The sequence below is a fragment of the Tamandua tetradactyla genome, chromosome 4, assembly GCF_023851605.1.
Source record: "Tamandua tetradactyla isolate mTamTet1 chromosome 4, mTamTet1.pri, whole genome shotgun sequence".
Classification (NCBI taxonomy): domain Eukaryota; kingdom Metazoa; phylum Chordata; class Mammalia; order Pilosa; family Myrmecophagidae; genus Tamandua; species Tamandua tetradactyla.
This window is the reverse complement of record NC_135330.1, coordinates 48,858,605-49,002,783: the sequence shown is the minus strand read 5'-3', so window position 1 is coordinate 49,002,783 and position 144,179 is coordinate 48,858,605. Positions and strand designations below refer to the sequence as shown.

At 35.5% G+C, this 144,179-nt stretch overlaps 3 protein-coding genes and 2 pseudogenes across 19 annotated transcripts; 3 read left to right on the top strand and 2 right to left on the bottom strand.

Moving 5' to 3' along the window:
* The first annotated feature begins 2,505 nt into the window (after positions 1–2,505).
* Positions 2,506–10,986, top strand: GLRX2 (glutaredoxin 2). Of its 4 annotated transcripts, none has more exons than XM_077157287.1 (4): positions 2,506–2,642; positions 5,610–5,670; positions 9,648–9,824; positions 10,705–10,986. In XM_077157287.1, the coding sequence occupies exons 1-4, from the start codon at positions 2,581–2,583 to the stop codon at positions 10,828–10,830; spliced, it is 426 nt and encodes a 141-aa protein (XP_077013402.1). In that variant the 5' UTR covers positions 2,506–2,580; the 3' UTR covers positions 10,831–10,986. The 4 variants fall into 4 exon arrangements, with proteins under 4 accessions (XP_077013402.1, XP_077013404.1, XP_077013403.1 ...); XM_077157289.1 differs by lacking the exon at positions 2,506–2,642 and adding an exon at positions 2,842–2,995; XM_077157288.1 differs by lacking the exon at positions 2,506–2,642 and adding an exon at positions 2,843–3,006.
* An 18,235-nt stretch (positions 10,987–29,221) lies between these two features.
* On the bottom strand, positions 29,222–80,424 carry RO60 (Ro60, Y RNA binding protein). Its single transcript, XM_077157272.1, has 9 exons — positions 80,051–80,424; positions 44,311–44,911; positions 39,518–39,738; positions 38,925–39,071; positions 38,522–38,659; positions 37,120–37,236; positions 36,339–36,452; positions 35,910–36,056; positions 29,222–34,195 (listed from the first exon to the last, which is right to left on the bottom strand). The coding sequence occupies exons 2-9, from the start codon at positions 44,888–44,890 to the stop codon at positions 34,043–34,045; spliced, it is 1,617 nt and encodes a 538-aa protein (XP_077013387.1). The 5' UTR covers positions 44,891–44,911; positions 80,051–80,424; the 3' UTR covers positions 29,222–34,042.
* LOC143680787 (GEL complex subunit OPTI pseudogene) lies at positions 51,780–52,168 on the top strand (annotated as a pseudogene).
* UCHL5 (ubiquitin C-terminal hydrolase L5) lies at positions 79,668–138,150 on the top strand. Of its 14 annotated transcripts, none has more exons than XM_077157280.1 (12): positions 79,668–79,875; positions 94,782–94,845; positions 96,260–96,365; positions 113,762–113,866; positions 117,638–117,763; positions 117,851–117,912; positions 117,992–118,122; positions 119,685–119,748; positions 127,571–127,673; positions 128,444–128,557; positions 130,962–131,060; positions 137,892–138,150. In XM_077157280.1, exons 6-12 carry the CDS (start codon positions 117,851–117,853, stop codon positions 137,934–137,936), a joined length of 618 nt encoding a protein of 205 aa, XP_077013395.1. In that variant the 5' UTR covers positions 79,668–79,875; positions 94,782–94,845; positions 96,260–96,365; positions 113,762–113,866; positions 117,638–117,763; the 3' UTR covers positions 137,937–138,150. The 14 variants fall into 14 exon arrangements, with proteins under 14 accessions (XP_077013395.1, XP_077013391.1, XP_077013390.1 ...); XM_077157276.1 differs by lacking the exon at positions 79,668–79,875 and adding an exon at positions 79,897–80,195; XM_077157273.1 differs by lacking the exons at positions 79,668–79,875; positions 113,762–113,866 and adding exons at positions 80,318–80,417; positions 116,743–116,802.
* LOC143680788 (DNA mismatch repair protein Msh2-like) lies at positions 121,932–125,252 on the bottom strand (annotated as a pseudogene).
* Positions 138,151–144,179: the final 6,029 nt, after the last annotated feature.

Genomic DNA, 144,179 nt, shown 5'->3' with positions numbered 1-144,179 from the left:
TCCTCTTTTCAAAAAGATTTTTTTCTAAGAAGAATTTGTGATGTCTCCCAGATTTCTAAGAGCCACAGTGTGGACCCATTGTAGATCAATCTTTCATAAGGGCCCTTTCAACTAGAAGATTCCCAGATTTACTGATCTTAGTGGCTTTTGCCCCTAAGCAGAGAATAAACCTGGTAACACACAAGATATGTGCCCTTTAACTGACCATTTAAGCAGCAGAAAACTTAAATTTGAATGAAATTTTAAAGGTATGTCAATTCTTTCAATTGATTACAGGTTGAGCCATGAAAAAGAAATGGTAGAACTCATATAAGGTTGTATTTACCTGTATATTCCTGAGCTACACAAACTGGTCCTCCCTCTTTATAGTTACACCATACAAGCAAATGTACAGCCAGGATGCTTTTCACTGTGCTGCTGCAGTCATCACAACTATGACCAAAAATCATCACTTCTGCAGCAACCCTATGAGGGTTGAAAATTATGAATATATTCTGTTTAATTTAGGTATAACACCTTTGTTTGAAGTATCTACATTTTGAGATTACTTTTTAAAAATTCTTCCCAATGACTAAGAAGGTGCATTGCTTCACCAGAGCTGTCTCACACCAGCCTTTGGGTCCTCTGCTGGAAAAGTAGAATTAAGTCTCAAATAATGCCTTTTTAATTGTATTCTCTAGTATTATGATGTAGTACAACACTGTATCAGACATCTGTGAATGTAAAATATCCCGTACCTGCTTTATGATATGTAGTAGTGACCTTGCCATATCAGACCTGTTTTTAATGATGTTATTCTAGTTTTCTTTCCAGATGATGATTGAGAAGCTAATAAAAAAATGGTGCCAGGTACCATAACAGTAGTAGAACTTGCTGTTTTCTGGGGTTTTTGTTTTTTACTTTTTTTTAAAAATGGAGTGTGCTGGATGTCTCTATAATTTTGTTGAGATGACTGCAGAAACTGAAAAAGCTGTTGTTGCTATAGCTGCATAACATACTGCTATTGGTATATATACATATGTGTGTGAATTTTTGGAAATGTTAGCTGTGCTGTTAACTTTGGAAAAGTTATCCCAGTTGTACTATGTTGAGTTGATATTGAAAAGAAATTACCAGCCATATTGCTCTAGAAATGTTAATTTTTTTCCATTTATATTGGGGTAACATTGTATTAAATATGTAAGGTCTTATCAACATGGACTTGATTACAGAAACTAATAAAGTATTCTCTAAAAGATGAAAAAAACTGCCCAATGAATGCTTAAAATAAGCCATCTACACTGAATTAAAATCAAATTGTAACATGATTGTTTTACCTCATAATGGTCTTTATTTTATAAAACAATCAAGAGAAAGGTAAAATTCTACTTCAAAAAAAAAACAGTAAATTTCTTAGTTACCTATTACTTTAAAAAGCAAAACAAAACCCACAGCACTATAAATACTTTATACTTTAAAGTCATTTTTGTATTTATGAAGGGCTTCACACCCGTTGGGATATTTGTTTTGCGCAGCTAATTTTCATCTTTTTATGAAATAACGAAACATAACCTAGTATGAAAGTAGAAAAAGAACCTCAGAAACAGAAATTCTAATTTTGTACCTTGGTAAAAAAATTCTTAGATTGAGCTAGTTGAGCAAGAAGAATCCAAAAAGGTCTTGGTTGTTCTGATCATTGATTAGCATTTTAGACATACCATTTGGTCTTCAACGTCCTTCTCAGTAAATATAAAGTTTGACCCATTCGCCTTATATAACAATGTAAAAAGGACTAATACCATCAGTAGTGCGTGGTTCAGACAATGTTGTCATTAGTCGCACTCGCCCATTTTCAAGGCCACGGTGAAACATCTTTGGACTATTTTAAGTTTTATTTCCTTTTGTTTGCTATTTTCATGTTCATTTCTGAACACACAATCGTTGTTTTCTCTGGAATGAACGTTCCACATTGGATTGCTTTTTTTCGTTTAACTCAGCGTAAAACCCAGATACTTCCATGATTTATTCGGGCTCTTGAACAATGGCCTAATTTTAAGGTGACATATTGAAGTTTATTTCATCAACATGGAAACCTGACTAGCGGGAAACTGTGATGACGTTTACCATCCACATGTAAACATTCCCACCCACTTTGATTCTGTTTCGGGCAGTCACTCTCTTTCTTCTCCGTTTTTCGAGTTTGTTGGCACGATCCTGGGAACAGCTCCTAGGTGCCCCTGAGCCTTTTGGAGCTTTCCTACCTGTGAGACCGTGCGCGCCGGCGTGCGGGAGGAGCCGGGGAGCCCGAGGGCGGGCCGGAGACACTGACACGGCTCCCACGTGGGCGGGACTCGTCCGCATGACGCGCTCTGGGACCGCCCACTACCCCGGCCGCCCGCAACGGGAGGACACGCGGGAAGACCCGCGGTGGCGCGGCCAGCCGGGAGCCGAGGGGCGGGGCCGGCCCTGCCCGCCCGGGCCGTTCGCAGAATTGGCTGGGGCGGGGCTTGCCAGCGGAGGCGGGCTCTTCCCGGCCGCCGCCGCCGCCGCTGCCGCCGCTGCCGCCGGTATCGTCGCTCCCCGCAGTCCCGTGGTGTGGCCATGTCCTGCAGCCGCCCGGCGCTGGCGGTAAGGCGGCTCTCCAGGTGCAGATGCGGGTGTAGGTAGGTGCTGGAGCGGCTCTGCGAAGGAGCCCCCAGGGTGGCGCAGGTTGAGGCCCGAAGGTGTGGGGCCTGGCGGGCAGGTCAGTCCGGGAGGGGCGCAGAGGCCTCGCAGGGTCCTGGCAAGGCGACCGTGGAGCACCCCTTCACCCCGGCGCGGGGTGGGCGAACCGTACCGCCGCGTGGGCTCCGAGTCACTTCAGTCGGAAGCCTCGCGGGGACAGGGAGTGGCGCGTCTTCATCCGTGGCGGTTTGGGCGGCCGAGGCCTAGGAGGGGTGGGGGGAGAATGGTTGCTGTAGTGGTTGGGCGAAGGGCCGTAAATCATTGTCAGCTTTAGGATCCTGTGAACTCTCAGGTTAAAACCGCGTGAGTGGTGTTTTGGATCCCCATTGTGGGTTGCCAGATAAAATACACGACACCGGTTGAATCAGAATTTTAGATAAACTGCGAATAACTGTTTAGTCTAATTATTAACTATTTATCTGAAATTCTACTTTCACTCGGCGTCCTGTATTTTATTTGCTAAATTTGGAAACCCTACCACAGAAGTCAAGGTAGGGTTGATGCTGCCTACAAAAAAGTCAAAGCTTTGAGAATAGGGACTCACTTATTAATGTTGATGTCTCCTGCGGGTACACCGAGAAGAATGCTTTCCCCGTGCCTCCCTGCTTCTAATACCCCGTGGATCCCCACAATGTGCCGTGGAGGATCCACGGTCCTGACTGATGCTGTGCCTGCCCCACCCCCAGGCACTGACCACAGGCTGTCTTGCCAATTTTCATCTCTGTGCCTGTCACTGTGCATCCATTTATCCGTCTGGGAGGCTCTCCCTACTTGATTTGGGAAATCCTACCAGTTTTGCATAGATCTCTTGATTAGCTTTTCAGTCCAAGCTATTAACTCATTCCTGAATGTGCTAGTCACATGACATAGCTACAGTTTTTGACTTGACTGTCAGCTTCTTGAGGTCCCCGTTGTGTTTTTCAGTATATATCCCTGGTGTAAATGTCATTGTGCCTACCTAGCACATCGTAGACGCTCTGTAAATGTGAAGTGCCTAGTGGATGCTCCATCAGTGCTGAAGTGAAATGCTTTTTGTGCACTTACTTCCCCGGTGAATGTCCCTTTCCAATATAGGTGATAATTTTTGCCAAGCTCAGTTAAAAATTAAGGGAGGAGGTGTGCCTTACAGAAACTTTATTTGGCATGGTAGGTGGTATTTCAGAATGAACCCCACCTCCTCTCTCATTACTCAAGAAAACAGAATCTTATAAAAGTTCTGCTGGAATTCCTGTTTCAATAATAAATGCTGTAGTAGATGATTTAGGGATGACAATTAAATGCTGGACTTGAGATGGAAAAGACTTGTTTTCTTAGTTGGAAGCCTAACAGATAACAGCAAATTTATTCCACCAAGCTCCATTTCTTAAGTCCTACTGGTTTCTTTGTCCTGGCTCAAGGAACTAAACCTGCTTTTACTCTTAAAAGCTTCTCTGCTCTCCTCCCAAGTTGGTTGCAATGTCCTTAGCTCCCTACTCCTAACCCATTCCGGAGATAAGCACACAGACCCTTTTTTTTGTTTAGGGTTTCCTTGCTAATTTATATAACAATTGTAAACATTGGAGAGTTAGAAAGGTTGAATGTTTTCACGTTCACTTGGGCATGGTTCCTGTCTCCCTTTCTAACTTTTTTTATTCATGGTGACCTCTCTTATAGCTTCCTTATTTTGTGTGCATTCATCACTGTTTAGTACAAATGTTCATCATTCAAGGATAATATGTTTTGGAAAGGCTATTTAAAGTGGATGCACTTAAAACGAAAATATGCTATACAGTTAAGAAAAGTTTGATTGGAACCATTGAAAAAAATGAAACTAAATATTGTAAAAAAAAGAAGTTCTGGCTTACATTTAACAACATTTAAAATTTAAATGCACTAACAAACAGAAGAAATAAAATGCTGATTTGGAGGGAAAATTTTTTTCTATGAAATTTTGATTTTTGCAACAACCATAAGGGCACTTTTTAAAATATTAGAAACTTCAAGTCTATCCTACTTTATCCCATGCTCTTTAGATATTTGCATAATTCTCGTTTGTAGTATCTGTTACCTTGAAATCCTTTGGTAAACTGCAATTTCACTCTACAAATGGTTTGCATCATGATTTTGGATATTGTCCCAACAGTGTGGTAGGGCTTGCTAACCAAGAAAGATAAAGTACATGGGAAAAGGTTCTAGGAATAAGCAGAGAGATTTGATAATGTCCGTTTTTAGTGAATACTTTCCTGTTAATGAATGCCTCCTTTTACATACTTCCAAAAGCTAGGTTTTAGAAAATATGTACATCTTGAGAGTTCCTCTAGTTAGTAAATAATAATGTCAAATTTATTAACATTTACTGTTTGCCAGACACTGATTTACTTTCTGTATATCAATTTACTTAATCCTTATAAAACTCCTTGAGGTTGGAATGAGTATTATTCGTATTTTACAGATTGAAAAACTTGGAGATATGGGCTGCTGTGTTTAAGATAATTTAGTTTCCTTCACATCTTTTTATCTTTGTGTATTTCTCTTTGTGCCTCATAGAGAGTGTCCTAGGAATTTCAGCATATTTTAATAAGAATATAAAAGCTATTTTTTTAACCAAAAGATCAAGTCATATGGCCAATGAGTAGGACAGAATATTTGAAATTTGGTGGTCATAAATATGAGGTTTTAAGCACAGCAAATGTTTTTATCAAATAATTAAGGGTATTGAGAGGCTGGTTAGTTAAGAACATGGGCCCTTTTTATTTATTTATTTACAAATACCCTGTTAAATGGATATTTTGTACTGATAACAAGTAAAACTTTTTTTCTTATAACTTTGGATATATATTTGCATATAACGTTTTCAAATGGAACTTATGTGATAGATTATCTTTCATGCCTAATAAACTCTGCTGCCCTTTTTGATTTACTTTTAGGATGGGGAGCAGTACATCATCTTTGGGGAAGTCAGCATCTGCTCCTGTGAACCAGATCCAAGTGAGTGATATGTGAGACTAAGAAAAAAATTTCATCTGAGGGAAAAAAAAAATGTCTTATACATTTAATATGCTCATTCAAGTATCCAAGCCTGATATCCTCATAGTTCAGTAAATGAAGTCCTAAATTAATATATATCTATAAATCTTCTCTCAAAGTAATCCACATGACAAAGAAGTTCTAGATCATTTTGGCAGTCAAAATTTATATGCTTTACTCTTAATGGAGTCTTTACACTTTCTAAGTCAGATCGATGAGGTTAGTTGTTCCTTTTCATCATGCTCATTTAGGGCTTCTGTTAACACCAGTCTAGCTACCCTTAGTGGGGAATATATCTGCATCTGGCCTGGGCAGCTTTTTCTTAAAAAATTTTTTATTAATAAAACCAATCAGCATACAAACACGAACATTCTTTTTTGTTTTGTTTTTTTTTTTTTTTACATGGGCAGGCACTGGGAATCGAACCCGGGTCCTCTGGCATGGCAGGCAAGCATTCTTGCCTGCTGAGCCACCGTGCCCTGCCCCAAACACGAACATTCTTAATGTATGAACATTCCATACTTGTTGTGCAATCAGTAGCTCACAGTATCATCGCATAGTTGTATATTCATCACCATGATCATTTCTCAGAACATTTACGTCATTCCAGAAAAAGAAATAAAAAGGAAAAAGAAAAAACTCGTACATACTATACCTCTTACCCCTCCCTCTCATTGACCACTGGTATTTCTCTCTACCCAATTTGTTTTAACATTTGTTCCCCCTATTATTTATTTATTTTTAATCTGTATTTTTTGCTCCTCTGTCCATACTGTAGATAAAAGGAGCATCAGAACAAGATTTTCACAATCACACAGTCACTTTGCAAAAGCTGTATCATTATACAATCATCTTAAAGAAACATGGCTACTAGAACACAGCTCTACAGTTTCAGGCACTTCCCTCTAGCCTCTCTAATACACTTAAACTAAAAAGGGGATATGTATATCATGCATAAGAATAACCTCCAGGATAATTTCTCAACTCTAATTGAAATCTCTCAGACACTGACACTTTATTTTGTCTCATTTCTCTCTTCCCCCTTTCAGTTGAGAAGATTTTTTCAATCCCTTGATACTGAGTCCCAGTTAATTCTAGGATCTCTGTCCCATGTTGCTGGGGAGGTTTACACGCTGGGGGAGGGCAGTGAGTTTGCTTGCCATGTTGGCTGAGAGAGAGGCCACATATGAGTAACAAAAGAGGTTCTCTGGGGGTGACTCAGGCCTGATTTTAAGTAGGCTTAGCCTATCCTTTGCAGGGATAAGTTTCATATGAACAAACCCCAAGATTGAGGGTTTGGCCTGTTGATTTTGTTGTCCTTACTGCTTGCAAGAATATCAGGCCTTCTCCAAATGGGGAAGTTGAATTTTTCCCCTTTCTCACCCTTCCCCCAAGGGGACTTTGCAAATACTTTTTTATTCACTGTTCAAATCACTCTGGGATTTATCGTGCATCACTCTGGACAAACCTACAAAATCTCATGCTGGGCATCTTTTTAATACCGTTCGTTCCTAATACAGAACCTCTCACATAATAGTTACTCCATAACCATCTTCTTGGGGATACAGTACATTGCTGTGTTCTCTTGTTTTCCTCTCTCTTTCACTGTAAATCTCAGTTATTTCTGCTTCAGAAAATTTTTCTTGTATGTGTGTTTTTTTTCCCTCATAGCCTATAAGTAACACCCATTTTTTTCTTCGTTCCTTTGTCACCCGTCATCACCACACACACACACAACTTCTGCCTTTACTTCATTTGGCTTAAAAAAAAATTAAATCATAACTGACAAATGTAACAGTAATTTTAGAAGACTATTACAAAGGAATTGCCTCTTTTAAAATAAAAATATAGAATCATGAAGTATTTAACAAGGATGAGCTTGAGGAAAGGAAGAAGGCTCAGGAATCCTTGATATTGTCTTCTTTTGTTTCAGCTTCACTTTGGAATCTGTTTAGTGTTTCTATTACATTCCAGCACCCAGGATGTTCCTCTTTCTCTAAACAATGGTCTCAATATGCTTATAACTTGAGGCAGCACAGGTGGAAGGAAAGAACACAGGCTTTGGTATTGTTCAGACCCCAGTATCACTAACCCCTCAGCCTCAAGTTTTCTCATCTTTAAAATGGATTCATTAATATATCTTTAGTGTGACTGGCCATGAGATAGATTCTTGTACTATTATTAGTAAAGAAAAGAGAAAGCATGAAAATAGACCATCTTGCATATTGCTGTGCCGTGACTCAGTATGCTCCCTTCTGACTGCAAGTATGCATACAACTTCTGAAGCTTGCCTGGGTATTTTGCTTTCTGGTTTTTGGCCTTCATCTGGAAAGTGCTTCTTAGGACCCACCACATAGGAATAACCTAGACTAATGCCTGGGTTCTAGATCTGTCCATTTAGTATCTCTTGAAGGGCTTTAGACATCCAGACATTTAGAAACAAAAAGAAACAATATCATAGGTAATGTAAATGTGTAGCAAGACATACTGTTTTTTTTGTGATAAAAGGTGTGGGTGGTAATTTCCAAACCACAGTGAAATCATTGGAATCACTCAGAAGGTTTTGAAAAATAGTTTGCCATGTCTGCCTCAAACCCACTATATCAGTGTTAATGGAAGTAGCTTTTCCAGGATCAATAGTATAAAAATACCTTATCAAAACAGTTATGTCAGCTTTGATACTGACATAACTTAATGCTGACATAACTTAATAAAGATATGCAAGAAGGAATGGAAGTAGGAGAGTACATATTTTTTAAGAAAGCCTTAAATTTTAAAGAGAAGTTGTGCATCAGCCCTTACCATTAAAAATTACAACAGGTAAGGAGGTGATCTCTTCCAAATGCCTACCAAATATTTGAGAGGCAGTGCAGCATAGTGATTAAGAGCCTGGTTTATAGTACCAGACTTACCTCATATTTTAGTTTGCTAAAGCTGTCAGAATGCAATAGATCACAGATGGTTTGGCAGAGGATTTATTAAGTTAGAAGTTTATAGTTCTAAGGCCATAACAGTGTCCAAAGTAAAGCATCCAGAGAAAGATACCTTAACTGTGAAGAAAAGGCTGATGGTGTTCAGAACACCTGGTAAGGCAGGTGGCTGATGTCTACTGGTCCTTTGGCTTCTGGTTTCAAACAGCTTCCCTGGGGACGCTTTCTTTCTGCATCTCCCAAGTTTCTGTCTGTATTTGCTCTGAAGCTTTTTCTAAAATGGTTCCCTCTTAAAGGAGTGCAGACTAAGACTTACTTTGTAAGGGTGGAGACACATTTCCATGCAAACCACCTAATCAAAAAGTCTCATCCACGATTGGGTGGGTCACAGCTCCATGAAAACAACTTAATCAAAAAGATCCTGCCCAAACAATAAGTCTGCCTCCACAAGATTGGACTAGGAAAAAGAACATAGCTTTTCTGGGGTGCACAACAGCCGCAAACCAGCACACCTGGATTCAAATCCCAGCTCTCCTACTCATTAGCTTTCAGACCATGATCAAGTTATTTATCTTCCTTTGTGTCTCACTTTCCTTATTTATAAAATAGAGATAACAATAGTACCTATCTTGGGGTTATAGTAATATTTAAATGAACTAATAAAAGTAATGAAAATAAAATGTTATGGCTAGTACCAGACAGAGGTGTTTGCTATATATATAAGTTGGATCTGATCACTGTTATTATTCTTAATGCTTATTTGTTATTGTTGTTGTTACTCAAAGCTAGGCACTGTTATACAATTTCCATTTGTTAAATCTTTTTTCCCCAGTTAAAATCTTTTGAATTGAGTAATACCGTCCTCAGTTTACAAATGAGAAAGTAGATACAGTTTGAGTCCTGAATCATCTGACTTCAAAATCCATACCCTTCCTACTATATCATGCTGTTTCTTTCCAACAGTTAATATTTAGAATTAAAATATTTTGTTTGTTTGTTTTACTTCAGGAAACAATTTCAGATAATTGTGTGGTGATATTCTCTAAAACATCATGTTCTTACTGTACGAGGGCAAAAAACCTTTTCCGTGACATGGGCATTAAGTATAAAGTGGTAGAGTTGGACATGCTTGAGTGTGGAAATCAGTTTCAAGATGCTCTTTACAGAATGACTGGTGAAAGAACCGTGAGTATATCCTTTATGGCACTGTTTCTTCAAAATAGGTGGTGACTTGTATCACCCAGAGCCTAGATTCTGACACTACGAAAAGACAGTTGGACATTCTCTTGAGGAGTTAGTTATGTGATAAAGAAACCTCATCTCTGAGAACCAGATTCTTAGAATAGGAAACAGCAGAGTTAATTCATTTTCTTTATATTCTAACTGTATATGTGTATTTGGATATATTTTGGCTAGGAGAGATGGGATGATGATGTCATGAGCACTTGCCTATGAATCTTTAAGTTCCCACTGGAGCATTTCTGAAGATGAAAGTATTCTTTCTTCCTTTACTTGGATAGTACAGCATCAGTCTTCATTTACTATACTAATTGGAGTGCTTTAGTTCATCATGTTTTAGGCTTTTTGAGGTAAATTTTCTGTAATGTGCCTAATCAGAAACATATACCATATTGCCATTTTCATTTTTATAGGTGCATGGAAGAAGTTTATACTGTGCCCTTCCCCTTTAGTAAATAATTGTAAGAAATAACTGCTCAAACATTATAAATAATCAAAGAATATTTTATTTTACCTTTTATATAGCATAGTGATTAGAAGGAGGGGCTTTAGGGTCAGAGTTTTCTGGATTTGAATCTTAGCTCTGCCATTTATTTTCACTGTGATCTTAGGCAAGTTCCTTTGCCTCACTTTCCTCCAGAATAGGATTTTGTGTCTACTTCAAGGGTTGTAAAGATTTGAGGAGATAATTTGTGAAGGAGTTTAGTGTGGTGCCCAACCCATAAATAAATTACTCACCCTGTGAACATCTGTTAGTAGTATGTGAAATTATCTTATATTTCTGACACTAGGGTGAGGCCTAATCTATCTTTTGTTTATCCAACAGGTTCCAAGAATATTTGTTAATGGAACTTTTATTGGAGGTGCAACTGACACTCATAAGCTTCACAAGGAAGGGAAATTGCTTCCACTAGTTCGTCAGTGTTATTTAAAAAAAAGTAAGAGGAAATAATTTTAGTGATACAGGTACTCATAAATTTGCTAGTAAGATGCCCATTATTGAAAATGACAATGTCTTTTAAATGTTCGAGAACGCTTTAAATTAATTATCTTCACAAAAATGTAAGATGTGAAAAATAGTGAGCAATAAATCGCTGCAGCAACCTCATCTTCCTATTATTCGATTCTTGAGTAAATGGGATGGTATTTACGTCTGAAAACAGAAGTGGAGTTGTATCAAGAGATGAGTAGAAAATTTGGTTAACAGGAGTTTATATATGAATTTACAACCGAGACCTAGGAGGTAAGCATTTGGAATTCTTTATTGCCCGTAGTGTACCTACAAACTAGGTAGGGATATCTTGTACTATATTGTGACAAGCCTTCATACTTTGTACTTCCAAAGTACTACGGGTATGCGAACTTTGTAGAATGGAATGAAACTTGTCTTAGAGAAACCAAATTGCTCATTTAATAACTTAGTTCCAGGGAGCAGAACTATACCTATGGGCAGAAATTAAAAGGAAGCAGATTTCAGCAGTATACGAGGGTGAACATTTGAAATAGTTCAGAACATTGAGTTCTTTTGTGAGGGAGAGTTCTACTTTTCAAAATGTGTTGAAAGGCTATTGGAATTGTTCTGTAGGGATTCAGGTATTGCATGGGAGTTTAGACTGATATTCCCTAAAGTCATTTTTGATGTATTCATTTTGCAGTTCTGAGACTGGGAATTAATTATTCAAACCAATTTCAAACAGGCTTCACCATACAGGAAATCTTACTTTAGAAAAAAAATGAAGAAAATACTTCAGGTACTTTATTAATCATGTCATATCTCCAGCTTCTTAATCAACAAGAATTTTGAAATATCAATCAAAGCATTTTCCTAGTTAATAACAAAGTCACATGGGGCAGGTCACCAGATGCCAAAGAGAAAACTCTTCCTCAGGGGTGGAAGGAAAGTGGATTTTTAGAAAAGTGGAGTAGTGCTTCTGTTTTCTGTTCAAGATGGACCAGGGAATCTGAGACAGTCCTGAGGAAGAACGCTGGTGGTTTCCTTAGCCATCTGCCATTTGGGTTTGTCCTGACTAGGAAAGACCATGTTTGGGAAACTCCTTTCAGTTGTACTCCCACTCCCACAATTTTGCTTCTTGGCAAAAGCAGCTGGAGACTAGGAAAGCAATGTAAGTAACAATTGAGGATGGCCTGAGGCAAAGGCTTACCTTTAAGTCCTGCAGTGGAATACTCAGAAGTAGGGAAACGTCTCTCTCTTGGGAAGAGGGAGCTTTCAAACTACTGTAAACAGGGAAACTCATAAAGGCATTAATAGATACAAGTCCGGGACAAGACATTGACCGAGAAATGACAAGGAGGACTCTATATTTTGCATTCGCCTTGTGGGGGAGCTTCCTGATCCTCAAGAAAATCTCTGTCATATCACCAGCTGATTAAAAACTCAACAGACATCTCAGGGAATAAATCCCAGAGTTAACATTTTTAAATATTGAAGTGTAGAATCTGTAGCAAAGATTACAAGACAAAGGAATAGGAAAGAATATGATTTATGCAGTTAATCTTTAGCATTATTTTTATCTTAAAAAAAAAAACATTTTTATTGAGGTATCCTCATGTACCATACAGTCCACCCAAAGTATACAATCAGTGACTCACAGTATCATCACTGAGTTGTGTATTTATCACCATGATCATTTTTAGAACATTGTATCACTCCAGAAAAAAAAAAAAAAGAGAAAAAATATGATGGCAGCTTAGTGAGGTTTGGGATTTAGTTCGTCCTCCAGAGCAGTGAGTGAATAGCCAGGAATAGTACAGAACTGCTGGGGCCACATCAGTGACCGGACACACAGTGCACACCAGTCTAGATAAGCTGGACCAGCTGTGATCCCACCCAGAACCATGAGTTCCCCAAGCTGTGGCAGCTGGCACCCTCCCCCACAGGCTGGTTCCTAGAGGGGAAAAGGAAAGAGACCTTACTAGCAGCAAGGGGCTGAGCAACCAAGCTCAAATTTGCGTAATTATTTAACAAATTCTGACTACTAAAAATAGGCCCCCAGCTCAGCTGAATCTCAAAGCCAGTGGCTGAGAGATTGCAATTACAGTTGAGAGGTTATCCTGGTGGTTATTCTTATGCATTATATAGATAACCCCTTTTTAACTGAAGGTGTATTAGAGAGACTAGACTGAAGTGCCTGAAACTGTAGAGCTATGTTCCAGTAGCCATGTTTCTTTAAGATGATTGTATAATGATAGAGATTTCGTCAAGTGACTGTGTGATTGTGAAAACTTTGTTCTGATGTTCTTTTTATCTACGGTATGGACAGATGAGTAAAAAATGTGGATTAAAAATAAATAATAGGGGGAACATATGTTAAAATAAATTGGATAGAGGGAAATACTAGTGGTCAATGAGAGGGAGGGGTAAGGGTATGGTATATATGAATTTTTTCTTTTTATTTCTTTTTCTGGAATGACATAAATGTTCTGAGAAATGATCATGGTGATGAATATACAAGTATGTGATGATCTTTTGAGCCATTGATTGCACACCAAGTATGGAATGTTCATACATTAAGAATGTTCTTGTTGTATGTTGATTGGTTTTATTAATAAAAATTTTTTTAAAAAGAGGAAAAAGTAAAAAACCATACATCTAATACCCCTACCTATTCTTTTCATTGACTACTAGTATTGCAGTCTACCCATTTTTTTTTTTACCTCATAATCCCAGTTATTTATTTTTTGTCTTAATTTTTTTTCTCATCTGTTCATAGCTTTGATAGTGGGGATAAATAGGGCCTTGGCCATAAGGTTTCACAATCACATGGTCACACTGTAAAAGTTATATAGTTATGCAGTCATCTTTAACAATCAAAGCTAACAGAACATAGTTCAATAGTTTCAGGTACTTCCTTCCAACCACTCCAATACACCATATACTAAAAAGAGGTATCTATATAATGCGTAAGAATAACCTCTCAACTCTGTTTGAAATGAGAAATTTTGCCTCATTTCTCTCTTCCCTTTTCTGGTCAAGATGGCTTTCTCAATCTCTTGATGCCAGGTCCTGGCTCATCCCTGAGAGTCATGTCCCACATAGGAGGAAGGGCTGTGAGTTAAACTGTGGTTGCTTAGAGAGAGAGAGGCTACATCTGAGTAACAAAAGTGGTTATCTGGGGGTGACTCTTAGGCATAATTATAAGTAGTTTAGCTCCTCCTTTGCAGGAAGAAGTTTCATAGGGGTGAGCCCCAAATTCAGGGCTCAGCCTATTAAATTGATCGTCCCCCATGTTTGCCAGAATATCAGGAATTCCCCAGGTGGGAAAGTTTAATTTCCTCTTCCTCCCCAGTCCCTCCACTGTGTTTTGCAAATACTTTTTTATTCTCTGCCTAGATTACTCTGTGATGTATTGGAGCATCACATTGATCTGTTCAAACCAACAAGATTTCAATCCCTATTCAAGAGTCTATATAATTATGGTGTTCAAATAAACTGACCATACAGTAAGTTAAATTAGATATTGTGCTACCAAAAATAGAAATTTTGCACCAAATAAACATCTCTTCATTGGTCTCCACAGAAGTTGAAGTTTAAAATATAGACCATATCATCCTTTACCCTGTATTCTGATTTACCTTAGTCCTATCCCAATCAGCTTCATTCATATCTTTAGTTGAAGTCTGATCACTATTTCAACTTTTTAAACAGTTGCTCTATGGGGTAATACTGACTCATTGCATCAGGCCTCTAATTCTGAGTCTCAGGTGTCACAAAAAAACCCAGTGTTTCAGGGCACGACCAGGTTATACAAAAATAGTTTAGCATCTCAGAATTGAGAAATAAGTTACAACTCCTGAATAGATGTGACTTCTCTATGAGTGTATAATCTAGGAACCGTTACAGTAAGTCTTAACCTGATAACCTGTGCTCTTAATTTCAATTCTCTGAGTTTATTATAATTAGTCCATATGAATGACACATGATAATATTTGTCTTTTTATTTCTGACATTTCATTCAATGTACTGTCCTCATGGTTCATTTACCTAGTTGAGTACCTCACAACTTCATTCCTTCTTGCAGCCACTCAGTAGTCCATTGTATTTATACACCACAGTTCCCCCTTCCATTCCTCAGTCATTGTACTCTTAGGCTACCTCAATCCATTGCAGATCTTGAGCACTGCCCCCATAAACACCAGTGTGCAAATGCCCATACCTGTCCCCACACTCAGTTCCTCTAAGTATACACCTAGTAATGTGGTTGCCACATCATATGGCAACCCCACCCCTAGCCCACTGTGGAGTCACCACACTGCCCTCCAGAGAGACTGCACCACTCTACTTCCCCTACAACAGTGAATAGGTACATCTTGCTCTCCACATTTTCTCCAGCACTTGTATCTCTCTGTTCATTCTTAAACAGTTTTATTCACATATCATACAATCTAACCTAATAAAAAATCGTTTCCCATATTATATAGCCATGCCTTCACCACTATAAACTAGGGACATTTCCTTTTCTTCTGCAAAGAATCCCATATCCCCCAATTTTTGACATTTAGTTTTTGTATTTTGCCTTTGTTAAATTAAATGGAAGCATAGTACAATGTTACTGTTAACTTAGATCCTAGTTTTCATCGACTGTATTTTTTTTCCTGTATATATCCCATTTTCTACACCTTGCTATGCTGACATTAATTTGTTCTTCCTCCATGCAAAAACATGCCTATATTTGTACATTTAATCATCGTCATTGTTCACTCTAGGCATAAGTTATACCATCTCAGTCTTTATCCTCTGTCTTTACTTCTGGTGTCATATACGCTCCCAGCCTTTGCCCATCAACAATACTCATACTCAGCTTCATTCATTGTACTTATATTATTGTGAAACCATCAGATAGTATTGTGTTAAGCATTATTAATTTTTATTGCTCTACTTTATTTCACAAGGAAGTCAGCTTTTTGCTCCTATTTGTACCCACTTTGCCTCTGAAAATTTATTTATATCCAGAAAGGAAAGGACACTGTTCTAGTTTGCTAGCTGTTGGGATGGTATATACCAGAAATGAAATGGCTTTTAAAAAGGGGAATTTAGTAAGTTGCTAGTTTACAATTCTAAGGCTGAAAAAATGTCCCAATTAAAACAAGTCTATAGAAAGATCCAATCAAAGGAATCCAAGGAAAGATACCTTGGTTCAAGAAGGCCAATAACACTGAACATTTCTCTCTCAGCTGGAAGGGCACATGGCAGACATGGCGGCATCTGCTGGCTTTCTCATGTCTCTGCAAAAGGGACTCTCTCCAAAATGTTTCCTCTTTTAAAGGATTAATGGGTGGAATCACAACTCATGGAACCTATCTGATCAAAAGTTACCACCCACAATAGGGTGGGTCACATCTTCATGGGAACAATCAAAATGCTCCCACCCAGCAATACTGAACAAGGATTAAAGGACATGGCTTTTCTGGGGACCACCACAGATTCAAACTGGCACAGACACTGTAGGCTGTGTACATATGCTTATTTTGCTTTTTTTCCCCACGTGGGCAGGTAGATACCAGGAATCAAACCCAGGTCTCTGGCACAGCAGGCAAGAACTCTGCCACTGTGCCACTACCGCCTACCCTCATGTGCTTATTTTGACAAATGAGTCTGTTTCTATGCACATATAAGCCAAATGTCAAATATTATATATTGACATAGATGGGAAAAAATATTTTAAAAAGCTGGAAAAAATTCTATTATATGGAAGTCCTTAAATAATGTGTTCTTTTATCAGTATTTCATCTGTAGGAGAATATAGGTAATTTCTGTGTACTTTGAGATAACTGGAATCTCAAATTCATTTAGACACATATCAAAAAAGGTTATTTTTAAAGTACACTGGGAAGTATAAAGATACATCTGAGATACATATATATATATGTGACTACAATATATGGAATTCAATATATATACTTCAGATATATATATAATATATATGACTTTAATATATTCAAGGAGATTAAGGAAAATACAAAAAAAAGAACTAAAGTATACCAGGAAAACAATGAATGAACAATACGATAATCTCAATAAAGAGATAGAAATTTTAAAAAAAGAACCAAACAGAACTATTAGAGTTGAAGACCAAAATAATTGAAATGAAAAATTCCCAGGAGAGTTTCAACAGCAAACTGGAGTTGGGAAAAGAAAAATCAGCCAGCTTGGAAACAAGACAATTGAAATGAATCAGACTGAGGAGCAGAAAGAAAAAATTATAAAAAGCAAAAAGAGCCTAAGAGATCTCAGGGACACCATTAAGCGTACCATTATATTCATTATAGGGGTTCCAGAAGGAGAGAAAGGAGAAGGAATATTCAAAGAAATAATGGCAGAAAACTTCCTAAACTTTGCTAAACTTAGCAAAAGGAATGAACATGCACATCTAAGAAACCTGGAGAACAACAAAGATGATAAACTTGAAGAAAAAAATTCCCCATTACATACTGATAGAACTACTGAATTCAGAGAACAAGGACAGAGTTTGAAAGCTGCAAGAGAAAAGCAAATTACATACAAGGGAATCCCTGTAAGATTTAGCACCATTTCTTAGAATAAACCATGGAGGCAAGAAGGAAATGAGTTGGAGTACTTAAAATGCTGAAAATAAAACAATTGCCAACCAAGAATTTTATGTTTGGTGAGACTTTAAAAAATAAGGGAGATATAGATATTCCCAGATAAAAGCTAAAGAAGTTTATCACTACTAGACCTGCCCTACAAACAATGCTATGGGGAATTCTTCAGGTTGAAAGGAAAGGACACTAGACAGTGGTTCACAGCAGCTTAAAGAAATAAAGATCTGCAGTAGAGATAATCACTGGTAATTATAAATGCCAGTAATACTGTATTTTTTTGGTATGTGACTATACTTCTTCCTAGAAGTGCTAAAATGCAAATGCATAAAATATAACCTATACTTTTGGACATAGAATATACAACACTAATTTGTAACAAGTACAAAAAAAGGTGGGGGGATGGAGGGGTTTGGGAACAGTGTATGTTATCGATGTCAAGTTGGTATCAAATAAAGTATGATTATTATATATTTAGGATAAAATTTTTAATCCCTTAGTAACCACAAGGAAGATATATGAAAAATATAACCACATAGAAATGAGAAGGGAGTCAAATGGTATAATGCAAAAAATCAAATAAGTATGAAAGTAAGTATTAATGGAAAAATTGAGGAACAATAAGGTATAAGACTTACAAAGACTAAATAGCAAAATGGCAGAAGAAAGTCCTGTATTATCAGTAGTGATTTTAAATGTAAATGGATTAAACTCTCCAGTCAAGAGGCAGAGATTTTTAAAAAATGCATGGTCCAACTATTTGCTATCTACTGGGAGGTTATCCTGGAGGTTATTCTTATTCATGATATAAATATCCCTTTTTAGTTTATGGTATATTGCAGTGGCTAGAGGGAAGTACCTGAAACTGCTGAACTGTGTTCCAGTAGCCTTGATACTTGAAGAAGACTGTCTAACTATATATCTTTTGGTGTGACTGTGTGATTGTGAAAACCTTGTGCCTTTTATCCAGGGTATAGACAGATGGTAAAAAAGTAAAATACAGTAAGGATAAAGAATAAATACATAATAGAGGGAGATACAGGGTAAAAATTGGGTGGACTGAAATACTGTGGGTCAGTGAGAGGTAAGGGATATGGGATGTATGAGTTCTTTTTTTTTCTTTTTCTTTTTCTGGGGTGATGTAAATGCTCTAAAAATCATCATAGTGAATACACAACTACGTGATGCTATTGTGAGCCACTGATTGTAAGATATGGTTGGACTGTATGTGTGTGTATGTTTCTCAGTTAAAAGAAAGAAAGATAGAAAGAAAGAAAGAAATGCCAAGACACAAGTAAGTTGAAAGTGAAAACATGGAATAAATATATACTATGCAAATAGTAACCCAGTGACAGCTGGGTAGCTATACTAATATCAGACAAAATAGACTTTTAAGTAAAAAAATATTTTATAAGAGAAGATGGCCATTATATACTGATAAAGGGATCAATTCAACAAGAAGATGCAACAATGATAGGTATATATGTACCTAACAGCAGAGCCTAAAATACATGAAGCAAATACTAACAGATTTGAAGGGAGAAATTGACAGTTCTATATTAATAATAGGAAACTTTACTACATCACTTTCAATATTGGATAGAACATCTATACAGAAAATCAGTAAGGAAATACAAGACTTGCATGCTATCCAAGACCAAGCAGACCTAACACACATATAGAACACTTAACCCAACAACAAAAGAAAATGCATTCATCTTGGATCCACATGGATCATTCTACAGGATAGACCATATCTTAGATTACAAAAAAAGTTCAATAAATGAAAAAATTATTGAAATCATATATCATTTCTTCAACCATAGAAGGAAGGAATTAAAGATTAGAGTGGAGTTAAATGAAATAGAGAGTAAAAACAAATAGGTTCAACAAAACCAAAAATTGGTTTGTCAAAAAAAATTATAAAATTGAAAAACCTTTAGATAGACTAACAATGAAAAAAAGAGAGGGGGGAGAAATTACTGAAATCAGAAATGAAAAGGGGGCTATTACTACCGGCTCCAAAGGAATTAAAAGGACTATAAGAGGATACTATGAACAATTGTATTCCAAATATTAGATAAGCTAGATGCAATAGACAAATTCTTAGAAACACATAAACTTCTTACACTGATGCAAGAATAAATAAAAGATCTCTTATTATACGGACAGAATACCATCATGAAATTCCATGGCAAATTCTGCAGGGCTCAGCAAGGTAACCTGAAGTCTCACCTAACTGCTGGTGGTTACTTTAAAGAAACCCTAAGTGTTCCAACAGAGGAGCACATTATTCAGGAACTTAAAAGATATATTCTCCCAACAGCACCTCAGATCTCTTACATGTTTATCTCTGGTTCCCTCTATCATGGGACAGCTCAAATTCAACACACTGAGGAACATCATGCTGACACGAACAGAAGTGACTTACCCAATCCTGGCACACTCTCAGCTGAGCTTCATTATTGAAGAATCAAGTGGAAATAGGGTAAGATAGAGCTTCCATCCACCATTTATGAAGCCCTCCATCTGCCTGACATCAAGTGCTTTCCTGACATCAAATATTTAAGCATTGTTGAAGGTCTTATGTATTCTTCCTGTGATGAAGGTTGAGAATCAATGCTGTGAAAATGGATGAATGCATCTCAAAGCATATCTGAGGAACACTTTGACAGACCAAAGGTCAAGTAACTTGGGTTTCTTTAATATAATTTTTTTCAAAACGTTTTTTATTGGAAATATAACATATATACAAAAAAAAGCAATACATTTCAAGTACATTGTAACAAGTAGTTATAGAACAGATTTAAAAATTTGTATGGGTTGAAGTTTCACAACTTCAGGTTTTTCCTTTTAGCTACTCCAAGACACTGGAGACTAAAAATATATGATCCAGTAGTACTTAATAAAAATTTTGATATAAAATTATCTGGATTTAATGGTGGGCACATGTCAAGCTATATAAAACTGTCCTATACGTAATTCAGAAACCACTGAAATTACCTAAGAGGCTGTAAAAATTGGTTTTCTTTTATATTTGGAGGGAAAGGTAAAGGGGGTTTGTAAGGCCACTTAATCACTGAGTATCATTGCCTTTAGATCTCCCATTGAATACATTAATAATATACCTATTTAAAGGCACCGTGTTTGAACGCTTATGCTTGGAAGACCCGTCTATTTTTCCAGAATGAAGCACTGAAAGTGCCACATTTCATTTCTCTGTGATCTGTCAGTGGTTCTCTGGAATTACAGTTGTCATTTTAGACATAACATTTATTATCCCTGAGGATCCAATTGTCAGGTTATCAGTACCTCGAAGAAATACATTTTGAGGAGGTATGGCAGGAATGAATACATTTTATACTATGTTACGAGATTCATGAGTGACCTTTAACTAGTAGAAGTTTTAAGTACGTTGTTAAAAATTTGTATCGGACAGTTTTTAAAGGTATTACCAGAATAAGAGCTGAGCTCACAAAGCAAGGATTTCAGTGTAGATTTTATTTTAATAAAATGAACCTTAAGCAACAAGTTAAAGTTCAAATGCCTTATTCCACTTTTGGTTGTTGCTGTTTACATTCCTTTGTTGAGCCTATTCCTTCATAGAGGCTGTGCTGGTTCGAAAGGATGTATGTCCCCTAGAAAAGCCATGTTTTAATCTAAATCCCATTTCATAAAGGCAGAATAATCCCTATTCAATACTGTATGTTTGAAACTGTAATCAGATCATCTCCCTGGATGATGTGATTTAATCATGAGTGGTTGTTAAACTGGATTAGGTGGTGAACATGTCTCCATCCATTTGGGTGGGTCTTGATAAGTTTCTGGAGTCCTATAAAAGAGGATGAAGGAGATTCGGAGAGAGCAGAGAATGCTGCAGCACCACAAAGCAGAGTCCACGAGCCAGCGACCTTTGGAGATGAAGAAGGAAAACACCTCCCGGGGAGCTTCAGGAAACCGGAAGCCAGGAGAGAAAGGTAGCAGATGACGCCATGTTCGCCATGTGCCCTTCCAGCTGAGAGATAAGCCCTGACTGTGTTTACCATGTGCCTTCTCACTTGAGAGAGAAACTCTGAACTTCATCGGCCTTCTTGAACCAAGGTATCTTTCCCTGGATGGATACCTTTGATTGGACATTTCTATAGACTTGCTTTAATTGGGACATTTTCTCAGCCTTAGATCTGTAAACTAGCAACTTCTTAAATTCCCCTTTTTAAAAGCCATTCCGTTTCTGGAATATTGCATTCTGGCAGCTAGCAAACTAGAACAGAGGCCATGGATACTGATAACTGTTTTCTGTTTTCTTCTATTTTCATCAGTATTCTGCCTCATCTTGATCTATAAGCAAAACCTGGAAAACCTACAAAAATAAGAGTTGGTGGCTTATCTAGGAAAAATACAGAAAGTGTTGCTTATTTTTGGTGAAGGAAATCATTTTGTACAGTTTATTTCAATATAAATAAAATGTGAATTTTGTTAAAAAAAAACATATTACAGAACCATAGTAATCAAAACAGCATAGTACTGGCACAAGGACAGACATATAGACCAATGGAATAGAATTGAGTGCTCAGAAATCAACCCTCATATTTCTGGCCTACTGATTTTTTTTTTTCAAATGTAATTTTATTGAGATATGTTCATATGCCATACAATCCATCCAAAGTATTCAATCAGTGGGTTCGCAGTATTATCCCCTAGTTGTGCATTCATTCACCATGATCAATCTTAGAGCATTGGCATTACTCCAGAAAAAGGAAAAGAAAAACAGAAAGCCCCGAACATCCCATTACCTCTTATTTCCTCCCCTTATTGACCCCAAGTATTGCATTCTACCCAATTTAGGGACATACAATAAAGTTAACTAAGAAAGTGTAGCTGTATTGTAATATTAGAGATAGATATATACAATCATTATTAATGATCATGGCTCCTGGATTATAGCTCTACAATTTCTGGTATTTCCTTCTAGCTATTCTAATATACTAGAAACTAAAAAGAAGCATCTACAAGTCAGTCATAATCATTTGTCAAATCCGAATTTCTCCATTCTCCTCCCTCTCATTTAATCATTCAGTCTTCAGGGACATTTGGACAATGGCCATTTTAACTTCTTCATGCTGCAAAAGGGTGTTTACCCTATGAGGTAGAGGTATGAAACTGGTTGATGTTCTTGAAGAATCTGGTACCTCTGGGTTTCAGGACTTATCTGGCATAGGAACAACTTGGAGGTCTCACTAACTTACTTATTTTTCCCCTCCAACTGATTTTTGTCAAGGGTGCAAAGACCCACTCAATAGGGAAAGAATATTCTTTTCGACAAATGGTGCTGGGAAAACTGGATCTCCAGTTGCAAAGGAATGATAAGGTGGATACCTATCACACCATATACAAAACTCAACTCAAAATAGACCAAAGACCTAAATATAAGAGCTAGAACTATAAAACTCCTAGAAGAAAATATGAAGAAGTATATTCAAGACCTTGTGTTAGGCAATGGCTTCTTAGACTACAAAACACAAGCAACACAAGAAAAAATAGATAAAAACTTGTGTATCAAAGGACTTAATTTATCATGAAAGCAAAACAGCCCACACAATGGGAGAAAATATTTGGAAATCACATACCTGATAAGGGTTTGATATCCAGATATATAAAGAAACCCTTCATTTGAACAACAAAAAGATAACAATTAAATGGGCAAAAGACTTGAAGAGACATTTCTCAAAAGAAGATTTATGGCTAAAAAAGCATATGAAAAGATGCTCAACATCATTAGCATTTAGGCTATGCAAATCAAAACCATGATGAGATACCATTTCTCATACAATAGAATGGTTATTATTAAAAAAAAAGGAAAATATTAAGTTTGGAAGAGGATATGGAGAAATAGAAACACTTGTGCATTGTAGGTGGTAATGTAAAAGGATGCAGTCACTGGAGAGAGTTCAGCAGTTCCTCAGAAAGTTAAGTACAGAATTACCATATGTCCTTGCAATCTCACTTCTAGTTATATACTTTAAATAATTGAAAGTAGGGACTCAAACAGATATTTGCACACCAGTGTTTAGTATTGCAATGTTTGGCATTGCTCACAATTGCCAAAAGATGGAAGCAATCCAAATGTCCATCAACTGATGAACGAATAAACACAATGTGATATATATATATATATATACATAATAGGCTATTATTCAGCCATAAAAAGGAATGAAGTTCTACATGGACGAACCTTGAAGACAACGTGTTAATTCAAATTAGCCAGACTCAAAAGGAGAAATATTGTATGATCTCACTGGTACAAATAAACTTCCCAAGGTGGGGGCAAGGAATAGGGAGTTAAGGCTTAAAATTTATAGAATTTCTATTTTTGATGGTGGAAAAGTTTTGATTATAGGTGGTGGTGATAGAAACACAACATTGTTAACAGCATTTAATATATTTGAATTTGGTTAAAAGGGGAAATTTAAAATTGCTGTGTTTCTAAAATAAAAATTTTAAAAAATCCATGAACTATACAACTCAGTGAACACTAAGTGTTCTTTGAAGTGTACTTAAATGTACAATTATATAAATGTGCTTTCATTATTGTAAGGAATGTACATTAATACAAGATGTTAACAGGGTGGAACATAGGAAACCTGTGTTTTATATATGATTGTTCTGTAAACCCAAAGCTTCTCTAATAAAAAAAGGCATAATAAATTTGTTTTAGACAAATAACAGTTCACCATAAAAAGAACCACAAATGAAATAATGAAAGGTAAATGTGTGTAAATCTAGGCAAACAGCTGCATAAAAGAACAATAATGAAGTATTAAAACGAGAAAATGAATTGACAGCATTTAGGTAGGGAGATACTGATCAGAGTTAACTTATTCTCAAATTTCTATATTGTCCAGGAGAGTAAATTTATTGTTTTCTGATTTTGCTAAATTCCTAGAGTAACCACTGAAATGACTAGAAAAACTTTAAATCCTGGTAGAGGAGAAAAAGGAGGAAAAAAAAAATCACTCAATTGCAAATGTGAAGAAATGAGAAAATAAATAGGAGAATGGAACAAATAGTACCAAATTAGTTGAAAGAAATACAGTCAAGTATATTAGTAATTTCAATACATGAAATTTGATTAATGTCTGAAAATAATTTCAGGCTTGATTAAAAAAAATCCAGTTATGTGTTTTTATGAGACACACATAAAATATCTTTAAAACCTAAGAACATAGGATGGTTAAAAATATAAAATAAAAAAAAACCCTGATGCTATAGGAAAGCAAACTTTAAAAGATAAAATGCATTTTTGGAGATAAAGGAGGGTTACTGAACAGTAACAAAAAAGCTCAGGAAAAAGAACAATTTTAAACTTGTATGCACTTTTTTTGGGGGGGAGGGGGCACATGGCCTAGGAATCAAACCCAGGTTTCCCACATGGAAGGCAAGCATTTTGTCACTGAACCATCCATGCACCCGGTATGCAAACTCTTTTAAACCTCTCTGAGAATGTGCGTTTTTACTAAATTCATCTTGATTCTCTGATTTCCACTGGAAAATAATCCTCAGCCACATATATTTTAATATTTAAACACTTACATTCAATTAGGCATTAAAGGCCAATGTTAATTATTAAACTTTAATCTCAACTTACTGAGATATTTAGCAGGTTTATTATTTAGGGCCTTAGATAAAACAAATCTAGTATTTTTTTTAGAGACTTCGTAGGTTTACAGAAATATTATGTATTAAATATATAAAATATAGAGTGTATGTATACCAACATATTATTAACTCCTTATATTAGTGTGGTACACTTGTTATCATTCACAAAAGAACATTTTAATAATTATATTAACTACAGTCCATCATTTACAATAGGGTTCACTGTGTTGTATGTTTCTGATTTTTAAAAATTTTTATTCGTTACATATATACAACATAAATTTTCCCTTTTTAACCATGTTCACATACATGATTCAGTGATGCTAATTATTTATGTTATGCTACCATCACTATCATCCATTACAGTCTCACTTCTAGGTGAGTGTTTTACAATCAACCCAAATAGAAATTCTGTACAATTAAAGCATTAACTCCTCCTTTCCTACACCCAACCCTGCCCCAGGTAACCTATATTCTAGATTCCAACTCTGTGAATTTGCTTTTTCTAATTATTTCATACCAGTTGTCATGGTTTAGTTCCTGTGTCAACTTGGCCAGGTGGTCGTGCCCATTTGTCTGGTCGGGCAAGTGCCGGTCTGTCTGTTGCTGTGAGGAAATTTCATAGAATTAAATCATGATCACATGATCACATGACTGCATTCACAGCTGACTGCATTTGTAACCAGTCAAGGGGAGTGTCTTCTGCCAGTGAGTGACACTTAATCTAATCACTGGAAGGCTTTTAAAGAGGATTCAGAAGAGACAGTCTCTCTTCCTGCTTTGGCTGGTGAGCCTCTCCTGTAGCATTCATCTAGACCCTTCATTGGAGTCATCAGTTTCCCAAACTGCCCTATAGATTTTGAACTGTGTTCCCCTGGTTACGTGAGACATGTTTATTAATTTTACATATAGTTATCTCCTGCTGATTTCTCTAGAGAACCTTAGCTAATACACCAGTGAAATCATACAATATTTGTCCTTTTGTGTCTGGCTTACTTCACTCAACATGTCTTCAAGGTTTATCCATGTTGTCACCTGTATCAGGACTTCATTACTTTTTGTAGCTTTTTTTTTTTGGCATGGGCATGCTCCAGGAGTCAAACCCGGGTCTTCGGCATGGCAGGCAAGAATTCTGCCACTGAGCCACCATGCACCACCCAGGACTTCAATGCTTTTTAATGCTAAATAATACTCTATTGTATGTAAACATTTTATTTATCCAATCATTGGTTCATGGGCATTTGAGTTGCCTCCATCTTTTAGTAATTGTGAATAATGCTGTTATGAAAATCAGTGTGAAAATATCTTCTGGGTGTAACCTAGTAGCGGGATTACTGGGTCATATGGTAATTCTATACTCAGCTTCCTGAGGAACTGCCAAACTGTCTTTCTCAGCAACTGCACTTGCTACCAGCAATGAATGAGTGTTCCTAGTTATCCACTTCTCCAACACTTGTAATTTTCTGCTTTTTAAAATAGTAGCTATTCTAGTGAGTATGAAATGGTAGCTCACTGTGGTTTTGATTTGCATTTCCCTAATAGCTAATGATTCTGAGCAGCTTTTCATGTGCTCTTTTGGCCATTTGTATATCTTCTTTTGAGAAATGTCCAAGTCTTTTGCCCATGTTTTAGTTGAGTTGCCTTTATTGTTAATGTCTAAGATTTCTTTATATATTCTGAATATTAAACCCTTATCGGATAGGTGGTTTCCAAATATTTTCTCCCATTGAGTAAGTTGTCTTTTTACTTTCATGATAAAGTGCTTTGATGCACATAAATTTTTAATTTTGATGGGGCCCCATTTGTTTTTTTTTTTGTTTGCTAATGGTTTGGGGGTAAAGTTTAAGAAGCTATTGCCTAACACAAGAACCTTGAGATACTTCCATACATTCTTCTAGGATTTCTATATTTTCTTCTCTTTAGGTCTTTGATCCATTTTGAGTTAATTTTTGTATAAGGTGTGAGGTCTCTTTCATTCTTTTGCATATGGAGATCCAGTTTTTCCAAAACCATTTGTTAAAGAGATTATTCTTTCCTAATTGAGTGGACTTAAAGACCTCTGATTTTATAAGTCATGCTATAACCTTAAAATTCTTGTTTCCTTAAATAAACAAAAAGACAATTATATGATGTGCATAGAGTTTATTTGGTACACCTATCAATTCCTACAGTAATAATACAGCTGACCAGAAATGGTCCACACAATGCCCACCTGCACTCCATGTCTAAAATGATGGATTGAGCATGGTATTTTGCAAGGCTGGAATGGAGAAAAAGTCAAGGTTCCACAGTATCAGTGAAAACTGCTTTTATCATGAAGTTAATTTAATATGTTAAAATGTTCACCCATTTTCTATTAGAAAACAGCTGACATGGCACTGCTAGGTATATTATTTTACATTAAATTTGAAAGATTTAACAAAGCATCAGCTAGTTTAGCAACAGACTAGAATAACCTCCCCTTCCAGGGTCTTTTCCTTTGAAATGAAATAAAATTTTTATAAATCAAACTTTATATACCTTTAAGCACCAGCTTGACAATTCATAGTTTTCTTTCAGTTTTATAAAATATTCATGTTTTAAAAGGTAAAGTGAATGTAAAAGTGTAAATGTAATTAAACAAATCACTGGTCTGGATACTTTTTAATTGCAAAAGTTGCAATGTATTACTACTATATTCACTTTTTTGAATGAATTTGGTTATAGACTTGAAACAAAACATTTTCCTTTTGTCTCAAAAAGTTTCCTTACAAAATTATTCATTTCTCAACTGTACAACTGTATTTTTCACTCATGGTGTTAAATATGCAACTTGGTCCTTAGAGGTCATGTAACAGCCATCAAGTCCAGCTTCTTGGATAATTATTATACAAGTTAATAAAATACAAACCATCGCAAAATATTACTGATGTTAACAGTCATGTATGTATAATAAATACACTGGCATACCCACATTAGTCTGTTAATGGTGTTTAAACTACTAATGTGCAGTCAGGTTTTAAAATGTAATAGTTAAATTTCCATTCATTATGTAAAATTTAAAATTCTACAAGACCCCTTGAGTTCTATGCTTCAGAAACTCTAGAATACTATTAAGGCATTACTTAATGAACAGACTCCATGAAAACAATGCTTGTATTGGAGTACTAGTCACATTTTAAGGCAGTGAAAGGTTCACTTTTTCACTTTAAGGCTCTTACATACTTAAATTTAATTCCATGAATTCTATACATATTATTCTGTGTAATGTGAATATTCATTGAGTGGCCAATTTGGAAAAGCAATGCCTGTTTATAAAGGAAATGGGACAGTTTAGAACTAGCATATAATACTCCTGCCCACAACCCCATCTGATTTTTTTAAAAGACTTTCACTTATCTCATCTCTTTGGAGAGTTCTCTATCAGAGGTGGCAAAACAGGAATAAAATGTATAACACAAATGCAATGTCTAGTCACATCACAACAAATTACATATAGTCCAAATTAAGAATAATCTAGTTAAAAATTTTTTTCTTGGCTAATTAATTGTATGCTTTTAACTTAATTTGACTCTATGATTCTGAAACAGTTTACATTTACAAATAAAACCTTATAAGTAATTTCAACAGAAGCTTCAATACAGTGTTTTCAATACTACAATATTCCATCAATTATCTGCAGTAATGACATATTAATTATATGGGGATAATAGCAAGCTTTATCCTCAATCACTATTCTGAATAACCTAAGGGTTCATTAAATGAAGCCAGCTGAAACATAACTAGTTTACTATTAATTTTGTTTAGACAAAAATTCTGGTAACTTTTAAAAATGCAGACATTAAAATATATTTTAAAATAAAAAATATTACCTGTGTTCATTTTTATAAAAACTAATAGCATGGTGATACTAACCAAAATAGAAGCAGAGAAAAATCTTGGAAAGGATCAGAAACAGTTAGCATTTGTATATTTTCACTGCATTTACAAATTTATTCTCACTGAAAATAATTAATTTCAGTAATAGAATTTTGAAACAGCTCTAATACATGTTTCTTTTTACCATTGTCCAATGTAATTTGGTATATTCAATGTTTAGGAAAATGTGTCATTATAATTTTATTCCCATGTATGTATAACTACATTATTTTATTAATTTTTACACAAAAATATTACCATACCATTAAAATTTTAATTAACTTTAATTTTTCCAAAAAGCAAATAAAAAAAAATTGTCAGTGAAAAAAACTGAATGTGAATACAAGCTATTTACAAGAACTTTTATGCTACAAGCCATGTAGATCTAAGTTCAGAGAAATATTTATTAGACCAAAGACTCTGCTGCTGGTCTTAATAATTATGAAGCATGAGCACTGAAGCATGCTATTTTCTGAAAGAGTCTATTTAATTATTTCTTAAGGGTCCTTATTTGTAGAGCAATTATCTCCTAAACACAGGTAGGAACATCTATAATTTCAAACAAAGACTGAATAATTTATCTTACTCAAAGGGCCATAAAATAACTGCAAATATCTAAAACAAAAAGTATATGATGTAACTTGGTTTGGGGAGAGAATATGTCGATCCAGTTATTTTTTCAAAGAGACATACCCATTATTAATATTTTTTTTAGTATGCTGTATGGCAGGGTCACATTTCATTCTGACATACCTATTATTAATCTGAAAAAAAAAATCTTAAATCTATATGGAACAAAGGCAATCTGCAGGTCCCTAATATTCATACCAAACCTAAATGTGGGTCTTGTTATTTTTATTACCCAGGTAGAATAAGACTAGAAAAAGAAAGAGAAGACAAAAATGTCAGAAGAAAGGAATTTAAAAGAAAAAGAGAATTATGAGTAATTTTTCAATAAACAAGAGATTAGGGAGGAGATAATAGGGAAATTCTAAATAAAATGCATATATAGTAAATACAACTAATTTCATAGCTTAACCTATCTTGTTTTTTTTTTTTCCTTCTAATTCTTCCTGGTATTAGGAGAATTAGAAGGATTCTAATGGAGGCTATATCATATTTCTCTAGAGGGCATACTACCTTAAATTGCCCCAAACCTGTGGTTTTATGAAATTAGAATTTTGGACTTTTTTACTACTACTATAAGGACAGCACCAAGAAATCTGTATTTTTTTTCATTAATGTGCTTTTGTGTGTGTGAAAAATAACATATATACAAAAAAGCAATAAATTTCAAAGCATATCACAATTAGTTGTTGAACAGATTCCAGAGTTTGGTATGGGTTACAATTCCAAGAAATCTGTATTTGTGGGAATTATATCTTTATGTCAAATTAAAATAAGTCCCAAAAGAGACTATAATGATTTAACTTTTGATGCTTTCTGGATGTAGCTTTATTAATGCTTTTAAAAATGTAAGACACATCCCAGACCCTGAAAGTCCTTCACTTTCCAAAGCAGTGATTTATTTTTTCTCCACAGAATCTCAGAAAGTAAGAAAGCAAGCCTGACAAAAAAATGCTATTTTGTCATTTGGAGATTTGGCTATTATTTTAAAAGATTAAGAAAATGTATTAATAGCATCTCCTTATTTAGAGTATGAGTTTGTTTTTCTAGATATATTCAAGAGGATCTCACATTTGGGATGAATCTTTTTCTTTATATCATAGAATAGTGACTTGTTAGTGAATACATTTAATGTGAAAATGTTTCTCTATATTTTTACACTCTATTTACAGGAGTGTTTTAAAAATGGTCTACTGAGATATTTTTCTAAAATATTTTTCTTTTAAAATATATCCTATGAAGAATGTTTTCAATTAAGCAAAAAAGAGTTCTAACTTGTCTTGCAAGTCATCCCAATTTTAACTTTTATACAAATATCATTGCTACTTTTATGATTTAAACATAAAATGTTACCTTTTAAAAATAGTGAAACTCATTTACAAAGGTTGAATTGTTTGCTTACAGTTACACAGTAAATTAGATAAAGCAAGAGATTCCAGAGACGTAATACTAAATTACATCCACTAGCATCTTGCCTCACTAATATTCTCATGGTTATTATAACTAAATAATATATAGCAGTGATAAAAATGGAATTTCTAAGAAATGTCAACTAACCAAGGCAGGATGGGCTTATAAGATTAGCTTTTGTTTTACGAATCACACCTATATCATGAACATATTTACATATTATGTAGGAAATTTTATTTAAGATTGTTTTAAAAAGTAGCATTTCCCCAAATATTAATATAAGAATATTCCTAAAATTAACTCAGAACATAATAGTTGTTTATCACTTGTACATTTTATTCTTGGGGTAAAGTTAAAAAAAAATTTTCTATAGGACTATTTTCTATGTCAACACAGGTTATTAAAACATTATTTGTGCTGGAGGATTACTATGAATTACAAAATTATACATGTTCACGATCTCAGTTTCTCTACTCCCTAAAGCAAGCATGAATAAACATTGTTTCCTACTATCTACATTAAAATATTGAATAATACTATTTTATCCTCTACTTTTTTGAGTCAATATCTTCATGTTGTGTGTGTGTGTAAAAAATGAATACTGGAAAAGGATTTAAGAGACTAAGATTTCTAGGTCTAATGCTCCAAAATCAGACTCTCTCTTGGTGTTATCTTGAGGCCTAATAAAATAAAAAAGTTGACTTATAAGTTTCAAAGGTTTCTTTCAGCTCCAAAATTCTATGACTTGAAAATAAAGTTATCTTCTATGTTGGTTCCTTTTTGTTTTGATTCTTTTCTTTCTTAAATCATAACCCTAATCCATTTAATGAGATATCCCTAAATACTTCATAAAGGTCATGTCTAATCTGATACCTGATGGGCTGAATATTAGCTCCTAGAGATATCTAAGAAGACTACAGAAACATAACTAAAGGAATAAACCCTTATGCTATATTCCATTTAACATTCCTATTAGGAATAAAAAGCTGTATTATGTCATAATTTTTAGAAAACCTTGGGGTATACTGAAAGAATTCAAGAGCTATTACACAATTCTTCTAATTTCTTTAAACTTTAAATTTACTCTGAACAACATAATATACCTATTTTTTTGGGGGGGGTGCATGGTCCAGGAATTGAACCCATGCCTCCCACATGGAAAGCAACATAATATTTTAATGTATTAAAAAGTAGCTAACATGTTAAATTCAGTGTTTGACAGAGGGTTAAAAATCACAATGTTTTCAAATCTACCCATACAATTGGCTGTCATGACATCAGAAGCAAGGCTTTTTTTCCTCCCCATTACTAGTTTTGCTGGCCAAAAAAAAGTCACAGGTAAATCAAAACATTTAAAAAATGCTTCCAGTTCCCTTGAAGGAATGGCTACACATCAGAGCCAGCATTAATATGTCAAACAGGAGTTTGAAAGGAACATTTTCCTATCACTCCCAGTGCCCAAATTTCCCATAAAAATGAAAATATCTCCATAAACTCTACTACTACTAAAGTCTTCCTTCCTACAGAAACAAAACCTCTATTCCCTAAGCATGTAAAAGGTTATAATTTACATTTACTAGAGTCTAACTTTTCACGTAACAGAAGGAGGGACTTTATAAACTGACAGTAAATCTTAATATTTAGAGGATAATGCATAAAATCCAATTTTTATGTGTAAGCTATCTTAGACACCTATAATGAAATTCTGAGCAAAAATGTTGGCATTTCATCTGGTTGCTTTAATGTTAAACCTCCCCATGAAAAAGGGTTTTCTTGCTCAAGAAAATAATGCACTTTAGAGTAACGAAAAGAAGTTTAATATATACAAATCGAATAGAAAAAAAAAATTCTTAAAAGACTGCTTAGTGGTATAGGTTACTCAAAAACTGCCTTTCAAGCCTAAGGAACTAGCTTACATTATTATTTTTTATCCACTATCAATGTTTACCACAAAATGACTAAAGAACAAAGAGTTAGGAAGCCATTAATATTTTTACAATTAGAAAGTATCTAAAACCCATTTATGATTAGCTAAAAAATGGTTTTATTTTAAAAATAAGGGGAAAGCTAATCTGGCTATAGTTGAGATTTTAATGGTTATACTTTTAAGATTATGGATAGTGAGTTAAATACATGAAACATTTTTTGTTTTCACTGAAGAGTATGAAAAAATGTGAATGCATGTGGCTATGTTGTTTTAATTCAGAGGAACTTATTGTTAAGTCATGTCCCTCTCTCATGGCAATAAAATAAACCAAAATAATCAAAGAAACCAAATAGGCTTCCTTCAGCAGACACCAACTTTGGGACCTCTTCTCAGGGATTTCCTTTATGCTTATGGTTAATGATACAAATTCTCTAAGTGTGAACAAAACATCAGAAATAAAATAACCTTTTTACTAAATAAGAAAGTTGTCACTTGCATGATCTTAGAAGGCTCTAGAAGGAATTTGTAAAACTCATTCATTATTTAATCAAATGTCTTAGTTTTTCCTCCCTAGGTATAAAAGTTTACAGATGATTTTCATATTCCATCACAGTAACGTGGTCTAGTGCATTTCAGAGTATTTGGAAATAATCAAAGCTGTCCTTTCCAAATGAAAACATTTAGGAGAACTTTAAGCACTTCCCAAGCTGTTAAAGTGTCATGATTTGGAACCACTTATACTTTTGGCTCTTACCTCTTTCAGTACAAAGGTTATGATTTTTGCCAAGCAAAATTGTTCTACTATTTTACAGTGTCTATTAACAAGAATTCTCCTTTAGATAGAGGAAGAGACAGTGTACTCTGAAGTTATTTGCCAAGAGCTAGTTGAGTAGACAGGAAGAACTTTGGCCTCATCTTATTTTCCTTCTTTTCTGGGGGTAGGATAACTTTCGATTAAGCACAAATTTACAATCATCTTTCACTGGATTAAGATCAGCTGGGAAGTAGCTGCGTATTTTTTGCGAGGTCCACCAGCAATGGACCTCTTAGATCATGCTGATGCTTATGGTTAAATCACATCTAATGTGAAATTTCGAATTACATCCAAAGCTCCAGTATCAAAACCACACATATCCAACATGCCTCTATCATCTGGGTCTGCAATGGTAAAACCATTTGATGTCATTCCACAAACAATCAATTTAGCTGGAATATCCATTTTCTGTAAGAAAATAAAAAAAAATATATATATATAAACAATTACAGTAAGGAAAAGCAAATATCCTTCGAAATTAAAACACTTTAAAATCTCTCTACTAGGGGGTACAAGGGGGTTCAGCGGTAGAATTCTTGCCTGCCATGCAGGACACCTGAGCTTGATTCCTGGCACTCCCCGTCCCCCCCAGCAAAAAAAAAAAAAAAAAAAAATCAACAAATGGGGCTGCAGTAACCGAAAAAGAATAAAATACGATCCGTACCACACAACGTACAAAAAAAAACCAGACTCTCTCTACTACAGTTTCTCATTACAAGGGAAAATGATTTTTTTTTTCTTTTCCTCGCTACAAAATTTGTCAATCATTCAAGGATAGACTATTTGATTTTTAAAAAGATGAAAAATAAAACTGGGTAAAGGACCAGCCCAAAATTTCTACTTCTTTATTCTATATTATTACTTGTTCTATGGGCTGCAGAATATCTTCATGAGTAGCCTGTGGACTTTGTACTTATGAAACCTTTACAGATATTTAGGGAAACCAACATTTCACCAAATATTAAACTTTTGGGGCAGTATGTGTGGGTATATGTAAATATAAGGAAATATTTGTCTAGAATTATTAATTTTTGGCCTATGACTTTAACATGTACAATATTCACATGTCATATTTAAGAACTTTTATTGCCCTCTACAGCTACAATTTAAGGTAAAAATAGAACTGTTGCGAAAAACAAACACTTACTGAATGTGCCCTATATGTCAGGCACTGTAATAAACTCCATTAAAAAATGTACCTTATGAATTGTTATAACAATCCTAAAACATAAGTATTATAAACTACATGACAGCAGTTAAATGATTTGTTCAACTCTACAATTAGTAAAAGAGAAAGACGCAGGGCCCTGAACCCAGGCTTTCTCGACTCTAAAATCTAATCTTTCTACCTGGTGTTCCTCAAACTTAAGTATGCAGTGGAATCCCTGCAGAGCTTGACAAAAAACAGATTGCTGGGTTTCAACACTGCCTCCCCTTAACCCCCCCACCCCAGTTTCTGATTCAGCAGGTCTCCCATAAAGTGCAGGAATTTTCATTTCTAAAAAGGTCCCAGGTAATGCTAAGGCTGCTTGCTGGTAGAGAATTCACTTTTAGAACAGCAGTTCTTGATCAACACACTCTCTTTCTGTTTCCAGTTGTACTAGCCACATTTTAAGTGCTCAACAGTACCAATGAATAGTGGTCACTGTACTGGGAGTGCAGAAACAGAACATTTCCATCATTTCAGAAAGCTCTATTACCGAGCACCGATTACAAGATAGAAATATCCATATACCTTAAAACAGGGCTTATATAACTTCACTTTACTTTTATATACTCCTTTAGCAAGACCCAGAAATTATACTTTGATTTTTTAAGGAGTCCAATGAATCAAGAAAAGAATCTATATTTAGTAAAATAAATATTTCTATTGATTATTATCAGAACTACTGTTTGCAAAGGATTTTGTTAGTATGCATAGCATTTTAACTGGTTGAAAAACAAATTATGTATGTGTTGCCAACACTCTTTCTTATTTTAAGCACCACTGATTCCATAAGTGCAACTGGATTGTATGCAAAGGTAAAGAACTATCTTTTGTAATATTTTTTTGAAAAAGACAGTGAATACTTGATAACTGAATATGACTTGGGGTGAGAAAGAATATTAGAATTCATTTTACCTTCCGATACTGCTTCAGAGCTACAGCAGGATGGATACTTCCAGCAAAGGTCTCATTATCAGTAAATACAATGAAGACGTCAGCAGCTGTATTTGTCTTCTGAGCCCATATCATTGGAAGAGAGCAATCAGTTTCACCTGCTGGGATCTAACTCAGAACAAAAATATGGGCAGGAATAAAGTAATGTGCCCTATTTTCCATACTAAGATAGTCAAAATGAATACTTAAAAATACTGGTTTTACATTATCTCTGTTTAGAGCCTATATATAGGCCTTTGCAAAGCCTGTATATTAATTTCTTGTTCTTGCACATCTCATGAGAAAATTAAGATAAAACACTTGTTCTCCCAAACTTAATACCATGCATGACATCAGGATAAAATTATTATACAATATATGTTAAGTAAACTTAATGAAACAGTCTGTTACCTGATTCATGGCCATTAAAACCTGCTGTAAGGTCATATCTGCAGTGACCGGATATGGTACCATTTCATCCGAAAAAGCAACTACATAAGAATCCTTTTCTGTTCGTGTGACAACCTGAAAAATTCAATGGTAATTTTCAGCAGATCTTGGGGAAATAAATACAATATCTAGAAATTCATACTCATAAAAAACAAACACCCTACAATGCTTATGTTATTTTTAAACTTAAATTATTGTGTTTTAGAGCTTTATGGTAGCAGTAGGATAGCTTTCAAATCCTTTTACAAAGATACTAATTCTCACAACAGTCCTTTGAAGCAAATAGAGTATGTATATATTCTTCTCTTATCAAATAAGGAATAAAGCCACAGAAGGGAAGCTAAGAAACTTGCTTATGATTCATCTACTCTTCAGTGACAAAGTCATGATAGATTTAAAGTCTCCTGACTTATTACTGGTTCTTTTAATATATGGTCATTAAATAATTTTTCTAAGTGTTATATACTTCCTCAAAAATACTATTAATGTTTAATCATTTGTTGTAAAATGATTAAAATGGAATTTCTATTCTTTTCTGTAGACATTCTTTTTCAATATACTTAAAATCTTGCTTTACAAAATTATCTTTAGTTTTGAAATGACAGAAAAATGTGTCAAATAAGGTGAAATGACAAAAATAAGTGAAAACATAACTGTTGATGGTATCTAGTTTAATGATTTGCCCCAGATCTAACATTTTTATAGAGTGGCAAAATTCTAAATTGTCTTAAGTCTTTTTTACCATGCACATTGCTGCAGCAACTGTACTTGCATTGAGTATACTACCCAAAACTCTTTGGTTCATAGAAGCACTAACATCAACAGCCAGCAAGAAACGCTTTCCAGTTGGCTCAACTGTCTAAAGAGAAAATAAAACAATCATAAATAAATGAAGCAATCACAGATATTGCTATACAGATTAAGTTTCAAACAAATCATAATTACTTTTCATTCAAAGGTAAAAACGATTTAAAATAAATGGTCTGATTTTTTTGATTTACCAAGTAAATGACAACTATTTCACCATGCTTAACTTTTTCTAAAGGTAAAATAAAGAGAATATAATAACTGAAGTGGGATTTCCATTTCTAAAAAACTCATTAACTATCAAGACAGATAAGAGTCATCTACCAACTAAGGGAAAAAACACAGGACAGATGTGCATATCAAAGTGCCTTCCAGAGGAATGCAATTTTTAAAATTTGCAATTTAAAAACCATCAAAACTATTTTAAGATAATTTGTTGCTTGTGGATATGACTTCCAGGGATGAGCCTGGCCCTGGCATCAATGGATCAACAATGCCTTCCTGACCAAAAGGGGGAAAAGAATTGCAACAAATAAGGTATCAGTGGTGAGAGAGTTCAGAATAGACAGGCTACTCTGGAGGCTACTCCTACACAAGCTTCAGCTATCTATTCCTATTTATAATGGTTTGCCAAACCCCAACCAAAACCATTCCTGCCAACCCTAAAGAACACCTAGGACTTTATCTGGATTCTTCAAAGGTTCCATGCACTGTGATTACTTTGCAGAAACTTACAATCTCCAGATGGGTTCCTAGGACACATAAGTCCTGAAATGCAGAGGGCCAGCCTTTCCAGAACATCAACCCCTATTCCAAATTATCGACAGCCCTTTACAACATGAAAAAGTTTAAATGGGCATAGTCCAAATACCCCCAAAGATTGGGAGAAAGATCAAAGAAGAAAGTAGAAGTATAACAGAGAAAATAGGGTTTAACAAATGAGAGTATGACTGCTGAACCATTATATTGATATTTCTTTTAGTTTCTAGTGGCTTGGAGCAGCTAGAAGTGAAAAACCTAAAACTGTGGAACTGTAACTCATACAAACTCTGAAATCTCTTCTATAAATAATCGTTCAGTGTGCTTTGAAATTTATTGCTTTTTTGTATATTTTATTTTTCACCAAAAGAAAAAAAATTGATTTCTGAACAAAGGTAGGGAGAAATATGTTACTCATAATCTTACAATGTTTATTATATACCTAACTGCACATGAATTAAGGAAAAACAAATGAATATCTGATCAAAATGACTTTTACTATTAATACTATCACTAAAATGTGTTTTATAAAAGATAGCCCTGTGCCATTTGCTTTAAAACAAAAATAAAATCATTACCTTAAATGTTTTGTAAAAAGCAGTGTCCAATGCTTTCAAAATGTCTTCATCAGGGCGCCATTTCAGTTTTCCTCTGAGCCCATGGCCTGTTTTGTAAGTTTCTAATGCAATTAAAACATGAAATGGATGTATACGAGCCTAGAAACAAAGACAAAATGCAAAATTGACTTGAAAAATAGTAACTATATATCTTCTTGGGTTTTTAAGTTCCTGTTTGTATCTAACATTTCACAAAGAAAAGAGAAAAATAAAGACAAATCAACCAAAGATTTAAGAGTCAAAATGCAATTTGATAAGAGAGAACTCTTAGAACACCTAAGAAATACACAGACAGTATTTCAAAAATTTAAAAGCCAAGTTTTTCAGTAAGAAGCAGCCAACAAATGACACTGACAATGTTTACCTTTTTTAACAGTTTTTCATTACACAGTTTTTCACATACTAAAGATACTTCTGAATTTCCTGGTTCAAGCACTGAATTAGCAGTCATCTTTCCTAGATTCCTTAATAATGCAGTAAGAGGCATTTCTTGCAACAAAGCCTTCCACACCTATTTGATCATAGGAAGAAACATAAGGAATTAATGGAAAATGAACCAATATCACATAGCTAGATCAATAACAATATTAACAATATATTCTATAGGCCTTTCTTCTGGGGTTCAGAGAACTTTCAGAATGAAATTTTGTGCTTACTGGTCAAAGGCTTATCAAGTAAGCTAACTTGTTCTTCACAAGAAAATGGAAATGAGGTACATTTTTGCACAAGTACTACAAAGAGGACTTTGCTTTCTTAACTGACATGGTCAATAACCAGGAGTGGAACTAACACTGGCTGAAAGCCAACTGCATCCTGGGCATTGTGTTAGGTGTTCCAAATTAGCATTAATTTCAAGAGATACCTCGGTTAAATTTTTTTTTTTAAGAACTAATGAATATACACTAACCCAAATATTCATGTTTAACCATATACCACAGCATATTATAATCTACTTACCTCTTTTGACTTTAAGTGATTTGTTAGAAGATGTTCCCTAACTAATCTATGTTCTTCTATTAGATGAATGACTTCCAGTTCATCTTTTGTGCGTTTCACTTTCTCTACAGCCTCCAAATACTTCAATAATTTTTCAGTCTCCACAGAAAGTGCCTTATCTTTATACAATTCATGGACCTCTTTCCAGCCCTTTGTAATATATTTGGTCACGATAGCAAGTCCTTTAACAAAATAAAGAATTGAAAAGGCATGTAGGATTACCAGATTAAAAAAATACAATATATGTTTATGTTTACTGAGAATGTATCATATGATAGATTGGGCGGGAAGTGGTAAAAGCCTGAATCCACAGTCATTTTATTACAGATTTTTTTTATGACACTGGAATTAGAAATTTTGGTAGACAATGCCTACCACAGGTTCATAATCTAAGAGCAACTCACGAGAGTACAGGTATCATAATCTAATATTCACTCATCCTTTTTAGTTGCTATATATGCATTTTTGAATAATTACGTTAGGTGGAAGTAGACAGGTTGGATAGGTAATCATCATAATTTTTATAGCTGACAAAGTATTAACAGGCCAATTTTTTTAAAAAAGGAAAATAATGAAGTATTTATTCATTACTTCTACAATTACTTTTAGTAACAGAAAGAGTTTTGGACTGGAGATGAGGGAATCTGGGTTTTACTTAGTAACTCTGTGAATAATTGGCTGTATGATCTTTCTAGCCTTAGTTTTCACTTCTGTAAAGGTGGGATTAAATTTTCAAATTCATGTCACTATAGAGGGTAGCCAGGTAAAATAAATAAATGAATCAGGCCACGGGACTATAGTGAGTGGTTAGTGCTGTGATGAACTGAAAAGAGTATGCCCCCCAAAATAACTTAGCCAACTACTGGCTTAGTGCTGCCAAGCAAAGGTATATTCAAGAGAAGCTAGAATTTAGATTTTCATGTGAAGTCTTCTGATTTTTTAAAATGTTGACAAAGAGCTTTTACATTAGGAATTGAAATTTGTTCCTTCAGTATAGGCACAATGGCCATATCTATCAATGATACATTGGAGTTGGTGTGTGGAAATGCTAAGGAATAGAAAATGGTGCATTTCTTTAAATGCGCTTCAATTTACAGATGCAAAGGTAAGTTGCAAAACTGCTGGGAAATTACTTCATAAAACCTGACAATTTTAAAAGCATCCTTGGTGTTGATGTCCAATGAAACTATTGAAGTCTAATGAAACTGTTACTAAACAAAGCTTCATTTTGAATGAGGGGGTGCCTGTCCACTGAGGGGCCAATTGGTTGTGATGTTCCTAAGGGCTTGTACTATCAAGTTAAATTTGTGAAAAACTGGCAATGAAAATAAAAGAGAGCACTTCATTTGACAGACACTAAAGATATCACACTAAATGTACATTAATATGTCAATGAAATTCAAGATATTTCTTTTAATACTACCCTAGAGTCAAGTGATTAACAATTTGCTTAAATTATAAAGGTAAAAACCCAGTACATGAAATGTCACTTAAAAAATTTTATATTTTAGTTTGATGAATTGAGGGATTCCTGCCAAAAAAAAAAGTTGACATTCATTTTTTTCCCCTAAAATATAGTGCAGGCCAAATAAAACATACCTCCAAGCCAGATACAGTCAATGTGCTATTTGTGAGCTCTTAATTTAAATCATTTGATCAAAAGTTTTAATGCTGATATGCAGGAACTTCTAAACTATAACTCCTGCTATCTTCCAGATTTTGGTATGAATTTGTACATTAAATGCTTAATCAATTATTTCATGTGAGCATATTTTCTATTTTGTTTTTCCAATTAAAAGAAAAATTCCTTAATGGCAATAATAATTATTTTTATCCACCTAAGTTCTAGAATTGTGCTGGCCCCACAGTAGGTCTGCAATAAATACCTGAGTAATTGAATTACATTTTGACTTGTCTCATCTGTTAGAAATATCACTGCAGTTAAAAATTAAATATTACTTATTCTGTAGCTTAGAATTTGTTCCAAAATTCTTTTCATTCTGAGAAGCCCAAGCATCCTGTAAGCCTAAACATGATATTGCAATTATTATAGGCTTCAGGTACAAATTTTGTCCTCAACAATTTAGAATTAAAGAATCCTATGTGTGGGAGTAAAGTCAAGGACAGCTGCTAACTCATTTTATAGATGAAGAAACCACAGTCCAGAATACATTATTTGCTCAAGTTGAGAACCTAATGTGTAAAATTTCAACTAGCACTTCAATGTTCTTCCTTAGTTCAGTAATTACTTGTACCATTATACAGTGTCTTAACAAGCAAATACATAATGCTAGATCCCTTCGTCCTAAAGTCAAAGACTTTAAAAAAACTATGCATATGTTAGGAAACACAGTCTGGAAAAGGTCTTTCTAAATCTCACACAAAACTCTAAATTTATGAAAAAAAACATAGATAAGTCTGATTACACTAAAATTCAAAATTTCAGTTTATCAGAAACAATCTTCTCTCCCTAAATTGAAAGTGAAAGAACAAATTGGGGGAAATGCTTGCACTTAGTAACTCCTATGTTTCAAAAGTTCTTAGAACAACACCAGTATACAGTAGATACCCAATAAATATTTGTTCAATGAATGAATAGTAACCATAATCAAAAGAATAGCAACCCAATAGGTAAAAGGGCAAAGATATGATCATACAATCCACAGAAAAAAATACTAATCAATAAACATATGAAAAGATAAGCATCCCTAAAATGCAAATTCAATTAACAAGACATAATTTTCACTTTATTCCCATTAAAAAAGAGAAATTTAGTGTTCAAATGTGGGGAAACTGGTCCCTTTCACATATTATGTAGAAATGTAAATCAGTTCTGCCCTCTTTAGAATTATCTATCAAATTATAAAATATATATGCCAGTTGCCTTGTTTCAGTATTTCTATTTCATGATTTTATCATTATAGAACCATTTATTCCAAACAAGTTATTTCACTGCAATATTTTCATTATAGTAAACAACAAGAAAAGGAAGCTACATAACTGTCCAATAAGAGACTGGCTAAATAAATGATAATATGTTCATACAATGGTATATTTATTTCCATTGACTACAAAATATTAATAATATAAATTTAACTGAAATAAATAAGGTACATAATAATATTTTATAAAATATATATAGAACTATATTTTTAGGAAAACTCTAGAGTAACATACAACCTTTTTTTTTTTCGCATGGGCAGGCACCAGAAATTGAATCCTCTGGTATGGCAGGCGAGAACTCTGCCTGCTGCACCACCATGGCCAGCCCCATACAACTTTTATAATATACAGTGATTTTTTTTTTTTTAAGGCCAGGACTTATTCTTTCCACATTACACATTCCTGTATTATTCAACTATTTTAAAACAAGCATGTAATTTTTAACAAAAACTCAAAATATAAATGTGTATACAAATATCTGCAGTAATTTACTGTTTAAATTTCATTTGAAAAAGTTCACTTATAGTCAGAAATGATTAGAAATTACTGAGGAAATTCTGTTCAAGAAGATATCATTGCACTTCTAGTTCTCCAGGAACTATGTGTGCTAAATAAGTATTTTATATACATTATTGCATTTGGTCACAACAGTTGTAGGTTACTTTTCCCTTCCTGTTTTTAATAGATGAAGCTACAGAAATTCAGAAAGGTTAAGTGACTTGGCTTTAATGAGCAGAACTAAGATTTAATCTTATTTGAATATCTTTTCAAGTTTAACTTCTGAAATTAAGTTAAAAATGTCAAATTTTGAGCATTTTGAATTTTGTGGAAGCACACATTTTAATTATCCATGCCAAATAATTTTTAATTTCTTCCTAAAAAGATCTAAGCAGTTACTGTAATTCCAACTAACCACTTGAATGTCTCTCTTCACAGACATAAACAAAAACTTCTCTGAGTTACCATGTCCCCTGGCTAACAGCTTGAAGACATCCTGAATTGTCAGTTAAGTTCAGCACTATTTCAGGTAGCCTTCAGGTTCCATGGAATATGTCTCATGGGAAGACAGGGAGTATAAAAAATGACAAGGGGCTAGCAGAGTATACCCTGGTTATCTGCCATGTAGTGCCAAGGAATTGCTTTGCTTCTACAACTTTAATTTAATCTTGTCATGCTGATGTCATAGTCCATAATCACTTGGGTGAACACTGTGATTAACTATGGTGACATTTAAAATAACTTTATTTCATTTTTAAAATTTTTTATTGATATATATTCATATACCATGTTATCATCCAAAGCGTACAATCAATGGTTCACAATATCATTACAATCGATTATTTTTTCCCTTTCTCGTGAAAAATAACATATACAAAAAAAGCAATAAAATTCACAGCACATGGCAACAATTAGTTGTAAAATAGTTTGGTATGGGTTACAATTCCACAATTTTAGTTTTTACTTCTAGCTACTCTATGACATCGGAGACTAGGAGAAATATTAAAATAATGATTCAGCAATCACAATCATTTGTTAAACCCTACCTTCTCTGAATAGTTCCACCAACAATATGACATTGTAAGAGTTTGAATATTAACCCATAAATTCACCATTTGATTCCCGATTATTCATGTCTAGGTTGTCTATGTTAGGTGTTTATTTCCAGGTTGGCATTCAACACATTTGAATTAATTAATGTATAATTTGAGAATGAAATGTTATTTCTAGAAAATATTAAACAAATATCTTATGTCAAATAAAAATGTGCTATTTACTGGATACCCCCTACTCAATGAAGACATGATGCTTACCTTCACTGGAAGGTTTAAGATGTGACAATCTTAACAGATCTTTGTGAGACCAGCCATTTCTCTGTTTATATTTTGTAACTGCCAGAGCAAGGGCCATGCCACCTTTTCCATTATACCAGTCTGCTATTGCCTTCCGTAGGGCACGACCCCACATGCCACATTTCATACTTTCCTTCAGATCTTTCTTAAACTGGATAAAAGTAAAGAGATGTGTAGGAATACGGCAAACTTCAGAAACTGCTTTAAATGCTGCTTGTTTTGTGCTTATGTCAGAACACTGAGAACAAATGGCAAGTGCAAAGAGCATAGGCTCTTGCTTTGCGGTTCTTCCTTCTTGACTAAATGACTTTATTTCTTGTATCACTTCACATCCTCTGCCATCTTCAATCAATCTAATTAAAGCTTCAGCATTTTCAAGTCCCAGTTTCTGTTCTTTGATATAATAAGTTCCACCTTCAGAACCAAAACATAAGAACCGGTGAAGTCGATTCATGTCAGTGACCTGCCATACATATCCATCTACAGAATTGGTTATCTGTTTCTCATTCAGTGGTTGCATTTGGTTTACTGATTCCTCCATTTTTTCAGTCTTTTAGGAAACCTATCAAAAAAGTGAAACATTATTATATCTAGATAAACACAGGTAAATCATAAAAAGCAAAGCAAGATTTATTAATTTACACTATTGAAATCTGTCATGAAATCTTGTAATTTAAAGATATCTTTTGCACTTAGTAAACTTTTCCCTTAGAACAAAATCGATATAAATATACTGAAGAAAAATTAGAAAATGCAAAAAAATGAAAGATAAAAACATCTAACCACCTACCGATGACTCCTGGTACTATCTTACTTTTTAAACTGTTTTTGTTTTGTATTTACATTTTTCCAATTTAATGAACTCAGAATCTTTCAAAGCAAACTATACTATAGCCACAGTGGTATGATAATCAGAAGCAACAACTAATTAGTCACATTTTTGATGACAGGGTGTTGATTCCAAAATGAAGCAGGTAAGTCAGCATAAGGTCTTAAAGGACAAACTGAGAAGACTATAAAGGGGAGGGCACAAGCAATAGTATCTGGCACTAAGAAAGATTTCATTTCCTAAAGAATTCAGTACATTTCTGGTTGCCTATTCAACATCCATTTCTCCCCATTTCCTTATCCTTTTTCAGACAGTCATGTCCTTCAGAGGAGATCAAACCTTTATTCCTAAGCAACAAGAGATGAATCTTGATTTCTAAGCAGTGGTTCTCAAACTTTGTGTGCATCAGAATTACCTGATGTGTATGTTAAAACACATATTAGTGGACCCCACCCTTTAGAGTTTCTTTTCAATAGATTTGGGGGGAAGCCCAAAAATACATACTGATCACAAATTTCCTGGGGATGTTAATGTTGGACCCAAATCCAATAATGGTGCTCTTACGACCTTGTCACATGACAGGTACAGGCACTGGGAATGTGTCACTACTCTGGCCAGTGTGACATGATAAATACTTTGCTGGGGATACTTTTGAGGTTTGCCTCACTCTTTTTTTAAACATTATTTATTATGAAGTATAACATTATATACAAAAAGAAAAAATAATTTTCAAAGCACACTTCAACATGTAGTTACATAACAGACACCAGAGTTTGCCAGAGTTTCCATTCTACTATTTCAGATTTTTCATTCTACCTGCTCCAAAATGCTGGAGGCTATAAGAAATATCAGTATAATGATTCAGCAGTCATACTGGTTAAATCTGATCTTCTCTGCTGTAACTCCTCCTTCTCCCCTGATCCCTCTCCTAATCCACAGGGATCTTTAGGCAATGCCCATGCTGTCATTTTGCTGTCAACACTAAAGGATGGGGGATGTAATTAGTTGATAATCTGGGAAAGGCTGATCATTCTGGTTTCAGGATTTACCTGGTCTAAGAACTCCCTGGAAATGTTAGGTTCCAGGAAAGTAAATTTAGTACATAAAACTTTCATACAGTCTCAGTTCGAGCCCTAGGTGTTCCAAAGAGTTAATAAGAGTGATGTTGGTTGGGGTTTAGCAAACAATGGCAATTAACAGTATCTAACTGAAGCTTGCATAAGAGTAGCCTCCAGAATAGCCTCTTGACTTTATTCGTCTCCTAAGGAATGATGCATTATTTTACTATATCTTTTCCACCCTTTTGGTCAGGAAGGGATTGATGATCCCACAGGGCGAGGTACAGATTCATCCCTGGGGGCCGCATCCCACACTATCAGGGAAAGTTTCACTCCTGAATGTCAGGTCCCACATAGCAGGGAGGATAATGATTTTCCTTGCAGAGTCAGGCTTATACAGAGAAAGGTCCCATCTGGGCAACAAAACGTCTCCTGGAAGAAACTCTTAGGCCTTGTTATAGGTAGCCTTAGCTTCTCTACTAGAGGAATACGTTTCATAAGGGCAAGCCTCAACATCAAGGGTTTGACCTACTGTGAGTCTCCAATGGTTGAGAGAGTACTTGGGGGTTCCCAGATGTTATAGTTCCATATATATACTTTTTTACTTTGGAACCTCATGGGGTCTGATACTTTTTAATTACATGTTAAATTAATACTATTTTAATATTATAAAATTATTAATAGGGTTGGAGACATACCTCCCTCTATGAAAATCATCTAATCAAAAGTTACCACTTGCAGTTGGGTGGGTCACATCTCCATGTATAATCAAAAACCTCCCACTCAGCAATATTGAATGAGGATTAAAGGACATGAATTTTCTGGGATCCACCAATTCAAAGTGGAGTTGCTTACCGGAACCCTTTAAGAGGGAACCATTTTGGAAAGAGTCACAGAGCCCACACAGCCAGAGACCTTTGGAGATGAAGAAGGAAAACGCCCCCAGGGGAGCTTCAGGAAATGAGAAGCCAGAAGAAAGCTAGTAGACTTCACCATGTGTCCTTCCAGCTGAGAGAAAAATCCTGAATGTCAAGTGTTAGGCCTTCTTGAGCCAAGGTATCTTTCTTTGGATGCCTTAGATTGGACATTTCTATAGCCTTGTTGTAGTTGGCACATTTTCACGGCCTTAGAACTGTGGACTTTCAACTTAATAAATTCCCCCTTTCAAAAGCTGTTTTCTGTTTCTGGTATATCGCATTCTGGCAGCTAGCAAACTAGAATACCATACTTGTTCTTTTTGTTTCTGGATTGCTTTGTACAACACATTGTCTCCAAGGTTTATTCAGCTTGTTGTATCCCTCTAAACTTCTTTCCTTTTTGCAACTACCATATTCCATCATATATATATGTATCATAGTTCACCATGCTGCTTCTCAGTCACTGTACCCTTTGGCTCCCTCTATTATCAATGACTGATAATGTCCAAAATAAACAAACCATATCCTCACTTGGTTGTAGAATCAGCAGCACTATCAATTTTAGATAATTTTCATTGCTTCACAGTGACAAAGAATCAACAGGCACTGCATCACCAAATATCAAATCAAAACTACCTCTTATCACCTGTCTCTCTCCTCCAATTAGCTGTCATAGTAGTGCTGTGGTACTGTTGATGTCTTCCTGTTAACTACTGGCCATAGCATGTATGCTTAGTTTCCCCCCATACCCTCAACTACTGACTCTTTGTTCAATATCAAACCTTTGAAATAGTTCATGCAACAAGTTATTTAGAATTGTAGATTTAATCAGTGGGATACATTGCACTATACATCCCTTTTGATAATACTCACTTTCAATATGGCACTGTTACTTATAACCCCACTAGTTAGTTATCATCACTCCTATCTGCTCCCTTGCATTTAGGTTCAACCTCACTGGACAATCTTTCCCAGCTCTAGGTTTTGTGTACCTCTAGGTCTGTTACATTCTCTGAGATTACCTTTACCAGAAATATAATAGTGAAATTATACAGTATCTGTCCTTTTGTGCCTGACTTGTTTTACTCAGAATTCTGTCTTCAAGGTTCACCCACGTTGTAATAAGCTTTGGGACCTTATTTAGACTTACTGCTGCATAATATTCCATTATGTGTATATACCAGATTTTGTTTATCCACTGGTCTGTTGATGGGCACTTGAATTGTTTACCATCTTTTGGCAAATGTGAATAGTGATGCTATGAATACTGGTGTGTAAACTGTTCATGTCACTGCTTTCAGTTCTTCTAGGTATATACTGAGTATTGGTATTGCCAGGTCATATGGCAACTCACTATTTAGTTTTCTGAGAAATCGCCACTTTTTCATGGAGGTTGCATTCAGAACTTTGTTTCTCTTCAACATTTGACATCTTGATTAGTCTGTATCTTGGAGTTAGGCCTATTTGGATTTTTTCTATTTGGGGTAAATTGATCCTCTTTGATTTGCATATTCATGTCTTTTATAAGGGTTGGCAAGTTTTCCAACCCTTCTTCTGCTAACTTTCCCAGCCCTTTCCTTTTTTCTTCCCTTTCTGGGACAGATAATTCTTTTATTTCTGGATCTCTGTTGCCCATCATTTCCCTTAGATCCGGTTCTATTTTTCCCATCTTTCTTGTCGTTTGTTCTCATGATTACTCTAGTTCAATTGTTCTCTTCTAGCTCACTTATTCTTCCTTCTGCTTCTTTGAATATGCTATTGTGCGTCTCCAGTATATTTCTAATTTGGTCTACTATCTCTTTCATCTCTGTGAGATCTGCCATTTTTCTCTTTAATCTTTCAAATTATTCTCTAGGCTCTTGCTTTCTTCCTGATATCCTTTACTTCTTCATAAATAGCCTTAAGTAGTTGCTCCATATAGTGTCCCCTCTGGTGTTTTAATCTGGTTCTTTGGCTGAGCTATTTCTTCTTGGATCTTCACATTTCATGATTTTCTGTTGTGTCTGGGACATCTGATTACCTTAATAAGATTTATTTTCCAAATTAGTTTCCTTCACTCATCTTAAATTTTGTCTTTACTTGGTTTTGTGTTGAAGGTTCTCTTTTGCACTTTGTTTGTAATTCCCTGCCAAACCAAGGCCCAGATCTTATGTAGCGGGTACAATTCTACTTTAGCATTTATTAAAAGCTAGGCAGGGGGCAGGGGTAGTTCAGTGGCAGAGTGTCCATTTGCTATGAAAGAGATCTGGGCTTGATTCCCAACCCATGTACCTTCCCCCTGTCAAAATAAAATAAAAATAAAAATACAAAGTAAAAAAAAGAGAAAAAAAAAAAAGTATGTATATACACATGTATATGTATATATAGAAAAAAGTATTTAAAAAAAAACTAGGCAGAAAAGGAATTTGTAAGACTGCACTTACTGCTTCTTCCCAGTAGGTAGTGCTCTTGGGGCACCTACTCCTGTCAGGTCTGTCCCTCCCCAACTACAGCAGCGCCTGGGGGAAGCAGCTGACCACAGCACCCAGCCAGATGGCTCCCGACTACAACACTGCCTGGGGGAAGCACCTGACCATAGCACCCAGTCAGATGGCTACTTGCAGTGCCTAACTAGCAACCGCTCCTAGCACCTGGGGGCATGGTTATTTGTGGCAGATGGCCAGGCATGCCTCCGGGTTCCCCATAGGTGCTGCCAGCTGCAAGGCTGCTTGGGGATGTTTCACTAGCTAGCTGTAGTAGGCTGGAGTGGAAGGATGGTCAGCTCCATTGGCTCTGCCCTTCCCTGTGTGCCACAGTCCATCTCTGTTGGGGATCACAGCTGATCAGACCCACCCTGCTCTTCCCTTCCCGGTCCCCCTACCTCTCTTTTCGTCAAGAAACCCTGGAGACCCTCTTAGATCACTCACACTCAAGGACCACAGTCTTGGTCATTTTCTTCCCATCCCCTATCTTGTCCCATGAAGCAGGAGTGAAATCAGTCCACCTTACTCCGACATTTTCCTGGAAGTCCTCCTTCACTTTTATAAGAGGGAGGAAGAGGGATTACATTCTTAAAAACAGATGTTACCGTCTCTGGTCCTGGAATTTTCATTTGCAAGTGTGGCCTGGAGCAGGGGAAGCCATCTAAGACCACGGGGGAAGCCAGCTTAAGAGAACAAGACAATATTTAAGGGTAGCAGAGTGGGATAAATGGATGAAAGCTGGGTTCTTTAAATCACTGAACTGCCAGGAATTGCAGACTTAACATATTCCCTAATTATGTCATGAATTTGTCCTTACTATTTCAGCTGTCTTTGGTTTTCTGTTACTGTACTTGCAGCTGAGAGTATCTGAACTAAGAAGTATTCTATCAATTGTACTCATTTATAGTTTAGGCCATCTGTAACTATCACCCCTTTCCTCCTCCCACTATTTCTAAAATTCCTGGAACTAGGTGTTTAGCAACAATAGCTAGCCTTTTCTATCTTCTGAATAAATCATCACAAACATCCCCTACTTTTAAGTCCATTATTACTCTTTTTCTGGTATCATTATTACCCAGGTCCTATAGGTCTCCTGCCTACAGTAGTAACAGTGCCCTGAACTTTTCCCAATGGAAAACAAAACAAAACAAAACTCAAGCCCAAAACCAAAATCTCAACCAGCATTTAATGAAGACACACTATTTTCAAGATATGCAAGAGATTTCTTTCTTTAAGGCCAAGGAGGAAAAAAACACACCAAAAATCAGTTTCCTGACCTCAAGAAAATCATAATATATTCTATTTGGGGAGGTAAAGAAATATATATACAAAACAAACCATAATTAAGTGCTGACAGCAAAAGTTTGGGGAAGGAATTCCAGGAAGAAGTTTCTGAAATCTTTCCTTACGTCTTTATATTCTCGAGAAGAAATTATCTATAATTTATAGCAGAGCTATAAAGAAATGTTGACAGATAAGGTAACAACTTAAAGAAGAATACAGGGTTAAATAATTTTATTTTGAAGGTGAAATATACATTTTTGTGTGCTGTAGATAAAAGGTCAATAGGGAGGGAGGGGCTGATACTATAGTCAAGACACATAAAAATAAAGAAAAATTTCAAGGTGAAATATACATTTTTGTGTGCTGTAGATAACAGGTCAATAGGGAGGGAGGGGCTGATACTATAGTCAAGACACATAAAAATAAAGAAAAATCGAAAGAAATTTTTGAGAAAGGGAGCCAGAGTACAGGAGCGCCTTAGAGAGGAGGAGGAAGATCACTAATTTAAGGAGCATGAAGGAGATGACAGGATAGCTAAACAATAATAAGGAAAAGACAGACTGAAGAACCCTAGAGGGGATTTTTGTGAAAGTTGTGAGGCTAACAATGTCAAATGCAATGTATAGTTCAAAATAAGCTAAACCTTTCTCTTGGAATTGTAAATTAAAGTGCTAGCTCTTTGGATTGAAAGGCAAAGGTAAAAGCCAAATTGAAAAGGGATTAAAAACAAAAGGAGAATCTGGCAGTTTGACCAAGTCAGAGGAGATGCAGCACAGTGGGCCTGGCCGCTGAGTTTGTAGTCGCTGCTGCCCTGTGCGCTGTGACCTGCAACTCCGGACCCCGACAGTCTTTGGCCCAGCCTGGGCGGCACAGTGGGAAGATGAATGGCAGGCGGCTGAAGGAGGAGTCACCTCAGCCACAGCTGGCCAATGGGGTCCTCAAAGTCTCAGTCTGGAGCAAGGTGCTGCAGAGCGATACAGCCTGGGAGGACAAGGATGAATTTTTAGATGTGATCTACTGGTTCCAACAGATCACTGCTGTGGTCCTGGGTGTCATTTGGGGAGTGTTGCCATTGCGAAGTTTCTTGGAAATAGCAGGATTCTGCCTGATCAATGCAGGAGTCCTGTACCTCTACTTCAGCAAATACCTACAGACAGATGAGGAAGAACACGCTGACACATGGGAACTCACTAAAGAAGGGTTTATGATGTCTTTGCCTTGTTCATGGTCATTTGGATCATCTTTTACACTGCCATCCACTATGACTGATGGTGAACAGTCCCCGCCTACTCCCTGTCCAGTCTGGAGGACTTTAGTTATAGCACAGAAACACGATTGTAGGGGTACTCCAGCCACATGGAGCCCAGAAGACCTGTGTTTCCTGGGCCAAGAATCAATACGTTGGGCATCGGTGTTTTCTGCAAGGACTGTGACCTGAAACTTTTTTAAAGAACCGTCTACCTTTTGGGGAAGAATTTCTGAATTGCCCATCACCAACGATTTCTTCTTGGAAACTTATCACTAACCACCTATTTGCTAACTGGAATTGCCATTTGATGCACCTCTCCATTTGGATGAAACATTAATTGTCCTTGTTCTTCATCAGGTGTAGTTTTTAACTAGAAGGCATTTCAAGTCTTCTGAAAACAGTATGGCTATATATGTGTGGTCCATAGTACAGTATGAGCAGCATCTAATAACAGTTTTCTTTGTAGAATGTTTTCAGATGCTTGAATTAATCAAACCTTTAACTGAGAAAAATAAATAAAAGGAAAAGAGATATCATCCACTGTGCCAAGGGTCTTGGCTGGTACTGCACTCAGTTACTATTAATCAGTCACTAATAACTAATATGAGTATTAAATCTCTGACACCACGTGAGACATAGGCCTGCATTAATGCAAGCAACTTTATTCCAGAGTTATATCTGTAATACTGGAAGGCTAATATTTTCAGCACAATTCGAATTGCTGCCTCCCTCAGACATTCAAAATCTGAGGCTCACAAAACTTTCAGTTGGCCAATATGGTAGAGTAAGATACTCCAAGGATCCATTTCTTCACAGAATCATTGAACAAGAAGCAGAAATTGGGAGCGCCATCTTTCTTAGAGCTCCAGAAGACAGGTAAGGAGTTGCATTAGTTGGGTGAGTGCAAAATCAATAAAAAAGCAACTTAAAAATAGTGATAGGAAAACCTTGTAGTGCCCTAGCTGGCCATTCCTCCAGTGCCTTCCCAGCTCAAAGTTGAGCTGGTCTGAGTTCTCAATGAGCATCCCTGGCTATTTCAGAGAGGGCAGAGTAACCCCTATGTGCACATTGGGGTAAATGTAAGACTCAGAAATTCTATATACTGGTAGTCTGAAGGACTGAATCAAGACACTTATCTCTGTTTCACCATCCCAGAACTTGCTCTATAAACAGAAACAGCTTTTGGACAGCTAAATCGGGATAAGAAACAATTAAACTGCAGCAGCCTAGGGCAAGGATTACTGGCCTTAAGACATACATACATTACCTGAGATGGGGGAAAGACTACTTCATAGGGAGAGAAGAGGGTATTTGGTTCCTTATAAATGGTGGAATTCTTTTTAAATATTTTTATTGACACATCTTCATTTACATACAGTCCATCCAAAGTAAACAATCAATGGTTAACAATTCATCACACACTTGTGTATTCATCACCATGGTCATTTTTAGAGCATCTGTATCACTCCAGAAAAAGAAATAACAGGATAAAACTCATACATACCATACCCCTTACCCTCCCTCTAAGTGATTAGTAGATCCACTAGCATTGCAATCGACCACTTTCCCCCATTATTTATTTTTTGTTATTTTTTTTACTCATCTGCTCATATCCTGAATAAAGGTAGCGTAAGCTACTAGGTTTCCACAACCACATGGTCACATTTTAAAAGCTATATAGTTATACAATCATCTTCAAGAATCAAGGCTATTGGAATAAAGTTCAACATTGTCAGGTATTTCCCTCCAGCTACTCCAAAACACCACAAACTAAAAAGGGATAGCTATATAATGCATATAAATAACTTCCAGGATAACCTCTCAAATCTGTTTGAAATCTCTTAGCTATTGAAACTTTATTTTCTTTCATTTCTTTTGTCCCCCTTTTGGTCAAAAAGGCTTTCTCAATCCCATGATACCAGGTCCAAGCTAATCCCTGGATCCATGCTGCCAGGGAGATTTACACCCCTGGGAGTTATTTACCATGTAAGGGGGAAGGGCAGTGAGTTTCCCTGCCAAATTGGCTTGGAGAGAGAGGCCACACCTGAGCAACAAAAGAGGTTCTCTAGGGATGATTCTTAGGCCTAATTATAAGAAGGCTTAGCTTCTCCTTCGCAGGAATAAGTTCCATAGGGGGCAAGCCCCAAGACTGAAGGCACCGCCTATTGACTTGGTTGCCCAATCTGCTTGTGAGAATAGCAGGAATTTCCCGATAGGGAAGTTTAACATTTTCTCCTTTTCCCCCAGCCCCCCAAGGCAACTTTGCAAATATATTTTTATTCTCTGTCCAAATTACTCTGGGATGTACTGGGGCATCAAATTAACCTGTACAAACCAACAATATCTCATTCTCTAGTCAAGATTCCATGGAATTAAGATGTTCGAATAAACTGACCATACAAGTTAAATTAGGTGATGTGCTACCCAAGATATAATTTTTGCACCAAATAAACATTTCTTCTTTTGGTCTCACACAAAAGTTGAAGTTTTAAACTACAGATCATATCATCCTTTACCCTGAATTCTGATTTGCCTTTTCCTATCCAGATCAGCTTTACTAAAATCTCAAGTCAAAGTCTGATCAATATTCCAACTTTTTAACAGTTGCTGTATGGGGTAATGTTGACTTTCATAGCTTCAGAGCTCTAACTCTGAGTCTCAGGTGTTACACAAATACCCAATGTTTCAGGGAACTATACATAAATAGCTCAGTATCTCTGAATACAGAAATAACAGTTACAAGTTCAGAACAGACATGATTGTTCTAAGAGCTTATAATCTAGGAACTTTTACAACAGGCTCCAACCTGGTAACTCATGCTCTCGATTTCAATTCTCCAAGTATGTATACTACAGTTAGTCCATATGAGTGAGGCATTATTTGTCGTTTTGTTTCTGACATTTCATTCAACAATTCTGTCCTCAGGGTTCAGTTAGCTACTTGTGTATCTCACAACTTCATTTCTTCTTGCAGTTGCCTAGTAGTCCATCGTATGTCTACACCAAAGTCCCCCTTTTCATTCCTCAGTCATTGTATACCTAGGCCACAGCCATCCATTGCGAATGTGGTGGAATTCTTAAGGCCATGACATATGACCAGAACAAGATGCATGCTCATAAAAGACCAAAGAGGACCCAGTGCTCCTGCTTTGGGCTGTTACTTCAGATTCATTGGTTGGAGTAATAAGTTCTGAAGGAAAGAAACAGTCAACAAAGAGCCAATCTGCAAAGTCTGTGAAAGGTGTTTTCTTGTGTGTGTCTGTGTTTGATTACTTTTGTTAGCTGCTGGCATTCAAAGAAATCTGCTATAAACACTGGCTAGATACAAATTAAAGGAACAGACACCTCAGGTGGTAAATTCCATAGTTAACACACTGAAATATTAAAATATACAGTGTGTGACAAAAGAACACAAGGCATAGCAAAGAGACAGGAAACAACGGCTGTCAGGGTCAGGTTCATGTGTCAACTTGGCCAAATGGTGGTACCTGTTTGTCTGGTTGGGCAAGTGCTGGCATGCTTGTTGTGATGAGGACATTTCATAGAATTAAATCATGATCATGTCAGCTGCATCCACAGCTGATTCCATTTGTAATCAGCCAGGGGGAGTGTCTTCTGCAATGAGTGATGCTTAATCTAATCACTGGAAGCCTTTTAAGGAGGATCCAGAAGAGACAGGCTCTCTTCTTGCTTTGGCCGGTGAGCCTCTCCTGTGGAGTTCGTCCAGACTCTCCATCAGAACCGTCAGCCTTACAGCCTGCCCTGTGGATTTTGGACTCTGCATTCCCACGGTTACACGAGACACTTTTATAAATTTTGTATTTGTGAGAATTTCCTGTTGATTCTGTTTTTCCAGAGAACCCTAATACAACGGCCCATTCAAAAGACCAAGATAAACCATGAGAAGCCATAAATGAAGAAGATCACACTTGGACATGCCAATCAAAGAGTTTAAAAACATGGTCTTAAGTATGGTAAAAAGTAAAGGAAAACACAGACCAAAAACTAAATGACAGCAAGAAAATGACATATGAACAAAATGAGAATTTCAATCAAGAGACAGTAATTATAAAAAGCCACCAAAGGGAAATACTGGAGTTGAAGACCGCAATAACAGCAAAAATTTTTTCTTTCCTAAAGGCATTCCAAAACAGGGTAGAGCTGGTAAAAGAAAGTATCTTGAAGACAAGATGAATGAAATTATTTTAATCTAAGGAACAGATGGAAAAAAGAAACTAAAAAAGTGAACAGAGACAGGGAGACATGTGGGACACTATCAAGCATATAAATAAACACATTGTGGGAATCCAAAGAGAGAAAAGAGCAGGAGGAATACTCGAAAAATAATGGCTGGAAACTTCCCAAACTTAATGAAACACAAGAGCATATACATCCAAGAAGCCAAATGGATCCCACAGAGGGCAAATATGAAGGATCCTCACCTAGATACAGTAAAATCAAACAGTCAAATGTCAAAGACAAAGAATTCTGAAAGCTATAAGAGAGAAGCAATGTGTCATTTAAACAGATTATATGCTGATTTCTTACCAAGAACCATGGAAACATAAAAGTAATGATGGACTTCTGGGAAGATGGTGGAATAAGATAGGCTGAGTTCACCCCAGCTCAGTGGAACTACTAGAGAAGTGACAGAAAAATTACCAAGACCACTGATTCCAGGGTATGAGTGACCAGAGACGGACTTATACATTATATAGGGAGTACCTGGATGAAAAATTGGAGAAATTGCAATTGAGAAGATGGGGTGAGCTTATCTGCACATGGACTGGACTGCAATATGCAGGCTGGAGTGGGACCCAAAAGAGCACTGTGCTCTCACACTCCCATTGCTGTATCAGCTTGAGAAATCATCTCTATCAGCTCCGTAGCCTGGAGCTCTCATGGGAACTCAGAAACCAGCAGACTCCTATTTGTATTTGTGAGAATTTCCTGTTGATTCTGTTTTTCTAGAGAACCCTAACTAATACAACAGCCCATTCAAAAAACCAAGATAAACCATGAGAAGCCATAAACGAAGAAGATCACACTTGGACATGGAGACCTTGCTGCTGGGGCACAGTGCCTACCACCCACCCCTGAGGCAGGCTGCTGTGGGTGCCTGGTTTTAGCTGAGACTGGGTGGGGGGACATTCTCTTGGGAGGAGCTAGGGACACACATCTGACAAGTGACCAGTGAAAGAGATTCCCTGGGTCCTGCTACTTCTATCCTTTCTCCACAAAGGCCCAGAGTGCTCACAGCATGCACGGATGGAGAAAGGGGTATGTGGAAGCAAGCCATGCCACACTGTGAGGCACTCCCTGGCTGGCTGTGGGCAGGGTTGCTGAAATACTTAGTTTCACAGGCCAAGGTTACTCAACAAAAGGAGTCTGGGGACCACCAGTCCCATTATACCCACAAGTGTATTTTTTCTGTAGAGGTGCACATTGCTCAACCTCCAGCCCCAGGATTGGAGAATTTCAGCATATATGGAGTCCTGCGCCATGATTGGTGGTATACCAGGTTGGGTTCCAGTCCAGCTGGTTGACTTAGTTGGGGAAAGTTGGGCTTGAGGGGAAAATGTGGCCCAAGAGCACCATCTGCTGGGAAGATGCAGAAAGTACAGTCTAGCAAACTGCCTTTCTGCCTAGTTTTTTTTACATGGGCAGGCACCAGGAATCAAACCCAGGTCCTCGGGCATGGCAGGCAAGCATTCTTACCTGCTGAGCCACCATGGCCCACCCTTCCTAGCTTTTAACAGATCTTCAATTAGAGTTGCACTTCCTGCATGAGGTTCTGCCCTTGGTTTGGCAGGGAATTACAGACAAATCAAGCACAAAAGGAAATCTTCAACACAAACCAAAGAACTATGAATGAGGGAAATGAACTTTCAAAATAACCTTGATCAACCGCCTTGAAGCCAACAGAAAATCACAAAGTACATGAAGATGCAGGTCCAGACAAATGAACAAATTAAAACAACAGAGGGGAGACAAAATTTGGAACAACTATTTAAAGACGTTCACACAAATTTTCTAAATAAATTCAGTGGGTTGGCTAATGACATAAAGGATATCAAGAAGATGCTAGATGAGCATAAAGAAGAATCAGAAAGAATAAACAGAAAAATAGCATATCTTACAGCAATGAAAAAATACTGTGTATCAAATTAAAAATATACTGGAGACAGAAAACAGCAGATCTGAAGAGGAAGAAGGAAGAATAAGAGAACTAGAGGACAGGACAACTGAATTTCAATGTGCAAAAGAACAAATGGCAAAAAAGATGGAAAAATTTGAACTGGATCTCAGAGAAATGATGGACAGCATGAAGAGCACAAATATAAGCATCACGGATGTCCTAGAAAGAGAACAGAAGAGTAAAAGCCTAGGAAGATTATTTGAGGAGATAATTGGGTAGTACTTTCCAACCCTTATAAAAAACAAAAACATGCAAATCAAAGAAGCACAATGAACCCCAAATAGAAAAATCCAAATAGACACACTCCAAGACAGATACTAATCAGAGTGTCAAATTATGAAGATTCCAAAAGCAGGAAGAGAAAAGTGATTCACCACAAAGAAGGAAAGCCACATAAGACTAAGTTTGGACTACTCAACAGGCACCATGAAGTTAAGAAGGCAGTGATATGATATATTTAAAATTCTGAAAGAGAAAAATTTCCCACCAAGAATTCTTTATCCAGCTAAGTTGTCCTTCAAATGTAATGGAGAATTAAAATTTTCACAGAAAGCAAATGCTGAGAGAATTTGTTAACAAGAGACTGGCCCTGTAAAATATACTAAAGAAAGTTTTGTCAGCTGAGAAGAAAAAGACAGGAGAGAGAGGCCTGGAGGAAGGCAAAGAAGTGAAGAGTATTAGTAAAAATAACTTAAAGGATAAAAAGAGAGGGGAAAAAATATTGACATGCAAATAAAAACCAAAGAATGAGATCATAAATTCAAGAACTACTACTACAGTAATAACTTTGAATGTTTAAGCACTAAACTCACCAATTTGAAAGTGGCAGAATAGATTAAAAAATACGACCCAACTATATGCTGTTTATAAGAGACTCATTTTAGACCCAAGGATACAAACAGATTGAAAATAAAAGGAGAGAAAAAGGTATTTCATGCAAGGTATAATCAAAATAAAACAGGAGCATCTGTACTAATATCAGACAAAATAGACTTTAAATGCAAAGATGTCATAAGAGACAAGGAAAGACACTATATATTAATAAAAGGGACAATTCACCAAGAAAAATAAGAATTGCATAATGTTTATGCATCTAATCAAAGAGCCCCAAAGTACATGAGACAAATACCGGCAAAACTGAAGGGAGAAATAGATGTTTCAATAATAATAGTGTGAGACTTCAATACACCACTTTCTTCTATAAACAGAATAATCAAACAGAGTCAATAAGAAAATAGAGAACTTAAACAATTTTATAAATGAAAACTCAATAGACACATATAGAATCTTATACCCCCAAACCCCAGGATATACATTCTTCTCTAGTGCTCATGGAATGTTCTCCAGGATAGATCATATACACAAAACAAGTCTTAATAAATTTAAAAAGATTGATATTATTCAAAGCACTTTCTTTGACCATAATTGTGCTGGCTTGAAAGGAAATATGCCCCCTAAGAAAAGCCATGTTTTAATATAAATCCCATTTCATAAAGGTAGAGTAATCTCTATTCAATACTGTATGTTTGAAACTGTAATGAGATCATCTCCCTGGTTGATGTGATTTAGTTGAGAATGGTTGTTAAACTGGATTAGGGGATGACATGTCTCCACCCATATGAGTGGGTCTTGATTAGTTTCTGAAGTCCTATAAAAGAGGAAACACTTTGGAGAATGAGAGATTCAGAGAGAGAGCAACACTACAAAGCAGAGAGTCCACCAGCCAGCGACCTTTGGAGATGAAGAAGGAAGACATCTCCCAGGGAGCTTCATGAAATAGGAAGCCAGGAGAGAAAGCTAGCAGATGACACCGTGTTTGCCATGTGCCGTCTCAGTTGAGAGACAGACCCTGAACTTCATCGGCCTTCTTGAACCAAGGTATCTATTCCCTGGATGCCTTTGATTGGACATTACTATAGACTTGTTGTAATTGGGACATTTTCTCGGCCTTAGAACTGTAACCTAGCAACTTATTAAATTCCCCTTTTAAAAAGCCATTCCGTTTCTGGTATATTGCATTCCAGCAGCTAGCAAACTAGAACAATAATGAAGCTGGAAATCAATAAACATCAAAGAACCAGAACTTTTAACAAATATATGGAGATTAAATAACACATTCTTAAACAGTCAGTGTATGAAAGAAGAAATTGCAAGAGAAATCGGGAAATACCTGGAGAAGAATGAAAATGAGAATACAATACATCAGAATTTATGGGATGTGACAAAGCCAGAGCTCAGGGAAATTTATTGTCCTAAATGCCCATATTTAAAAAAAAAAAAAGAAAGCAAATATCAAGAATTTAATTGCTTATCTGGAGGAACTAGAGAAAGAACACAAACTAATCCCAAAGCAAAGAAAAGAGAAGTAACAAAGATTAAAGCAAAACTGAACGAATTGGATAACAAAAAACAAAAACAAAAACAAAACAAAACAAAAACAAAACAAAAGAATCAATAAAACCAAGAGTAGGTTCTTTGAGAAAATCAATAAAATCAATGGACCTTTAGTTAGGCTGACAAAGAAAAAGAGAGGATAAAAATAAATAAACTTAGAAATGAGAGGGGACCCTGAAGTAATAAAAAAAATCATACAAGGATACCATGAACAACTATATGCCAACAAAGTAGGCAACTTAGATGAAATGTACAAATTCCTAAAAACACGTGAACAACCTACACTGACTTGAGAAGAAATAGAAGACCTCAACAAATCAATCACAAGTAAAGAGATGCAATCAGTCATCAGAAACCTTTTCCTTCAAAGAAAAGCTCAGGGCCAGATGGCGTCTCAGGAGAATGTTACCAAACATTCCAAGAATCAACACCATTCCTGCTCAAACTCTTCCATAAAACTGAGGAAAAAGGAACACTACCTCATTTTATGAAACTAACATGACTCTAACAGCAAAACCAGATAAAGATGCTACAAGAAAGGAAAACTACAGGCCAGTTTCCCTAATGAATATAGATATGAAAATTCTCAACAAAATACTTGTAAATAGAATCCAATGGCACACTAAAAGAATTATACACCACAAACAATTATACACTGTTTCAGGCATGCCATGGTTGTTTAACACACAAAAAAATCAATCAAACAACATATTAACAAGTTGAAAGGAAAAAAAAAAATTACATGATTTTCTCAACTGATGCTGAAAAAGCATTAGACAAAATTAAGCATCTTTTTCTGGCAAAAACACTTCAAAAGGTAGGAATCTAAGGAAACGTTCTCAATACAATAAAGGGCATATATGAAAATCCCACAGCCAGCACACATTCAATGGTTAGGGACTGAAAGCTTTTCCCCTGAGATTGGGAATGAGACACAGACTGATGCCCTCTGTCACCACTATTATTCAACATTATCCTAGAAGTTCTAGTTGGAGCAATCAGGCAAGAAAAAGAAATAAAAGGCATCCAAATCGGAGAGGAAGTAGGAAAACTCTTATCTGCAGATGACATAATCCTACACATGGGAAATCCTGAGAAATCTATGACAAAGCTACTTGAGCAAAGTGACAGGATACAAGACCAAAGTAAGAAATCAATAATATTTTTATATGCAAGTAATGTCCTAACTGAGGAGACTATTAAGAAAAAAATTCCAGTCACAATAGCAACTAAAAGAATCAAGTATCTAGGAATAAATTTAACCAGGGATGTAAAGGACCTGTACACAGAAAACCACAAAACATTGCTAAAAGAAATCAAAGAAGACATATAGGTGGAAAGATATTCCATGTTCATGGACAGGAAGTCTAAATATCATTAAGATGTCAATTCTACCCAAACTGATCTACAGATTCAACGCAATACCAATCCAAATCCCAATAACCTACTTTGAAGACTTGGAAAAGCTAGTTAGTTATCAAACTCATTTGGAAGGGAAAGGACCCTCAAATAGACCAAAAAAAGAAAAAGAAAAAAAAAATTAAAAAAGTGGAATGAAATGGGAGAACTTAACACTTTCTGATTTTAAAACTTATAAAGCCACAATGGTCAAAACAGCATGGTATTAGCAAAAAGACAGATGTACTGATCAATGGAATGAACTGAGAGTTCAGAAATATTCTCCCAGATTTGTGGTCAATTGATTTTCGACAAGGCCTCCAAATCCACTGAACCGGGACAAAATAGTCTTCAACAAATGGGGCTGGGAGAACAGGATATCCATAGCCAAAAGAATGAAAGAGGACCCTTCCTCATATCTTATATAAAAATTAACTCAAAGTGGATCAAAGACCTAAATATAAGAGCCAATACCATAAAATTTCTATAAGAAAATAAACGGAAACATCTTCAAGACCTAGTAATAGGATATCACTTCTTAGACCTTAAACCCAAAGCACAAGCAATGGAATTAAAAAGACAGGGAATTTCTCAAAATCAAATGCTTCTGTACCTCAAAGGACTTGGTCAAAAAGGTGAAGAGGCAGCCAACTCACTGGGAGAAAATAAATACTTGGAAAACAGATACTGATAAAGGTTTGATATCTAGTATGTATAAAGAAAACATAAAGTTCAGGAACAAAAGAATAAACAACTCAATTATAAAATGGGCAAAAGATATGAATAGACATTTATCCAAAGAAGAAATACAAGTGGCTGAAAAGCATATGAAAAGATGTTAATCTTCATTAGTTAGATGGGAAAAGGAAACAAAACCACAACGAGATATCATCTCACACCTACAAGAATGGCTACCATTAAACAAACAGGAAACTACAAACATTGGAGAGGATATGGAGAAATCAGGACACTTATTTACTTTGGTGGGAATGTGTAATGGTATAGCCACTGTGGAAGACAGTTTGGCAGTTCCTGAAAACTAAGTATTGAGTTGCCCTATGACCCAGCATACCACTACTTGGAATATACCCAGAAGAGCTGAAAGCAGCATCACAAGCAAACATTTTCACAATGATGTTCATAGCAGCATTATTCATAACTGCCAAAAGATGGAAACAACCCAAGTGCCCATCAAGAGATGAGTGGATAGAAAAATGTGGTATAGACATACATTGGAATGTTTTACAGTAGTAAGAAGAAATAAGGTCCTGAAACATATGACAAGGTAGATGAACCCTGAGGACATAATGCTGAGCAAAACAAGCCAGACACAAAAGGATAGATACTGTATGATTTCACTAGTATGAACCTCAAGAAAAATGTAAACTCAGAGTCTTAAAATGCAAAATATAGGAGACTAGAGACAGACAGGAGCCAGAGAATGGGGAGCAGTTACTTAATATGTAAGGCTAGTTAATGAGATTGAACTTAAAAGTATGGGAATAGGGCAGGCCATGGTGTCTTAGCAGGCAGAGTTCTTGCCTGCCATGCAGGAGACCCGGGTTCCTTTCCTGGCTCCTGGCCATGTGAAAAAAAAAAAAAAAAAGTATGGGAATGGATAGAGGTGATGATATTTCATTGGTGGGTTTATAAGTAATAGTGCCATATTGAAGGTGAATATGATTGAAAGGGGTTGTTTAGAGCCATGCACCTCCCCAATTAGCACTCTGAATAAGTTCTTGCATGAACTACTTAAAAAATATGACACTTGTATGAAAAGTTAATAATAGAAGGGTATATTGGAAAATTATTTATTGCATGGTATGAATTACATTTAATAGGAATACATCACTAGCATCACAACAATACTAGAGCCGACTAATGGGGGGTGGCAAGAGTTAAGGGAAGTTTGGCTTTTCTCTTTGGTATAGGTGTGTTTATGTTATTTTTCTCTCTGGGTCAATGAAAATTGTCTAAAATTGAGAGTGATGATGATTGTAACAACTAAGGGAGGATACTGCAAAACTTTATTTTGGATAGAATATATGCTATATGAATATATCTTACTGAAATGTGTAGATTCAAAATAAGTAAATAAACAGAAAGATTCAAGTGCTAGAGAAAATATGGAGAGAGAGGTATACTTATTCAATGCTGGCAGGGTAGCACAATGAGCAGCTAGTCTGTAGGATAATGCAGTGGATCCACAGGAAGATAAATATAGAGTTGCCACATGAGTAGCCAATCTCATTATCGGGAATATTCTTGAAAGAACTGAAAGCAGGGACTCGAACAGTGATGTTTATGGTGACATTATTACCCAATGGATGGAGATGGCTGAAGGGTACAGTAACTGAGAAGTAGAAGGCCGAACTGTGGAATATTGTGCAGCTACAGAAAGGAAAGAAATCAGGAGGCATGAAATGAGGTGAATGAGCCATGAAGATATTATGTTGAGCAAAATAAGCCAAAAACAAAAGGATAAATATTGTATGGTTTCTTTTAGAAAATAACTTACAAGAAAATTGGGGCCTAGATTGTAAACTCTTATAGCAGCCACATTTATTCCTGAGCTTTAAGTGTTATTTCTAAATCCTGGGATGCAGTGCTAACACCTAAGACTGTGTGACTCCTAAGACTCAGAATTGGAGTTCTGCAGCTCTGAAAGCCAGCATTGCTACATATAGCAACTGAAAAAAAGATCAGCTTCAATTAGAGGTAAGAACAAGGCTGATGGGCAGGCTACGGTGGCTCATCAGGCAGAGTTCTCACCTGCCATGCCAGAGACCCTGGTTCGTTTCTTGGTGACTGCCCATGTAAAAAAAAAAAAAAAAAAAAAAAAAAGAACGAAGTTGATATGGTTGGGACTAAGGAAAATTGGAATACAGGGTAAAGGATATTATCTGTATCTTAGGACTTCATCTACTCTATGAGAACAAAGGAAGAGAGGTTTATTTCATCCAAAACCTAGAATCTGCAGCACACAATTTAACTTAATCTATCTGGCAAGTTCAGTTAATTAACCTAAACACAAGGAACCTAGAATTGGGAATGAAATCTTGTGATAAAACTTAATGTAATAATACCCAGACTAAACTGGGCAGATAATTTAAAAAATATTAGCAAAGACCCTTGTGAGACTAGAGAAAAAACATGAAACTACTAATCCTCCCAGCTGGGAAATCCCTGATAATCTCTATGATTAGGGACTCCCAAGCTAATAGGCCAAGCCCATGATCTTGAGGCTTGCTCTTTTTTTTTATTTTTATTTTTATTGTACACCTTAACATATAAACATTCTTGACAACATTCTATACATGGTGTACAATCATGGCTCAAATATCATCATGAACAGTTGTTTTTTCATCACCATGATCATTGTTTTAACATTTGCATCTCTCCAGTAAAGGAAATTAAAAAAAAAAGAAAAAACTCATATATACCATACCCCTTTCCCTCCCTCTCACTGACCACTACTATTTCAATCTACTCAATTTATTTTAACCTTTGTTCCTCCTATTATTTATTTTTTTATCCATATTTTTTACTCATCTGTCCATACCATAGATAAAAGGAACGTGAGGCACAAGCTTTTCAAAATCACACAGTCACACTGTAAAAGCTGTATCATTATACAATCATCTTCAAGAACATGGCTACTGGAACACAGCTCTACATTTTAGGTACTTCCCTCTAGCCACCCTAATATACCATAAACTAAAAAAAGGGGATATTTATACAATGCGTAAGAATAAACACCAGGATAACCTCTGAATTCTGTTTGAAATCTCTCAGCCACTGACACTATTTTTTGTTTCATTTATCTCTTTCCCCTTTTGGTCGAGAAGGTTTTCTCAATCTCTTGATGCCAGGTCCCAGCTCATCCCAGGATTTCTGTCCCACATTGCCAGGAAGGTTTACACCCTTGGGAGTCATGTCCCATGTAGAGCGGGGGAGGGCAGTGAGTTTGCTTGCCGTGTCAGCTTACAGAGAGAGGCCACATTTGAGCAACAAAAGAGGTTCTCTGGGGGGTGATTTTTATGCCGAATTTTAAGTAAACTTAGCCTATCCTTTGCAGGAATAAGTTTCATGGGGCAAACCCCAAGATCGAGCGAGGGATTGGCCTACTGATTTGGTTTTCTTCACTGCTTGCAAGAATATTAGGAATTCTTCAAATGGAAAAGTTGAATTTCCCCCCTTCTCTTCCCATTCCCTCAAGGGGACTTTGCAAACTTCTTTATTTACTGTTCAAATCACTCTGAGATTCATCAGGGCATCACACTAACCTGGACAAACCAAGAAAATATCATGCACTATTCAAGGTTCCATGTACTTACAGTGTTCACTTACACTGACCACACATGTTAAATTAGGAAATGCACTAGTCAAAATAAAAATTTTGCACCAAATAAAACATTTCTTGCTTTAGTCTCACATGGAAGTTGAAGTTTTAAAATAGGAATGACTATCTATTTTCAACACCCTGCAATACTGACATTCCTTTGTTCTTCCTCATGCAAAAACATTTTTTTTAATTTGTACATTTAATCACCATCATTGTACACTCTAGGTATTTCTAAATTATACCAACTCAGTCTTCATCGTCTGCCTTTCCTCCTGGTTACATACATGCCCCCAGCCTTTCTCCCTCTTAAATTCTCACATTCAGCTTCATCCAGTGTACTCATATTATTGTGCTACACTCTGAATTTTTACAATCAGTCCTGTTGCACAATCTGTACCCTGCTCTAATTACCCAATCTCTCCCCTATTTCTGTTTTCTGATAACCTGTGTTCTTAAGTGAAATTCTCCAAGTTCACTCACTAATGTTAATTCATATCAGCGAGACTGTACAGTATTTGTCCTCTTGTTTCTGGCTAATTTCACTCAGCATAATGTCTTCAAGATTCAAAGATGCTATTACATGCTTCATGACTTTATTCTGCCTTACAGCTGTGTAATATTCCATTGTATGTAGTATGTACCACAGCTTGTTTAGCCACTTATCCGTTGATGGACATTTGGGCTGTTTCCATCTCTTGGCAATTGTAAATAATGTTGCTACAAACACAGGTGTGCAAATGTCCGTTTGTCCTTTCCCTCGTGTTCTCTGAATAGATACCTAGCAATGGGCTTGCTGGATCATACGGCAATTCTATACTTAGCTTCCTGAGGAACCACCAAACTGCTTTATACAGCAATTACACTATGTTACATTCCGACCAACAGTGGATAAGTGTGCCTCTTTCTCCACAGCCTCTCCAGCACTTATGATTTTCTGTTTTGTTTTTATTTTGATAATTGCTGAGGTTTGCTCTTATGAAACTCTTTTTAGTAAGGGAGAAGCTAAGCCTACCTATAATTATGGCTAAGAGCTGCTTCCTGGAAACCTCTTTCATTGCTCAGATGTGACCTCTCTCTAATCCCAACTCTGCAAATAAAACCATTGCCCTCCCCACTACCATGGGACATGATATCCAGGGATGTAAGTGTACCTGGCAATGTGGGACATGATTCCCAGGGAGGAGTCTGGCTCTGGCTCTGTTGAATTGACAATGCCTTCCTGACCAAAAGAGGGAAAAGAAATATAACAAAATAAGGTATCAGTGTCTAAGAGTTCAAATAGAGTCGAGAGGCTATTCTGAAGGTTACTCTGATGTAAGCTTCAGTTACATATTGCTAACTGCCATAGTATGCCAAGCTCCAAGCAACAGTATTTCTATAAACCCTAAAGAATTCTAGGGCTCCATCTGAAACCCTAGAAGTTTCATTCACTAAGTTAATTTTTCAGAAACCTATACCCTCTAGATGGTTCCTGGGTCAGGTAGCCCTGAAACCCTGAGCTACCAGTATCTCTAAATGGATCAACCAGTTGCACTTCCCTACCCCAAAATACTGACACCCCTTTTCAACATGAAGAAATTAGAATGGACACTGCCCAAATATCCCTAAATATTGAGAGAAGGATCAAAGGAGAAGGAGGAATTGTAACAGAAAAGACAGGATTTAAAATGAGTATGACTACTGAATCATTATATTGATGTTTCTTTTTAGTTTCCAGTGGAGACTAGTCATAGACCAGCTAGAAGGAAACATCTGAAATTGTAGAACTGTAACCCATATCATACTATAAAATTCATTCTAAAACTACTTGTTAAAATGTACTGAAATTTATTGCTTTTTTTTGGTATATTTACTAGATTTCACAATAAAAAGGAAGGAGCCTATATAAATTCACAACAAAATTATTTAGTTAAAAAAAAGTAATGATGAATCAATGGTTTCTAACATATAAATATGAAATTTGCAATAAGAACTACAGAAAGATGGGGGAATGGAGGGTTCCAGGAATATAGTTTGTATAAGTTATTGAGGGTACGTTCGTATCAAATCAACGAGATTATTACAGATTTAGGATGTTAAACTTAAGCCCATGGTAACCACAAAGAAAACATCTGAGAAACATTTTACAAGCGTTTATAAGAGATTCACCTTAAAATCAAAGACACAAGTAGGTTGAAAGTAACAGGATGGAAAAAAATATTCCTCACAAATAGTAATTGAAAGAGAGCTTAAGTGGTTACGTTAATATTAGAGTAAAATGGACTTTAATCCAAAACTGCTAGAATGGACAGATAAAGACAGTGTGTACTGATGAAAGGGTCAATTCATCAAGAAGTTGTAACAATTATAAATATAAATATGTTTCTAACAGCAAAACCCCCAAGTATATAAAGCAAATATTGACAGATTTGAAAGGAGAAAGAGATGGTTCTACATTAATAGTATGAGATTTTAATACACCACTTTACAAAATGGATAGAATAACTAGACAGTATTCAATAAGGAAGGAGAAGTCATAAGCAATATATAAAACAACTAGACTTAACACAAATATAGAGCACTACCCAACAACCAGCAGAATACACATTCTTCTCTAATCTATATGGATAATTCTCTAGGATAAACTCTATGTTAGGTCACAAAATTAGGCTTAAAAAATTTAAAAAGACTGAAACCAGTTAAAATAACTTCAACTACACAGAATAAAGCTATAAATCAAAAACAGAGGGAGAATCGCAAAATTCACAAATATCTGGAAATTAAACAACACTCAAACAACCAATGGGTCATGAAATAACTCACGAGGGAAATCAGGAAATATCTTGAGATGAATTAAAATGAAAAACATCAGCACTTACAGGATGCAGACAAGTGAGGGTTGAGAGAATTTTTTTTCCTGATCCTAATATTTTTATTGTAAAAACTTAATATACAAACATTCCAAATATGGTGTACAATCAATGGCTAACAATATCATCACATAGTTGGGTATTCAACACCATGATTACTATTATTATTTTTTTACATGGGCAGGCACCGGAAATCGAACCCGGGTCCTCTGGCATGGCAGGCAAGCATTCTTGCCTGCTGAGCCACTGTGGCCCTCCCAGGCATGATTATTCTTTGAACATTTGCATCACTCCAGCAAAAGAAATAAAAAAGAAAAACTCATACATACCATACCCCCCTTATACCTTCCTCTCACTGACCACTAGTATTTCAATTTACTCAATTTATTTTGACTTTTATACCCCATATTATTTATTTTTAACCATATTTTTTACTCATCTGTCCATACCATAGATAAAAGGAGGATCAGGCACAAGCTTTTCATACAGTCGCACTGTAAAAGCAGTATCATTATACAATCATATTCAAGAAACATGGCTACTCAAACACAGCTCTCAGTTTCAGGTACTTCCCTTAAACCATTTCAATATACCATAAACTAAAAAAGAGATATCTATATAATGCATAAGAATAACCTCCAGGATAATCTCTTGATTCTCTCTGAAATCTCTCAGCCACTGACACTGTATTTGTTTCATTTTTCTCTTCCCCCTTTTGGTCGAGAAGGTTTTCTCTGGGTCCCAGCTCATCCTGGGACTTCTGTCCCACGTTGCCAGGGAGATTAACACTCTTGGGAATCATGTCCCATGTAGGGGAGGAGGGCAGTGAGTTTGCCTGTTGGCTTAGAGAGAGGCCACATCTAAGCAACAAAAGAGATTCTCTGGGGGTGACTCTTAGGCCTAATTTTAAGTAGGCTTAACCTATCCTTTGCAGGGATAAGTTCCATAGGGGCAAAACCTAAGATCAAGGGCTTGGCCTATTGATATGGTTGTTCCCACTGCTTGGGAGAATATGAGAAATTCTCCAAATGAGGAAGCTGAATTTTTCCCCCTTTCTCCTCATTCCCCCAAGGGGACTTTGCAAATACTTCTTTATTCACTGTTGAAATCACTCTGGGATTTCTCAGGGCATCACACTAACTTGGGCAACCAACAAGATCTCATGCCCTATTCAAGATTCCATGTATTTATGGAGTTCAGTTAAACTGACTTCACAAGTTAAATTAGGAAATGCACAACTCAAAATATAAATTTTGTACCAAATAAACATCTCTCCCTTCAGTTTCACAGAGAAGTTGAAGCTTTAAAATATGGATGATATAATCCTTTACCCAGTCTGCTGATATATCAGAAGATATATATCCAGGTCAGCTTCATTCATATCTCAGGGAGAAATTTATAGTCCTCAATGCTTACATTAAAAAGAAGAGATAAAAATCAAAGATCTAACTATGTACCTGGAAGAACTAGAAAAATATTAACAAACTATACCCAAAGGAAACAGAAGAAAATAAATAACAAAGATTAGAGCATAAATAAATGAAAGAGTGAATTAAAAAAAGGAAAGAATTAGCAAAATCAAAAGTTGATTCTTGTAAAAGATCAATAAAACCGATAAACCTTTAGCTAGATTTACAAGGAAAAAAGAGAAAGTGCATAAAAAACACAAATAAGAAATAAAGAGGGAAATTACTATTGCCATCATAGAAACAAAAAGGATTTTAAGAGGATACTATGAAAAAATGTAAGGCAACAAATCAGATAACCCAGATGAAATGGACAAATTTCTAGAAACATACTGTGCTAGTTAGATTCAGGTGTCAATTTGGCCAGATGAAGATGCCTAGCTCTATTGCTGTGGACATGAGCCAATGGTATGTGAACCTCATCTGTTGTTGATTACATCTGCAGTTGGCTAGGTGGCATGACTGCTGCAATGAATGATGTTTGATTTAATTGGCTGGTGCTTAAATGAGAGAGTTCAACTTAACAAAGAGCAAGCAGCTCAGTAAACCTCATCTCAGAATCGCAGCTCAGCCCAGGCCTTTGGAAATGCAGACAGAAATCATCCCAGGGAAAGCTGTTGGAACCCAGAGGCCTGGAGAGAAGGCCAGCAGAAATCACCCTGTGCCTTCCCATGTAAGGAAGAACCTCAGTAGAAAGTCAGCTGTCTTTCCTCTGAAGAACTATACATTAACTAAATAAATCCCCTTTTATTGAAAGCCAATCTGTCTCTGGTGTGTTGCATTCTGGCAGGTAGCAAACTAGAACACATACAAATTACCTAACCTGAATCAAGAAGAAACAAAAGACCTCAACAGACTAATAACAAATAAAGAAATTGAATCAGTTGTCAAAACCTCCCCAAAAAGAAAAGCTCAGGACCAAATGTCTTCACTGGTGGATTTTACCAAACATTCAAAGAGGAATTAACACTAATCCTGTTCTCTCTTCCAAAAAAAATGAAGAAGCAACACTTCCTATACTCATTTAATGAGGCCAGCATCACCCTAATACGAAAGACAAAGATACCACATGAAAAGAAAATTTCAGACCCATATCCACTATGTACAAAAATTCAAAATTCTACAACAAAATACTAGCAAACTAAATCCACAGCATATTTAAAGGATTATATATCATGATCACTTGGGATTTATCCCAGGAATGCAAAGGTGGTTCAAGATAAGTAAATCAATACAACATATTAATTGAATGAAGGGGAAAGCACCATAATTATCCCAGTTGAATACAAAATCCAGCATCCCATCTTGACAGAAACACTCAAACAACTAGGAATAGAAGGAAATTTCCTCAACACGATAAAGGGCATATATGAAAAAAACCATAGCCAGCATCATTCTCAAAAGAAAGACTGAATGTTTTCTCCCTGTACTGGTTTGAATTGATGTATGTACCTTAGAAAAAGCCATGTTTTAATCCTAATCCCATTTTGTAAAGGCAGCCATTTCTTCTAATCCCTATTCAGTACTGTATGTTTGAAACTGTAATCAGATCATTTCCCTGGAGATGTGCTTTAATCAAGAGTGGTTGTTAAACTGGATTAGCTGGAGGCGTGTCTCCACCCATTTGGGTAGGTCTTGGTTAGTTTCTGAAGTCCTATAAAAGAGGAAACATTTTGGAGAATGAGAGATTCAGAGAGACTAGAGCAGAACAACACAGCCGTGAAGAGCAGAGTCCATGAGCCAGCGACCTTTGGAGATGAAGTAAAATGCCTCCTGGGGAGCTTCATGAAACAGGAAGCCAGGAGAAGAAGCTAGCAGATGATGTCATGTTTGCCACGTGCCCTTCCAGATGAGAGAGGAACCCTGACCATGTTCATCATGTGCCTTTTCAGATGAGAAAGAAACTCTGACTGTGTTCGCCACGAGCCCTTCCACTTGAGAAAGAAACCCTGAACTTCACTGGGCTTCCTGAACGAAGGTATCTTTAACTGGATGCCTTATATTGGACGTTTCTATAAACTTGCTTTAATTGGGACATTTTCTTGGCCTTAGAACTGTAAACTAGCAACCTATCAAATTCACCTTTTTAAAAGCCATTCTGTTTCTGGTATATTGCATTCTGGCAGCTAGCAAACTAGAACACCCCCTAAAATCAAGAACAAGAAAAGGCTGCCTACTTTTATCACTGATATTTGATTGTACTTCAAGTTTTAGTCAGAGCAATTCGGCCAGAAAAACACATAAAAAGCATCCAAATCACATTAGCTAGTTCTATCTCCTTACCCCATGTTATTGACAGCCTCTTTCAACATGAAAAAGTTAGAATGGCCATAGCCCAAATACCCTTAATGAGAGGGATAGAAAGATCAAAGGTGATGATGAAGTTATACAGAGAAGTTAGGGTTTAATAAACGAATATGATTGCTGAATCATTAAATTGTTATTTCTTTTAGTCTCCAGTATCTTAGGGCAGCTACAAGTAAAAACCTACCAAACTCTAAAATCTGTTCTAAAACTAATTGTTGTGCTGTGCTTTCAAATGTATTGGTTTTTTGTATATATGTTATTTTTCACAAAAAGAAAAAAAAAAGTTGACTGTGATAATAAAAAAAATATTTATTTATTCTAGCCTCCTATGTTTGGGAGCAGCTGGAAGGAAAAACCTGAGATGATGGTTATGGTAGCCCATGACAAACTCTGGGATCTGTCCTGTAACTACTTGTTGAAGAGTGCTTTGAAAACTATTGCTTTTTTCTTTCTTTGCTTTGTATATATGCTATGTTATACAATAAAAAAAGTTAAAAAAAAAAAAAAGCAACCAAATCAGAAAGGAAAAGTAAAATTTTCTGCATTTTTAGCTGACATGATCCTACATAAAGAAAATGCTGAAATATCTACAACAAAGCTATGAGAACTGAAAAAGAAATTCACTGGTGGGGTACAAGATCAGCTTGCAAAAATAAGTGGTGCTTCAATACACTAGTTAAGAAAAATGTGGAAAGGAAATCAAGAAAAAAAATCCATTTATAATAGTAGTTAAAAGAATAAAATATCTAGGAATAAACATAGCCAGGGATGTTGTTTTAGTTTCCCGGGCTGCTCAAGCAAATACCATCCAATGGGTTGGTTTATAAAATGGGAATTTATTAGCCTATGGTTTTGAGGCTCGGAAAAATTCCAAATCAAGATGTTATCAAGATAATGGTTTCTTCCTGAAGCCTGGCCTCCTGGGGCTGACTACCAGTGATCCTTGGTCATAAGCTCCTATGTCCCATGTCCACATACATGGTGGCCTCTCTTGGCCTCTCTCCTCTCTTCCAGGTTCCACTGACCTTCAGCTCTTGGTTCCAGTGGCTTTTACTTTCTTTGTCTGAATTTCATTCTGCTTATAAAGGACCCCAGTAATAGCATTAAAACTCATCCTGACTGAGTTGGGTCATACTTGAACTGAAGTAACCTCATCAAAAAGTCCAACTAATAATGGTTTCAAACCCACAAAATAGATTGCATTTAAGAACATGTTTTTCTGGACAGCTCCTAACCACCACTTACATACTTGGAAAACCATAAAACATTGCTAACAGAAATCAAAGAAGACCTAAATGGAAGGGTAGTCTGTGTTTATGGATTGGAAGACTAAATATTACACAGATGTCAATTCTACCCAAAGTGATTTACAGATTCAAAGCAATTCCAATCAAAATCCCTAACAGCCTTTTCTGCAGAAATGGAAAAGCCAATCATCAAATTCTTATGGAAGAAGCCCCAAATAGCCAATAACATCTTGAAAAAGACAAAAAAGTTGGAGGACTCATACTTTCCGATTTTAAGACTCATTATAAAGCTACAGCAATCAAAACTGCAAATCAATTGCACGAGGACAGACATTTAGACCAATGGAATAAAACTGAGAGTTCAGCAACAAACTCTCACATCTATGGCCAATTGCTTTATGATAAGGGGGTAAAGACCACTTAGTTGGGAAAGAACAGTCTCTTCGACAAATGGGCTGTGAAAACTGGATATCCACGTGTAAAAGAATTAAAGTGGACACATTACCTCACATCATATACAAAAATTAACTCGAAATAGAAAAAAAATCTAAAATATTAAGAACTAAACTTTTAAAACTCTTAAAAGAAACCAGAGCAGGACATCTTCAAGATCTTCTATTAGGCAATGGATTCTTAGACTTCATGCCAAAAGCATGAGCAACAGAAGAAAAAAAATGGATAAACGGGAAATCTAGCAAATAAAAAACTTGTGCATCAAAGGACACGATCAAGAAAGTCAAAAGACAATCTACAGAATAGGAGAAAATATTTGGAAACTATCTATGTGCTAAGTTTCATATGTGGAATATAAAGAATAAAATGACACACAGCCTCATTGAAAAAAAAAAAAAACAGGAAAAGGACCTGAATAGACATTTCTCTACAGAGGATATACAAATGACTAATAAGCACATAAAAAGATGCTCAACATCATTGTCATTTGGGAAAGGCAAGTCAAAACCACCAGATGCGACTTCATATTCCCTGGGATGTCTATTATTAAAAACAAAACAAAAAAAAAACACACACAAAAATCCACTAAGTGATGGTAAAGATGTGGAGATCTAGGATACTTATTCATTGCTGGTGGGAATGTAAAATGGTGCAGCTGCTGTGGAACACAATTTAATGGCTCCTCAGAATGTTAAGTATAGAATTACTACATGACCTGAGAATCCTATTTCTAGGTATACAGCCAAAAGAACTGAAAGCAGGAACTTAAACAGATATTTTTACACTGATGTTAATAGTGGCCTCATTTCCAATACCCAAAAGGTGGACACCCAAATATCCATCAACAGTTGAATGAATAAACAAACTGTGGTATATACACGCAATGGAATATTATTCACGCATAAAAAGGAATGGTATTCTGATAAATGGGAAAAACTAGATGAAATTCAAAACATTATGTTGGATGAAATAAGCCACACATACAAACAAATACTGCATGATCTCACCATAGAAATAATGAGAATATACCAAATTCATAGTCAGAAATCAGAATACATGTTACCAGGGGCAAAGGCGAGAGTGGGAGTGGGAAATGGAAGTGAATGAGTAATCCGTCTTGGATGATGGAAAAATTCTGGTAATGATGGGTGTTGATGGCAGCAAAACACTGTGAATGAATTACCACCACCGAAATGTATACTTGAAAGAAGTTAAAATGGAAAATTTTATGGTGCATATATTTTACCACAATTAAAAAAAATTTTAAACCAACACAATTGAACAACACAAAAATTGTACACTGATGCAAATTATGGGCTTTAGTTTATAATATAACATTGATTCATCAATTGTAACAAATCTATCACACTAATGTGAAATGTTAATAATCTGGAAAACTGTATTTGTGTCACATATGGGAATCTACTTTCTGAATGCTTTTTCTGTAAAACTCACAAATGCTCTTAAAAAAAGTGAGGCTCTCTATTTTCCCATGTACTTATTCTCACACCATTGTGTTTCATTCTCTGAGATTTAATTTTTCATTCCTCTTACAGATCTACCAAACTACTCTCCATACCATCCAGAAGTATGTGTCTCCTGTAGTACTCCAGCAATTTCCTTATTCATCTTTCTCCCTCAAATCTATCTTTATCTATATCTTTTACATTAGAGAAGGAAGTTTCTCTTCTGCTGTCAATAGGCTAGTCTCAGCTTGGTTGCTCTTACGTGCATTCAGTCCGATTTCCTTCAGGGATTACACTTCTTCAGCTATTCTCTTTCTCTGCTATATCCTCTACCCTCTGAATTGAGTCTTTCAACCCCAACCTCAATATTTTCTCATCTAATGAAGTAAAATGATTTAAGTCATAACTTACTCCATCTGTCTTACCTTCAAACTATGCTTCCGTAAGTAGTCTACCTATGAAGTCTTTTATTCACTATATACCCTCCCAATCTTGCTGCAATCAAGCTACTACTTGCACCATTTTACTGCAACCTTTTATTTCAGTATTACTCCTCTTAGCTAAATATAATGATCATTTTTCAGACTTTACCTTAAATCTCTTTGGACATTTGCCACTGCCAGCCATTCATTCCTTGAAATTCTCTTCCTTGTTGTACATCATATCACTCAGTCTTGGTTTTATTTAGCTTTATGTGCCCCTTCTCTGTGTCCTTTAAATTCTTAATTTTTCCCCCTACCTCTAAATTGTTAAACTTATAGGGATTCCATCCCTGTCCTTTCTCTCTTTCTATAAGTAATTCCAAACCTGTTTTCGGTCACAGGACTCCTTGAGGATTTGATTAAACAAACAACTCTTTGCTTAGAAAGATGTATCCATGCTGAATTGCATACTTTTAAATTTTAGGTGTATATTCATATATTCATACAATGGAATATTATCAGGCAATAAAAAGTAATGATACATATTAAAATATGAATGAACTTTGAAAACCTATGCTAAGTGAAGGAAGTCAGTCACAAAAGGTCACATATTCTATGACTCCATTTATATGCAGTTTCCAAAATAGGTGAATTCATAGAAAAAAGAAAATAGATTAGTGCTTGCCAGGGGCTGGAGGAAGAGGAGATTAGGGTTTAATTACCAATGGGTAAGGGGTTTCTTTTTGGATTGATAAAAATGCTCTAAAATCACATAGTGGTGATGGTTCCACAACTCTGTGAATATTCTAGAAACCACTGAGTTACACACATTAAAAAGTTGAATTTCATGGTATATGAATATCTTTAAAAAGACACTATTTAAAATAGAAAATAAAAAATATTGACTCGGTAAAACAAAATTGATGTTACTTATATAAATAAAAAAGTGACATTATCTATACTAGGAGTAGAGAGGCACAGTAGTTACATAATGCAAAAATGGTATTTAGCCCTATATCTCTTACATTTGACGTCAGAAAGCAATACCAGATACAGACAGATATATGCAGCACCTTAATTTCTTCTTTTCCTAACTACCAACATCCCCTTCCTCAAAGCTTCACCTCCACTGTCTTTGGTTTAGAGGTAGCTGGGCAGTTAGTGACCTCAAAGCCTGGTCAACCAGCAATCAATTATCCCCTAAACAACTAAATGTTGTAAAACCAGATTAATAAAAAAATAGTTAATTCTTCTTTGAGTTGGCCTGACCTATCCAGTGTTCTTAAAGTGCACTACTCCAAAGGATTTATATAGTTAGAGTTGAATTAAACTTCTATAAATTAAAATTTGGGGGAGAAATTAAACACATCAATGCACTTAAAAGAATGGATACAACTTGAAATTGGTGAACATTTCAAACATTGCTCATTTCTCTTTCTTGACTTAATTTAGAATGCAAAATCAGTGAATGCTACTAAAGTGCAGCATGTTATAGTTCTGGTTTCTGCTTCATAATTAGAACTAGTGCATTTATAGTATCTTTTATCAGTACTATTATTCCTAACGACCCATACATTTTTCTCATATTTAGACCACTGAATGTTTCTAAAGTTTCTTGATGATTTATTTGAAATTGCCACCTTTCATTATAAGAGGACAAATTTATGCTTGCCTTTTTTAATGAAGTCAAAGTTTATTAATATCTTTGAGAGACTACAAGAGCAGTCTAAAACTACTGCAAAAACTGTATCATAAATTCAAATACCTGTATCATAAATTCAAATATCTGTATCATACAGACAGGTAATGGGAATGAGTTGAATCAAATCAAGTGTGGTACAATAGGAGGAGATAAAGAACTGGCAAATATGAGGGCATACCATTCTGAAGGGAGTAGCCAATATATGAACTTCTTGCCATGTGGGGTGGGCCTACTGTTGCCAGATCTTATTTTATCAAAGATAAGAAACTTAAATTTTAATGTGAACTCTCAAGATGAAATGTCAGCAATTCAATTAAAGAAATCTTAGCCCTCTTCTTCCCCCCAGTTCTAATTACTTCTAGATCATTCCAAAGATAAATTTTTGGTTTGGTCTTTCTACAATAAGCACCACGTTAAGTTGGGTATCAAAAGTTTTGATATATTTATCACAGAAAATATTTTCATATTCACAGCAATACTACAAGTTAAAAAGTACCACAAATCACCGTAAACTGCTTTGTTCCTAATGCCAATCATTCTCCGTATGGTTTATAAGAAAGTAAGGCTAGACCCCACTGCCTCTCAAATTTTCCCATTCAAGTATCTCAACGGCAGATACTTGAGCAGCAGCCCCACAGTTTAAGGACAAATTCTTCAAGGGAGAAAGTTTTTGAAGACTCAAGTTGTTTTTTAATCTAAGACTGCATACAAATTTTGGTTTCTACTACAGAACACAGTCGTTCTTGTTTTAATACCAAGTTTTATTGTTGTTTCACTCAGTAAAATTTACCATGTTTATTTTGTGGCTTCACAGGAATCTTTAGCACAAAGCTCCCTAATTCCAAGGTGCAGATCACCTGTTTGAGAAACATGGAATCAGTTTTATCCACTAAAACACTGTTTATGGAAGTGAAAGACCCTTCTTGGAACTCGTGGCTATTAAAGAATGATGCACAAATATACACTTAAAATTTTTAATCTTAAAACTGTAGTATTCTGCAAGAGTTTGTTGAATGAGGAAGATTTAATGATATGGTGAAAACAGCCATTTTTGGTTTAACTCATCACCATCCAGTTTTTGGATGAATACGCTACATTTCTTCAACTTCGTTTCCTTGGGAGCATCGGATTCCCTTACACCTATCTATCATCACCTAGAACCATAGGGTATATCTTTCTCTTCTTCCTAGTCATTCTCACTAGGGAAAATTCGCCTTCCATCTTCCCACAACCATCCTTCCTCCCAAACCCCGGATCGGCGGCAACGCCCCTCCGCGCAGAAGCCGGGTGAGAAGGAGGAGGAAGAGGAGGAGTAAAGCAGACTCCGGTTGCTGGCCTACGGGAAGCTATGCAAGGAAGCCAGAGGGGTCCGAGGTCGCGAAAGGCCCACTGTCGGAGAATGCTCCAGCCCGGCCGAGCGAGGATATCCCTACAGCAATTCCGGTCCCGCTAAACGCAGCATGGGCAACACGCAGAGAAGGTGGGTGGGGGTGGGGGTTGGGGTGGGGGGAGGAATGGTTTTGGCGAAGCGTATGCCCCAGCCATTGAGGATGGAACGCGGTGAAGGACTTCAAAGGACCGGTCAGATCCTGTGCGTCCCCGCGGCCGCTCAGAACGCACAAAGGCCGCCAGCCGGCTTCCTGCAGCTTTCTCACCTGTGTTTGGCGGCCGAGACCCCGACAGGCCTTTCGACTCCGCACGGCCACCGGCAGAAGCCCTGCCCAGCGATATGGATAAACGACGGGGTCAGCTGCCGGCAAGGAGCGACTACTCGGGTTCCACAGCCGACGGGACTTCCAGGTTCGGTTCCCAGAAACGAGCCTCTCCGCTTCTGTCTTGCCCCGCCCTCCCTCCTGCCTGGCGAGGATCCCGGATGTTGCCTCCGTTGGCGCTCAGAACCCCCGCCCTTTATTCTCTGGCGTGGGCCTCTTCCGAATCCGCTACGGGTCCTGCTAGGCACACGAAGGGTTTCGCTGTCTCTTGGGTTGCTAGAGCGTCCTCCTTCTCTCTGTCGCGCTGCAGGTGACGGCGCCCGGAGGCTGTCGGGAAGTAGGCGGGGTGACGTGGGGTTGACGAGCTTAGCGGCGGGTTTGCCGAGATCTGTGACCGGCGGCAGCTTGTGCGAGGGGCGGCTGAGAGCGAGAGGTGGAGCGGGGCGGCGTGCTCCCGGGGCCATGACGGGCAATGCGGGGGAGTGGTGCCTCATGGAAAGCGACCCCGGGGTCTTCACCGAGCTCATTAAAGGATTCGGTGAGAGCCAAGGGAACAGTCTTGGGCCGGGGGTCACGGGAGGAGGCCCAAGCACGGCATGGAGGGTTTCCCTGCAGCCTCCGCCGCCGGTCTACTGAGGGGAGGTGGCCTCGCGAACCTGGAGTTCGGGAGGGCGCGGGAGCCTCCTCAGCACCAGGCAGTTGCGAGTCCACGGTCATTTTCAGAGCCACGAGAGCAAAGACCGTGTGTGTCTTGTACAACGATGTCTGCTTAGGATTTGGTACTCAAAATGTACTTGCTTAATTGATTTGAGTGTCTTCCCCAACCCCTTAAGTATACGTTTTTTCCATTTCGCCAGCTCTTCTCTGCGGTGCGTTCCCCAGCCCAGGCCTGAGTACTCAGGTGCGGCTCTCAGGCATCCGTCTTGCCTGAAAAAGCTAGCTTAGTGTGTTCCTCCTTGAGGTTGGGTGTCTAAAAGAAAAGCCAAGCCGCCCAGGATCCTTAAATATCTGAGCAGCTCTCCAAGACCTCCCCATACGCTGTCTGCACGGGACTGACCACTTCGCTGGTTCTGCTCCGGGGTCATTTTTGGCCTTCCAAGTGTTGTGTTGAGCTGGCTCTCTAGACTAGAGACCACATGCTTTGCCCATAATTTCTTTGGCTATATTCCTTGACTACCATCCTAAATATCAACATTTTGCTTTTTATCCTGCTCTGTCCCTGTTGTTCCCAACCTCTTCTTTGGTCAGTAGTTTATTTTTCATCTGTTACATTTCTTAAAGTATTGATTCTAGCTATTATGTTAAAACATGTACTTGTGATTAAAATGAAACATTGATATATTGTCTATTTACATAGCAAATATTTAGAATTATCATCAAGGATATATTAATCTGCTAAATTTCAGGCACTCTGCTAGGGATTGGAATTCTTTCAGGTCAATAAATCATGACTAGTTTTGATGAACTGACAGTCATCTATAATACAGTATTTATAAGCTCCTATGTTAGAATATATACAAAATATATATATATATATTTCTAGGTGCACAAGTCATAGAAGAGCACAGGCAGAAGGAAAAGCCAGAACAGTAGTGACGTTAAATATATGGCTTGGGGAACAGCTAGCAAACTGATTAAAACATAATATAATGGACTGTATGTGTATTTGTTTTTGAAGCTGAAAAGATAAACTGAGGCTAGATCATATGTCATGTCGTATAGGTTGGATTGCCTTCTTAGTCATTGGGAACTTAGCTGTCAAAGATACCTAAATGGAGAAATGACGTTATTTTTATAATTAAGAAAGATTTGCTATGTAATGGGCAGAGTGGATTGGAGTGAAGTGAGAGAAGCAGATAGAAATCTCTTAAAGTTGTCAAGTGGGTGCTTGGCTATGTGTAAAGTAGAGAATTAGAGAGTAGGTAGATTCACTAGTTTTGCTGAATTAAAATCAGCAGGACTGCTGATTGAAAAAGGCAAAAATGAATGGTTTCTAACTTGGGTGGCTGGTGAAGTATAAGAGAAGAGCAGGTTTGATGGACATGAAAATGGGTTCAGTTTTGCACATAAATCTGCACTCTGCAGGCTTACAAAATTTTCCTTTCAAAACCTTAACTACTGTTAAAAATTAAAATTAACTTTAAAAATCATACTTTTAATATTTTAATAATGTGAAGTAACTGTTTTGAAAAGTAATCCAATTAATTAACATCTGTTCCTTCATTTTCAAATGTCTAGAAAGCTCGGAATAGAAAATGATTTAAATAAAATCATGCTTTAGAGTGTCATGTAAGTGTACCTACCGTATCTGCACTATGAAAAATGAAGCAATAGCTGTTAATTGGTTGATTCCATTAAATCATAGTTAATTTTATATCATCTTTGGATGTTTCAAAGAGAAAAATAATTTATTCTGATAGTTTCCATTCAATTCATGGTTTAAAAAAAGCCTTTGGAAGTTCATTCTTTCAAAAGAGAAATATATGATTGTATTGTGAAGGCTTTTGTAAATTCATTTTAAAAGTTCAAAATTGGAGGAGACACTTTTTGCATATGCAGTGGCTATATAAATAATATTTATATAATACATTTATAATAATTTATATTAAATAATATGGAAATATAAATTTTGGTGGCATGTACTATCATGGTAAAACAAAATTCTTATTAAAATAAAAAAAACCTATAGAGCAGTATACTTTAATTGATTGTGGTGCATATACAATACATAAATGCACCAAACTAATTATGATAATCTACCCATCAAAATAGTACCCATAAACTTCCAACCAAAATAGAATAAGAGGAATTGACTGTGAGTTGTCTTTCCTGCGACAAGTCAGTGACCCCAGCTTCTATTTCAAGAGACTAGAAAAAGATGAAATTAATCCTAAGGTTAAGAAAGGAAATAATAAAATTAAAGTTGAAATCAATGAAACAGAAATGAGATGGCAAAAATCACAGAAACCAAAATTTGGTTCTTTGAGAAGATTGTTAAAGTGATGACTCTATCACTAAACTTATCAGAAAAATAGAAGAGAGGAGACATAAATTGCCAATATCAGGGATATGAGTAGTGACCCCACCACAGATTCTATAGATATTAAAAGAATAATAAGGAAATATGAACAACTTTATGCCAGTAAACTCGACAATTTAAATGGAGTGTACAGTTTCTTTTAAGGACAAATTACCAAAACTCACTCAAAAAGAAATACATAACCAGAATATCTACTAATATATCTGATAATTAGTAAATACATAATATGTCTAATAGATAACCAGTATGTCTACTAAAGAAATTGAAAACTTAAAGTAAAATATTCTCACAATGAAAACTAACCAAGATAGCTTCACTGGTAGATTCTACGAAGTATTTAAGGACAAAATAGTACCTATTCTATGCAGACTTTTCTAAAAAATTGAAGAGGAAAGAATACTTCCTCACTCATTCTGTGAGGCCGGTATTACCCTGACACCAAAACCAGACAAAGATACTATAAGAAAAGAAAAGAAAATTTCAAACGTATACCTTTCATTAACATAAATGCTAAAATTCTAAAACAGTTTTAGCAAATGGTATCCAATAATAAATCAAAAGAATCAACATACCATGACTAAGCAGTATTAACCCAGGAATGTGAAATTGGTTTAACATTTGAAATTCAGTGTAATTCACCACATTCACAAACTAAAAAAAAAAAGAAGCAAAAAGAAATTGAAAAATTTCAGTCTAATATTTTTTTCTGGCTTTTTTTTTCTTTTTCACATTTTTTTTTTATTGTGGAATATAGCGTATATACCAAAAAAGCAATGAATTTCCAAGTACATTTTACCAAGTAGTTATAGAATAGATTTTAAAGTTTGGTATGGGTTACAGTTCCACGATTTTTCATTTTTTCTTCTAGCTGCTCTAAGACACTGTAGACCAACAAAAAAGCAACATAATGATTCAGCAGTCATACTTGTTCATTAAATGCTATCTTATCTGTTTTGCTTCTTCTTCTCTTTAACATATATACATAAAAGGTTTGCATTTCAAAGTACACCCCAGCAATTGGTTGTAGAACAGATATCAGAGTTCGGTATGGGTTACAGTTCCATAATTTTAGGGTTTTTTTTCTAACTGCTCTAAGGTCCTAGAGGCTAAAATAAATGTCGGTATAATGATTCAGCACTCATAGTCTTGACCTTCTCTGTATCATGCCACCATCACTTTTGATATTCTTCCCACTCTTTAGGGGTATTCGGGCTATGCCCATTCTAAAGTTTTCATGTTGGAAGGGGCTGTCAGTAATATGGGATAAGGAAATGAACTAGTTGATATTCTGGAAGGGCTGGCCCCTCTGCATTTCAGGACTTATCTGGTCCAGGGACCAGTCTGGAGGTTGTAGGTTTTGGAGAGTTACCTTAGGACTTTGAACCTTTGTAAAATCTTGTATAATGCCCTCAGTATTCTTTAGAATTGGCAGGAATGGTTTTGATTGGAATTTGGCAAGTTATGATAGGTAGCAGTGTCTAACTGAACCATGCCTGACAGTGACCTCCAGTGTAGCCTCTCATCTCTGTTTGAACTCTCAGCCACTGATAACTTATTTGTTACACTTCTTTCCCCCCTTCTGATTAGGATGACATTGTTGATCCCACGGTGCCAGGGCCAGGCTCATCCCTGGGGATCATCTCCCATGCCACCAGGGAGACTTTCATCCCTGGATGTCATGTCCCATGTAGGGAGGAGGCAGTGGTTTCACTTGCAGAGTTGAGCTTTGAAAGTGAAAGGCCATGTCTGAGCAACAAGAGTCTCCAGGGGTGACTCTTAGGCATACCTATAGGTAGGTATATACATAAACTTCATAAGAGCAAGCCTCAAGATCAAGGGCTTGGCCTATTTATTTGGGTCTCCCTAATGTTTGGCATAGGATCCAGGGTTTCCCCAGTGGTAATGCTTAACGGTTCCATAATTTTTCTCTCATCCCTCAAGAGACTTTGCCAATACTTTTTGATTATCTGCTTAATATACTCTGGGATGTTTCTAGGCATTACATTAAGCTATACAGGATTAAAGGCTCTTATTCTTATTTTGGGCTCCCTGTGTTTGGATTGTTCAAATGTCTGTCCAGACAGGTTGAGTTAGATTATGTGATACAGAAACCTAGATTCTGGACATAGTAAAACTTTCATCCTTTGGTCTCCAACATTTGTTAAGAATTATGAAGTGTGTTTTATTTTAGCTTGCTTGCCAACTAACAAGTGAGCCTGCCGTAATTTATAGATGTTGGCAAACAACTTCTGAATCAGAGAAAAAGGACTGTAGTACAGAACAGGAGGCATCATGCACTTCATGTTTGCATCAGTTCTCCTGTCCTCTAAGTTCATGGTGCTGGAAAGCTGAGGAACTCTGAGTTTAAGGAACACCCTGTTTTATAAAGGGCCCACTAGCAAACGTGCTTAACTTTTGTCTTTAGGGAGACATCTTTATTATTCAAGTCAGCAAATAAGTTTTCCCTCTACCGAAGAACACAATGCATCTTTCAAGTCTGTTTACCACAAACATCCTTGAAAATAAACCAAAACAAAACTGGTAATGCCTCTTGCTCAGAAAACATGCAGAAATCCATTGAGAATTTCTCTAGAATGTCTACCCTCTTTTCTACACAAAATATGCTATTCCCTCGGCTATTCTGGTTAATCTCACTGACAGGTACCAAATTTGTTCAGTTTGTTTATTAGAATATTTATAGTAGTAAGCCAAGTGCTTTTCTCCTTAAGTTTTGTTTGTTTTTTTTTTAAAACATGAGCAGGCACCAGGAATTGAACCCGGGTCTCTGGCATGGTAGGTGAGAACTCTGCCTGCTGAGCCACTATGGCCCACCCTCTACTTAAGATTTTGTATTATCCTTTTCTCTTGGCTCAAGGTATTATTCCTAGTGTAGCAGGTATAGTAGCAATTGTGATTGCTCAGATTTCACCTTGACCTGCAAGGAGGAAGTCTGGGGTAATTCTGTCATTCATAAAAACTGGCCCATAAGTTGGGGCAGATCAGAATGCCTTCTGGCATCAACATGATGTTTCCTTAAATACTTGAAGGTATGTTATACACCCCCAAAGTGCATATCACCTTGTGTTTTTTTTTAATTGCAAAATTGTCACACACATATATTCTGTACATGGTGGACAATTGATGACTCACAATATCATCACATAGTTGTGTCACCTTGTTTTCAGGAAAGAGACAAATTAATGTCTGGCTTCATGCTAGAGGTAGGAAGATAGTCATGACCACACACCTTGTGTCCTTGGAAGAAAACATTGTTTACAATTGTTGGGGTCTCCCATAATGTGAGCCTTTTCAGTTGGAGGTACAAATCAACAATGCATTCAACTTTGAATCTAGTCATTGTTTTTGGAGACAGTGTGTGAGGGCCTTCAATCAAATTGGTCCTGTTTGTTCATACCACCCAGCCAAATGGCCGTTTTTGTGTGCCATAGAACGACTGAGAAAAAATGTGTGGGGATTTTATGCATGGGAGGTGCAGAAGCTGGGGCCATCCTTACTGTCTGATAAACTTGTTGAGGTTTAGGGAAATGGCTATTGAATCATCAAAGCCATTTGCTACTGGATAGCAGACTTAACTGTTAATTAAATTTAGGGTACTAAATTTAGGCAACAGTTTAAGAGAGCTAAATTTAGGCAACAGTGTAAGAGAGCTCCACTAGGATATTTTCTTTGGAGAGGAAGACTCCAGGTATGTTTTTAAGGAAATTATCATTATTATTATTATTATTATTTTAAATTTTTTATTAATTAAAAAAATTACAAGAAAGAAACACAAACATTCCCAACACATACACCCAGCAATTCACAATATCATCACATAGTTGCATATTCATCATCATGATCATTTCCCAGAACATTTGCATCAATTCAGAAAAAGAAATAAAAAGACAACAGAAAAATAAAACAAAAACAGAAAAAAAATTTTTACATACCATACCCCTTAACCCTCCCTTTCATTGATCACTAGCATTTCAAACTAAATTTATTTTAACATTTGTTCCCCCTATTATTTATTTTTACTCCATATGTTTTACTCATCTGTTGACAAGGTAGATAAAAGGAGCATCAGACACAAGGTTTTCACAATCACATAGTCACATTGTGAAAGATATATCATTATACAATCATCATCAAGAAACATGGCTACTGGAACACAGCTCTACATTTTCAGGCAGTTCCCTCCAGCCTCTCCATTACATCTTGGTTAACAAGGTGATATCTACTTAATGCATAAGAATAACCTCCAGAATAACCTCTTGACTCTGTTTGGAATCTCTCAGCCATTGACACTTTGTCCCATTTCACTCTTCCCCCTTTTGGTCGAGAAGGTTTTCTCAATCCCTTGATGCTGGGTCTCAGCTCATTCTTGAGTTTTTCTCAATCCTATGATGCTGGATCTCAGCTCATTCTAGGATTTCTGTCCCACGTTGCCAGGAAGATCCACACCCCTGGGAGTCATGTCCCACGTAGACAGGGGGAGGGTGGGGAGTTTGCTTGCTGTGTTGGCTGGAGAGAGAGGCCACATCTGAGCAACAGAAGAGGTTCTCTTGGGGGTAACTCTTAGGCCTAACTTCAAGTAGACCTGACATATCCCCTATGGGGTTAAGTTTCATATGAACAAACCCCAAGACTGGGGGCTCAGCCTATAGCTTTGGTTGCCCACACTGCTTGTGAGACTATCAAGAATTCAACTTGGGGAAGTTGAGTTTTCCCCCTTTCTCACTCCCCTGAAGGGGACTTTGCACTTTTCCACACACTGATCAAATCACTCTGGGATTCATCAGGGCATCACCTGGACAAACCAACAAAATCTCATGTCCTATACAAAGTTCCGTGTACTTAAGGTGTTCAACCAACTATCTACATAAGTTATATTAGGAGATGCACTAGTCAAAGTAGCAAAGCTTTGTACCAAATAAACATTTTTTGCTTTAGTCTCACACATAAGTTGAAATTTTAAAATATTAATTACCATCTATTTTCAGCACACTGCAGTAATGACATTCTTTTGTTCTTCCTCATGCAAAAACATTTGTTAAATTTGTACATTTAGTCACTATCATTATACACTCTAGGCATTCCTAGATTATACCATCGCAATCTTTATCCTCTATCTTTCTTTGTGATTTCATTTATGCCCCAGCCCTCCTCCCTCTGTCATTCTCATATGCAGCTTCATTCAGTGTTTTAACATAATTGTATTATAGTTAGGAAATATTGTGCTGTCCATTTCTGAGTTTTTGTATTCGGTCCTGTTGCACAATCTGTATCCCTTCAGCTCCAATTACCCAATATCTTACCCTATTTCTATCTCCTGATGGTCTCTGTTACCAACGAAATATTCCAAGTTTATTCACTAATGTCAGTTCATATCAGTGAGACCATACAGTATTTATCCTTTTGTTTTCTGGCTAATCATACTCAGCATAATGTCCTTAAGGTCCATTCATGTTGTTACATACTTCATAACTTTATTCTGTCTTACAGCTGCATAATATTCCATCTTATGTAAATGCCACAGTTTGTTTAGCCAACCATCTGTTGATGGATATTTTGGCTGTTTCCATCTCTTGGTAATTGTAAATAATGCTGCTATAAACATTGGTGTGTAAATGTCTGTTTGTGTCCTTGCCCTCATGTCATTTGAGTAGAGACAGCATATAGATGGGTCCTGTTTTTTAATCCATTCTGCCAGACTATGTCTTTTGATTGGGGAGTTTAATCCATTAACATTCAGTGTTATTACTGCATGGGTAGTACTTTCTTCTACTATTTTGCCTTCTGAATTTTATATGTCATATCTAATTTTCCTTCTTTTTACCTTTACTCATAGTCTTCCTTTCTACACTCTTCTCCACACCTCTCTCTTCTGTCTTCGTATCTGTCTCTAGTGCTCCCTTTAGTATTTCTTGCAGAGCTGGTCTCTTGGTCACAAATTCTCTCAGTGATTTTTTGTCTGAAAATGTTTTAATTTCTCTCTCATTTTTGAAGGACAATTTTGCTGGGTATGGGATTCTTGGTTGTCAGTTTTTCTCTTTTAATAATTTAAATATATCATCCCACTGTCTTCTTGCCTCCATTGTTTCTGCTGAGAGATCTGCACATAGTCTTATTGGACTTCCCCTGTATGTGATGGATTGCTTTTCTCTTGCTGCTTTCAAGATTCTCTCTTTCTCTTTGACCTCTGACATTCTGATTAGTAAATGTCTTGGAGTATGTCTGTTTAGATCTGTTCTTGGGGTACGCTGCACTTCTTGGATCCGTAATTTTAAGTCTTTCATAAGAGTTGGGAAATTTTCAGTGATAATTTCCTCCATTAGTTTTTCTCCTCCTTTTCCCTTCTCTTCTCCTTCTGGGATACCCACAACACGTATATTCATGCGCTTCATTTTGTCTTTCAATTCCCTGAGTCCTTGCTCATATTTTTCCATTTTTTTACCTTTATTTTCTTTTTCTTGCCGAATTTCAGATGTTCCGTCCTCCAGTTCACTAATCCTATGTTCTGTCTCTCGAAATCTACCATTATAGGTTTCCATTGTTTTTTCCATCTCTTCTACCTTGCCTTTCATTCCCATAAGTTCTGTGATTTGTTTTTTCAGACTTTCAATTTCTTCTTTTTGTTCATTCCTTGCTTTCTTTATATCCTCCCTCAATTCATTGATTTGGTTTTTGATGAGGTTTTCTAAAACTATTGATTAATCATTATATTTGATGCATTTACCTTTGAGATTCTGTAGGAAGTAAAAAGAGTTACAAATCAAAAATACAACAGTACTGATATTTATATTTACCCTTGTTATTATGTTTATACTAGAGATCTTTATTTCTTCGTGAGGCATCAGTCAATTTCTTAAGTGTCATGTTCCTTTAATCTGGAGAACTCCTTTTAGCACTCTTGTTCGGCAGGTCTAGTGGTGACAGAATTCCTCAGCTTTTGTTTATCTGGGAATGTCTTAATTCCTCCCTTATTTTTTTTCCTCTCTCACTTTTGAAAGATAATTTTGCCGAATACAGAATTCTTGATTGACATATTTTTCTGTTCAGCATTTTTAAGATGTCTTCCCACTGCTATCTTGCCTCCATGGTTTCTGATGATGAGAAATCCACACTTAATCTGATTGAGGCTCTCTTGTATGTGGCATATTGATTTTCTCTTGTGTTTTCAGAATTCTCTCTTTCTTTTTGGCATTTTACAATATGATTATAACATGGTACTCTTCTTTAGGGCTTATTCATGCAAATGAGTTTTGGGAATAGTTCTGATCCTTTCTGCATATACCTCTTACCTTGGGTATGTATTTGTTGCCCTAGGAATTTCCCTACTTACACACTTACTAATGTAAGTTAGTGTGTCTAAAGGAAGTTATTGAAAGAGTTACTAATGTCTCCCCTTCCCTAGGAAACAGTTTCCACATGGTCCCAGGCACAGCACTGTGTGTCCTGCAGCAAGCAATCCCTTGCCCCAGACAATATGGCTTGACTGCTCTCCCATAGTGTTTATTTATTTTTTCCATTTATATGTTTTTTGTTCCTGTATTCTCTGTTTTTCTCCTTTCTGGTGTACTACTTGAACATTTATTCTAGAATTCTAGTTTAACTCTTCACAGTTTACTGGTGTTTAACATTTTAATATTTGTTTAAAGTTTAAAGGTGTAGAAATCACCTTAAGTATCTTAACCTTTTCTGTTTATAATATGATTAAGTATTTCCTCTCTATTTATTGAGAACCATATAAGACAGTATAATACTTTTTGCTTCAATTGTTAATACATAATTTAGAAAACAAAAGGAGGAAAATGTATTTATCTATAGTTTTGCTCTGTTAGTTCTTCTTTCTTCCTTCTGGTTATTCCAAGATCCCTTATGTGTCATTGCCTTTCTCTTTCAATAACTTCCTTTAGACACTGTTTTAGTATTTATCTGCTGAACACTAATTCTTGTCGTTTTCTTTCATCTGATGTCTTTATCTCTGTTTCATTCCCAAAGCATAATTTCATTGAACATATAATTTGAGGTGGTTGATATTTCTGTGTTGTTGTTGTTGTTTTCTTCACTATCTGAAAATACTGTTAAATTTTCTACTGGCTAGAATGGGGGTGTGCCTGATTATAGCTTCCCCCGTGATTCTCCACTGACACACCAGGGAGGAAGGTGACTCATTATCACTGGATGATGGTCAAAGTTTCAATTTCCTACCAGTCTTCTTTGACACAGGCCATGTGGGGGAGAGATGCTTCATGGCTGTGGGGCTTTGGGAGTGACAAGTGGTTTCCACTGGTGCAGTGGAGAGGAACCTCATTATGCTGGGCTGGGATGACTATTTCTACCAATAGTCTCTTTTAAACAATCTAGGCTGTTTCTATCAAACACTTCAGAACTCTTCTAGCATCTTCATATTACCCGATTTCAAAGCCATTTCCACATTTTTGGTATTTGCAATAGCAGCACCTCATTCTCCTGGGACAAAAATCTGTTTGAGTTTCTTAGGCTACTCAAACAAATACCATATTCTGGATTGGGTTAAACAATGGGAATTTATTTGCTCACAGTTTGAGGCTGAGAAAAAGTCTAAATCATGGCATCATCAAGGTGATACTTTCTTCCCAAACACTGGGGGCTGGCTTCCCAAACACTGGGGGCTGGCTGCTGGCTACCTTTGGTTCTTAGCTTCTCTCATGACAAGGTATGTGGTGGCCTCTCTGTCCTTTCCTGGGTCTGTGGAATTTCAGCTACTTGCTTCCATGACTTTCTCTTAGTGTTTTTAGGAGTGCTCTGTGAGCTGCCTTTTACAAGAATGGCAAGTTCTGAAACAGCTGGTTCCTTAGGCCACTACCAGAGTGGGTCTGACATACATACTTCCAGCACGTGCAGAAGGATCACTTTGCTTACACCAAAATTGAGACCAGACATCTATAATGAGAGCATGGGCTGGCTGTCTGCCAAGCTCGTGAAGGGATGGGGAGAGGCCAGTCAGGGGACCACTTAATCCTACCACTTATTTTTTTAAAACTTTTTAATTATATAGCATAACATATATACAAACAAAGAAATAAAGAAATAATAGTCTTCAAAGCATGCTTCAACAGGTAGTTACGGGGACAGGTCCCAGAGTTTGTCATGGGCTACCATATGATCCTCTCAGATTTTTCCTTCTAGCTGCTCCAAAATATAAGAGGCTAGAAGGCTTAAATATTTTTTTATCATCACAATCAACTTTTTTTCCTTTTTTCTTTGTGAACAATAACATATATACAAAAAACTATGAATTTCAAAGCACAGCACCACAATTAGTTGCAGAACATATTTCAGACCTTGACATGGGTTATGTTTCCACAATTTTAAGTTTTTACTTCTAGCTGCTCTCAGATACTAGAGACTTAAAGAGATACCAATTTAATGATTCAACAGTCATATTCATTTGTTAAATCCTATCTTCTCTGTATAACTCCACCATCACCTTTGATCTTTCCATCCCTCTCTTTAGGGTGTCTGGGCTATGGCCATTCTACATTTTTGATATTGGAAGGGTCTGTCACTAATAAAGGGTAGGGAGATGGAGCTATCTGATGTTCTAGAGAGGCTGGGCTAGGTTTCAGGACTTACCTGGACCAGAGACCCATCTGGAGATTGTAGGTTTCTGGAAAGATATTCTAGTGCCTGGAACCCTTGTGGAATCTTATATATTGCCCTAAATGTTCTTTAGGATTGGCTGGAATAGTCCTGGTTGGGGGTTGGCAGGTTTTGATAGGTAGCAAGTTCTAACTGCATCTTGTGTAAGGGCAACCTCCAGAGTAGCCTCTCAACTCTATTTGAACTCTCTGCCATTGATACTTTGTTAATTACACTTCTTTTACCCCTTTTGGTCAATCCTGCTTTTTTTTTTTTCCCTACTGTTTTTAAGTGACCTTTTTATTTTACTTGCCCTGTTACTACAATCCTTTAACTGTTTTCTGGAACTTTTAATGTTTCTTCTAGTTCTTGCTTGTTCAAAGATTCTGTGAGGGGATGGAGTCCTGAAGCATCTCATTCTGCCCTCTTGATCCAACATGAGATTATTCAAACAGTGGCACCACTTGAAATTCTAACTGCGAAAGATTAGAGGCACTTTTATTCTGAGGACTTTTTTGAATTGGTGCGATATGTAAAATGTTTTAATATCTGGCCTTTTTTTCCTATTGATTTCCTGTAGCAGTAACAAGTGTTAACAATTGCATTGTCCTTCCATGACCTTCTTGTTGTCTCATACAAATAGAGGGTTAACAGAAGTTTTTTTTAACTTAATATATGTTGTTTCTAGTCCTTTACCCTACAAAATATAGAAGGCACTTAATAGATATTTTCTGAACAAAGCAAACTGAGGCACAGAATGGTATGAATGCTCAAAATCATAGTTGGTTGACCCAACGTTTTTTCCTTATTTTTTTTAAGCATTAGCTTTTTCCTGTGGCCTAAAGGCTTCACTAGCTCTCACTTGAAAGAAATCTGGGATATTAGAAAGTACCCAGACTTTGGAACCACACTAGATTTTAATTAGTTTTCTGGTGCATACCAGCTATAGTGATTTTAGGCAAGTTACTTAACAACACTAAGTCTTCCTCTTCCATAGAATATCTACTTTGTAGGGATTAGAGTTAATGCATTTAAAGCCCTTCACACATAAAAAGTAGTTTAAATGGGACTGTTTTTTTGTATTGTGATAATGATGCTAGCTAGTGTGCCATGCACTGTATTAATTATATCTTGTTTGTTATCTCATTTATTCCACATATCATTCTGTACTGTGAATCTGGGGAACAGAGAAGTTAAATAGTCATGTGGCTAGTAAATGGAAGAACCATGATTTGAACCCTGGCAGTTTACAGGCTAAGCTAATCATCATTATGATACATACTACTGGAGTAGGATTTCTCAAACTCAGCATTATTTACATTTTGGGCCAGATAATTATTTGTTGTCTGGGGCTGTCCTGAACATATAGGATGTTTAGCAGTATTCATGACCTCTACCCACTGTATGTCAGTAGCAAACCACTCTGCATTACTATGTTCTACCCAAGGAGTGATAATGAATGTCTCCAGATATTGCTGAATGTTGCCCAGGGGACAAAATTATGCTGGTTGAGAAGCACTGCCCTAGAAGAAGAACATATTTTTGGAAAAGGAAGGAATGAGGTGGGGGGGAGTGGATGACTGAGGTAGTTGAAAATATAAGTTTGTAATTTAGGAAAGGACTAAAGAAAATAACTGATGTTAAATGGTAGCTATCTGTTTTCCCAGAAAAAAGAAAGTATACATTAAGAAAAAGGAAGGCTAATGGTTGAGCAAAAAAAGTGAAGAGGAGCCAAAGATTGAGAGAGACTAAGAAGGAACAGTCATAGGATGGCAATTCAATGAAAATAAACTCTTGAATTTTTTTAAATTTTTAAAGTAATATACTCCCATTGTAAATAATTAAGAAATATTAAAGAAGATAATAGAATTTGGCTGTGAGCTTATTGGTATTTACCATTTTAATTTGTCATGTCTTATTGTCCCCAAATGTGTATTTCTTTTTGTTTAATGATGACAGGTAAAAAGAATTGCTTTGCTTTCTGAAAGAATTGATTTCTTATTTTAGGTTGCCGAGGAGCCCAAGTAGAAGAAATATGGAGTTTGGAGCCTGAGAATTTTGAAAAATTAAAGTAAGTATAATTTTAGCTGTGTTAAAAAAAATAACTAGTTTACTATGGCAGACTTTTAAAGGATATTCAGATTTGTCTGTTTATTTTACTTGGATTACTCTAATCTCAGCAATTATCTCCTTTAAGTCTAATTTCAATCCTATGAGATAGGTATTATTATCCCCATTTTATAACTACAAACCTGAGGCTCATAGTTAAATAACTTGCAAGGGATTCAAATCTAAATCTCTGTAATTCCATATCTGTAAAATACTGATTTGTTGATTTTTTACAAAATTAATTTATAGATCAATAGTGTTGAAGCGTGGGAAATACTTAAACATGAAAAGCATAAATAATAGGTTAGGCTATAAAAGTATATTTAGTAGGTAATGTATACTAATGATTATATATACTAATGCCTACATGTTGTCATACTGCTTTTTGGGGACCTTACATTTCAATTTCTAAATGTGGGTGCCAGGAAATACCTTCCCCTTTCCCTTTATTCTGACCAGAATCACCTGAGCCTTCTCCTTACCCTGTTCTACCCTCTCACCCCACCCCTCAATCCCAAACATTGACCCAGTGTCTGCAAATATTCAGATGGAGGACTACAGGAGTTCTCATTGGTAAGAGAGTTCTTAGAGTCTTGAAAATGAGGACAAGGAATAGGTTTTGGAAAAGAAAAAATGGGGATATGGTTCCTGTTAATAGCAAAAAGATAGTTTACTCTCCCCTACCTTCTCCTTCCCATTACACCCACAAGAAGAGGAATCACTTTAGATGGAATAAGAGATCATTTCTGGCTGAGTAATCAGGGAAAATGAATTAAAGATTCATCATTTAGAAATGTCTCTGAAAATATAGGAAAGATTTTTGTTGAATGGAAAGTAGTTGTGAAACCCAGACCAGAAGGAATCTTAAAATACTGGCTTAATGTTTTGTGGGCAACAGTTGCTCCTTTAGAAAAGGGAATGACTTCATTGTGTATGAGATGGCAACATCCATTCATACTGTAGTTTGAGGATTGTTCATAAATCCAATAATTATATGGAGGTGACATATATAGTAAGTAATATATGTGCTATCCATCGTTTTCATTTATTTTAGAATTCAGTCTAGGGATAATAGCTTCTTCTAGTTTTACTATGTGCTTATTTTCTGTTTTTAAATAGGGTATAATTTAGAAATAAATAATTCACAGATTTAAGAATAAATCATAATCCTGCTTTAACTGATGTAATTCTAAATTTTATCAACCTTTTCTTAGGCAAATTTTAGTAACTATGAATGGGAGTATTAATCTTTTAAAAATTTCTCACGTTTACTTAATTTGCCAATGTATTAAGTAGCTGACTAAAATTTAATATATTGACAATGCATCATAATATAAGCAGGGTCTGGTGTCATTAATTTGTATTTTATTTTGTAGGCCAGTTCATGGGTTAATTTTTCTTTTCAAGTGGCAGCCAGGAGAAGAACCAGCAGGCTCTGTGGTTCAGGACTCCAGACTTGACACGATATTTTTTGCTAAGCAGGTATGACCCTTGGATACTCTGAAAAGTCTCAAGAGCAACCCTTTTTGATAAAAAGGATTCTCTTCTATCCATATGCTGATAGGATGGTGTTTCTCAAACTCTTTGGTTTCAGGAGCCCTTTGAACTCTTAAAAAATTTTATTGAGGTTCCCAAAGAGCTTTTATTTATTTGGGTTGTCTATCAGTGTTTATTGTATTAGACATTGGAAGTGGGAAATTTAAAAAATATTTAGTAATCCTTTTACAAATATAACAATAAACTCATTACATGTTGTTTTAGTCTTTTGCTTGCTAAAACAAATACCACATAGTGGATTGGCTTAACATCAGGAATTTATTGGCTTATGGTTTGGAGGCTAGGAGAAGTCCAAAATCAAAACATCAGCAAAGTGATGCTTTCTCCCCAAAGACTGTGGTGTTCTGGAGGCTGGCTGTCCTCGATCTTTTGTTCTTTGCTTTTCTGTCATATGGCAATGTACATGGCAGTGTCTTCTCCTTTCTCTTACAGGTTCTGTTGATTTCCATTTTCTGGTTGCTTCCCATGGCTTCAATTCCATATCCAATTTCCTTTGCTTATAATACCCAATCTATATTAGATCAAGGCTCACCTTTATTCAGTTTTGGCAACCTTAACTAATAAGGTCTTCAAAGGTCCTTATTTACGAATGGGTTCACACTCACAGGACCAGGGTTTGGTACCTGAATGTGCTTCTTGTGGGAGATTTGATCCCTAATACATGTTAATACAACATATTTTTATGAAAATAAACCATATTTACCAAAATTAAGGAATTAATTAGTGAGAAGAATACATTGTTTTATATTTTTGCAAATCTCATATCTGGCTTAATTGAACACAGGTGGATTTTCATATCTGCTTCATTCAGTCTGTTGCAGTGTTTGTTTTTTTGTTTGTGGTTGAAGTATATGAAGAAAATCCAGTCTTAAACATATGTATAGATAAAAAAGGATGGGATATTTTTAGATAATTGTGGATTTTCTTTGATACTGTGTCAAAACCCCAAAATTGTTGCTTTCTTAAAGGTTAATTGCAATGTGAAATCCAAAACTATGTCATTAACTTTTTTACTTTATTATATTACAGTCCTTTGGCTTATCTTGCCATTTGTTTGCGTCTTTTACATTTATGATTTTGTAGCATCATGCATTGGTCATTTGAAAAATCCCCCAGCTTATGCAGATCTTCTAGATGTTGACACATTTGATAATGTAATACCAGCCAATCACATTTGCTATATCATCACCTATCTCTTCAGAAAAGTTGTTAACCATCGGGAAACTTTTTTTAAAAATATTTTTATTGATAAAACAACATTCAGATACAAACATTCCTAACATACAAACATTCCATACATGGTGTATAATCAGTGGCTCACAATATCATCACATAGTAGTATATTCATCACCATGATCATTGTTTTAGAACATATGCATCACTCCAGAAAAAGAAATAAAAAGAAAAAGCTCATACATACCATACCCCTTACTCCTCTCTCTCATTGACCACTAGTATTTCCATCTACCCAATATATTGTAACCTTTGTTCCCCCTATTATTTACTCATCTGTCCATACCCTTAATAAAGGGAACATCAGACACAAATTTTCACAATCACACAGCCACATTTTAAAGATTATATCTTTATGTAATCATCTTCAAGAAACAAGGCTGCTAGAGAATAGCTCTACAGTTTCAGGTGCTTCCCTTTAGCCCCTCAAATACACCATAAACTGAGAAAGATATCTCTATAATGTGTAAGAATAACCTCCAGGATAATCTCTCAACTCTGAAATTTCTCAGCCACTGACACTTTATTTTGTCTCGTTTCTCTATTCCCCCTTTCGGTCAAGAAGGTTTTCTTAGTTCCTTGATACTGAGTCCTAGCACATTCTAGGATTTCTGTCCCACATTGCCTGGGAGGTTTATACCTGTAGGAGTCCCATCCCATGTAGAGAGGGGGAGGGAGGGCAGTGAGTTTGCTTGCCATGTTGGCTGAGAGAGAGATCGGCCACATCTAAGTAACAAAAGAGGTTCTCCAAGGGGTGACTCTTAGGCCTAATTTTAAGTAGGCTTAGCTTATCCTTTGTGGAGATAAGTTTCATATGAACAAACCCCAAGATTGAAGCCCCAGTCTATTGATTTAGTTGTCCCCACTGCTTGCGAGAATATCAGGATTTCTCCAAAAGGGGAAATGGAATTTTCCCCCTTTCTTCCCATTCCCCCAAAGGGAACTTTGTAAATACTCTTTATTAACTGTTCAGATCACTCTGGGATTTATTGAGGCATCATACTAACCTGGACAAACCAACAAAATCTCAGGCACTAGTCAAGATTCATGTACTTATGGTGTTCAATTAAACACTGGTCAAAATACAAGTTTTGTACCAAATGAACATTTCTCGCTTTAGTCTCACACAAAAGTTGAAGTTTTAAAATATGAGTGACCATCTATTTTCACACCCTGCAATATTGACATTCCTTGAATTTGTACATTTAGTCACTATCGTTATACACTCTAGGCATTCCTAGATTATACTATCTCAGTCTTTATCATATATCTTTCCTTCTGATTTCCTTTGTGCCCCCAGGCCTCCTCCCTCTACTGTTCTCACATTCAGCTTCATTCAGTGAACTTATATTATTGTGTTACACTCAGATAGTATTGTGCTATCCATTTCTGAATTTTTACTATCAGTCCTGTTGCACAATCTGTATCCCTTCAGCTCCAATTACCCAATCTGTACCCTATTTCTGTCTCCTGATAACCTGTGGTCTTAAGTGAAATTTTCCAAATTCACTTAATTAGTTGATATTAATACATGTCAGTGAGACCATACAGTATTTGTCCTTTTATTTCTGGCTTATTTCACTCAGCATAATGTCGTCAAGATCAATCCATGTTGTTACATGCTTCATGACTTTATTCTGCCTTACAACTGCGGAATATTCCATCATATGTATATACCACAGCTTGTTTAGCCACTCATCCGTTAATGGACATTTGGGCTGTTTCCATCTCTTGGCAATTGTAAATAATGCTGTTATAAACATTGATGTGCAAATATCCACATGTGTCTTTGCCCTCATGTCCTCTAAGTAGATACCTGGCAAAGGTATTGCTGGATCATTTGGCAGTTCTATACTTAACTTCCTTAGAAACTGCCAAACTGCCTTCCACAGTGGTTGTACCATTTTACATCCCTTCAACAGTGGATATGTGTGCCTCTATCTCTACATCCTCTCCAGCACTTGTTGTTTTCTTTTTTATTTATAATGGCCATTCCGGTGGGTGTGAGATGATATCTCATTGTGGTTTTGATTTGCATTTCCCTAATAGCCAGGGAAGTTGAGCATCTTTTCATTTGCCTTTTAGCCATTTGAATTTTCTCTTCTGAGAAGTGTCAGTTCATGTCTTTTGCCCATTTTGTAATTGGGTTATTTGTCTTTTTGTTGTTGAGGTGACGAATTTCTTTATATATTCTGAATACTAGACTTTTTCATTTCCAAATGTTGTCTCCCCTTGTGTAGGCTGCCTTTTTACTTTCTTAACAAGGTTCTTTGATGTACAAAATTGTTTAATTTTGGAGAGTTCCCATTTATCTGTTTCTTTCTTCAGTGTGCATACTTTGGGTATAAGATCTAGGGAACTGCCTCCTATGACAAGTTTTATAAAATATTTCCCTATATTTGCATCTAAAAGTTTTATGGTCTTAAGTCTAATGTTTAGGTCTTTGATCCATTTTGAGTTAATTTTTGTATAAGGTGTGAGATATGGATCCTCTTTCATTCTTTTGCATATGGATATTCAGTTCTGCAAGCACCATTTATTGAAGAGGCTGTAGCCCGGGTGAGTAGGCTTGACTGCCTTATCAAAGATCAATTGTCCATAGATGAGAGGAATTGAGCACTCTGTTCAATTCTGTTGGTCAGCATGTTTATCTTTATGCTAGTACCATGCTATTTTGACCACTGTAGCTTTGTAATAACACCTTAAAGACAGGTAGTGTGAGACCTCCGACTTCATTTTTCTTTCTCAAGATATTTTTAGCTATTTGGGGCACCCTGCTCTTCCAAATAAATTTGGTTATTGGTTTTTCTATTTCTTACAAAGTAAGTTTTTGGGATTGTAATTGATACTGTATTGAATGCCTAAATCAATTTAGGTAGAATTGACATCTTAACTATATTTGGTCTTCCAATCCATGAACATGGTATGCCCTTCCATTTATTTAGGTCTTCTGTGATTTCTTTTAACAATTTCTTGTAGTTTTCTTTGTGTAGGTCTTTTGTATCCTTAGTTAAATTTATTCCTAAATAATTTATTGTTTTGGTTACAATCGAAAATGGAATTTTTTTCTTGATTTCCCCCTATTACTAGTATATAGAAACACTACAGATTTTTGAGTGTTGATCTTGTAACCTGTCACATTGCTGTACTCAATTATTAGTTCTAGTTTTGTTGTAGATTTTTGGAGGTTTTCGACATATAGTATCATATCATCTGCAAACAGTGAGAGTTTTACTTCTTCCTTTCCAATTTCAATGCCTTGTATTTCTTTTTCTCATCTAATTTCTCTGGCTAGATCTTCCAGCACATTGTTGAATAACAGTGGTGACAGTGGTCATCCTTGTCTTGTTCCTGATCTTAAGGTGAACGCTTTCAGTCTTTCCCTATTGAGGATGATGTTAGCTGTGTGTTTTTCATATATTCCCTTTATCATGTTGATGAAATTCCCTTCTATTCCTATCCTTTGAAATGTTTTCATCAAGAAAGGGTGTTGAATTTTGTCAAATGCCTTTTCTGCATCAATCAAGATGATCATGTGGTTTTTCTGCTTTGATTTGTTGATATGTTGTATTACATTAATTGGTTTTCTTATGTTGAACTATCCTTACATACCTGGAATAAATCTCACTTGGTCATGGTACATAATTGTTCTTTTTTTTGGGGGGGGGGGGGTCCAGGATATGGTCCAGGAATATAGTTCTTTTAATATGCTGCTGGATTCAACTTGCAAGAATTTCGATGAGGATTTTTGCATCTATATTCATTGCAGAGATTGGTCTGTGATTTTATTTTCTTGTAGGATCTTTGTCTGGCTGTGGTATAAGGGTGATGTTAGCTTCATAGAATTAGTTAAGTAGCCTTCCTTCCCCTTCCAGTTTTTTGAAGAGTTTGAGCAGGATTGGTACTTATTCTTTCTTGAATGCTTGGTGGAATTGACATGTGAAGCCATCTGATCCTGGACTTTTCTATTTTGGGAGCGTCTTAATGACTGATTCAGTTTCTTTACTTGTGATTGGTTTTTTGAGGTCATCTCTTTATTCTCAAGTCAGTGTTGGTTGTTCATGCCTTTCTAGGAAGCTGTCCATTTCATCTACCTTGTCTAGTTTATTAGCATAAATTTTTGATAGTATCCTTTCATTAACTCCTTTATTTCTGCAGTATCAGTGGTTATGTCTCCTCTTCCATTTCTGATTTTATTTATTGGCATCCTCTCTCTTTTTCTCTTTGTCAGCCTTGCTGAGGGTCCATCAATTTCATTGATTTTCTCATAGAACTAACTTCTGGTTTTGTTGACTTTCTTGATTGTTTTCATGTTCTCAATTTCATTTATTTCTGCTCTAATCTTGGTTATTTCTTTCCTTTTGCTTGCTTTGGGGATAGTTTGCTATTCTTTCTCTAATTCTTCCAAATGAACAGTTAATTATTCTATTTTTGCTCTTTCTTCTTTTTTGACATAGACATTTAAGGCAATAAATTTCCCTCTTAGCACTGCCTTCACTGCATCCTATAGATTTTGATATGTTGTGTTTAATATCTCATTTGCCTTGAGATATTCACTGATTTCTTTTGTAATTTCTTCCTTGACCCACTGGTTGTTTAAGAGTGTATTGTTGAACCTCCGTGTATTTGTGATTTTTCTGTCCCTCTGCCTGTTATTGATTTCCAATTTCATTCCTTTATGAGCTGAGAAAGGGTTTTATATTATTTCAGTCTTTTAAAATGTATTGAAACTTGCTTTGTGACCCAGCATATGGTCTGTCCTTGAGAATGTTCCATGAGCACTTGAAATAAAGGTATATCCTGCTGTTGTGGGGTGTAATATTGTATAAGTGTCTGTTATGTCTAGTTGGTTTATTGTATTATTCAAATTCTCTCTTTCTTTATTGATCCTCTGTCTGGATGTTCTATCCATTCATGAGAGTGGGGAATTGAAGTCTCCAACTGTTATGGTAGAGGTGTCTATTTCTCTTTTCAGTGTTTGCCTCATGTGTTTTGGAGTACTCTGGCTCGGTGCATAAATATTTATGATAGTTATGTCTTCTTGTTGAATTGTTCCTTTTATTAATACATAGTGTCCTTCTTTGTCTCTTTTAATTGTTCTACAATTGAAGTCTAATTTGTCAGATATTAGTTTAGCTACTTCTGCTTTTTTCTGATTGTTGTTTCCATGAAATATCTTTTCCCATGTTTCACTTTCAAGCTATATATGTGCTTGAGTCTAAAATGTGTCTCCTGTAGATGGGTCCTGTTTTTTAATCCATTCTGCTAATCTGTTATTTTTGATTGGGGAGTTTAATCCATTAATATTTAGAGTTATTACTGTAAGGACAGTACTTTCTTCTCCCATTTTGCTTTTTGTTTTTTACATGTCACATCTAATTTTTTTCTCTTTTAAAATATTTACTGATAATCTTCATTCCTACACTCTTCTCCACACCTCTCTCCTGTCTTTTCCTATCTGCCTCTAGTGCTTCCTTTAGTATTTCTTCTAGAGCCAGTCTCTTGGTCACAAATTCTCTGAGTGATTTTTCGTCTGAAAATGTTATAATTTCTCCCTCATTTTTGAAGGACAATTTTGCTGGATATAGAATTCTTGGTTGTCAGTTTTACTCTTTTAGAATCTTAAATATATCATACCACTGTCTTCTTGCCTCCATGGTTTCTTCTGAGAGATCTACACATAGTCTTATTGGGCTTCCCTTGTATGTGTTGGATTGCTTTTCTTTCACTGCTTTCAAAATTCTCTCTTTCTCTTTGACATCTGAATTCTGATTAGTAAGTGTCTTGGGGTATGTCAGTTTGTATCCATTCTGTTTGGGGTATGCTGCACTTCTTGAATCTTTAATTTTAAGTCTTTCATAAGAGTTGGGAAATTTTCCATGTTAATTTCATCCATTAGTCTTTCTCCTCCTTTTCCCTTCTCTTCTCCTTCTGGGAATCCACAACACCTTTATTTGTGCGTTTCATGTTGTCTTTGAATTCTCTGAGTCCCTGCTCATATTTTTCCATTCTTTTCCCTTTATTTTCTTTTGCTTGTAGTATTTCAGATGTCCTTGTCCTCCAGTTCACTAATCCTATCCTCTGCTTCTTGAAATCTAACATTGTGGGTTTCCATTTTTTTCATCTCTCCTACTGTACCTTTCATTCCCATAAGTTCTGTGATTGTTCTTTTCAGAGTTTTGATTTCTTCTTGTTGTTTTCCCATTGCCTTCTTTATACCGTCCCTCAGCTCATTGATTTGATTTTTGATGAGATTTTCCATGTCTCTTCTAACATCCTGGATTAGTTGTTTCAACTCCTTTATCTCATTTGAATTATTGGTTTGTTCCTTTGACTGGGCCATATCTTTAATTTTTCTAGTATGACTTGTTATTTTTTGCTGGCATCTATGTATTTAATTTCCTTAATTTTTATTCTGGAGATTGTTTTCACTCTTTTACCCAGGATTTCCTTGCTGGATAGCTTTGTTCTCTATACGTTCTTTGACATTCAATTCAGCTTATTCTAGACCTCTAGCATAGGTTTTGTTTAATGGATCAGAATTTTTCATTTCTTGTTTTCTTGTTTCTTGCCTGCCTATACAGAGCCTTTTTTCCTTAAGAGGGTCTACTTAGATATTACAGACCCCAGTCAGATTTTCCCTGACCAGACTGGCCTCCTCTCATTAGGAAAGAGTCACCTGTATCAGTTTTCCCTGCCGGTGAGACCCAGCAGGTTGAACAACTTTCCTATGAAGCCTCTAGACTCAGTGCTTTTCCTGTCCTGCCCAGTATGTGGTACTTGTCTGCTTGTGGGTCCCACCAGTATAAAGTGATGTAGTACCTTTAACTTCAGCAGACGCTCCCTGCTGGGGGCGTGTTTGAGACAGAGGGGAGGTTGTAGGCTGGCTTTAATTACTTCAGTTTTCCAGTCCCTGGTGTTTGAAATCCTTGAGGGAGGGATTCCACCTGAGCTGGGCCCCACCCCTCTCCTTGGGAAGGCAACAGCCTCTGGGGAATTAATTCCTTTCACCTGTCAAGCCACTTTGTCTCTCAGACAAGCTCAATTCCGCCCTTGCCTTGGGCAGTTGGAGCTTGAGAAGTCTTGGGGTTTAAAGAGCAGTTAAGAAGTAGAAACAAAGCAAAAAAAAAAAAAAAAAAAATCCTTTTCAGAGCAGGACCCCAGTTGCTTGGGTTTGTGAATCAAGAGCTTAAGTTGGCACATTGCTCTGTGTATCTCCAGGTTCTGTATACCCCCACTTCTTTTTTTAGGAGGTCCAGCACTTTTCAATTATTTCGTGCTATCCAATCCAAAAGATCTCTGTCCCCCCATCCCCCACCCCCACCCCCCACCCGGTGCTAGGGCAAAAACTCCTAGTACCCTTAGTGCTTATTCAAGGTTTATCTGAGCTGGGGGCCTATTTTCAGTAGTCAGAATTTGTTAATTAATTCCTTACAATTGGAGCTTGGTTGAGCTCAGCCTCTGCTGCTAGTAATTTCTCTTTCTTTTCTCCTCTGGGAACCAGCCTGTGGGGGAGGGGCACCAGCCTATGCAGCTTGGGAGACTTACAGTTCTGGGTGGGATTGCAGCTGATCCAGCTTGTCCAGGCTGGTGTGCACTGTGTGTCTGGTCACTGATGTGGCCCCAGCAGTGGTTCTGTACTGTTCCTGACTATTTACTAGCTTCTCTGGAGGACGAATTAAATTCAACACCTCAGTAAGCTGCCATCTTGGAACCAGGCACCATCGGGAAACTTTTCAATTCATAGTGGGCAATCTAGGTTTTACAAAATTCTAATTTCCTTTTGAAATTTCAAATTTTATCAATAACAAGTAATACTGTTAGATATTTTGGTATTGGATGTGACAGATTCATTACACTTATTTTCAATAAAATATCTGCTAAATGCCCAAGTCTGAATAACAATGTTTTTTTGTCATTTGTTCTTTCAAGTAAAAGTGGTGTTCAAATTAAGAGCAGCTAACTTAGCTCATGACAGTGCCTTTCTTTGAAGTATTTATCACATGTTGGTATTCAGCAGGAATATTTTATTGTACTTAAAAAAGGGATAATAATCCACGGTGAAATTTAATAAAAAAAAACTTTTACTGCTTTATCAAAGACATTCTTAAGTAAAACTGACTCTCTAGTTTTGTTGTAACGACATCTTTATGGCAGTGAAACAGTTTTGTGTCACTGCTTGGAGTCATGCTAAAATGCCAGCAGTTTTACCCAGTATTACTTTTGCACCATCAGTGCAGATGCAGAAACAGTGAAAAAGGCAGAGGCTGTCTTGGAATTATTATGGAATTTTGAGCTCACAACCCCCTTGAAAGGATCTTGGGGATTCCCAGGGGATGGTAGACCATAGTTTGAGAATTGCTGTTCTAATGTGTTCAGTAACCAGAAAATTAAAGTTTGACTGACATTATTAGATGATTCCACATACCCGGCCCATTGTTTGGAAAGCTGGAAAAGAAATTGACAAAAGAAATTTGATAACTGTTTAAAATCCAAGCTAAATATGATTGTATTTATTGGAAAATTGTACTTCTTTATGAGACTCAAAAGTTGCTTAGAGAGATCAAAACTTTCTCACTCTTTTTACCTTAAGGCTCAGTAAAATGTAGTTTATTATTGTACAGTTAAGAAAATATTACTTGTTTTTTTTCCCGATAACAGAACTTACATTATAGAAACATGTAGTAATGAAAACGAATATCCTTTTAATTCCACACCTGTATCTATTAACTACTTTTTATAAATTGACTCACTTGTTTCATGGACAGGTAGTTGAACACCAACTTTATTTTAGGCTTATTTTAAGAACTAGGCGTATAATGGTGAGCAAGAAAGGCATGTCCTTTCTTATAACAGTTATAATGGTAACAACAATATAACAGTAGCCAACATTTACTGTTCTTGTTTTTTGCCAGATATTGTGCTTTGGATGTATTATTTTATTTACTTCTTACAACAATTCTGTTTTAGTTTGTTAAGCTGCCAGAATGCTATATACCAGAATGGAATGGCTTTTAAAAAGGGAATTTATTAAGTTGTAAGTTTACAGTTCTAAGTCCTGTGAAAATGTCCAGATTAAGGCCAAACCAGAGGTACCTTCAATCAAGAAAGGCTGATGCCATCAGGAACAGCTCTGTCAGCTGGGAAGTCATGTGGCTGGTGTCTGCTGGGATCTTTGGGTTCTGGACATCTCTCTCAAAGGAGAAGGCACTCGGCAACGTCTCTTGCTTTCTTTCCTCATTTCATAAGGCTTCCCTGGGGATGCTTTCCTTCCGCATCTCTATAGATCTCTGGCTTTGTGGGCTCTGTAGGTTCTGAAGCTTTTTTCAAAATGGTTCCCTCTTAAAGGACTCCAGTAAGCAACCCCACCTTGAATAGGTGGAGACACATCTCCATGGAAACCATCTAATCAAATTACAACCCACAATTGGGTGGGTTTCATCTCCATGGAAATGATTGAATAAATCTACCCAGCAATACTGAATGAGGATTAAAGAACCTGGCTTTTCTGGGGTACACGACAATTTCAAACCAGCACAAACCCTATGGGGTTGTTATTCTCATCTGATAGATGAAGACATTAAGAACTAGAAAAATTATTTGCCTGAGGTCACACAACTAATACGTGGTAGACCCAGAACTTAAATCCAGTTCTACAGCTCAGGTTTGTGATTCCATATGCCTTATTACCTCCCTCAGTTTCTATTCATATGCTAACACATTCTTATTATAATTTTGAAACCAAAGTTATGTGATTATACAGAACATTATGCATCTTTTTCATTTAATTATAAAAGTTTGACATAATCTATTGTTATATTAGTTAACATTTATTGAAGGTTTACTAGGTCTTTTATATATATATTGCTTTAAATTATTAATCTATTGCATTAACTCTAATCCTCACAAAAACCCTTTGAGGTTATATAAGTTCCTCATCATTTCACAGAAGTGGAAATTGAGCCCCAGAGAGATTAAGAAACTTGCCCAAGTTATGCAGCTAGTCAGTGGCATGGTGGGGATGCAAACCCAGGCACTGTGGCTCTGAAGGCCACTCTCTAACCATAATACAGCACAGTCTCTTTTTAAAGTGTTCTTACCTACATGAAACATGACATCCTGGGATGGAAGTCTCCTTTGCAACATGGGATATAACTCCCAGGGATGAGCCTGGTCCTGGCACTGTGGGATTGACAATGCCTTCCTGATCAAAAGGGGGAAAGATTTGTAATGAAGGATCAGTGGTTGAGAGAGTTCAAATACGGTTGAGGGGCTACTCTGGAGGCTACTCTTTCACAAGCTTCAACTAGATATTGCTGTTTATCATGGTTTGCCAAACCCCAACCCAGACTATTTCTGTGAACCCTAAAGAACACCTAGGGCTTTATCTGAGATTCTACAAAAGTTCCATGCACTATGATTACTTTCCAGAAACCTACAACTCCAGATGGGTTCCTACGCAAGATAAATCCTGAAACCTAGAGGTGCTAGCCTCTTTAGAAATCAGTTAACTCCATCCCCCTATCCCATATTACTGATAGCCCTCTCCAACATGAAAAAGTTAGAATGGGCATAGTCGAATTACCACTAAAGACTGGGAGAAAGATCAAAGAAGAAGGTGGAGTTATTACAGAGAAGATAGGATTTAACAAATGAGTATGACTGCTGAATCACTGTATTGATATTTCTTTTATTCTCCAGTGTCTTGGAGCAGCTATAAGGAAAAACTTAAAATTGTGGATCTGTGACCAATACCAAACTCTGAAATCTGTTCTGTAACTAATTGTTGTGGTGTACTTAGAAATTTATTGCTTTTTTTTGTATATATATTATTTTTCACAATAAAAAGGCATTCTAAAGATAGGTGGCTTAGAATTTATTCACTACTTGATGAATATTTTGAGTCTCTAATTTTTTTCTAATCTAAATAATCCAGTTATATATTGTAATGTTTGTGTACTTCGGTGATTATAATTACTTTAGTACAATAATTATAATTTTACTGTAATTTTTGGTTCTCAGTGCCTGTGTGGGAAAGGGCAAGGGATAGATATTTTAAAAAATGCTTCAGGTGATTTTTCTCCTCTTTAAGAATGTTATTATTTTTTCAGTGTACATAAGAATATATTCATTATACAGAATTTAAACATTGTAATGATATATAATGTAGAAAATAAAATCCTTTATAATCTGTTCCAAAGATAACCAATGGAAATTTATATTCGAGATCTTTTCCATATATATATATATATGTAGGTGTGTAATTTCCACGTAATTGTGTATGTAATGTCTTTCTTCCTTCCACACTAAGCTGTAAACCATGGAGTCATAGGTTTTGCTTTTACATACAGTTCCTGGCACACAGTAGATATTCAATAAATGTAAAGTGAACTGTTGACCTCCAAGGATATTACAGTTAAAGAACGCAAATTTACCAATGATGTTTTTGATTTATAGAGGTCTAGATATTTTTAAGATATAATAAAGCACTTTATTAAAAAAAATGCTAGAGTATGACTTTAGAATTTCTGGAGTTTCTTGATGTTTTTCTTGTTCTGTATTCCATATCTATCTTACATATATAGATGTGTTTTATTTGTACTATATTCCAGCAGTTTCTATTAAGATGTCAGATTAGGATTCCCTAATAATATCTGAGATTTTTTTGGTACTGTTATGCTAATAGATCTTATTAAACTAACAGAAAAGTAATTCTCCAATAATACCTCAGTTGTTCTTAGTGTATGCCTTCTATGATCTATGCTAGGATATTTCTAATATATATTACATAAGTATACAATCCTTGGTTGTAGGCTTCAAGGGCTTATAGTGATGATTCTCAAACCGAGGGTCTCTGGATTCTCAGGAGTATCTTCTGAAATTCAAAAATTTAATGAAAGTTATTTGCAATAATTTTATTGCAAATAAGATGAACTACATGTGTATTTTTGGTGTTTATGGATAGAATTGCATCAATTTAGATAGGTAATATTGACTGTCTTATGCTGATCATATGCTGATCACATGTATGAGTATATTATTGAATTAATAAAAAGATGAGGAAAGAAATTGTATCCTAGTATTTGCAGTTTGTATGTAAGAATCTAAGAATGACATTTTGATAACATTTCTCTGTAATGCATCATTGTCTTCTTTTTATCATTTCACTGATGAGGAAACTAAGGTGTGATCTACTTTAAGATCACACTTGCAGTGATACTCAATTTGGAGAGAATGACTGAGTGTCTGCGATGTGCCAGATATTGCCCTAGGTACTTGGACAATGAAAAGCAATCAGTATCCTAGTCCTCCAGGTGCTTAGAGTTTAATGGAGGAGATTGGTATTAATCGGTTAAATACAAAATTACAGAGGTTTTAAGTTTTTTTTAACAGAGTGAAATGAGAACCAAGTTCTGGAAACCACCATCCTTTCTAACACCAAGTATAAGTTTGGGGTTCCCCACATTACCCTCAGGTTTGAACATTTTACTAGAAGTACTCAGAATTCACTGAAAACTATTATGTTTATGGTTATGGTTTATTACAATGAAAGAATATAGGTTAAAATCAGCCAAGGAAAGAGGCACATGGAACAGAATGCAGGGACGTTCTATATGCACAGTTTCCAGTTGTCCTCTCCCAGTGGAGTTATAAACAGTTCCAACTTTCCCACAATTGATGTATGGCAGTATTTACAGAGTATTGCTAACTGGGGAAGCTGTCCTAAGCCTTGTTGTCCAGAGTTCTTACTGGGGCTCAGTCCTGTAGCATGGTTGGCTTCTCATATAGCTGACCTCTGTCTCCAGTTACTCTGGAGGTCAAGCTGATATCTGATACTCAGTGATCCAAGGCCCCCAGCCTAAATTACATTCTTAGATATCTGATATGGGCCACAGCACCCACCCTAAACTACATTGTAACACTGTATGGTGTAGCGCAAAACCCACAGATAAACAAAGGCATTCTTATCCTGTATTGCATTCCAAGGACTAAATCACCTCCTTTTACAAGGTTAAATTCTTATCTACACACATAGAAAATGGGACTTGACCTAGTCAGGGAAATCTGAGAAAGGTTCTTTGAGTGACAGTTCAGCTGAAGTCTAAAGGTTAATTAGGTATTAACTGGGGAAAAGGGTTTGGGATCATCCCAAGTAAATGTATCAGTGCTATAGTAAAAGGAAGTAAGATTAGCAAAAGAAACTAGAACAAGGCTAGTATAGCTGGAGTACATCGAAAAAAGGGGAGGGCATAAAATATGAAGCTGAACAGGCAATATATTAGTCAGGACTAGGTTCAATTAGGTGTAGGAAAACACTGGTTACTTAAAGTAAAAGTTGTTTTCTTTCACAACCAATAGCTGTCAAGGATGTAGATTCTTTTGTTTTATTCCTAGTGTGGCTTCTAGTCCAAAGATTATTTCATGGTCTAAGATGATGTTGGAGCTTCAAATATTCCATCTCAATTTCATTTTCCAGACAGCAGAAGGGAACAGTATACTCCCCTCCCTTTAAAGTCACTTTCTAGAGATTGTCCATGTCTTATGTTTACTTTTCTTTGGCCAGAACTCAGTTACTTGACTGTACTTAGCTGCAAAGGAGACTAAGAAAGTTGTCTTCATTTCAGGTGGCCATGGGCCAGAATATAATTTGGGGTCTCTATTCCTATGGAAGAAAGAGCAGTCTTCTGTCCCAGATATAGAAAGAGATCCTATCAGCAGGGTATTTTAGACTGTGATCAAGACTTTTATCAGTATCCTAAGAGCAACATAAGGTTATTGAAGAGTTTTAAGAATGCCGATATGATCAAATATTCATTTGAAGAGATCACTTTTGCTACATTGTGGGGAATGCTTTGAGGAGGGGGTAGTGGTGTAAGATATGAGTAGGATTAAGAGGCTCTTACAGTTGTGCAGGTCAGAGTAGACAAAAAGTAGTAGACATGAACAGATTTGAGTAACACTTAGGTAATATAAGTTTTAACACCTTTAATACATAATGGGTTATGTTTGAGGCTGGAGGAAGAACATGTCTGTGATAACACCTATTTTCTTTTTCTTTTTCTTTTAAACTGATCTTCAGGAACACAGAACAGGACTCTGATAATCTTTGGTTCATGACACACACTTATGATTGGTCCATGCATGGCCCTCTTTCATTTGGTTATTTAGTTGGTAATTTAAAGTAATATATTAAGTACTCAAGAACTCACCACTCAAATAAACTTAATTTGTAATATATCATTTCACCCATTGCACTCTGTATCCCCACATCTAATGTAACCCTCAATCACACCATCTCCTTATATCCTCCATAACTCTCATGCTAAATTCTATTTATCATTTCCTTGTTTTCCTTCTTTATGTGTTTTTTATAACACTAATAAATATGTATTTATATAAAATTTTAACTTGATAAAAATTATTGTGTTGTATGTAAATTTGGGGGACTTAACTTTTTTCATTTAATAATATATTGTTAAGATTCATCCATAAATGCTTGATGATGACAGTTCATTTATTTTTGTATGCTGTATAATATCCGTTGCATTAACAAACTCATTCTTTTGTGAGTTGGCACTCAGTTTTCCATTATGTGAATTGTGCTGTTATAAACATTTTTGTATGTCTCTTCTTATACATATGCAGGTTTCTCTTAATATATGCCCAAAGGTAGAAAGAGTACTTCAGCTAATAAGTGCATGTACTACTACAAGAGAAAATATAAACATATTCTGCAAAGAAGATTCTCAAATTTACAGCTTTACTAGCAATGTATAAGAGTTGCTATGCTTGGCATTATCAGGCCTTTTTATTTTTTGTAAATTAATTTATTCTAAAATGGTACTTCAATGTGTTATACCTCTCTAATCACTGATGATGATGAAATACTCCTTATTTGCTTATTGGCTAGGTGTTTCTTCTAAGCTTCTATTTTCCTATCATGTTAATTGTGCCTTTCTTTTTTGATTTATAGATATTGTTTATATATTCTTCATACTGCTTCTCCACATTGGCAGTTTATTATCTTTCTTTCTTGTAGGTGTCTTTTGATGAACAGAATTTTATATTTTAGAGTCAATGCTTTTTTAATCTTGTTTAATAAGTCGTTATCTATATGAATTGTAAAAGGTATTTACTTATATTTAAGCTTCTATTTTTGAATATGTTGTTAATTCATCAAGATTGGGTTTTGGTGTATGGTGTGAGGCAGGGGTTCAGTTTTTGCTTTTTCTGTATGGATTATCATATTTTTCTTGCCTCACTTATAGAATGTCTCTTGTTTTCTCTAGTGACCTGAATTGCCACTTCTATCATACACCAAAATTCCATACCTGTATGTGTGTGTATTTTCTGGACTCTATTCTGTCCCATTGATCATTTTGCTATCTTTGTGCCAATACCACTCTGTCTTAATTCCTTTCACTTCTTCATAAGTTCTGATATCTAATAGGTCATGTTTCCTCTCCTTACTCTTTTTCAGAAATGTCCTTGCTATTCTTGGCTCTGTGCTCTTCATGTAAATTTCAGAATCATCTTATCAAGTTGTATGAAAAATTCTGTTGGAATTTTGACTGGAATTGCATTGAATGTATAGATCAATTTGGGGAGAATGATATCTTCATGATATTAAGTCACGAATCTAGTATGTATCTTTATTTATTTAGATCTTTAATAACTTTTTAAAATAAGTTGCCTTGTTTTCTCGTAGAGGTCTTATACATAGTTTGTTAGATTTAGTCCCGGTTGTTACTATTGTAAATCATCATCTCTTTAATTGCATTTTCTAGGTATTGATGCTCGTATAAAGAAATGTAGTTCACTTTTTTGTTTTGCATAGGGAGGCACTGGGAATCGAACCTGGGTTTCCGGCATGGCAGTTGAAAATTCTGCTTGCTGAGCCACCGTGGCCTGCCCTGTAGTTCACGTTTATGTTTTATTATTTAGTCATCCTGAAAAACTCTTCAGTTATTTCTAATAATTTCTAGAATTTCCATTTAAATGATCCCATAATCTACAGATAATGACGATTTTATTTCCTTCTTTCTAATTCTTATGTCTCTAATTTATGTTTCTTATTGTCTGGCTAGGATTCCAATAAAATCATTTGTGATTTTAAAGGAAATGCATCTGACATTTCCCATTTAGGATATTATTTTCTCTGGCATTTTTTTCTTTTGGATATTCTTTTTCAGGTAAGAAAGTTCTATTATTAATATACTAAGAGTTTTTATTATGAAAAAAATGTTAAATTTGCTTTTTCTGCGTCTATTGGGATGATGTTTTTCTCATCTCTTTTAATAAGCTTATGTCATCAGTTACATTTATGAATTTTTTTAAATATTAAATCTTCCTTGCATACCTGGCATAAGCCCAGATAGTCATTATGTATTGTCTGTCTTTTTGTGCATTGTTGAATTTAATTCAGTAGTGTTTTGTTTAGGATTTTTGCATTTGTATTTATGAATAAAACAGTCCTTAATTTTCCTTTCTCTTTATGGCTTAGTTAGTTACGGTATTAGGGTAACTTTTATTTTTTTTTTTGTCCTGGAAGTTTGTGTAAAATTGAGATGATCGGTTTGTTCCAAGTTTGGTAGAGTTGGTCTGTAAAGCCACCTGGGCCTGTTATTTTCCTTATTAGGGTAGTTTTCACCAATTTTGGTTTCTTTTTAGTTAAAGGATTATTGAGGCTTTTTAGTTCATCTTGAATCAGTTCTGGTAAGATATATTTTTTTCAATATTTTTCCATTTTGGCTTAAGCTGTCAAAATTGTTTCAGCGATTTTTATTAATTCCCTTATTCTCTTTGTAATTTTATTTTATTTTTAGTTATTTCCCTGAGTCCCACATTTCTGGCCTGGATATTTGTATGATAGTGGTTTTGTTATATCTGCTACTCTACCACCCTTTATTATTTAATACCTGCATCAGGGTCAACCTACTTGATCTAGTTTGTAGTTTCAGCCACCTTCAATCCTTCCTATAAATTGTCTTACATAGAATATTTCTGAATTACTGTTTTTATTATGTTATTTCCCTACTAAGAAAACTCTTGCCCTGAGGGTAAACTCCTATCCTCAACATTGGTGATTTTCAAGGTAATGACTGACCCTAATCATGACTACAATCCTTTGTTCATATGTTTCTTGCTCCCCAGAATGAATTTCCTTCTCTGTTCTATTGGTCCTACCAAGCTTTCCAAGCCCTATAAAAATGTCACATTTATAGAGAAACCTTCTCTGATACTTCAGCCTAAGGTGATCTTTTCCTTCACTATTTCTTGTTCATATTTCTTTCTTTGTGGACAGGGGCATTCATCTTTTTTTTTTTTTAAATCATCATCCCTTGATGTACCCACCATTTAATTCTCAACTTTTTTTACCTTGATTACTAATAAATTTTAAATTTTTAGTATTATATTTTGTTATACGTATAACTCAGTCAGAATAGACATATGTAGTACTTTCAGCTATTTTGGTATTGAAAAATTTTTCTCTAGGCCAGGGATGTCTGCAAAATCAGGGTGACAGCATGAAGATGTGAATTGGGTTGTGTGAAAGAAATAGGGAGTGAAGAGTACTGGTGAATGGAAGAGTATATGCCTTCTCAAAGAAATTCATACCAAATTCATAAGGTTCTGGGGCAGTCCTACTTGTAACCCTCTGCTCTAGCTTCTTTTCTATTCAACTCTACTATTTTATTTTAAAATACATAAGAGTTAGAGTATGTAGTAGGACACAGGATAAGTTGAAGATTAAAAGAAAATGGGAGGCCACATAATTTATACTGCAAAATATATATTCTTTGGGACATAATCTTAAAAGTAATGTTCTCCTAAAAAGATTTTTATGAGGTGGTTTTTATGTGAGTTTCATGAGGACAAGGACCATAATTCTTTCATTCACTGTATATTCAGCGTTTAGCATAATTCCTGAAGGTGCTTTATAAATATCATTTGAATGATTCAGTGGTGGGTTTTGTACTTTTGAAGTTTTTTTTTGGTAATTCTTTACTGGATAAAGCATTACTATTTGGTGGCAATAAACTTGTTTTAAAACTTTGAGTTATATTTATACCCATGTCACAGCAATTACTATGCTTCACACACACAAATATGAATTTTAATATGTCATGGGCAGTATAAAACATTATTGACATAAAAAGAAAAATATCAATAACCATAGGAGTTTTTTCTAATTCTTTAAAAAGCTTTCCTGAAGTTAAATATTACAGGTTAGAGGTCCTTAGGTCATAGAAATGTTTGACAGTATTCTCTTTTGTGGCCCCAGCCTTGGGCACGTGATATCTCTAATCTCTCATAATTTCGAAAGAATGTGTGAAAAAGCATACATTTTAACTTCTCCTGAATTCACTCTTACCACACTATTCCCGGATAATTTCATTCCAGATAATTTCAGCCCCAGTAAGGGAGCACTAAGTATGATTCAAGTTTTAGTCAACCACCTGTATGAAGTCTCCTTTAATTATTTAAAAATTTTCACCCAAATTTTCTAGAGAACTGTGATTCAGATCAAAATATATACTGATAGAAATAAGCAGCAATGTTAAATGGATTCTAGTTCTCCTACCACTTTTCCTTTAATTCATCAACTGTAAGATAATTCTGAGTAAAAAGATGCTTTACGAGGAGTTACAGAAGTGTGGTAGTATCTATTTGTTTGAGAATTAAGGAAAAAAAAGTGTTCCCTAATGGAAAATGTAGTGTTACCGAGGAATTTCTTAACCACACTGCATCAAAAGTTAAAGAACTGGTAGCATACTCAGTCTCCTGGCAATACAAAATATAGGGGGCTGTATGAATTATGGTGGGAAAAGAATTCAGACCTTTTCTTCTGAAATCAGGGAGGATGAGATAGGCAATTTACTAAAATAAAATCATAAACTATTTGACATTGTTGGAAAGATTCTGAGAAAATGGCATTTAATAATAATGTGGTAACAAATGTAATAGTAGACTAAGCTGTATGTTAAGAATCATTTACCAGACTTAGTTCAGCTCTTCAGTTAACCTTGCTGGCACATATACTGTTTATCTCCGACGTTCTTTCTAGCTCTATGATCTCAACACCGTGTCAGTGTTATGGGGAAGATGGAAGAAGCCCTTGTCCATGGTGGGTTATAATCTTTTCAGGGTGCCACATATGTACACAACTTGCCTAGAATGGTTGCTAAGTGCACAGATTTTAGAACCAGACTATTTGTTTCTTGCTTATCTGTGTGCCCTTGGGCAAGTTACTTTTTGTGCCTCAGCTTCTGCAAATGTAAAATGAGGATAATAATATTACTCCTAAGGTTGTTGAGAAGATTAAAAGAATTAGCACATGTGAAATGCCTACAAAAGTACCTCACACGTAGTAAGTTCCATATAAATGTCTTCTCAGTTCTCACTAAAACATAGCTCAAATAATTCGTTAAAACAGCTAGATAACATACTATAAAGGCTATGTTGAGTGGGGAAAAAATGTGAACAATATATACCCTTTTTAGGAATTCAGGGGAGGATATTTGGAGAATTTTTCTCAACTCTTCATAAATTAGTAGCTTGTGCTGGGTACTGAAGTATGGGTTGGATTTAGATAGGTGGAAATGTGTTTAGGGGGAAGTGAATAAGAGGTGTGACAAGTTCTATTGGTTTAACCAGCTGTGTTTCAGTTGAGGAAAGATTGTTTATGCTACTTTAACTAGATAAATTTTCACTGATATTATGCATTCATTTTCATTTAATTTATCTGGTTTCTTAGAATCTTCAATTCCAGAATTGCAGCAAATTCCTGGAAATAGAGCAGAATAGGATTTAAACATTTTCAATATGTTTAATTCTACAGCTTGATGAAATAAAATTTGAAAAGTCATACCTTTATTCATATTTTTGGTGTGTATTGTCAACCCTTAAAAGCTTTGCATTTTTTAACAGACTGATAATATCATTGCTTTTGCATTTTATAGGTAATTAATAATGCTTGTGCTACTCAAGCCATAGTAAGTGTATTATTGAACTGTACCCATCAAGATGTCCATTTAGGAGAGACATTATCAGAGTTTAAAGAATTTTCACAAAGTTTTGATGCAGCTGTGAGTATAATTTCTTCGTATTTCTGAAATGTCCTCAATTTGTGATAGTTCTTCTTTTAATATGTCTTCTTTTAAAAATTATTGCAGATGAAAGGTTTGGCACTGAGCAATTCGGATGTCATTCGACAAGTTCACAATAGTTTTGCCAGGTAAAGAGACTTTACATTAAATAAATACTGTTTATTTTCTTTGCTTCTCTGTTCCTCATTATATTTTTCTTTACTGTAGACAGCAAATGTTTGAATTTGATGCAAAAACATCAGCAAAAGAAGAAGATGCTTTTCACTTTGTCAGTTATGTTCCTGTTAATGGAAGGCTGTATGAATTAGATGGATTAAGAGAAGGACCTATTGATTTAGGTAATCTTATTCCTCTTTGCTAGTCATGAAATAATTTAATATGTAATCAGTATTTATGAAATGTTCTGGTATTTTCCTTTTGACAAGAAAAAATGGTTGGGTATTCACCTTGGTTTTAGTCACAGTGCTGCTTAAATTTTGAAGGAAAAGTAATTATAAAGTAGTATGATATGAAGGCTTTAGGCTCTCTGGCTTTAACTCTATGCAATTAAATAATATGTATGAAGGGAATGTTTACAATTGTAATTCAGTTGGAACCCTTGATTTTTTAACCCATAGATTACATAATTTATATTTTATATTTATGTTTTTTCTAATTAACTTGAAAAAGTACTCTCTGTTAATGAACATAAAGATGTTCATGTCCTTTTTAATCTATTGGTAAAATATCATTTTATTAAAATATTATAATTTGGAATTATATCATTCATAATCACTTTAATTGAGTGTTTAACAAACTAATTACCTACAAAAATAGTTTTCTTCAACGTTCCTATTTAGATAGTGTGTTAATTTGCTGTCCTTTTTACCAAAGGGTAGATTTCTCCTTATCTGTCCCATCTCTACTTTGAGCAAAAATGATAAATGGTTATGAAGGTTGAGGGTACAATATGTGTTTCTGAAGTAGTGCGGAAATAATAGGCCCACAAAGGAATTATTTTTTTCTTATTTTATTCTCATTATGTTTCTTTTTTTTAAAATTAGTTTTAAGTCCAGCAAAACCTATTTTAGTTAAATCTAATATTGTTATAAGCTATTAATAAAACTTTGTATTTTTATTTAAAAAATTAATTTTCATTTTTTTGTACTTTTTTGCACATGCCCCATATATAAAATCAATAATTATATTACTTAAGGCATAGTTACATTACCTCTATATTAAAAATATTTATTTTCCTGTGTCTATTAACGAAAATTAGTGATTCTTTAGAAGTTGGTTCTGTAATAGGGTGGTTGATGAAATCACTGCATTTTTTCTGTTTGCATCTATCTGTTTAGACATTCTCATTTCATTAGAACTGTTAAGTTTAAAGGAAGCGAAAAGTAAAATAGAGTATCTAGTTTCACTGTACATTTGGTGGATGTGCTAAAACTTGTGGAAAAGAATGAAAGTCACTGGGATAAATTAGTTTTGCACTCCCTCTGGTTGTTAGCTTTTTATTTTACAGTTTGGTTGTAGAGTGTCAGCTAGTAAGGGCTGAATCCTTGTTCTGCCACTAACATGTAAGGTGGATTTTTTTAACCCTCAATTTCATCATCTGTAGAATGAATATAGTTATCCTTATCACAACACGCTTGTGAATTTTAATGACAAAAGTTACAAACTCATTACTTTTCAAAGATTTATTATTCAGCACTGAGTAACAGAATAACATGACTGTGCAAATTATGATCCTGTTTTACCCCTACTGTTACCCAGAAAATAAGAATTGAAGCTTAAAATAATTATGCTAAAAATATTTTTTCTGTTCTGATTTGCTAAAATATTTTGAAACTTTTGAAATATTTTTAATGTTGCTTTTTCTTTTATTTAATTTAAATGTTTTAAAATTTGTTTCTAGGTGTATGCAATCAAGATGACTGGATCAACGCAGTGAGGCCAGTCATAGAAAAAAGGATACAAAAGTAAATGCCTAGTTACTCTCATTGGCGTAACATTCTGGTTTTATACATTTTTTAAAACTTTTATGGTATTGTTATTTTAGCAATGTTTATTGAACATATACTTCTGATTGGATTTGTTTAGGGATAACACATTCCTATTCCAGAAAATATCTAAATTTAACAAAGTAATTTGACCATCTTCTCTTTAGAGAGGTTAAACTTGCATTTAAGTTAGATGTTTTGTAGAGTTAGATATTTGTACAGGTGTTTTGAAGAGTTTAGTTTAGTATTTATAATTATTTTTAAAATTAAACTAACCTTTTTTATTTGGAGACAATTATATATATTTCTATGCAGTTGTAAGAAATAATACAGAGAAATCCTGTGCACCCTTTACCCAGTTTCTGTAATGGTAACATCTTACAAAACTATAAGACAGTATCAGAAGCAGGATATTGACATTGATACAGTCAAGAGACTGAAAAATGGCATCACTATAAGAATCCCTCATATTGCCCTTTTTATAGCCTCATCACTTCCCTTCTGCTGCCCTACCTTTGGTCCTTAATCCTTGGTAACCACTAATTGATTTTCTACTTCTATAATTTTTGTCATTTAAAGATGTTATATAAATGGAATCATAGTGTATGTAACCTTTTGGAATTGGCTTTTTTTCACTCAACATAATTCTCTGGAGATTCATCAGCGTAATTCTCTGGAGATTTATCCAGATTGTTATGTGTATGAATAATTTATTCATTTTTATGGATGGGTAGCATTCCATGATGTAAATGTACCTTAGTTTGTTTAGCCATTAACCAGCACAATCTTCATCCATTTTCAATTTTTTGCTGTTATGGAGAAAGCTGCTATTAAATAGTTGTGTATAGATTTTTGTGCTAACAGTAGTTTTTATTTTTCTGGGATAAATGGCTAAGAGTACCATGGCTGTATTGTATGATCAATGCATATTTAGTTTATTAACACATTGCCAAACTATTTTCCAGTGTGGCTCTACCATTTTACATCACCCCTAGCAATCTTAAGTGATCCAGGTTCTCTGCATCCTCGCTGATGTTTGGTGTTGTCACTCCTTTAATTTAGCCATTCTAATATGTGTGTAGTGATATTTCATTGTGGTTTTAATTTGCATTTCCCTAATGGCTAATGATGTTCAATATCTTTTCATGTCTTCTGTCTATTTTCTGATTGCATTGTTTGTTTTTGATAGGTAAACCCTCTTAAATAATTCCTCTACGTAACAGTTAAGACCACATCAGACAATGTTATAATTTTGCTTCAACTACCAAACTTAATTTAGAAGACTCAAAAGGAGAAGAAAACTGTATTGTATATACTCATTATTTTATTGTTTCTTTGTTCTTCTTTACTAATGTTCCAGGACACCTTCTTTTATCATTTTATTTCTGTTTAGAATTTCTTTCTGTTTAGAATTTTCTTTGGCCGTTCTTTTGGGATAGGATGACTGGTGACAAATACTTACTTTTCCTTCATCTGAGAATGCTTTGATTTCCCTTTTGTTCTGGTAGGGTGTTTTCACTGGGCATAGAATTATGGGCTGACACTTTTTTCTTTCAGTCCTTGAAAAATAGCCTACATGGTTTCTGATGAGAAATCCACTGTCTTTCTTTTTTTTTTCTTTCCCCCCCTTTCTGCTTTAAAAATTTTCTTTTATTTATTTATTTTTTGTCCTTAGCTTTCAGAAGTTTGACTGAAATTCTTCTTGTGGATTGCTTTGGATTTATCCTGTTTGGGATTCACTCAGCATCTTGAATTTGTAGGTTTATGTCTTTTGCTAAATTTGGGATTTCCAGCACTTATTTCATCAAGTACTTTTTTGACTTCATTCTATTTCTTGTCTCTGAGGACTCCAATAGCATGAATGTTAGATCTTTTTTTTTTTTTTTCAAATTCCACAAACTACATGATTTACTTATAAAATTCAACCTGTTGCTTACTAATGCCTAGGTCTATTTATATATTCCTCAGTTACAACTCTTGTTTTTCAAAATAAACATCCTTGAAAATGATGTTAGAGCAATGTATTGTTACTAAGTATGTTATTAAGTTGCTCTCCCATGGACATAAACTGCTAATACTATGGAGAAAGGATAAACTGTAAGACAATACAGAAGGATCAGAAAATAGCTTAATAATATTTTCATTCTGTTGATGGGATTTTCTCACATAGTAACCTTTCTTAATGAGATGATTTCATTTACAAAAATATTATTCTTTGCTATCTCAGTTTTCAGCTGTTTTAAAATTCACTGTGATGTTTTTTCCTAACATTTCAGGAAAGGCCACTTGTTTCACCTTAGAGAGAAATTCCTGAATAATTTTTTAACCTTCTTCTCTTTCCAGATAGCATTTCTTTGCTGCTGGTTCTGATTCATTGTATTCTTGAGATTTTCCAGTAGTCTGAAACTCTTCTAGCTGCAGGGTTTTTTGCTTAGCACACTCTGTTTCATGCTGTTCTAGTTTACTAGCTGATGGAATGCAATATACCAGAAACAGAAAGGCTTTTCAAAGGGGAATTTAATAAATTGCAAGTTTGTAGTTCTAAGGCCAAGGAAATGTCCCAATTAAAGCAAGTCTATAAAGATGTCCAAATTAAGGCACTGACAAGAGGTTACTCCATTCAAGAAAGGCCGATAAAGTTCAGGGTTTCTCTCTCAGCTGGAAGGGCACATGGCAGAGTCTCTCACCTTTCTCTCCTGGCTTCTTGTTTGAAGGAGCTCCCCGGGAGGCATTTTCCTTCTTCATCTCGTGGGCTCTCAGCCTCATGGCTCTGCTCGCCCTGCCTTTCTGTGGCTTTCTCATGGCTCTAAAAAGGACTCTCTCCAAAATGTTTCCTCCTTTAAACGATTAATGGGTGGAGTCACAACTCCATGGGAGCTATCTGTTCAAAAGTTCCACCCACAGTTGGATGGGTCACATATCCATGGGAACAATCAAAATGCTCCCAGCCAGCAATATTGAATGAGGGTTAAAGGACATGGCTTTTCTGGGGTTCACCACAGATTGAAATCAGCACACTTCTCGGGATATTAGCAAGCTCCACAGTGTGAATCCCAAAACTTTGATCATAGACATTTTTCTTTATGTGATAAAGCATAGTTAAGATTTCTTCAGTGGTTAGTTCTGTGACATGTAGATTATTATCAGTTGGTATCTGATTGGTCAATGCAATAAATTCATGAAAATGGGTTGCAAACATAGAAAAAGCATCAATCTTTGTAGCAATATGTACTCTGATATAGCCCATGCTAACCCAAATCTGTCATAGGTAGAGGTCCCTCTTCCCAATTCACCTATGATTATTAAAGAATCTTTGGTTGGAGACCTGAGGATTTAGTTTCCAACATTTCAGCCATGAATGTGGAGACTTCTTTCAATTTTTGTCACCAGCCCCTAGCTGAGCCAAAGTATAGTCCACAAACTCGCATGGCATAAAATATCCAATCTGGGGCATGAGAACTATCACACCAGTTTAGCGAATATATGTTGATTTACCTCCAATATTGAGGCCAGTAATGATGTAGAACATCCTTATCTTTTTCAAAGTGAACGTCATTTGGAATAAATGCAACTTCATCTTGAAGTTTAACAAAAGCATGTCTGGGTAATTTCAATATAATTCTTTCTTATCCTTTCTCCAAAATAACCGCCCATACGTATGGAATAGGTGCTTCATTTGACACATGAGCAAAGCTAATGATAACGTCCAGCTGAGCCAACACGTCGTGTATCTGCATTGGTTCTCCATAGCCATTGTCTGCATTGGTTCTCCATAGCCTAGAGAAGTGTTGACAGTTTCTTTAACAGTGGGCTGCCTCATGCTCATTTTTATTTTTGGTAAACTCTTTCTTCATTGAGAGAAGTCAATTTATGTTTAGTAAGTTTAACACTGTTCTTCTGGATATCTACTGTACTAAAGTTTTTATTGTTTTGAAGGACTTTTTCTTCCTTACAGGTTACTTGAAAGTAAGTTCCAAACTGTACTGGAATCCAGCTTAATCTCTTTGCCAGGTGCCAAGCCTAAATCTCTGCACTCATAAATGTTGTCTGCATTTTCTTTTCCAAGTCATCCATTACTTCTCCTAATTCAGTCAGATTAAGATCAAAAGGTTTTACAAAGAATTCAGGGTTTTTGTTTTTTTTCCTTTTTTATCATGGGTGGCACCGGGAAACAAACCCCAGTCTCCGCCATGACAGGCAAGAACTCTGCCTCCTTAGCCATTGTTGCCTGCCCAAATCCATGGTTTTTTACCTGATCCATATCTAAAATTGTCTTTGTTATTTCCTGAAACTTGGAGAAATCAGAACGAAGATCAATAAGAGGAGTCACAAAAATCGCCAACAATGATGTCTGGTGTTTTCCCTCATATTTTTCCAAAGCTTGTATAACATTAGGGAGTTGATTTATGCCATGATAGATTCAGTAACAGTCTTGTAAATTTGCCATTTGTCTTTGAAATTTCTTGGCAAGTCAGTTAAGATCTGGACATCCAGGAAGTAAATCTTCTTGTAAACTCTGCCTCAATTCTGCATCTTCTACAAAAGCTTCCACTAAATTTAATCTCCTATTCTGTTCTTATCTATGAGAGGTGGCTTAATCCACTGATTAACCAGTCTTTGTCCCTGAGAGGTTTTGCATTTATTCAGCAATGCAGCCACAGACTGAGAGCCAGTTGTATTTTCAACAGAACCCTGGAGAAGGTTCAGGCTCTTACTACTGCATTATCCAATTTCGTGTTCTGGCTGAAGTCAAAAGTAGTCAATTCAAATTGTCCAAAATTTGAGTTATCTGGTAAGAGTTCTAAAAACTTGGTTACTGCAACCTGATTCTCCATTTCTGGCAAGACAGCACTATTCATCTGATCTCCCTTTTTGGCTTTCAGCAACTATTTGAGGTCCTGATAAGTGTCTTCTGTGGAAAATTCACCTTTTTTTCTATCTGTGATCAGGTTCCACCTCTATGAATAACTTGCCTCAGTTTACCATGCCTCCAGTGTTCTCTCCTGGTAAAAACACATTCCTCTGGTTCAGTCTGAATCAGGAGAGCTACAAGTTTGGAGAATTGATCATTATCAGGAAACTCAGCCTAGCTTCCTCTATATGGAGTCAACATTCCCAACTTTAAACTGTCTTTGGCCATCAACTGTGGACATTTTAATATCCACAGCACCAATGAAAGATGGCATATTATTGTTATTATCAAAAAGAATGTCTTCAAACTGAGAAAGATTGCCTTAAATGCGAAATACCAATTATTTTCCTTGGAAGCCTTATCTCCAGCTCTATTTTTGTAAACTTCAACTCTACACTGAGAGACTAGAAGAAGATCTTTTAGAAAAGGCTCAAAATTCATTTTACTAAGCCCAACACTCTCCAAATTCTTTGCTCCTACTGGCCGGAGTACTTGACCCCCTGGGTCTTGAACACCTCCCGGTGGCAGGGAAGAGCACATCCTCACTGTGTGCCATGTAGAAATTGCTTGGGTGGGAGACATGCAGTGTGGTGGTTGGCTTTTCCGGCTTGCTGGGGAAGAAGTACACGAAGCTGATCTTGACCACACTGTCCAGCTGCAGCTTCTCCTTCAACTGCACCCACCATTTTAGAACCTCTCTACAGCCTAGCTGAGGGGACTTGAATGTTAGATCTTTCCCTGAGGCTCTACTCATTATATTTTTCAGTCTGTTTTTTCAGTTTCTCTGTTCAGAGGAATAGTTTCTGTTCTCTCTTCCAGTTTCTGATTCTTTCTTCTGTTCCCTCCATCCTGCTGTTGATCGTATCCATTGAGTTTTTTATTTTGGCTATTGTGTATTTGAGTTGTAAAATTTCTGTTTAGTTTTTTATAACTTCTATTTCTTTGCTGAGATTTTCCATTTTTTTTTCATTTGTGCCAAGTGTGCTCATAATTGCTTGGTGAAATGTTTTTAAGATGGCTGCTTTAAAATCTTTCTCAGATAATTTTGACATCTATAATCTCAGTGTTGGCATTTATTAAATGTGTCTTTCATTCAAGTTGGATTTTCATGGTTAATATGATAATTATTAATTGAAATCTAGACATTTTAGGGATTATGAGTCTCTGGATCTTATCTAAAACTTCTGTTTTAACTGGTTTCCATGGACATGACTCTGGAAGGAGAAGTGGGGGGTCACTGCCTCATTACTTCTAGGTGGGAGTGGAAGTCCAGGTTCCCCACGTGGCCTGTATTGACACCTGAGGTAGGGAGGGGCTTCTTGTTACTGCTGGGCAGAGGTAGGAGTTCTGGCTCCCCACTAGTCCTTGACTGTTACCTTCTGGTTGAGGGAGGGGAGGGGCCTCGTTGTTGCTCTTCCTGTGGCCTCCACTAGCACGACAGTGAGAGAGACCTTCTTACTTCTGCAAGGTAGTGACAGTTTTGTTTGACTTCCCACTTGATACCCTCTGATACTGTGAATTGGGTGATGTCATTACTGTCTGGCAGGGATCCGAGTCCTGGATCCATACTGTCTTTGACCGCACTCTGGCCAGATAGTTGAGATAACATGTTATAGCCGGGTGAAGTTGGAAGTCTAGGGTCACCACTCAGCTTTTGCCTGCATGGTAAGGGTGGGGCCACAGTTTTTGTTCTGCGTTTGGTTATAGTAGAGCAGTAACTATGTAAAAATTTTGTCTTGGGAGGTTGCCCCTTTCCTGACCCTTTAGCTAGAGAGAGTCAAGTATTATTGGAGCTTTTTGTGGTCTGTGTTTGTTGGCGTTTCTGTTTCTAGCTTCTTTAGTTCCGAGTCTAATACTTGTGGCAAAAAGACAACTGACCCAAGGAATTTTATCACTATGTCACTTCTCTTGAAGTCCCTAACACGTCTTCTTTCTTTCCACCTTTCGGAGGTGTGTGAGTGTGCATGTGCATAATGCCTAGAATAAATAGGGACGTGGAAAGCCCACAAGTAGAGTTTTAAAACTCTTTCATTTTTACATAGTTCAAAACACTGTAGTTATATTGGGACGTATTCTTTCCAGTGAATTGAACAATGAGAAACTCTTGGAGGTGAATTAATGCAGAAATAGGCTTATTTTCTTTATATTTTCAGTTTAATTAAGCACCGTTTATATAATGTTATAGGCAATTTTTAAAATGTTAGTCTCTGCTATAAATTAAACTATCGTATAAGCTGATTTCATTGGTATCATTGTAGTGAAAATGAGACCACATTCAGAAATTTTACAACAGGTATAATCACACATAGAACAAAGCAATATTAATAAAACTAGAAATTACATCATGAATTGGAAAAAACTCTATAGTAAGAAATGTAATTAACTTCCATTAAAATGCCAGTATAATTAATCCAACAAATGTGACGTCTTAGCTTGATTACTTTTTTCTGAGATCTTAAAGCAAAGTGATAATTATATTTCTTATAAACAGGGAAATTGGTAGAAATATTTATTTCAAATGTTTTAAGAAGTATTAACATTATTTTAGAACATTAAAAAAATGTTTGTAATTAATAACATTAAACTTTTTTTTTCCTGTAGTTGAACTCCATCTTTCAAATATGAAAAACTTTCCTTCTTCCTTTATTTACATGGGCAGGCACCAGGAGTTGAACCTGGGTCTCTGGCATGGCAGGCAAGAATTTTGCCACTGAGCCACTGTGGCTTCCCCAAAAAGCTTTTTTTTAAATGTCAATTTTTATCATTGTGTTAATTGGTAGATTTTTGTTTATCACAGTATATCATGAAATATCACAAAAGGTTATCTTAATCATAATAGTTTTACAATTATTTGTTATGGTGTAAAGCTTTAAAATAACTTTTTTTTAGGTACAGTGAAGGCGAAATTCGATTTAACTTAATGGCCATTGTGTCTGACAGAAAAATGATATATGAACAGAAGATAGCAGAGTTACAAAGACAGCTTGCAGAGGTTTGTTGTCATGATTTTATGTACCAAATGCTAGCTTTATTATTCTCTCAGGGAAAATATTTATTTTTTTAAATATAGAGTTAATCAAATGTTCTGAGTGGTAGTTGAGAGAATAGACTCTGGAGTAAAGCTGTCTAGATTCAGCTCCTGGTTTTGCCACTTAGTTGATGTGTGAGTTTGGTTATTATTTTTGTGCCTCGGCTTCATCATACAAAATGAGGATATTGGGATTTACCTTATAAGGTTTCTTGGGGGGAGGGTTAAATATAAAATACGTAAACCACTTAAAATAGTGACTGACATATAGTGAGTACTAGATATGTGTTGGCAGTTAATAACTATTTTAACTATTTACTATTATTTCATTATAGAATTAAGCAAACCAGAATGTATTTACCAGAGAATTAATTAGATAGATTTGTATTCATATGAAACCTTTACTAGTCTTTATGATTATTTTCACATAGTAAATATGATTGGAGAAAAGAATTGGTAATTAACAAAGATCTATACTCCTTTGAACACATTTTTTTGAGTGTCTTTAAGCAAATTTATTTTATAGGTAAATAGAATATTGTAGCAATACAATCAATTATAGTATAGGTTGTTTTTATGCTTTTATCCTTTGTATTGCACTTACTAGGCTGGTGCCTCTCACCTATATTAAGGGTAAAAATTTGAAAATAATTACACTATGTTTGTCATTTAAAAATACTCTGGGCTTAAGCCTCAATCACTAGGGTGTGCTGTTTCTTTTTCTTCCCTGTAAGGAGGAACCCATGGATACAGACCAGGGTAATAATATGTTAAGTGCTATTCAGTCAGAGGTTGCCAAAAATCAAATGCTTATTGAAGAAGAAGTGCAAAAATTAAAAAGATATAAGGTATGTTTTTAAAAATTTATTCCTTTAAAGTTTTTATATAGAAAAGTATATTTTGACATGAAGGTGTGTTGAATGTTTTTCTCCCGTCATTTACCAGTTCTCAGAATAATGAATTGATTCCTTGTTGTTGGTACCCTACAGAGGTAACTAGTGAAGTTTCTTTTTAGTTTTCTTTTTTTAAGTATTATTATGAACAGATTTTTAACCTATTTGATATAAAAATTATCTCATCTTTGGCCATTTGAAGCCTCTTCAGGTTGTCTCTAAGTCTTTTAGGCATGACCTTCTCCCCCAAGCCTCCTCTACTGCCCCCCAAATAGCTTCCTTGCTTTCTAGTATGACAAAATGTTTCAGACTCATCTTTCACATTTCCTGCCTCAAACTTGGCACTAACCATTTGTTCAAGAAGTCCTTGAAATTGTACTAACTAGCTGGGTGCTAAGGGCTATTGATTGGTCATTGTTTCTAGGCTTTTTCAGAGCTAAGAAACATATTTTTGTTTGTTTTTTGTTTTGCTTTTGAAGAGAAAATACAATGTTATTTCATATTAATATTCCAATTCAAATTTAGAATTAAAGGGCTTTATAATTGAAGATGTTAAATATATGTATCTTAAGGAGAAAATCTTGGTTCCTAATAGCATTAACATGATTACTTATTTAAATGCTTTATGCTATATGTATGTTTGTGTGTGTATATACACATCTATATAGCTTCAGAATAACAATATCCAGTAGTGTTAATAACAGTATGATTACTGGAAAAATTTTTTTCTTAAGCTTGTTTTTTTTCATTTTGTTTGTACAATGAAATTATGTTTTAACTTCACTTCAAAAAATTTACTCTCTGGTTATATCAACAATTTGATGCCTCATTGGGTCATTTGCTTTATTTTGCTTTCAGATTTTGTAGCATCTGTTTTTAAATTGTGATTGAATTTTATTTATTTATGTCAAACATTTATATGCTTCAGAATCAGATATAAAAGCAAGGTTATCTTTAATAATGTCATTTTCCTTCATTTGCAAACTATCTGATGAGCTTTTTTCAGAGAGAATAAAAAGAATGGAGGGAACTTTGAATTTTATAGGACTTCAGATGTGGTGCTTAGGTCATTTGTCGTGTGTGTCACAGTAAAAAAAAGCTTCATTTGAAGCTTATTTGAATTCAAGGACTGTCCATTTTCTCTTTGTTGCTGATCACAATTCCAGTGTAATGGTTTGCAACATAGTTAACAGTCAGTAAATGATTGTTGAATAAAAGAAATGGTCCTTGAACTGGTAGTATTTCTTCAGGTGTAAGTGGTAGATGCAGGAATGCTCCAGAGTATTCCAGAGAGAATGAAAAGGAAGAGTCATTCATGGAGAGAGTAAAGTAAGGAATGAAAGCTTCAATGTGTATACTCTGTTTCACAAGACATAAAGAATGACTGTCCACCATTTATATATTAACTACTTTTTAACTAATTAATTTTTAATATCTGACTGAAATAAAACACAAAGTAAATTCTCAGAATCTTTGCCTGTTACACTGTTTGGAAATGCTTGTTCAAGAGAAGGTAAAATGACACATACCAATATAAAATGAGCATGTGTTGAGATTTTATTTAATTCATTGGTTAACTAAGGGGAGCTGGTAAGATGTCACAAAGAGTTCAAAGAAGTCAAAGAAGCACAAATTTATATGAAGTAAAGGAATTTTAAAATGAATTTACCAATAGATAGAAATTTTTTTTCCAGTGGGGGAAAGGAAAAGTCAATTGAACCTTCCCCAAAGAAATCATATATGTTTATCTGTAGACATGAATTATTTAGCAAGTCTTCATGTCTCTAAGCAAGAATTCTTTTACATTGCTATCACTTGTGTATAACTTGGTGTTGCAGAATAGGCCAACTGCATCAGAGGGCTAGAGTCACTCAACTTGGAAGTATATTTTCTGTGCAGTACATTGTTTTCCACTACAGCACAATTTTTTTCCCTATAGATTTCCCACTTTTGATAGTCTCAAAGAAATATTAGTTTTGATCACAAAATCAAGCTAGTCTCTTTAGACATGGCCTAATATTTGCAAAGCTACACTAAAAGTGTTTATTTATAAAACAGTCCTCAAATTTGCTTTTATAAGTTAACATTTCAGAAGTAATTTTAGTTTGGGCTTTTATAAGCCTCTATTATTTACTAAACTAAGGCTAGAAAGCCAATCCCAAGAAGCTCTCTCCATATTCTTTAGTGTATTAGTCTTTATTCTTAATTGGGAATTCAATCTCATTATTTATAATGTTTTTTCTTATGAAAATGAAATATTCTACCTTGTTTCTATTTCCAGTTGGACACAAAAAATATAAACATCAGAAACATTAGTAAAAAATGTGATGTAGGCATGGTGTGTTTCTTTTATTTTCAGATTGAAAATATCAGGAGAAAACATAATTATTTGCCTTTTATTATGGAACTGTTAAAGACTTTAGCAGAACACCAGCAGTTAATACCACTAGTAGAAAAGGTAAGTATTTTATTGATGAAGACTTTTATTAAATTCAGATTCTCCAAAAATATGAGCTATTTCTTTGCCATGAGTAGAAGTAAAATTTTTTTAAGCTTTTTCATTTTTTTGCTTTTGCTTATAGCTTTATATTCTAGATGAGAATTAATTCAGCCTAAATATTGTCAAATAAAAATAAAGGATTATGTCATGCTTGATTTGGTCTTCCAGAATCCTTAGGAAGGGTAAGGAACTCAAGTTATATTATATTGAAATAGAATTTAAAACATTATCCTCAAAACAACTACTACAAAAAAACCCACTATCCTCTCTTTAAGCTGAAACAGAATTTTAATAGTAATAACTGAAATTATTAATAGATTTATTTTTCATTTTTAATTCAGCAAAAATTTGAATTGAAATAACAGAATTCAGAATTAGAACTGACATTGAAGGAAGAAAAAAGAAGTACTGTACTAAAAACATGGGTTTTCTTATTCCTTGTCGAATATCCTTTCCACCTTTCCATAGGTTAGTGAAAAATTCTGATTTCTATGATTTTTTTTTCTCCAAGGAAAACAATAAAATATTAGTTGAGTAAATTAACTGCAATTAAATTCTTTTTAAGTTTATACTGTAAATCAGTGTTTCAGAAAGTGATCGTCCCTGGATACTCTTTAAAATATGTGATACCTGGCCCCTCCCCCAGAGATTCTGTTAATAAATTCCCCAAGTGATTCTAATACACCTGGTCTCTGTACCACATTGAGACTCACGTTGAGAAGATACTACTAGGCAACTTAAATTTGGGGCCATTACTTTAACAAAAGATTAGAATGCAGGATAGTTATATTTTTCTTGTTAATTTTAAGATTTACTGAATAAAGATATACTTCAACCCAGCTGTTTTCATATAATTATAAATTCTAAATAATATGAAATGTGAATTAATAAGGTTTTTGTCTATACTTATTACTCAGATCCTGAAACAAGTGTGCCCTGACTTTTAGTATGGTGCCAAAATTATTGCAGAAGACTGCTAAGTCTGCTCTTTTCCACATAGGTTTTTCTATTCTTGTATCACAGAGTATTAAATTTATAGGAAGTCCAAGATGCAAAATTGATTTTTAAAGCTTTAGATTGACAATTAATGTCCTGTGGTCCTCAAAATTGCTCAGTTAGCAGAATACCTAGATAGTTCAATCTTTGTATGAAACTCTATAAAATATTTCTCTATTAAAAATGTTAAAAGATAAAATAACAATATAGAATGCTGGGTAAAATTTTATCACGTTATACCAGGTTTTTATAGATAAATTTATTAGGGACCAGACAAATGTTATTAGAGAAATTTTAAATGTACAAATTTTGCTTTGGATCTGGTATCTCAGATACCCAGGTCCACCAATTTTAATATTTTGCCACATTTGCTGTATTATTCTGTCTGTCTTATCTATCTATCCATCCATCCATCTATTTTATCAATCCGTATTCTCAATGCTTGAGTGTAGATTGTACACATATGACTTCTTGAATATTTAATACTACCATTCACTTATGTAACCACCTTAAGGGCAGTTATCAAGTTCAAGAAATCTAACATTGATATAAAGTTTACAGTCTATATACCAATTTTTTTTAATGTTCCAACAATGTCCCTTTGAGCCTTTGAGCCTCCCTTGCTAGATCCCTACCAGGATCATGCATTTTATTTAATAATCATAGTCTCTTTAGTTGCTCTTTCTTTCTTTCTTTCATTTTTTAAATTGTGGGAACATAAAAGCAACATGGACTTTCCGCTCTCAACAGCTCCCAAGCATATCATTTAGTGGGATCAATCATATTCACAGTATTGCAGTACCTTCACCACCTTCCACTACTGAAACTTTCTCATCTCCTCAAATAGAATCCCTATGCCCATTGTTCATTTAGTCCCTACTCCTTCTTCCTCCTCCCCTGGCAACTTGTTTTCTAATTTTTTTTCTTCATGGGCTTGCATATTCTCTGCTATTTTCTCTTTAGTTACCATGGGGTTTAAATTTAACATTCTAAATCTGTAACAATCTCACTTACTTAGATAACCAACTTAATTTCAATGGTATATATATACTATGTTCCTATACCCATCTGCCCCCCCCTTTGTGTAGTTCTTGTTATAAATTATATGTTTATAATCATTCCATTTTATGTATTTGCCTTTTGCATCATACAGAAAGTGAAAAGTGGAGATATAAACCAAAAATACAATAGTATTGGCATTTATATTTACCAATGTCATTACCCTCACTGGAGATCTTTATTTCTTCATATGGCTTTGATCTGTTGTCTGTTTTCTATTGTCCCTTCCTTTCAACCTGCTGAACACTCTATAGCATCTCTTGTAGGGCTAGAGTCTAGTAGAGAAAAAAACTCCCTTAGTTTTTGTTTATCTGGGAATGTTTTAATCTTTCCTCATTTTTGAAAGTTAGCATTGTCAAATGTAAAATTCTTAGTTGGCAGTTGTTTGCTTTCAGCATTCAAATATGTCATCATACTGTCTTCTAGCCTCCAAGATTTCCAGTAAAATTGGCACTTAATCTTATTGAGGTTCCCTTGTACTTCTCTCTTGCAACTTTCAAAATTCTCTATCTTTGGCATTGGACAGTTTGATTATAACATGGTACAGTGTGGATGTTTTTGTGTTTATCCTGTTTAGAGTTCGTTGACTGTCTTGGGTATGTAAATTCATGTCTTTCATTGTATTTAGGAAGTTTTCAGCAATTTTTTTCTTCAAATATTCTTTCTGCCCCTTTCTTCCTTCTCCCTCTGGGACTCCCACAGTATTTATATTGGCACACTTGATGGTGTCCCATAGGTTCCTCAGGCTCTCTGTTCACTTTTTTTTTAAGTGTTTCTTCTTTTTGTTCCTCACACTGAATGCCTTGCTTTCAAATTCTCAGATTCTTTATTCTCGCAGTTCCAATCTGCTGTTGAACCCCACGAGGGAATTTTTAATTCTGTTACTGTGGTCTTTAGCTCTATTTGGATCTCTTTCATAATTTCTTTCTCTCTATTGATATTTCATTTGTGTTAGCATTTTCCTGATTTCCTTTTGTTCTTTCTCCATGTTTTGCTTTAACTCTGAGCATTATTTAGTAATATGCTTAAAGAATTTTTTAGAAGTTTTTGTCTGGAATATCTCAGAACTGGTCCTCCTCATTGATGGTTTCTGGTGCCTTAATCTTCTTTGTTTGAACTCTTGTTTGATTTAATGACAGTATATCCCCAGATTTTTTTGAGAGCTTAGTTAGAAAACAATAGCTTTTCACCTTTTGCTTTAAAACTGTAACTTCTTAATTCACATTATTTAGGACACAAGGTGGCAGTATATGAATGCCTAGTAGTAGTGGAACACCAACTAACTTAACATTTGTTTTATTGAGGGTAGCATTTGCTGACTTTCTGGCTTTTGTATATTTCTCTAAGCTTTTTTTAACTAATAATACTGCATAATCAGTAAAGAGATGTATTTAATTCTTATATATATGTATGTAAGATCTGCTTTCTCACCTAGGTTCAGAAGAAGATTCAGGCTAATCAGTTGATTGAAATGTTTAAAATATTTTGATTACTCATCACACTTTTATATAGGGGAAACTTTATTCCATGTACTCTATTAAGGTATAGGGATATTCATATAATTAAGACACGTTCATTTTTCTTAAGCAACTCAAGATATATTTGAAGAAAGGAATAAACAAACAGTTATAATATTGTATTGATTGGTATTATCCTGATAAATGTCAGAATACAGACATGGGGGGCACTGACTAGCAGCTAAATAGTTTTACAGCCACTTAAAATTTCATGCTAAATCTGTACAAACAAATTCGCATCTTTTACAAAGATGTATTTTTGTTCATCTTATTGTGTAAGAAAATATCATGATATCTTACTGAAATGCCATTTTGTGTGATAAATTCAAGTGTTGTCACAAAATAATGGAGACTGAAAATTCTAGAATAGATAAAAGGGTTTAAGAGTAGGTTTTATAATTATATGTAGTATAAAGGCTTTAAAATGATAATTATTTAATAGTAATCCTTCTAAGAAAAATAGATTTTTTAAATTTAGGATCCTTTTTTTTTAGACAGAGGATGAGGCTAAGGGAACAAATTGTGAAAGGGGTGGAAGGAACCAAACAGGAGAGAGATGACTGCTTTAGGCATTGGTACTAAATGTCAAGCCTGGTCAGGATCATATTTCTAAGTAATTGAAGCAGTTTCTATAGCCTATAATGGCATTGAAGTGTTTAAGCCGCTGAATTCTTTTCCTTTTACACAGTAATAAACAGAGGGTGAATACTTGATCCTCCCAAGGGCATACAACTATAACGAATTAGGTTAGGTCAAAATAGATCTCTTGCATTCTAAGTATATTTGTTGTATGAAGCTTCTGCCCTTATCTGATGAATTTGTTAAATATTGTATTATATAAAAACTGCTAAAGAAAGTAATCTAAATATATATAATTATAAAACTTCCCATACCATATACCAAAACTGTTCCTTACAATATAAAATAAAATCAGCTGGATTAAGATTCCGTTCATTAAACTCTCATTCATTCAGGCATACTTACATCTAAAATTTTCTTCTCAACCTTTATATATAATTTTGAAATATTGTCTGTCCCACTTTTTGTTTTGTTTTATTCTTGTAATATCCCATGTTTTTAACAACAAAATCCTACCATAATGTAAAATCATAGACTCAGTTGCTGTGATTTTACAGTATTCAATTTTGGCCACATTTTACTAAGATATTATGATTCAGTTGGTAATAATTAGCTTCATAACTTACATTTTCTGTCCTTTAATAGAAATAAGTTAAAGAATAGTTCAGTTATTCACAATATCTACATTAATATCTATTATTACAGAATTATCTGACTTGAGTCAGTAGCACCATGTAGAAGGAATGTATTTTTCGACAGTAATTTTTTTCTATGCTATTTAGAAATATGATAGTATTTTTTTATTTTTTAACAAAGACAGAATAATATAGACTTTGGTTTTAAGTATCAGATGTTCCTTAAGCTGTACTTTTCGATAGATGATTTCCTTTCTTAGAGGCACTGTTTACTCTTCTGTAAGTTGGGAATCATACTTACTTCTGATACCTGAGGATTAAATGAAATCATATCTATAAAGGATACAATAAGTGCTCAGTTAATGGTGATAATTGTTTTGAGCTTATTTTATGCATTCCTTAATTTTATCTGAATTATACAGGTTAATAAATGTATGGACATTCTCTGCATAATGTATCTTTCTGATTTAATTATATTATGTTGTCAAGTTTATATAATAAACCCATAGATCCATTTACGTTAATTCTACTAAACATTCTATTAGGTATATTCAAAGATCAGTAAGGAAAGAAATTCATATTTTTATTTTAATTTATGTCTAGAATTGAATCATATTTCATTATTTGAAAACAAATAAGTAATTTGTTTAGCATTAATGTATGAGAAATGGTGTATATTTCAAATGCCACATGCTTGTTAAAAATATTCATGGGGAAAATTAATTTTATTATTACATTTAAAATATTTACTAAGGCGTAGCTCTCAATTTCATCATACGATTGTATAATGTACTACCTAATACATTATAAAAAGATTGCAGTTTTTCTAATTATCTTATTTATTTATCTAAGGATTTTTTTTTTAACTTGTGTTCTCTAATTTGTTGTTTCTTATCTGACTCAAGTGGATAGAAAGAATATTGTATTCTAAAGTCTTATTTGTCATTGTATGGTGCCAGAATCAGAAGGATTGGTATCACCTGGAAATTTGTTAGAAATGCAGTTTCAGGCATTTTACTGAATCAGTCTGTCTTTTAACAGGATTTCCAGGTCTGTGGTGTGTACATTGAGAAGCACTGCTATGGAATATGTGTTTTTTTGACCTGTGGTTGAGGTTTTACTATCACTAGCTGTGTGACTTTGGTCAAGTTTGATAACATCTATGAGCTTCAGCTTCTTCATCTGCAAAGAATAAAAAATAATTACTGTATTGAAGCTATAGTAATTGTTATGAGGAGCAAATTAAATAATGTGTGAAAACATTTTTAAAGTTATGACAGTAAGGCTTATTGATACCAAAAGACACATAATCTTTTTGTGTATGTTGTTTTTTAAAATTACTTATCCATAATTCAAATATGTAGATTCTATCTTACTCCCTGAGAAATGGACAGATACCATGTTTTGGCAGATGTGACTTTATGGAATGAGCAACTATGTACTTTTAAATTATTATAATTGTAATAATGAACTTCAACTTCAGATAAGAGATATTTATATGAATGTGATTTAAAAAGAGAAATGTTAGGTTGTAAATATGGTAACAGAATAAAAATTTAAAAAAAAATCCATGGGTCTGCACAGTCAACCCTAAGTTAAACCACAGATGGTGGTTAATAGTACTAGTATAAAAATGTGTTATCAGTTATAACAAATGTTCCATACTAATGCAAGGTGTTAATAATAGGGTGATATATGGAAAACCTGTATTTTATGCATGATTGTTCTGTAAAACGACATCTTCTCTAATAAAGGGAAAACAAAAAAAGAAAGAATTGCAAGCCAAACATGTTCCTTTCTTATTGAGGGCAGAGCGTAACTGTGATTATTGTTCCAGAGTAGTTTGCTGCAAGTCTTCAGCTGTAAAATATAATGCTCTAAAAATCTTACTAACAATGCATTTCAAGGCTTTCAGCTTGAAAATGCCCTCATAGATACATTGTATTTTAATATGGTCTGAAACATACTTTTAAAATTTGTAACACATTATCTTTAATTTCTAGGCAAAAGAAAAGCAGAACGCAAAGAAAGCTCAGGAAACCAAATGAAGAAGATGCTTTTGGATGTGTCCACATTTCTGCTTCTGCACTTATTTTCATGCAAACCATTAAGTACAAAGGGCTTTGAGCAACATCATAATTGCCCTAGTGCACGTTTGACAATAGTACCAGTCTGTCTTGTCCTAATGCATGGATTCATAAATTTTCCCAACCTACGTCATGTGCATGTAGTGCATATTAAATAAAAGTAATGTTAAGAGTTGCTTGCTCAATTCCATTATTTGACATTAAATCTGAGAATTCCTATTGGTTCTCTCTGAGTATAAAACTACTGTAATGAACCTAGAAAATGCACAAATGATATGCTGTACCTGTAATTGTTCTAATTAATCTTTTGATGTTTTAGCCCAGTGAAATACTTAAAATTGATAAATGTCAGATCTTGTTTAAATTGAGCCTTTTGTTTCTTGTCATCATTAATGGAAAAAAAGTCAGTATCTCTGTCTTTGATATCTGAATGTTTTGAGGATTTTACAACAAAATTTTGTTTATCTTCTATACCAGTTATTTGAAAAAGTATGATTTTAATGCAGATCAACTGAAAGGACAAAAGTACAATTTCTAGTGACTTTGCTTCCAGTAGAAAAGGCAATAAATGTCCCAATTTTATTTTAGCAAACTTTAAGTGTTTGGGATTTTTAATTAATTTATTGTAGAACTATTTCAGGCAGGTGTATTATGCTTCAAAGCAAAATTTCAGGTTAAGGGCAATTTTTAAATCTTAAGTATTTTTGTGGTGCTTGCTCTCAGTTTGGCCATATTTTTTCAAGTTACTAAACAGTATGTTTATAAAAATTTTTTTTTGAGATTTGACAATTCAGGCACTCTGCTTTAAAAAAGTAGTGGAAGAGGTGGGATGATTCCTTTGTTTTGGTTTCCTGGCTGCCGAAACAAATACCAACCAATGCGTTAACTTTTTATTGGCTCATAGTTTTGAGATTAGAAGTCGAAAGTCAAGGAATCCTGAAGGCGGTACTTTCTCCTGGAAAACTGGCATTCTGAGGATGGATGCCAGTTCCTTATCTTGGTTTTTCTGTTGCGTGACAAAGTACACGGGGATCTCTTCTGGCTTCTCTTTTCTCTTCTAGGTTCTGTTGACTTCCAGCTTCTGACAGTTCCTTGGCTTCTTTCTCTTTCTCTGACCTTCCCTATAAGGCCTTATGCAATAGGTCTAAGACCCGTCCTGATTCAGCTGGCCCACACACCTTGACTGAAGTAACCTCATCAGAAGGCCCCATTTGCAAGACTTCACACACACAGGAATGGATTAAATTTAAGAACTTGTTTTTCTGGGGTACATAGCTTCAAACTACCACATCCTTCTATGCCAGTTTGAATAAAATTAGCACAGCCCAACAGTTTTCAAGAGCCGTGTACAATTTGCCCACAATGACGTTATTACTGCTTTGGGGATTGCTTTGTTTTTTATAACAAGATATTGTGTTCTTGCTCCTAATCTTTTCCAAATAAATTTTCAAGGACATTTTATAAAATTTCTTTTCATTGAGGAAATAATCCACTTCTTTCTTTACTAGCCACATTTCTGAAGCTGATTTTTAGCTTTTATTATGGAAAAATTTAGACACGTAGAAAGAGTGTGTATCCATCTTCTAGCTTTAGCACATGAATTTTTAAGGATTGTTTTAAAGCTTATTACATTGTGGTGTTATTAAATGACTTAGAACTAATTTGGGAAGGCCTGGTGAAAAATTGAGTAGAAAAATTAATGAAATATTTTTCCATGTTTATATAATTTCATTTGAATGTAATAAAGAAGGATTTGTTTTCAATTGTTTGGAAAAATATATATATATCTATTGCTCTGGATATGATAGTATTTATGGAGTATTTTCAAAGGCATGACATAATTTTTTTAAATGATTATTAAGGATTATTTTAGACATCTTAATCCTGTTCATTTATTTCAGTTTAGCTTGTATACCCTCTTTTATAAAGGTTTACATTTTGTTAATGCAATCCAAGGAGTGAGTATATAATCATCTTTAAGAGTAAGTAGAGTCCAGTAATCAAAACAGTGTGAGAGTAGCATAAGGACTGATAGATAAGTAAATCAATGTAATGTTTAAGAAAAGCCAGAAATCAGTCCACATTTCTGTGGTCATTTGGTTTTTGACAAAGGTGGCAAGCCAATCCAATAAGTCAATCCAATAAGGAAGAGAAAGCCTTTTCAACAAATGGAGCCAAAATAACTGAATACCCATATGGAAAAATAATGGACATGGATCCCCTACCTCATACCATGCACAAGGATGAATTCGAGACAGATCATTGACCTAACTATAATAGCTATAAGTATCGAGCTTTTTATAGAAGCTTTTTTTTTTTTTAGAAGAAAACACAGGATGATATCTTTGTGACTTGGAGGTAGTCAAGTTTCTTAGATTAAAGAAAGCAGTAACCATAAAAGAAAACCTTCAAAATGGGTTAATCAAAATTACAAACTTGTGAACAAAAGGCACTGTTAATAAGAGTAAGAAGTAGTATATTTTGACATTTTAAAAGAAGATTTATAAAACTTATGTGTTAATAAGTATTTATTCTTACTTCTAATAAATCTTGATAGAAATTTCTATAACTTAAGAATGTTTTTTTTTTGGTCTACTTTTTTAATGATTGCAAATACATTGTGACACTTCATGATCATTTCTGTTAATGAATAAAGAAGTACAGTTTGTCCTTGTCTGGGCCCTATATATTGCCAGTCTGACACTAATTCATAAAGCTAGAGGGTAAAAAACAGGAATAAAGACAGCCCAGATATACGGGGAAAATGTTAGTTATTTGTGTGGAAATTTTAAGAAAAAGGAAAATTTTTAAATTAAAAAACTTCTACTTTGCTCATTTCACTTTTGTTCTTTCTGTACTAAATGTCATTTGATGACTGGGTAGGTGAAAGTATTTCGATTCTGTTTTATATCTTTTAAAATAGCTAATTCTAAGGGATGTACTACTATTATAAACAAAGAAAGTGTGCCAGCACATCAGGCACTGGCTAGTCTTACCTCATGTTTAGTTCTCAAGATAGCTGCCCTTTGTTTTCTAGCAAAGAACAGTCAGCACAACAGTGTCTCTAGAATAGACAGATAGTTGTTCTGGGATTATGTACTAAGGAGGCTTAGGCTGCTCCCCTATTGAGGACCATGATGCAAATTTCTCTGTGTGTTATGATGTTACATGCAGATTAATACCACTTGTTAATCCTCATAGTTGCCTATAATATTTCAAGGTATACTCAGAAGTGATTTTTTTTCCTGCAGGCAGACTTTGTTAATTTTTTTAAAGGCTGATTAAGATTATCCTTTAAAAAAGAAAATTTAGAGAAAACAGATAAAGCAAAGTTAAAATTCAAATTAGCCATAGTCCTACCATCATGAATGAATACAGGAACTTTGTAGTATATTTACTGATCTTTTTTCTCCTCATGTGAATCCATACACACATATTTTTGTGTTAGTCCTGCATCCCCTCACTCCAAAATGCAGTGATGGAGTGTATATCCTTTTGTAACTTGATACACAATTTTCCATTTTCATATCAGTGATAGACTTACTTGCAGGAAATAGAAACCACTCTGGTTATTTTAAGAGAAATGGGGGTTAATATTGGGAATTTTTAAACTACCTAATCTCTTAAATGTCACTGGGAAGTTTGGAGGAGTGGGCTTAAGTTTGAGCCTCCAGAAATGACTCCCAAAAAAGCATATAGTAAAGGCTTACCAGGGGAGCTGCTACCTATAATAGTCAAGGACTCCACCATTGGAATTATTGATGTTAGCACATGTTGCAGTGGCTGTGTTCCTAGAATAAGGAAACTGCCATAGCTACTTTTGACATCCAGTAGACTATACAGTGGAATGCAGATAAATTCAACTCCTCCGTGGTTAGGCATGCTGTTTTAGTTTGGTAATGTTGATGGAAATGCAATGTACCAGTAATGGGTTGGCTTTTATAAAGGGAATTCATTATGTTACGAGTTTACAGTTCTAAGGCCATAAAAATGTCTAAACTAAGGCATCCAGAAAAAGGTCTCTTGATTCAAGAAAGGCTGATGGCGTGGGACACCTCTGTCAGCTGGGAAGCCATGTGGCTGGCATCTGCAGGTCCTTTGGCTTCCGGTTTCAAACAGCTTCCTGGGGGGCATTTTCTTTCTGGATGTTCTAGTTTGCTAGCTGCCGGAATGCAGCACACCAGAGACGGACTGGCTTTTAATAAAAGGGGATTTATTTTGTTGGTTCTTCAGAGGAAAGGCAGCTAACTTTCCACTGAGGTTCTTTCTTACGTGGAAGGCACAAGATGGTCTCTGCTGGTCTTCTCTCCAGGCCCCTGGGTTCCAACAACTTTCCCTGGGGTGACTTCTTTCTGCATCTCCAAAGGCCTGGGCTGAGCTGCTAGTGCTGAGATGAGGAATGCCAGGTTGCTTAAACTGTGCTACATTGCGTTCTCTCATTTAAGCACAAGCCAATTAAGTCAAACATCACTCATTGCAGCAGACACGCCTCCTAGCCAACTGCATATGTAATTAGCAACAGATGAGATTCACGTACCATTGGCTTGTGTCCGCAGCAACAGAACTAGGTATGCTCACCTGGCCAAGTTGACAACTGAATCTAACTAACACACTGGACCTCCAAATGTCTCTGTCAGCTCTAAAGCTTTTTCCAAAATGGTTCACTCTTAACTCCAGTAAACAACCCACCTTGAATAGGTGGGGACACATCTTCATGGACATCACCTAATCAAAATGTCCTACCTGCAACTGGGTGGGTCATATCTCCATGGAAATGACTTAATAAAAAAAATTCCACCCAACAATATTGAGTCAGGATTAAAGAACACGGCTTTTCTGTTATACTATGGTTGTAGGTGGCAAATACACGTGCCACCTAAAAATAGCTGAAACACTCAGAAAACCTTTTGCCTTTCAAGTTTTACATGAACTTTGCTACAAGGGCATCTGGGAATTAATTTTGAGCTTTGCAGTCTGCAGCATAGAAAGGCAGGAGGTTGGAAATGATACTGAGTGGAAATCCATTCAGTCACACTATTAAATTTTACATTAAAATAATTTTTTCCTTATTGCATAAGTAATGTGTTTTAGAGAACTGAGGAAATACAGAAGAAAAAATTAAAATTACAATCTAATTCCATTACTTAGTGTTTTGATGCATGTTTTTCCATAAATGTGTATGCATATTTTCTTTTTATGAAAATGAGATCATACGATTCATTTTTTATTGCATGCTTTTTACCGTAGACATCTTTTTGTATTAATAAATACATTGGTATCACATCTTTTTTAAAAATGGTTCCTTAGTATTCCATTTTAAAGACATGCTTTCAAAGTATTTAGCAAGCCCCCAGTAGTAAGGAGTAAAGCATAGAAGTAAAATAGGCAAACTGGTCATTTGATTTTTAAGTGTAAGATTTCATGATTTTGAAATAATGTAAATTTCTAAATGAGTCAAACACAAATGTCCTTTAATTTGTCCTTTTCTTTAAGATATGATTTCTTGGCCTAAATCTAATAAGTGACAGGGTAAAGAATCACCACTTCTAGTATACCCAGTACTTTCTGATTTACTTGATTATATTAACTTATTGAAAACTGTTTCTTTGGTAACTTATTCAACATATATATGAGTTGTTCTAGATGCTAGAGATAGAGTGGTGAAAGTGATAAATCCCTTGCCCTCATGACAAGATAGACAATATACAAGGGTATTATGTAATTTTTCAGGTGAAATGTAAAAAATAAGGCAGGACAAAAGCATTGAGGGAGATGAGATCTGATAGGATGATCAAAGAACATCCCTTTAGGGAGATGATATTTAAGCAGAGACCTAGATATAGGGAAAGTTTCCCAAGCAAGGCTTAAACCAAGAATCTAGGAGAGAGATATTTGACTATAGAAAAATAAATTCTACAGCAAAATCATAAAACCTCTGATAGCAAATCAAGAAATAAACTTTTTGTAATATATATGGCAAAGGATTATTAATTTCTAATAAACTGAGAGCTGGGAAAAAAAAGGAAAAGAATTCAGGAGAAAAAATGACATACTAAGAATGGTCAATTCTTAGAAGAAATTAAAATGGCTATAATGTTATAAAAGATGGTTAATCCCACCAATGATCAAGAAAATCCAAATTAATATAGATCTGATTTTCAAGGGGTTAAAATGAATGCAAATATCTATTTTACCAGGGTAGAC

Coding starts and splice junctions, on each gene's coding strand:
- GLRX2 (XM_077157287.1), top strand. CDS start 2,581: ATGTCCTGCAGCCGCCCGGCGCTGGCGGTAAGGCGGCTCTCCAGGTGC. Junction 2,643..5,609: donor AGGTGCAGATGCGGGTGTAG/GTAGGTGCTGGA, acceptor ATTTACTTTTAG/GATGGGGAGCAGTACATCAT. Junction 9,825..10,704: donor GAATGACTGGTGAAAGAACC/GTGAGTATATCC, acceptor TTTATCCAACAG/GTTCCAAGAATATTTGTTAA.
- UCHL5 (XM_077157274.1), top strand. CDS start 79,910: ATGGTTTTGGCGAAGCGTATGCCCCAGCCATTGAGGATGGAACGCGGT. Junction 117,913..117,991: donor GTTCACAATAGTTTTGCCAG/GTAAAGAGACTT, acceptor TCTTTACTGTAG/ACAGCAAATGTTTGAATTTG. Junction 131,061..137,891: donor TAATACCACTAGTAGAAAAG/GTAAGTATTTTA, acceptor TTTAATTTCTAG/GCAAAAGAAAAGCAGAACGC.
- RO60 (XM_077157272.1), bottom strand. CDS start 44,890: ATGGAGGAATCAGTAAACCAAATGCAACCACTGAATGAGAAACAGATA. Junction 37,237..38,521: donor CTTTTTACAAAACATTTAAG/GTAATGATTTTA, acceptor TTTTCTCTTTAG/ACAGTTGAGCCAACTGGAAA. Junction 36,057..36,338: donor TTTTAATGGCCATGAATCAG/GTAACAGACTGT, acceptor GTTCTGAGTTAG/ATCCCAGCAGGTGAAACTGA.